The 144,179-nt window shown below is 42.3% G+C and overlaps 2 protein-coding genes, 1 long non-coding RNA gene and 1 pseudogene across 6 annotated transcripts; 3 read left to right on the top strand and 1 right to left on the bottom strand.

Moving 5' to 3' along the window:
- Window positions 1-17,959: 17,959 nt before the first annotated feature.
- LOC123372962 (tubulin polymerization-promoting protein family member 2-like) lies at window positions 17,960-20,423 on the top strand. The gene is made up of 4 exons (XM_045021660.1): window positions 17,960-18,111; window positions 19,261-19,437; window positions 19,611-19,764; window positions 20,154-20,423. The coding sequence occupies exons 2-4, from the start codon at window positions 19,268-19,270 to the stop codon at window positions 20,334-20,336; spliced, it is 507 nt and encodes a 168-aa protein (XP_044877595.1). The 5' UTR covers window positions 17,960-18,111; window positions 19,261-19,267; the 3' UTR covers window positions 20,337-20,423.
- A 7,376-nt stretch (window positions 20,424-27,799) lies between these two features.
- On the top strand, window positions 27,800-36,037 carry LOC123372838. Its single transcript, XR_006580470.1, has 4 exons — window positions 27,800-28,409; window positions 29,896-30,021; window positions 32,948-33,042; window positions 34,446-36,037. It is a non-coding gene; the product is annotated as an uncharacterized LOC123372838 (long non-coding RNA).
- On the bottom strand, window positions 31,199-117,647 carry SYK (spleen associated tyrosine kinase). 4 transcript variants are annotated; one of them, XM_045021347.1, is made up of 14 exons: window positions 117,420-117,647; window positions 74,150-74,611; window positions 73,053-73,213; window positions 60,241-60,379; window positions 58,807-58,888; window positions 58,042-58,094; window positions 50,557-50,625; window positions 44,472-44,559; window positions 42,758-42,935; window positions 40,346-40,555; window positions 39,729-39,918; window positions 37,522-37,662; window positions 36,947-37,059; window positions 31,199-34,128 (listed from the first exon to the last, which is right to left on the bottom strand). In XM_045021347.1, exons 2-14 carry the CDS (start codon window positions 74,573-74,575, stop codon window positions 34,056-34,058), a joined length of 1,923 nt encoding a protein of 640 aa, XP_044877282.1. In that variant the 5' UTR covers window positions 74,576-74,611; window positions 117,420-117,647; the 3' UTR covers window positions 31,199-34,055. The 4 variants fall into 4 exon arrangements, with proteins under 4 accessions (XP_044877282.1, XP_044877283.1, XP_044877280.1 ...); XM_045021348.1 differs by lacking the exon at window positions 117,420-117,647 and adding an exon at window positions 108,916-109,135; XM_045021345.1 differs by lacking the exon at window positions 117,420-117,647 and adding an exon at window positions 108,609-109,135.
- Window positions 117,648-124,083: 6,436 nt separating this feature from the next.
- Window positions 124,084-124,661, top strand: LOC123372239 (annotated as a pseudogene).
- The last annotated feature ends 19,518 nt before the right edge of the window (window positions 124,662-144,179 follow it).

Raw genomic sequence — 144,179 nt, forward strand, 5'->3', positions numbered from 1 at the left:
GAATTAAATACAATTCTCATCCAATTCTTAGCTCAGAAACCAGGAATGTGTAGTTGAGCCACTCACAATACGTACCCTAACTAACGAAAAGGATTAATTTCAGTCCTGGGATCTTTTTGCTCTGCAGCATAACTCGTCTGAGTCAATACACAGCAGAATATATAATTTTCTTGAGGACACACTAATGGCTTTAGTCATATCATATAGGATAATACACGCGCGCACACACACACACACATCACTTCATTTATACAGGTAACACATGATGTAAAGATGGAGTTCATGCGGCAACATGTAAACCTGTGCAAACTCTACCTTTACTGTTCTTTCCAACATTCTAGCTTTACAAATAGTGACAAATGCAGTCCAGTGAAAAGCATTTCACCTACTGTTGTGCTAGAGACTCCAGTTGTGACCATGTTTGGTTTTCAGGTAAATATTAAACCTGCATAAAACCTGAGTTCTGACATTAATGCACAGAAACTAGGTTTAGGACTGGCAGTCTACTCAGGAAAGAAGTTAAAGGAGTATTACAGAGGTCAAAGCTGAACTACATTGACAAAGCTATGTGTAGGATTGGACTGTTTAGCTAACACTTGAACACTAACGTGATATATCTAAAATAATGCTTAACCCTCATCCAGCTCTTTTCATCCAGAGATCTCAAAGCACGTGACAAAAGTGGGTGACCATTATTGTCCCAATGGTGAAACTGAGGAACAGAGGTGAAGTAGTTTGCCCAAGGTTACATACCAAGCCAGTAGCACAGCCAGGTCTCCTGACTCCTCATGAGGTGTCCCTTAGGTTATATCACATTGCTTCCCTAAGTATGTAAGAAGTTGTTTGTAGTACAGTACTTATTCATTGGTTAATCTTATTTTCAAAATAACATTGCTTTAGAAAGGGGGTGAAAATATTCATTTCTCTTTCAAATGTTTCTTTCTATTAAATCCTCCAATTTAAGAATGAACTGTTCACTTTGGCCACTGGGAAGGCTTAGGCTGTCCATATCAATATTAGCTGGGTAATCTTCCTACTTTCTGATTTCTTTCTGACCACAAAATGTGAACTCAAATAGGCCCTAAAGCAGCATGAAAAGCAAAACCTGTTTCTTCTTCATTCCGCGTGGTATTTACAGTTTTGGATATGAACAAAGCGTGTTCCAAAAAGGCGTTAATTGTCGTCAGTTACAAATACCACAGCAGGAAGGAGAACTAGCTGTTTCTTTTGTTTGTAATGAAGGGAGAGCAGAGCCACAAACGGAAGATTTAATGAGAAAAAGAATTTGTAAATAATAGAGAGGAGGAATTCTAAATTGAAATAACCACATGCTGACTGCAGTACTAGCCTGAAATGCATTGTTGAGGTGATGTATGGTTCACATGAGGTGAGCTCTGTTTTGTCTACTGCTGCAAATAGATGGTGGAAAAATGTAACTGGTATGTATGTGCACAGAGGAATCTAGCAAGGCACTGTAAAAGGTATCAGTCCTTTAGCATTATTCCTCCTCCTCCTACCCTTCCAGGTAAAATTTTTTAAAGGATTTGCTGACCCAAAAACATACTAAACAGTCTGAACTAAGTGCACCAGTAATCCCTTCCTCAATAGAGCTGAAAGACTATACATTGCAGTATATGGCTGGAATCCCCCTATCACAAGGGCTAATCTTCTCCTACAAGCAGCCCTGAAGCCCCTCTGCAATTGTTCAAGTCTAAGTTACTAAGGCTGACCTCAGACAAACCACACAGGCCCATGGAAGGGGACAAAGACTTCCAATAAATTTCTGGTGGTTTGATGTAACAGCTGCTTCAGTGCATAATACCATTAAACTTCAACCACATAGGTTACTGATTTTTTTTAAGATTACTTAATAGGCAGGTAATATCATTTCTGGTATAGTTTCCAGCCATAGATTTTTTGCATAACAAAATTTAAAAGAATCAGAAGTAAAGGGAAATTTTCAACCCTCATTAACACTAATATAAATCCAGAGTAATTCCACTGACTTCAGCTAAATTGCTTTGGATTTGCATTGGTGTAACTGAGAGCAAAATTATCTGATCTTTTTTTAATGTTACAAACATCTGTGGTAAAGTATCAAAAAGATCTTTAAAAATGTGCCCAAATTAGCCTTGTTTCTCTCGTTCTCTACATAACAATAAGGAAGAAACTTATTTTCTCAATTGTTTTGAAACCAAGTATACTTCTGAATTACTGTTATGGAAAAGTGCTTATGGTTTAAACCATTGGGATCATTGATGTATAAGTATTAAATGTTGAACTCCCCACAGACATAATTAAAGACCCTAGGCAGTAGCCACATCCAGAGTTGTTAAGGATATTATGTGGATTAAATCACTCTCCTTTGTATGGCAGCTGAAGCTCTGAGATTCCTTTGGTTGTAGAGCAGTTTCATTAAGGGAGGATATATGTCCAGGCTGACCTTTCCAGATTATCATCTCCATGAGTAGCCTTGGACTAAGACTACAGGTATGTCTACATTTAAAATGCTATAGTGGCACTGCTGCAGCGCTATAGCGCTTCAGTGTAGATACCACCTATGCCAACAGGAGGGGTTCCTATGCCAACAGGCGGTAGCTAGGTCAACAGAAGAATTCTTCCGTCTAGCGCTGTCTACATAGAAATTTAGGTCAGTTTAACTATGTCCCCCAAGGGTGTGGGTTTTTCACACTCCTCAGAGACACAACTATGCTGATATAACTTGTCTGTGTAGATCAGTCCTAAGGGCTTCCCTTGTCTAAAACTCAGGGGACTGAATAAGAAAGAGGACACTGTGTGTTAAGTAGTGGGGCTTGTGGAAGGCAGAGACAGAGGAGCAAAATAACTGCTTCAGAGGACAGGGCAGAGGTGCCTTGCCAAAGGGCTTGCCAAAGGCACAGTGGGTGTAGTTAATCCACTTCCCCAAGAGGCGGTAGCCATGTCTATTGCGAGCCGCGGCCAGTGGGAGCTGCGATTGGCCAAACCTGTGTACGGGGCAGGTGCTTACCCTGGCGGGTTGCATGCCAAAGGTTGACGATCCCTGGTGTATAACTATGTTGCTTAGGGGAGTGTATTTTTCACATCCCCGAGCAACATATTTATACCGATATAAGTCTGTAGTGTAGACCTGGCCTAAGCTTCTCCAAGAAGGAAATTTCCCATGCACAAGCTGTTATCACCCCATTCCAGGGAATAGGATTTGTGCACATTTGTAAATTAACCAATGACATTAAGAAACTACGTGACTCCACATCACTGATTTCTCTTCCAAACAGGAAACTGATCTTGAGGCCCTCAAATTCTGCCTCTGCTCAGTAAATAGGCAATGTTATTTAAAAAGAAATATTTTCCTGGGCCAGACTTTATGCTGTTCCTTCATGTATTTGTTGTTTTGAGTGGTGTGGCTAATGCTATTAGGCAGAGATCTCCAATTCAACTGTCATTATTATAATGAACCATTTGATGTCTTTACCTTACTCTAACAGTTTAAAATACTATCTGTGTCCTATTGAGCAAGTGTGGCAGGAACTGAATGTGAAAGGTGTTTTATCATGCAACACAGTAGGTTAATTAGAAAACTTCTTACATTAATGGTGAGCCTAATTAATTTCACTCTTTTGAAGAGAGCACTGATTACATTTGGAAAATGTCTGATATCCCCAATAGCAAATTAAAGATAATTTAACACAAGGTCACTGTAGTTTGCAAAGTAACATGGAAGCAGTGCATTTTGCTGACAACTGAAACTGTTGCCTGGGATTTGGGAGTGGCATGGCATGGTGGCGAAGGGCTTATTCACTACAGTGCAGCCTTGTTCCTCTGGATGAAGTATTTGTATTTCCAGAGTGTAGCAACTTGCATGGAATTTGGAGGGAGGAGTACAGGTTGCATGAGGGGGAAGAGTTTGAAGGAAGCACCAGGAAATCTGTCTGTGTGCACATGGCTGGAATGGTTGCTGCAGTTGCAACATTTCTGTAGTTTTACACTTCTACCCTTCAGTTCATGGGAAATATTGTGCACTGCAGGAGATTGACTTATTCAGTTTATAAGCAAGAAAAATATAACTGATCTTGCAAACATTTAAGCACAGGCAGAAGTTTGCTCACGTGAGCAGACCTGTTAACTTCAATGAGCCTGCTCAAAATAGCAGAGTTATACAGATGCATAAGTATTAACAATATAGGCCCTATAGTAAATGTGGCAGGGTCCCTTTTCTCAGGCCTCCCTTTTTCACTCTGCCAGTGGAGATAGGAGGTATGGGAAGAATTCCTTCAGTGGGAGATCTGTGATGGAACCAGCAGCGGATGGCAGGATTCCCCTGCATTGAAGCAACAGTATAAATGCTCATGGTAGAGAGGTCAGTCTGATTCAGACCTCCCTGCTTCAGAAGCCTCAGGTTATATCAGCACCATACAGGTGCATACAGATCTGTATGGCTCTTAGATATTTCTGCTGCTCTGCCATTCCAAATCCACAGATGCAGAGATTACATGCATTACTGCCCCTGCCTGCAGGCACATTTTTGTGCATCGTGATGTCAGTGCATATACCTGAGGAGCTGGCCCTTTAGCTTTTCAAAGAGAATCTTAAAATCATTTTTCAGCTTATTTTTTAAGTTATAAATGATTTAGTTTTCAGCTGTTGTGATTTAGTTTTATATTTGGATATGATTTTCCATGACTGTAATGATCTGAAGTCTTTTAAGGCTGTGTTTTTAAGTAAGGTGACTAGAACGCTGGCAAGAGACGTGCTGTATGTAAATTATATTACTGTTCCATTGTTTTGTAGGTAAGAGTTCAACAGCACCTGTGTGAGTTGCTGGGGATTTTGTTGCTAATTCCCTTTCTTGTGGCTAAATCTATCTGCATCAGAATATTTTTGTTCCAATTGTATCAAATCACAATAATTTTTTATTTGAATACCTGGAGCAGTGTTTTTAGAGCAGTGTTTTTCACTCGTAGTATCTAAAAATATAATCATTCTGTATCCTTATAGGAAGTACGGTACTGACTGATATCACGCTTAGCTGAAGACACATTATAGGGAATTGCTGAGTCCTATTCACATAGCCATAACATCCTTGTGAAATCATCCACTGAAATCTCTCTCCAATGTGGCATTAGAGGGTTTTTTCCAACGATTTAGTCTTACTTTTGTTTAAACATATTTGTATAAAAGAATAAAGAAACCAGGCATGGAGGTACTTGGGGCCAAAATTGTCTTAACTGAAAAAGTGGAGCTTTAACAGTCTATACCAGCGGAGAATCTGCCCCTTAGCCTTTATACATGTATTTAAGTGGAATGAGGGACGAACTGAATGTACTCAGAAAAATGAGCTTGCCTCTGAATGTTTGAAGGCCTGATGGCCAGAGTGATTGTTTTTGTTTCCACTCCTGCCTGCCCCGTCATTCGGTGGACCATGCTGATTCCTATCATTCCATGGAAATATCATACAGACGTCTCCCAAAAATGTTGCTTCTGAGATTGATGCACTTCACAGGAATTGTGGCATTGGAATGTCATGTGGAGTGATCAGACATACCAAATGTTTTCCAAGTAGTTAGGTGGGTAGCACTTTATTCTAGTACCTTAATCATTTTATCATTCAGGATGGGATTTTCAAAAGTGCTCAGTGTTGGCCTAAGTCTGCTGTCAATGGAGTTTTACCATTGAATTCAGTTAGGCTGTCACTTTTGAAAAATTCCACCCTGAATGCCCACAAGCCAGGCACCAATCATTCCCAGGTTACCTGTGTGTTTGCCTTAGCTGGCTTGCTGGCAGAGTTGGGTGATGCTTGAAGAGCTCTTTTACTGATGCCATCTGAGCAGCTCATCCCTGCCCCTGCTATGCCAGCTCTGAGGATTGGAGGGGCTGAGTATATCGCCTGCCGACTCAGAGCCTCCAGCATCAACAGATATTAGTCCTTCTAGTGGAAGCTGAAGGGGAATTCTAGATGTTACTGCCCATCCTGTCAGGGGTTTACTGTTACTGGCACTTTTTGCACATGTGATGAAGCAGAGGGCTCTGCCAGCTTCACACACACAAGAGTGAATTTGAAGCCAAGAAAACTATTTAGTATGTAGTTTTTAATCCAAAATCAGAATTTAGAATCCCTTTTTGGATTTGGAGATTGGCAAAGACCAAACTGATGATATTCTGCTGCTGTGCCAGGGAAAGAGGCAGTGTGCTTATTCTTATGCCAATAGGAGAGCACCAAGCCACCACCTGTGGCACTCAATAATGTCTTGGAACATGACCAGGGTATTAATAATAGGCCACAAGTACTGGAACTCCTTCTCATTTCCAGTGCTCACTAAGCTGCAGAGTGTACAAATCCTCACTGGATGAGGGGCAGGACGGCTTAGTGATTATTTGTTTGTATAGTTAGTAAACCACAATATTTGATCATTTGCAATGAGCCTTCCCTTCATTAATACAGTTTAAAGAGGTTCTTCCATAGATTTTTAAGTCTGGAAGGGACCATTATGATCATCTAGTCTGCCGTGCATTATACAAGCCAGAGGTATTCATCAAGTGCAATTCTTTTGTATTGAGATTTCTGAAATTCTTTGGGGAAAAAATATTCTAGAGCATTACAATTTTCAAAGCTATTCTGTCTTCCATGTGTGTACATATCTCCCATTAATATCTATAGTGTTTATGCATGCATAGGTACCCATATGGCTTGAGGCTAACCTCTGCTGCCCTTTATTCATACAGATAGTCCCAATGACATCAAGTTTGAATGTGTATCATGAATAAAGCAAGAAGAATCTGTACCCATTTATAAATCTTGACCCCAGCTCATATACATGTTTATGCTTTCAAACCATGTGCAGTTATAAGTATAAAATGGCTGTGTGGAAAAGAAGTCCTGTTTTCCCCAAATGCCAGGTGTTTTCTCTTACCAATTAGGAGATGATGTTAGCACCACAATGAGGTTTTTAATTTAATTCAGGATGGAGGAGTTGATATAACCCCTACCCCTAAAAACTGCTATCCTCCAGCCATACCCTGACACTCCCATTGATGCTAAAGAGGACTGAGGGCCTGCATCAAAGGTAATAGGTGGCTCTAAATACTGAATTATTTATCTTGAAAATTGATACTAAAAATCCAAGTGTCAAAGCAGCAAAAGATAATTCAGGGGCAGAGAAGTTTATATTTATATCTTGTTTCCATGAAGGAACCAGTGGCTGAAATTGACAGTTGAACCGTTGTGCTCATATAGAGCATGTGTGTGTATTTCTGCTAATAAAACCAGCATTCCCCTATAATTAGGAGTAGCAGGTGGTGAGGTCCTGAGCATTGTGTACCACAAGCATGGGTTCACACCTGTTCCTTTCACAAAAATAGGAATATATATATATGTGTGTGTGTGTGTGTGTATGTGTGTATATATATATTTCACCTCAGGTTCTCTGTTTTTGCACACGATTCACCTAAGATGGAAACACAGGGCTTGATTGATATCAGCTTTAAACAAGCTGGGTTTTGGTTTTTTTCCACCCCCCTTAACCAGACCTGTAAAGCAGTCCCAGGCTGTGGCTTCAGCAACCGGCAGAGTGAGGCCAGCTGAGTTGTGTAGACTCCCACAAAGGGTGCCTTGCTTCCGGCAGATGTCCCAGATACCAGGCCATTCAATTCCACCACAAAAATAGTTGCGTAAAATATTGTGAGTTCTCTCTGACCTGACAGTGATGGGACTGTTCCGCTTAGCTGGGCTTGTGGAAATATCCAGAATGAGCTGTGGCTTGTGTCCAGTAAACCTCTCTTCATGGTGCAGCAAAATGCCTATTTGTAAGAATGAGAAAGGGAGAGGATGTGTGGTTCCCTGGCCCCTTTTAATGTTAAACTTTAAAAAATTTGGGTCCGTGTTCCTAATTCTGTGTAGCTGTGCTGATTTTCACCCTCTGAGGATCTGGCCCAGGAAGAATTTTTAAAATTAAGCAGAGTATTTTGCATTGTATGTCATGAAATAACAAGGAGATAAGAAGGGATAGCAAAGATTCAGCCCCCTGAGCTGGACAGATTTCTTGGAGCTAGAACACTGCTGATGCTCTTTAACGTTGCTTTTTTCTCTTCACTGCCCTGTTTCTAATCTTATGCCTCTTTGTCTTGTCTTTGCTGGGAGCAGGACTGTGTTAGACTAACATGGATTTCCTAGGAACTCTGAGCAACTTTCTGTCGAAATCATGCTACCAATTATCCTCAAATGCACAGAAAAATCCTTATTCACATTGGTCAGTGAAAATGTATTAGACCCTGGCTGTTCAATAAATATTCTGCTCCTAATGTGGACAATGCTTTCCATTCTGCTTACTATATTTCATCTCCCTTTATCTGAATTTCAGAACTCATCTCTGTTGCCTAGGGTCTCATTCGCCACTGCCTTGCACCATATGATGTCATTTACATAGGTGCAAATTAGACTGCACAAAGTATAAATGACTCCACGGGATACAAGGCTTATTTCCTCCCATCTTCCTCTCTTGCTCTTATGTTTCTCTGCTGAACTCTGGTGAACTCTGCTAATCTTTCTCCATGTGGTTAAACTCATCTCTTTCCCTGGGCCAAATTCCAGTTGGAGTTGATTTGGCTCCCTGTCTGTGGAAGTGCGTAGGTTTTTTTTAACTGCCTTCCTCCAGCCAACCTTAAACAGAGAGTATTACACAGGTCGCAAGCTCTTTTCTCTCAGGACATCTCAAACCAGGGGTGAGATTCAATTTTGCCTGAGTTGTACTTGGTTCAGGAGTGGAGGGGGGCAGGAGCGTAGAGGGGATTTTATCATATCTTGGCATCTCCCCATATTCTTGGGCAATCTGGGGGCCAATTTGGCTATTAATGTAAATTAGAATATCATTGGTGTGCTCTGCTGAAAAGGTCCCCACCACCTGCTCCTGCTAGGCTGTCGGCTGTGAGGATGGAGGAAGTAGAGCTGACTGTGATACTGCAATACATTTAATATTGGCCTCAATCCTATGCACAGGGGTGGATGGGGGTGGGTCTAGTTGCATAATTCAGCTGTATCTATATCAGTAATCAAGTTTTTGGAAATTATTATTATTATTAGTTATTAATTTTATTGCTCTGAGGTGCCAGCCAAGCTGTGGCCCACATTTTACTAGGTGCTGGGTACACATAATGAAAAGACTCTGCCCCAGGAAGCTTACAATTTCAGAATACAGTGAGAGCCAACAAGTGGATTCAACAAACAGACAGGCGCCCAGAGGCAGCCGTGAGACAATGATTTCCTTCTTGTCTTCCCCTTTAGTGATTTTTATAAAGAATTTTCAGTGCCTGTGATATTCATAGAAGGTGCTGGATTGATAGCTGTGAAGACTGAAGCCCTCTGCTAATACACAGTCCCCATGCAGAATGGTAGTAGCAATGCAAGGTATCCTCCATTTGCCCACCAGTTTGCTTCAGCATTGGGTCTTCCTACAGGTGGGAGAATTTCAGACTCTGTGCTCATTCATGTCTCTCTCTCTTTCTGAAAAGTTTACAGTCCCAGTCTCTGTTTGATGGCAGCTGCAGCCTTTTCATTTGCAAAACACAGTTTATTTTCAAATGGGTCATGATTTTTCCTACCACTGATGGAAACAACGAAATCTCTGTTTTATTTTTTCATTGATATTTCTTGATGGAAAGATATTTGTGTTTTAAAATCCCCCCTAATGACTAAACGAGCATTACTTCTGCTTTTAGAACTCACAACAAATTGTGAACCAAGTAATATTATTTCCTACACACAGTACAAGGAGTCTACATGCTGCAGACAGGGAGTTCTAAAATGCGAGCTAAATCGCCTTGTGTTGTCTAAGCCATGCTACGCTCAAGGCTTATTAATTGGGATGTTGTAAGTAGTTATTTTTACTTTTCATTGAGTGCGAGGTGAGATGATATAGCACAAGGATAATGTAATACAGACTGCAGATATAAACTTTTACAATAACATTGCTTAATAGCTACCTAAGCAAGGTCAAAGCTCTGTTTTCATATATTAATTGAGCCTTGATCTTTATGCATTGACATTAGAGAATGTTGTTGTTGTTCCATAGAATAGAGAGGAAAAGTTAACAGATTTCAAATACATCTTAAGAAGCTCGAAATAACATTCTTCAGGATTCAAACATGTCAGTCCAGTCAATGGGAAAAGGAGAAAAAACACTAGCTATAAAAGGGACATTAAGGACCAGTTTCATGTCACGTGGGTGTATCGCTGTTGGGGTCTGCACATTTGCCTGTAAGGACATTGGGTGGCAAACTGTTCACACTACAGATAGGTCTCCAAAAGCTTGAAAGCATCTACATTTTCCATAGGCTTAAGTGTTGGGTCTAAACTGCTTGACTGTGGGTAAACTTCAAAATCCCACTGAAAGTCAATTGGACCTGGGCTCCTTAGGCACTTCTGTAATTTTTACCTCGTATCATTTTTGTTAAAGTGTTTGTTTTGGTAAATAAGAATGTAAGCATTAAAACAGTATTAACATAATATTTCTTGTACATGAAAATCAAGCTTCAATGACTGCTGATAAAACATCAGTGTCTGTACTAGTACGGTAAGTACAGTACAAACGGCATGAAGAGTTTAAGATATGCTTCTTTAAGATTAGTCTTGAAAAACTGCCAAGGGTCTTGTGCATACAGAAAAATGCTGTTGGAACAACATGCACGTGGCTGGACTTGCTGAAACAAGTTCAAACCAAATCACTCATTACCAGATGATTTCATCAAATCAAGTCTGAGGCAAGTGCAGTTTTGATTATTGAGGGAGCTAATATAAGGTCACTATATCAAAACAAGAAAATAGACTTCAGGAGCTAAATTCATTCCTGATGCAACTCCAGGGAAGCAGGATTATACTAGGGATGAATATTGCTAACATCATAGCATGTTTTTTTATTACTGTGATACATTATTGTATGCCATCTTTCTTAAGAGGTTAGCTACAGCTTTGTGAAGGCCAGTCTGGAATTATTTAATAGTTTATTTGTACCTCAGTAGATTTTCAACAAAAGGCATGTCCACTTAGCACTTGAGTAGTTAATGGCCAGCATATTGATTAGACACCATAGACCAAGTTCAACTCTGACTTATGCCCATGCTATCCCATTCAAAACAACAGAGATGGAGGGTGCAGATATTGTCCTGCCTCCTCATCCTGTATCTTGAGGATCTATCATCCAACTACAAAATATTTACTATGGGCCTCTTAGCTGGAAAGAAACTTTTACCTTTTTTCCCTTGTGGACAGGTTCCTGGGAAAAAGAATTCTTCCTGCTCCCCAATATAACCAATGCAAACCAAAATCAGAATTCTATTCAAGTCAGTAGGAAGAGAAGGAAGCAATATAAGGAGTGTCGATAAGTACATGAGGGCTGCTAACCCTAGGCTCAGTTTGTTAGCCCCGACGCCTCTGGGCTGCATTTAGACAAGGGCGGAAAAGACACTTGAGAAGTACAGTATTATAGAATCTACACAGTTTGAGAAATTGTAAAACCAAGGTTCTTAAGAACAATTTCACTTACTACGTTTCTGTTGCTGATCTTCATTAGGGCCTCTAGGGGGTATCCTAGTAAAACTACCACTGCCAAAAATAATGGGAAGAATAAAAGGGAACTTAATTTAAGTGTTCAGAATTAAGAACTGTGCAGTGAAAACTGATTATTGTTTTATTTTGGTCATGTTCCATAATAAGAGTACAAGGCAGTCCCTTGTTGACAGTGATGTCTGTGAAACAAACAAAAAAAAATGCAAATACATCTTCACACAGCATATTGTTAACTTTAGCCTTCATTCCAGCACTCACAGATCATCTGGTTCCTTTTAGAGCAGAGAAGTCTAACTTTCTGATACTGTTAAACACGTCTAATGTTTTTCGTTTATTGGTACTAAGAGCACACTTTACAGACCCTGGCCACTGGAATCTTTTCTGAATTATTTTTCATTGGACCCTGATTCATATTTAATGAATATTGATTGTTTTTAGGCACACTAGTTCACCAAGTGAAAGCTTGAATAATTAATATTTGCACTCCTCTTTGTACTGGGATCATCAAATATTTTTTACAGTTTATAAATAAGGCTATGGGTGTTTTTAGTAAAAGTCAGGGACAGGACACGGGAAATAAATAAAAATTCTCGGCTCGTGACCTTTTCATGACTTATACTAAAAATACCTTTGATTCAATTTGGGGGGGGAATGCTGGGGGAGCCTGGGAGGACCCCACAATGGGGGGTATCCGGGGCCAGCAGCAACAGCTGCTGGCTGGCGGGAGACCGCTGCTTGGGGCCACAGACAGCGGCTGCTCCAGCCGGCCACCCGGGGACCACAGCTGGGGCCGGTGGACTGCAGCTGCTCCAGTTGGCCAGGGACTGCTACCTGTGGCCATGGACTGCAGCTGCTCTGGCCGGCCACCTGGGGACTGCTGCCTGGGGTCACAGATTGCGGCTGCTCTGGCTGGCTGCCTGAGGACCATTGCCGGGGCCATGGGAGCAGAGGGTGATATGGCCAGAGCCGCCCAGAGGATTCAGGGAGCCTGGGGCAAAGCAGGGGAGCTGCGGTGCTTGTACTCACCCGGCAGCAGTCCGGGTCTTCGGCGGCGGGGGGCCCTTCAGTCGCTCCGCGTCTTTGGCAGCACTGAAGGGCCCCCCCGCTGCCGAAATGCCGCCGAAGACCCGGAGCGACTGAAGGACCCCCTGCTGCCAAAATGCTGCTGAAGACCCGACCTGCCTCCAGGCCAGGGCTCGCGGGGCCCCTGTGGGACCTCACTTCCCTCCCTCCCCCCGGGTGGCCCTGGGTATGGCTGTCCCCAGGGCTGCTCCAGCAGTGGTGGGTGTTGTTGTCCTGGGGCCACCTGAGCAGCTGACCCCAGAGCCAGCTGCATTGGCGGCCCTGGGGTCAGCCACACTGGCCCATGCAGAAGTCATGGAGGTCACAGAAAGTCATGGACTCCGTGACTTCCACAACCTCTGTGACAGACATGGAGCCCTAGTTATAAATGATGAAATGTTCTTGCCAGAGGTAAGCAGAGTCTCACTGTAAATGAAACTCAGTGCCCTGTATGAAAGTTCAGCCTATTTGTGGCCAGTTAAAGTGCATTCTCTCTGAAGTGAACTGCAGAGTCTTTTACAGATTCTATATGACCAAAAGTCGAAGCAAAAATCAGCCACCTCTCTATGTTCTCAATGTCTGATACTATAGATCAGTGATTTTAATAGACTTGTGGAGGAGCTAGTCTCAAGAAATTGGTCACTGGGAAAAATATTTTTATTTTTTTATGGTGGTGAATGCACATACTAAGGTCAGTGTCCTTAATACACAGGCTAGCATGGACAATTTCTGATTTATTTCTGAAAGTTAATTGGAGGGGGCACTTCCAGGACCCAAGGACAGTAAGAGAAGGTCATGTACCACACACTGGTTTTCAAATGATGGACTGGGGCTTTTTTGCTCACTATGGGCTGTCTTGTGGCATTTACACTGTATCATTACATTGATGGCAGAGGAGTGCTTTCCTACCCAGAAAGAGCACCAGGAAAGACTGTATGTAAGAGTTTTGCCTGGGGATTGGCCCATGAAGTATGGCTATACCCAGCTTTAAAATTTCCACTAAAACACTGTAATTATAATCCCATATGTTTAGGGACTACAAACCCTATGATGATAAATTTCCCCTCTGAATTAAAATCTAACCTGTGAGCCTGAGAAAGGATTCATTTTCTGTAACATAAATGGAAAATTCATTATGAGAATTAAATTGTAAAACCATAAAATAAAATAATATTAGGCGCAGCTAAGTGTTTAATCTATTTTGCCTTATCTTAATTTCTGACAAGCTGTTTGTCATGTTTCTAAGACTAGGATTTTCTCTTCCTAAAACTCTGTAAATGCTTTCCTATAAAAATGGGTAATTATGCCCTACTCAGGATCTTGCTTTTACTCCTATACATTTGCATCAAACATAGTATATTTGTTTAGCTAGGCAGATATGATCATTGACTTTCAAAAGAGGACAGCATATTACTCCACTGTACTGCACTTTGATTAAAAATAAAACACTATGTAACTGGAGTTTCTGATTAGAGTTCAAAAAGTCTAAGGTTCAACCTCAAAATACAATACTGTTGACCTCGACAAGAGACAGGCTCAAGACACAAAACTTACATCCACATCTGCATCATGATTTCTGACTTCTCCATAGTTCACAGGTGTTTGGATCTGAACTTTTGATTTTGGTCCATCTGTAATTTGAACAGCTCATTTTGATTGATTTCAAATGTTTAATACAGTTCTTGGGATTGTCAGTGTCTTAATGCCTTCATTCAAACAATTTCTGTGATCATGGCACTAAAAAGAATGTATGCTATAAACAGCTGCAAGTGAAAACAGAGGATTATGATTATAATTCATAAAATATCGAAGCTACATAGTAATTTGGAGTTAATTTATTCATAACAGCAGAAAAACATTCTTCTCGCCTAGTAAAGATTTTGATACTTTAATCTTTCTCTTTTCCTGAATTTCTGGTGTTCTGCATTATTTTAGCATTGTAAGTGCCCTAACTTTTTTCTTTTTTAGGCTCTACAAAATGTTTGGGTCTCCTTTAAATAGATTATTAAGAATCCTCACGACGATATCAAAGCTGTCCTCCAACTTTCCTGAATAACTATGTAAGTGTTTGAACAGAATCCTGAATTATTCTGTTTATTTAGTAGCTAAGTGTTTTACTAGTGCAGATTCATCCCCTTACCTAGGGCTGAAGGTTTGGGCAACTTCTGCATCCTTCATAATTCATAATTTGTGAAGTTTTGAAAAAATTGTCCTTTTGCTTTGGAAAGTGGAGATGTGGACCTTGTAGGACTTCTTTAAAGAACCCACAAAGGAGGGCTTTTTTGTGACCCTTCTCAGTGGCAGAAATAGAGCATTAACTTGTTCTCACCCTGGTATCTTCAGTGTCTGTCCGCATGAGAGTCTCATCTCAAACCTCACTAAACTGAGTTTGTAAGAGACTGGTAGTATCTCAATACTTAACTAGTTACATGGTACCAAATTTGTCAATCTCTTGTATAGAATTTGTTGAAAGACCTGGATGTGCTGTAACTTCATTGAAGCAATGTGCCTGGAACATTTTGAAAACTATTCTGCCATGTGATCTGTCTACTTTAGACAAGAAAGGATGCTCTTTACAGCTAGGTCCTCCATGTTAAATGGATAAAGAACAGACTGACTGACAGGCATGAAAAATAGTTGTCAATGCAGAATCATCATTAAGTTGGGTGTGTTGCTGGTGGGATTCTGTAGGGATTGGTACTAGACCAGGTACTAGTCAACATTCTGATCAATGAGGTGGAAGTAAATATAAAACCAATGTTGATAAAAATTTACAGATGACACAAAGATTGGGGGAGTGGTAAATAATGAGGAGAGGAGGGCAGTTATACAGAGCAATTTGGATTGCTTGGTAAGCTGGACCCAGTCAAACAAAATGAGTTTTAATACAGCCAAATGCAAGGTTATACATTTAGAAACAAAGAATGCCGGCCATAGCTACAGAGTGGGCAAATGTTATCTTGGAAAGCAGTGATTCCAAAAAGGATTTTAGGCTCATAGCGGACAAACAACAGAACATGAGTTCCCAGTGTGATGCTGTGACAAAAAGAGCTAATGTGATCCTTGGACGTATAAACAGGGAAAGAGTGAATAGGAGCCCAGAGATGAGACCAATATTGGAATACTGTGACCTGTTCTGGCATCCACATTTTAAAAATGATATTGAAAAATTGGAGCGGACACAGAAAAGAGGCATAAAAATGGTTTGAGGGTTGAAAAAAAATGCCTTACATTGAGAGATTTGAGGAGCTCAATCTACATAGTTTATCAAAAAGAAGAATGAGAGCTCGCTTGATTACTGTGTGTAAGTAGCTTAGTAGGGAGACAATACAAGGAACTAAAGGGCTCATTAATCTAATCTAGCAGAGAAAGGCCTAACAAAGAAAACAAAAACAAAACAAAAAACAAAAAGCAATGGCTGGAAGCTAAAGTCAGACAAATTCAAATAAAAAATAAGGCAACACTTTTAACAGGAAGGGTGATTATCTATTGGACAAACTACCAAGGGGAATGATGGGTTCTCTATCCCTTGATATCTTCAAAGCAAGACTGGATCTCTTTCTGGAAAATGTGTGTTAATCAGTGACAAGTAATTGGGCTCAATACAGGGTAAAGTGGGTGAAAATCTCTGCTCAGTGTTACATAGGAGGTTACACTAGGGGATCTAATGGTCCCTTCTGGCCTTAAAATGGATGAATGCTAGTGATACTAGATCTAAGCAATCAGGCGTAGGTTGCCCCAAATATATTACTAAGTTCATTACATGGTACTATCTAAGCACTTGTTTCAATTTAAGACCTGAACCTCCACCACTGGAATCAGTATGGGTTTTACCATTGGCTTCACTGGGAACAAGATCAGGCATTTTCTCTGTGTAAATTATAGTTAATTTACTTACCCATTGTGCCTCCTCAGATGTTTAGTCAATAGGAAGCTTTCTGGTTGTACAAGGTTTCAAACAGATCAGTTAACATTGCTGGAAAGATAAAATCAAACACCCAGGGAATACAATGCTCAATACGGTGGAACCCCAGTCCTGATTGTGGCCTCCGAGCACTATTGTAATCCTAATAAATAATAATACCAAAGTCCGGTGGATTTGTGAAACTCCCTGAAGCCGCAACTTTAATCTCAAAAACATCTCACAGTTTATTCTTACTAAGAAGTGGGTCTTATCTGTGAGTTTTCAGACCTCTGAGCCGAGGAAAAAATAGATACAGCTTTCAATTGTAAGAGCTAAAACAACTCCAGACACATTCTACTCTCGTATGTGGGTGTGAGGCTCCCACTAATGGAATACTTTTAAAAAAAACTGTTTCCATATAAGTGATAGTGAGGAGTATTTTATTGCTTGGCACAGTGTACATTGTGCTAGTGGTGGTCATGGTTGAGATAGGAAACATTTATGTTGTTGGATGAGCTGTCTGGCGTTTCCCATTTTAGAGGAGCATTGTTTATGCCTCGTAATATTCCTTACCAACCAGAAAGTTAAACTTATATGTGTTTTAATAACAAAGTCCCAATGTTATGCTACATAAACACGGACTAAATTTATCAGAAATACTTATCTAGAGACTGCTTATCTAGAAACTGCCAGTTCTGCACATGCATGCTGAGGTGAACAGAACCCTTTTTTTGGTTTACTTTTCAAAATTGCCAATGAACCAAAAAAATTATTTTCACAGTTTTAGTATAAATTCCCTTTTCAGAGTAGAATAAACTTTAATGGACTGATTCTCCTTTTGTTACACACCAATGATTTCCATTAACATTAGTAGGAATAAAACACATGCATAGACGGGCGAAATGAGTCATATGTCCATGTGACTTCAGAAGGGCAAAAATCTGTCTCTTGTTTTTAGTCTTTCAGCTCAGAGAGCTGCTTTATTCTACAAAGTTGCAGTTCTGGAAATTCATCCAACTTTTTCTAGGACATTAAGTGCTGGAGCCAGAAAGGCAAGGAAAATCACCTTTTGATTGATTTCTACCAACTGTTTGGGCTGTGAAGAGCAGTGATAAGCTCCTCTGTATGTTTAGGAATGAGTTATGGTGGTTTTGAGATTAGAAGACAAAGTGTGCGAGGGGGACATCCTGGCTCTACTGAAGACAATGGGAGTTTTTCTGTTGACTTCAGTGGAGCCATGCTTTCATTGCAAGTGTTTTGGCATTAGGGGATGCTCCTGGGTGGGGAATCCGTTTCCTTATTTTTCCCCAAATAATGTTGTAAAATAATGTGTAGTAGGGTATAAAAATTTCACACCCTTCAACCCAACTCCCCAGATACCATCACTGCTTTTAGCTTTCTCCCTGTGACACTGATGTCAGCGCTCAGGTGGGTGGGGCAAGTGATGACATCACAAGCAACCGATGAGGTTACAATAGGTGGCTCAGCCTGAATCCCCAGTCTTTGGTGCTCTGAGCTTAAAGTATTTGACCTCCTCCCAGGAGAAACACGCAACAAGCAGACAAAGGGCCAGGAATATCTGCCCACACAGGTTAGCCCAGCCTCTGGATAAGGAGTCACTATTAGAGGGGAAAGGGATCGATTCTGATTTTAGTAATCCCCTGGACTAAATCCAGAGACACTACATTGGGATTTCAGATGAGTGCCTCTGGATTTACCCAGGTGAGCAATCTGGTTCTTCCTTTAGCGTTCCAGAAGCATTGGGAGTACTTTAAAAACCCTATCAGCTCTGAAGAAACTTGAAGGACAGAACCAGTGGGTGAAGGGACGTGGGTGTCAATAGGACATGATGGAAATTTCCAAGAAGCCTAAGGAGATTAGACACTCAAATACCTTTAAAAATCAACAGAATCGGTTTGCCCAACTCCCTTGTACCGCTTTGAAAATCCTGGCATGGTTCATACATTTTCTCTCTCAAGCCTAAATATGATAGTCCTGAGTCTGAATCAATTGACGATTAATGGAATATTGACAAAGGGTCAGAAGAGGCTAAAGAGCTATATCTGGGGAGTTAGTGAGAGGGAGAGTTTGATTGATTTGGGTTTCATTCTAAGTTCAGCCAAAAACTTAAACTAGGATTTTCAGATCTGCCTAAGGGGATTTGAAAACCAGTCTCCATTTAATTTTAATGGGAATTGGATGTCCTAATTGCTTAGACAGCTTTCAAAATCTCAGACTTCATTTCTCCATCCCTTAGTTCCCCATCTATAAAATGGGAATAATTCCCTCCCTCAGAGGCTAAATTCAGGGATGTGTGAGGCTCAGATACTATGGTAATAGGGGCCTAAATAGGTAGCTATAGTCTGACCTCCCAATGTCATTCACTGGAGGGGGTGGAGAAAGCAGACCATGCAGGAATCGTTGGGTGGAATCCCAAGGTTTGTGTGATGCTGGAGCTCTGACTATGGATTTGGTTTCCAAAGCTGTCCAGAGGATTTAGGTGCCCAATATCTATACATTTTAATAGAATAAGACTGACGTACACCCTCTCCTGAAATCCCAACTCTCTAGAAATAACCCCCACCCATTTCTCGTCTCTCTTCAGACACCCCACTCCTAAATTCCAGTTGTATTTGTGCTAATATCATTATGACCCCCAACAACAGTCTCAGGGTGAAGGGGTTGTAGTGGTGATGTCTTGGTGGGGAGGCCCATCCTAACAGTCTCCCTCTTTCCCTAGCCCGAGGATGTCGGAGTTGGAGAAAGCCTTCCGTAAATTTGCCACGTACGGTGACACGGCTGCCACTGGCAATGATATGACGGGCAAGAACTTCTCCAAGATGTTGAAGGATTGTGGTGTGATGGACGGGAAGGCTGTGACCAGCACTGATGTCGATATTGTGTTCAACAAAGTCAAGTGCGTGGGCAATGGAGAAGAGATGGGAGCAACAGATAAGGGAGGGGAAAACAAAGAGGGGAGAAGAGCTGGTTCCCCAGTGTGAATGCAGTGGGGATGTTCTGGACTTTTTGCTGCCACCACTGGGTCAGGAGCTGCAGTAACTTCCCATGTCTGTTCCCCTCTCACTGCAGGACCAAAGGCGCTCGCACCATCAACTTTGCTGAGTTCCAGCAGGCCATGAAGGAGCTGTGTGGCAAGCGGTTCAAGGGCAAGTCTCCTGAGGAGGCCCTGCAGGCTGTGTATGCACTGATGGAGGGCAAGGAACCAGCCAACGTGGGTGTAACGGTGAGTACCAGCTCTCCCTAAGATGTCCCAAACCCGGCACCCCTTACTTCCCTACCCCAGCACCAGAGCTCCCTGCCATCTGTACAGACCCCACTTGGGGCAGGAATGAACTTGTTATGAGGACTCTTCTTCCCTTCCACCTGCCCAAGATCCCACTTCACTCAGGGAAAGAATGAGCATAATGTGAGTCATCCCACCATAGCGAGATAATACCCCACTCAGGGCAGGAACTAACCTAATATGAGCTTCATGGAGATATTATATCCCCCTGAGGCAGGAATGAGCCCAGTACAACCCCCACACAGGCCCCACCCTTTGGGATAGACCTGAAACTATTGTGAACTCCACCCTCAATTCTGTTGACTTTTGCTGGGTCCTGTCTCTTACAGAAAACCACCACAGCTGGTGGGGTTGATAGACTGACAGACACCAGCAAATACACAGGCTCCCACAAGGAACGGTTTGATGAGAGTGGCAAGGGAAAAGGGATAGCTGGCCGTGAAGACGTGACCGATGGCAGTGGCTATGTTGGGGCCTACAAGGGAGCTGGCACCTATGACAAGACACACTAGAGCTGGCATTGCACCTTAGGGAGCCCTACACCCTGTCCTCTCCTGTAACCTAGGAGGGAGGCCATTAAACATCTCATGCTCATTGCACCTTGGCTTCTTTGTGTGTGTGTTATTTCTGGGGGAATACTGCGCCACTCCATGCACGCAGAATTCATGTCCCCTACAGATGTCTTTGCGTCTCTGCAGAAAAAGTGACTTCTCACAAGGAAGCAAAGGGAAGTCTTGAGTAGTCATGTGCCCCTCCCCAGCACCACAGGTGTGTCCATTTGGGCACCCGGAACAATGGGCAGAGAGATAAATTACTGTGGGGGTGGGGGAAGTTGGGGATGACCTGGCTGAAGGCTCCTACCCTGTGCTGAGCTCAGCTGCTAGTTCCGGCTGGGTTGGGGGAGGATGGGACTTCCTCTTCCCTTCACAGGGCAGCTGGGCTGGGGCTGGGTCAGATCTACCCCCAGAAACCTCCCCCGGCTGCAGAAAGCTCTGCACCCTCCCCTCCACTGTCTGCCCCACATCGTTCCTCAGCCATGGGGGAGAGGTCACTGTACAGGGAGCTGCTCCCCCATCTGTCCAACCCCCATGCATCCAGCCCATACCCACATCCTCCCCACTGAGCCCCTTTACACCCAAACCCCCACCCTGCTAAGCCTCATCCCCTGCATCCAGAGCCCACCCCTGCACCCAGACCCCCCCCCCACTGAGCCCCCTGCGCTTGACCCCACCCCACCCCAATGAGCCTCCCTTGCACCTGGCTCCCCCACTAAGCCCCCCCACATCCAGCCCCACCCGTGCTGAGCCCTATCTTCCCTAAATCCAGACTCCCCACCCCCACTGAGCCCCAACCACCTTCACCTGGACCCTGCTACAGAGTCCTATCCCCCTGCACCTGGAACTGCCCAACAGCCCATGTGCATCTGGACCCCCCCCCACCCCCCACACACAGACTCCCTCCAGGCAACTCACATCCAGATTTCCCCACACAGAACCCTCTCATCTGGCTTCCCTCACACTAAGCCTCATTACACTTGGATCCGGGCTGAGCCTGCCTGCCTACACCTGGATCAAGGGCCAGGGCTGGGTGTGCATATGAGACTCTGTTCTTTTTACTTGCGATCTTGGTGCACCTGGCATGGAGGGGCAGGGCCCTGGGGTGTTTCTAGGACAGGTCTGGCCCTTGTGCTTTATCAGCGTTGGGTGCAGCCTCACCACCAACTCTGTATTGGGGGCAGCTACGGGATGCTCTCTCACCCCACTGCAGTGCTGGAGCCTCCAAATTTATTTATGGACAAATAAAATGTGCAGAATTTAAAAATATTGTGTGCAGAATTTTTATTTTTTTTTGGCACAGAATTCCCTCAGGAATAGTGTGTGTTTGACTCCCCAATAGGGGTTCCTGGTGTCCGATCAAAAAGGGACCCTGGCAGCTCCAGTCAGCACTGCTGCCCAGGCTGTTAAAAGTCTGATTGGGGGTGGGGGGGTAAGGTGGGGGCCTGCAGCAGCTCTCTCGGTGGAGCTCAGGAGCGGTGTGAGCCCTGGTGGACAGGGGGTGGATCCCGGCGGAGGGGCTTGGAAAGACAGCAGCTGCCATGGTGGCCCCCTCCCTGCCGCGATGAATGCTCCGCAGCCAGCAGGAGCAGAAAGAGGAGCCAGCCCAGCTCCCCACAGATTACATGAAGCTGGTGTGAGGGTAGGGGACCAGGATGAGCTGCCAGTGGCTGTCCCGTAGCCTGCTCCTGGGGGGCTGCAGCTCCGGGCTTGCAACCAGCAGCTAAGGGGCTGTGGACTTGTCAATCTCCTCCCCAATGGGCTGCGCAGACGCATGGGGGTAAAGTTGGGCTGCTCTTCCTGCGAATGGATCCAAGCAGAGTCAGGCAGCAGTTGGGTGTGGTGATCCCAGTGAGTGGCCAGACTGGGGGGACAAAGGAGAGGGGCTGGGAATCACTGCAAATGGTGGGGGGGGGATGAGGAGGGGACCTGCAGCAGCGTTCTCCCTAGAGCTGCTGTGATTTGGGCTACACTGAGGGATGCAGCAAGCCAGGGGCAGCAGTGGGCTATGTATGTGTGGCACTTGTGGGGAATTTGCTCCCTGTCCCCCCGCCACATTCCAGAGAACAGGATAAACTTTTGTCCTTGGTGCACTGGCCAAGCCATGTGTCCAGGACTCATGGCAGAGAGGGCAGCCTCTGAGCTCTGGGCAATGCCAGAGCAGTGCTGGTGTGGCTGCTATTTAAGGGCTCCCCTTAAGCCACCCCAGCCAGAGCCGTCCACAGCCTATACCTCACACCCCCTCCTATACCCCAGCCAAAAACCCCCTCCCACCCTTGGCCCCATCCTGGAGCCCGCTCCTGCACCCCAAACCCCTCATCCCTAGCCCCACCCCAGAACCTGCACCCCCAGCTGGCACCCTTATCTCCTCCCACACTCCAAACCCCTTAGCCCCAGCCCAGGCCCCCCCCAAGGCCCCAAACCCCTCATCCCCAGAGTCCGCACCCTCAGTCAGAGCCCTCACCTCCCCCTGCCCCAGCCTGGTGAAAGTGAGCAGCGGGGCGGGGGTGAGAGCAAGCAATGGAGGGAGGGGGAATTGTGTGATCCGGGGCAGGGCCTTGGAGAATGGGTGGGACCTTGGGACAAGGGGCAGGGCAAGGGTGTTCGGGTTTCTGCAGTTAGAAAGTTGGCAACCCTACTCCCAAATCGAGGATTGCCGGGGGCAGGACAGCTGGTAAATACCTGGATGTGGGACTGGAGGCGTCCCACCCAAACATGAACAGGTCTAGGCCAGCCTAATGCAGGATCCTGACACTATGCTGTTTTTGGCTGCTGTCTGGTGGACTCCTCAGCTCTATTTTCAGGCTTATGTTTATCAAAGCTCTCACTAGGTATGAAGGGAACAGGAATGCAGCCAGCTCTAGAGTGCTGCAGAGAGTGGCAGAAAGCCAATGGGAGGAGCTGCTGAGCTGGGTTGTCAATACAGCTGGGTTCTGTTCTAAGGGGAAAGAGAGGGGAGTGCAGCTATGGCTGAGTTTTTCAGATGATTAGCAATATAGGGCTTATGAAACATGGAGGGGTAGTCTTGATTCCACCTTTTGGTGTGATTTAGTGGTTAGAACAGGCGGGAAGCCAGGAGTTAGGACTCAGCTGTTTATGGGGAGTGGGCTCTTACATGATAACCAAGAGGATAAGTCAGGACTCCTTTAGCTGTTCTGCCACACACTTCCTGTATGACCGCAAGCAAATCACTTCAGCTTTCTGCCTCAGTTTCCCCATGTATAAAATTGGACTAATCTTATTTTCTCCCACCCAATAGACCAAATCCAAGCTCAGTAATGCCAGTGTAAATGTGGAGTAACGCGACTCACGTTAGTGGAGTGACTCCAAGTTTACACATCAGTAATTGAGCAGAAAAACTGGCCCTTAGTCTATCGTGTCTATTTAGATTATGAATGCATTCCTCCCCTACACATAGTTATGCACGGCATAGAACAAGAGTTCTCAAACTTCAGTGCATCACAACCCCCTTCTGACAACAAAAATTACTACATGACCCCCAGTAGGGGGAGACTGAAGCCTGAGCCCTCCCAAGTCCTGTGGCCCTGAGTGGGGGAGAGCCAAAGACCAAGGACTTCAGTTTCACACAGGGGCCTATAACCTGAGCCCCACCCGCCCTTGGTGACTCCATTCAAAGATGGTTGTGCCCTGCTTTGGGTCCTGAGCCACAGTTTGAGAACCAGTGCCATGGAACAAGAAGGGAGCGTATGGGTGGACGGTGAATGCACCATCGGGGGAGGCTAGCCCCAGGCCCCTTCGCCTCCGTGCAAGGCCCCTCCCCTGCTGGAGTCCAGAACACATGGCCAGGTGGCGTGGGAGCACCCCCAACTCCAGAGTGCTGGATGGGCAGCATGCACCCAGCCCTGGGCCTTGTGTGCACAGGCCCCAGTCTCAGCCACAGAAGAGCAGGAGGGGAACTGAAGCAGGCAGGAGGGAGCATGGGGGCAGGTCAGAGTGTGAGTGGAGCCACACCAGGCTGTTTGGGGAGGCACAGCCTTCCCCTGCCTATGCTACCCACTATCTATGAGGGAGAGCCAAATCACAGCTGGGCTATGAAGAGCAGCTGCCCCAGCCACACAGAACCCCCTAGTAGTAATCTAGAAAGGCAGGGATGACCAGGGTATGAAGTGATGCAGCCAAGGAATCACAGCATCCCCTAGCGTCTGTCTCGGGAGAAGCAACACGAGTGGGTAGGGAGGGGAGTAACGCATGCAGCACAGTGCTCCCTGGTATGAGGTTTGACAGATTGAGCACTGCCAAGGTAATGAGGGTGGCAGCTGCAGCTTCACAGTGCCCCCTTGTGGCGACAGGGCACAGCCAGGGTATGGTGGCATGCCTAGCTACATAGTGCCCCTTCGCAACCCGGCTGGTGAGACAAGGCATGACCAGCGTACAAAGGCGGCTTATTGCTATTTTTTCCTGTCCCTCGATGCAGGCAGCTCTGGAGGTTTCAAATACTTCAGCTAGGGCATGAGATACAGCATGTACCAACCTCCCTTGAATATCCTCCTTCATTACCCACATTCACCTTCTGGCATGACCGTTGACTCTACCCTCATATGACTTCCCCTCCTAAACTGGGGGAAGGTGCCCTGGATGTGAGGAGAGGGGGTAAAAACTTCAATTAGGGAGGCAGTGGGGGGCCTGAAGGGTTTGAGGGGAGGATTTCCCCTGGGATTGTCATTGCTCTCTGCCCTCTATTCTACTATGTTTCCATACCTTAACACATTTGGATATATCTTTTAATGTCAAAGCTTAACTCAGAACTTCACAGGGTTTTGATGTTTGGTTTGGGAATAATTGCCTATTATCATTATTCATTTGTATTACTGTAGCACCCCTACTCACAGGACCTCATTGTGCTGGACCCTTCACAAACAGAACAAAAATGAGCCCCTACCCAAAGAGCTTATAATTTATATACTCTCACCCTTAACTCCATCTTTACATAGTATTTGTTTGCAAATAGAATATGAATTTTAAATATTGTATATGTTTAAATATATTAAATTCTTATCAGTTACATTTTCAGCCACTGTAGAACCATTAACTATTTAATATAATCCTAACCTATGTAGTTAGGGTTAGTTACCATATTGGTGTAAAGTGCTTTGAGATCCCTGAGTGCAAAGAGGAGCAGACCCACGTATTTTTCTTGGAGAAGCAAGAAGCACGAACGATATTTCAAAATAGTAGGGGAAATAAACTAAGAACATATGGAGGAAAATACAAGCCTCATCCTTGCATTTTATGGCAGAACTCTGAATAGTCAACACACAGCATCTGTCCTCACTGCTGCTTGTTTTAGTACGTTATGTCCTGTACACTACTGCAAGCAAAGTACATGTACATTAAGAGAGAAGAGGACATTATCCAAAACAGCTATTGCACCAGAGGAACCAATCAATTATAGAACATTCTCTTGTCACTCTGTTTCCCAGGGCAAAGTCGTGTTTTGTTTATACAGGCAGCAGGCAACTGCAACCGGTATATTTCATAGCTACTTATTCCTCCTTGTTGGCACTCTTATTTGCTTCCCGAAACAGCTCTGCTTGCCTGATATTGTACTTAGTGTTTGGGAGTCAATGTGACTCAGAGGCTGCAGGACACCATTGCCCCATTCTGGGTGGTAATGGTAGGAGCCATCCCCATAGGGCATGCCCTCAGTGCTCATTGGGAAGAATGAGGCCTCCTTCCTTTGCAGGCCAGAGCTCCCCTTCTTTCAATGGGCTGAGAGCCATCCAGGAGGAGAGAGGCCTCAACCCCCACCTCACACACAAGCAGAGAACTGTGTGTGAGTATGCTGTCCTGCCACTCCAGCAGTGTGTTCTGTGCATGGGGGCCTTGACAAACACCCTCTCAGGCTACGTCTATACTACCCACCCGGGTCAGCGGGTAGCGTTCGACTTCTCGGAGTTCGATATATCGCGTCTCATCTAGACACGATATATATTGAACTCCGAACGCGCTCCCGTCGACTCCGGAACTCCACCACCACGAACGGCGGTGGCGGAGTTGACGGGGGATCCGCGGACTTCGATCCGGCGGCGTCTGGACGGGTGAGTAGTTCGAACTAAGGTAGTTCGACTTGCGTACCTTAGTTCGACCCCCCCCCAGTGTAGAACAGGCCTTAGTTTGTGCTCTCCTCTCCCATTGTGGTGGAGCAGACCACGCCGAAGACTAAGGCCTGGTCTACACTGGGGGGCGGGAAATCGAACTAAGGTACGCAAGTCGAACTACCTTAGTTCGAACTACTCACCCGTCCAGACGCCGCCGGATCGAAGTCCGCGGCTCCCCCGTCGACTCCGCCACCGCCATTCGTGGTGGTGGAGTTCCGGAGTCGACGGGAGCGCGTTCGGAGTTCGATATATATCACGTCTAGATGAGACACGATATATCGAACTCCGAGAAGTCGAATGCTACCCGCTGACCCGGGCGGGTAGTATAGACGTAGCCTGAGAGGAGCCTTGTCTGTGAGGAGATCCTTTCAGGAACTACAGAGGGGAGCTCTGGCATAATTGCGCCCTGCCTGTGAACTGTCACTCTTCCAAAGTGATAGAGACTCTTCTAGCATCACACAGACCTTTTTACCAGCTGGACTGGTAAAACCATTTGGACAAAATTCTACTAACGCCCAGGGAAAAGAGCAACACTAGAACCCCAGGTGTTCCAGCTCGTCTGGATTTCTTAAAAGATGGCCATGCAAAAACTCTGCTCTTGCAGAACCCTCCCACTCCCCCCAAAAAAACAACAGCAGCATTCTGGGAATAATCTTCATATTCTAGTATTGTTGGTAACTAAGATTTCATTCTTTCTTCCACACGTCACAGAAAATGTCTCTTTTTGTCTCGGTTTACAGTGGCAATGGCCCTCAAGGCCCTGAAATAAACTTATGAATAAAAAAGCTGATCATAAGAAATGGCATCTTCTTTTGTCTCAAAGCAGAAGAAAGCTACACATTTTGACTCCCATAGAAAACATTTAACTTTCCCCCCAGTTCTGCTGAACACAGCAAGTACATAACAGACAGAGTTCAGATCAGCTATTAGATTTCCAGAAATATAAATCAGAGGCTTGATTTCAGGATTACTTTACAGCCTGTATGCATTGTATACAGTATATACTATAACAAAGTATCTGCTGAACAAACTGAACAGCTAGGAATTTAATATATAGGAATAAAATAGTCAGATTTTTTTAAAGGAACAGTTTGGATGTAACTAAAAAGAATTGCACAATAATTTCCTGGTATAAAGTTATGTAAACAAATACAAGAGGGTTTTTTTATTTTGAAAAAAAAAAAAAGCTGGCACAGAAGCAGCTGTGGGAGCTTTGGGAACAAATTGTGAGCTTTGTACTTGTGTTTGTGTGTACTGCAAGTTCTGGTTTGCATTAAAATGGATACAATCAGACAATTGAGGGTGACTTTCTGAGGCATGACTTACTCAATACTTCATCCTTTAACCTAAATTGTGCAGTACTGTATCACTAAGAAGAATCAGTACTTGTTCTACTCGCTCAATATATGCAAAATCTATGAATGCGTCAAGAATGCCAGACTTACAATCCATAGTGTCTAAACCCTTTCACTTTCTGTGAGTGGATGGACAGAGTCACGCTCTATTGAAGAATTTAAAAATAGTACCTGAGCCACACAGGGTTCTGCAATAGCACAGCATGAGTAGAGCCTACAATTGAATGTATAAAGAAAAAGGGGCTGTACTAGCATTCTAAAAAGACAGGAGCAGCCATGCAATATACAATATCTTGTTTGGCCTGGGTTTTTACAATTACTTTGCCAAGTGTCATACAGTAGCTGTGTATTGCAGTGTGCAGAACCCCTCCCTGATATCCAGCAAATAATGCATGTGCCTACCTACTCAGACATGAAGGAGTGGAGTAATAAAGTAGAACTGGCATCTGAAAACCCAATTAAGTACTCGGGTAAGACAGGAAGCACTATAAAAAGTTAGAAGATTTTACATCAGTGATATTATCCTGACCTGCAAACTCTGAAAATCAAATGGTAATGTATGTGACTCCTTAACCATTTAATAACTCTCTTCTTTTCTTTTTATATTATTAAACCTTTAGTTTTTAGGTGCTAAAGGATTTGGGTACAAGCATAGTTTTGGGGTAAGATCTGAGTTATATCTTGACCTGGGAAAGTGTCTGATCCTTTGGGATTGGAAGAACTTTATAGATGAGGAATCTGTTTTTCAGTAACCTTTCATCATAAAGACCAGGTGTCTTGGTGGTGATAAGGACTGGATTGCATAAGGGGACTGTGTTTTGGCTTCATGTTAACCAGTGTTGTGCTATAGCAGCTCATGGTGTTACTGGTTTGGTAAAGCTAATTATAGAATAAGTCACCTGCTTTGGGGGTGTGACTGGCCTGTTTTATCAGTCCACCCTGAGTTTGGCATTCTCAGCTCTGACCCACACATGCCCTGTTTTACAATTGTTATAATCTGCAAGGGAATAAGGGAAAGCTTAAATGATGCTCTGTTTCTGTAATACATCGCTTTCGCTCATAAACCCATTCCTACCCCTCACTTTCTTGCTTCTCCAAGAAATAAAAAATCAAAATACAATAGCCATTGTTTTGTAGGCTGCATAGTGTTTCTGGCTTGTCTCTGCAGAGCCTGCAAGAGGAGCACAACAAATGGGTTTGCTAGAACTGCCCTGCATCCTGGTGGCATTGATAAAACTGAGAAGGAATATTGCACAAACCAGCAATATTTTATTCCAAATGTGGAAAAGAAAACCATTTATGTTCACTCACAGTAGTGCAGTCATGTCTTCAAAATAAACATGTAAATATGAATTCAAAGAAGCAACTGCACTCCTAATATTGTAGTTTTTGTCTGTGTGCCAAATGACTTGCTGTGCTTTTGAATCTTTGTTTTGAAAAGGGGAAGGCAGCCATTGCAACACCTCTTCCATGCCTCTTCCCCAGCATCTGGCACTGGGCAGAAGCACTGGGAGGCTAGTGCTGCATCCTCTCCCTCAGGGCATTCCTCTGGCCCAGAGGGATGATCAAGGAGAGTGAATGTGGCTAATCTTTGTGCAGAGGTGCCAGGCAGATGGAGTCCTGCGCCCATTCTCACTCTTGCAGGGACAAACTGTCACTGAAGCCGGTTACTCGTATGGCAATGTAAAGCATTTAATATGATGGGCAGTCTTTGGTATCTGTATATTTATACCTGCTGGCTGTAAAGGAGTTCACGGAAATGAGAGCTATGAGTGTGATGGTCCATCAAGGTGTGGTACTCTGTGGAAAAGCTGAGGTGACTGAAGGAAATGGTGAATCTCTCAGTCATTGAAAAAGGCAATGACTAGGCTCAGTGAATATTTCTGTGTATGTTAAGGTATCTAGCTGCTATTCACCTCAATAGGTAGGGCTAAGGCTCAGGGCAAATGTGGGTGATTGCTATAACTGTTACCCTAACCTGAGATAGCTATGCTAAATTGATAGAATGTTATTTAATACCGTTACTTTCATTTATGTTTCTAGAAGCAAGCTACGCTATCCGAGACTGACATGCCAGTTTTGTTAAAATTCATGAGCGAAGCAACATTCAATAGTGCTTCGATTGGATGGGAGACTTCCATGGAATGACTGGATGCTCCAGGCAGGGAGGTATTGATTTGATAGGTGGCATGCATCCCTCTGAGTTAGTACTCAAGCTCTGAAGGCTAGCTGTACTCCCTGAGATGCTTTCCTTCGCTATGGTCATTAAAATAGCCCAGGATACTTTTTGCAAGAATTAGAGGTGCATTTTCCTGGACAAAATTTATTGCAGGAAGTTACATACAGCAAGCCTAAGATTTCCACTCTCATTCACTTAGTAGTTACAATATTCTTTTCTTCTTGCCCTAATGTGTGCAGTGTGTTACTGTGTGCTCTTCAACAACCGTCATGTTTTATCCCAGAGTTGGCTGCACTTGAATGGTAGGGGAAGTGATGGATTTATTTAATTAATTTACTTTTTTCTAAATATATAATCAAAGTGAAAATGCAAATTAAATTAAAGGTAGTTACAGAAAATAAAAGATACAGTATTTAGAGAATAAGAGAGTATTAAAAAGATTAAATCTATTCAATCACTGCCATCTGCTGGCAAGATGTGTTTCTTACAGCTGGATCAGCACAATTCTAAGTGACTAATGGATTGAGGAATATTATTATTGAACATTTAAAAATAAAGAGAGACAGTTTCAGATGTTTAGTCTGCACCTGTTACCAGTTCTAGTTGTAATTATTTTAGTTGATGAAATTTATGGGTATTATTTTTGGTTCTTAGTTTTAAAAAAAATCTTCGCTTGGTATATTTCCTCGGTATATTTAGAGTTTATCTACACACTGGTTCTTTTCAGTTTCTTTAAGTAAGCAATGAAGAGGGATGAGTGAGTGGGAGCAGAATACAACTAAGTACAAAGATGTAAGTGATTAAAACAGATGGTCACTGACATGATATCGAATGCTTTACATAAATCATAATCTTAGAGATTATACTTTCCATCAATGTAATAAATATACCTCTCTGAGAGGTGGTAACTAAGTGCAAGGAATAATTCCTCCAGTAACCTATCAGCATGTACAGTGGGGGTTAGGTTGACCTAATTATGTCTCTCAGGGTGCAGGTGTAGACCAGGTCTGACTAAGGGAATCACAATCTGGCTCAAAATAAACAATCACAGTAATTTGACAAACACATATTCTCTACCTTGTATCAGTAATGGTTATAATTATTTTTATTACCTATTTTCTATCACAGTCAAATATATTTTTAAAAAGGATTCTTATTACAACCAAACCTTTTACAAAAGAATACCTTTAATTTCAGTTTAATAATATATTCATTTAGGTCACAAAACTTTGTATTCATACACTGTAGGCTTTTATAGCAAAGCTAAAAAACTATAAAATACTACTAATCAGGATCTTTCTTCACTTTTAAAAATGTTTTAAAAAAGAAATTGGAGGAGGTTGGTCCTCCACAACTTTGTCACATTAGGCCATGCTCTCAGAAGGACCAAGAGCATGTGGAATTATAGCACTTGCTTGGTGATGGGATTTATACTTAAATCTCACTTGTTTTTGATTTACATCCAATTTACATGAACAGGTGGATTACCGCACATGGAGATTCTAAATTTACTGTGCAAAAGTGAGTGCTCAAAAATCAAACAGCGGCAACTTCTGGACAATGTGGCCATGCAGACAAACAGATGCTGAGATATCTAGCTTTTCAAACCAACCAATTTACATATTGTTCCCACTTGGATAAAGATAAATGGCCTTCATTTTCAAAAGCAACTCATGGTTTTGAGTGTCTTTAAATATCAGGAACCTTTACAATGTCTTCCATTGGACACCTCAAAACTAAGAGATTGAAAAATAACTAGTCACTTTTGAAAATGTAGGCCATTTATCCTTAATTTAGTAAAAAGAAACAAATTTTCTTACATTAGATCTACAGGACCTACAAATATGTCACAATGGAAACCAAACTTCTATAACCCTCTTCTATGTTTGAAACATTGGCACCGTTTAACTAATTTCTTTTTCAAAGGACAAAAATACTATCTAAACTAACTTTTAAAATACCCAGTTAATTTTATAGTAAAATACATATGTTCTGAAAAGACATAGAAATAAATATATCAAGCCTTAAACATTATTCTTCAGTACCTTTACATACCCATATTTCCTGTAAAAATAAAATGTGTATCAATTTATATGCATGCCAATAAATTAATTTTGGGAACTAGTTATCTTATAAGAATAGTCTACATATATTTGGAAGGTGTAAACACCAAGAATTATTTAGGATTGAATACAGGGCTCAAAATTAATATTGGAGTATGGGGCTGTAATTAAGAAATGTAATGAAAAACTTAGGCTACATATCAGGATAAATTTGGAATATTTAAAATGAGACTGGAGAAAAGTATATAATAGGGAACAATGAGGGGAACTCTATGATTTATCATCTTTATACAGTGCCAAAGATAGTTTGGGGCATTGCAAATGAACAGAAAGACAAAGACTTCTTCCTGAAGGGTTTACAATCTAATGCAAGATGAAAGCTATAATGGTAACACACACACTAACATTATGGGAAGGGCAAAGGTAATGAAATTGAGGCAGATGCATCCCTTGGGATAAAGGGATTGGGGGTGGGGATGTTCTGATTCCTGCAGAGTGAGAAGTGAAAAACTGGTTGCACTTCAAATGTCTTTTGAGTTCTCTTTTTATGCAATGTTGTTATAAAATATTAAGAATGCTGGTACCTACAATTCAAGGAGGATATTGATAAATTGAAGAGGGTTCAGAGAAGAGCCATGAGACTGATTTAAGGATAGAAAATATGCCTTCTAGCTCAATCTATTTAGTTTAACAAAGAGAAGGTTAAGAGGTGACTCGATTAAGTATCTAGATAGGGAACAAATATTTAATAATGGGCTTCTCAATCCAGCAGAGGAAGGTGTAAAACAATCTAATGGCTGGAAGTTAAAGATTGACAAATTCAGAATGGAAATACGATGTGATTTTTTGACAGCAGGAGTAATTAGCCATTGGAACACTTTACCAATGGTCATGGTGGATCCTCTAATCACACACAATTTTTAAATCAAGACTGGATCTCTGTAAAAGGTATGCTCTAGGAATTTTGGGGAAGTTGTATGGCCTGTGCTGGAGCTCTGATGAGATGATCACTACGGTCCCTTCTGGCCTGGGAATCTGTGGAAGTTGGATGGATGAGCGTTGTGGAAAAGGAGGTATTTGAAAGATGGGGTGGTGACTGTTTGGCATACAGCATAGGGAATCTGTTAAAGGACATTGGAAGAAGAGGACAAAGGTAAGACAGAAAAGGAAATGCTTCCATTGGCCAACCAATGCTCTCTCAGCTAATGCAGGCACAGACAATAAGTTTAATACTGAGCAACATTAACTGAGGCATTGTTACCCCCCTCTTCTAGAATGGAGTCTGCCCCAAGAACTCCTCCTGCATATATAACTACTCCCCAGCTTGTCTAGGGGCATCCTGAATAGAAAGAGGTCGGGGGAGGGGGGAAGAGGATAATTCAGAGGGGAATGGATGCTTCCTTGCCACATGGCAGGGATTCACAAATTCTGTTTCCTCTCTACTTGCATTACTGCAGGGGAGTGTAGGGCTTTTTACTTTGAGAGGATTTCAGCTTAGGAACTTCTGAGCAATTTTTAGGGTAAATACCAGTAGTGAGAAAATTAGTAGCAAGGCTTTTATGCTGGCTCTATATTCAAATATAGGCATGAGAGGAAGAGTGATGAAAGAGAGAAAATAGAATTTGCAATACACACCCCTCCCTCCAAAGACAAGAAGGCTGTATGTAAAATAAAACAAACTTAATTTAGTAGAATTCTAAAGATCTATTGTGCTGTCTTTGCTGCACACAGTGTAGCAATGTCTGTTTTTTAAAAGATATGTAAGGGCCGGAAATTGCACTGAAAGCAAGTAAAGGCATCTATTACAAAGGGCTTTGCTTTGAACTTTGACAACATAAAGAGCTTCAGCAGTACCAAACTGAAGTCATGATGTTTTCTAAAGCTAAAACTTTTGGTTTTCATTTTCAGAAGGGGGCTTGCAGCAGACCAAAGTGCGCATAAGGTCCATAGTATCCACATTGTTAATGTGAAATGTCATAATAGTAGTTACGTAGTCTGAGCTCAACAGCAGAAAATCCTGGTCGCTCATCAACCCTGTAAGAGGAAGAGAGATATGACTGTACAGTAATTGGAAAGCTGTGAAAGGAATGGCCTTTGGACCACTGTTCCATCTCCTTATAGCTCCAGACTTTACTGAAGGTTCATGTAAATGGCCAAGATTATTTTATTAGAATTACCACCAGAGAACACCAAATGGTGATTGTCACACTAAAGTACATCCAGATCAACTAACCCATCATATAGACAATGCAACATATTACCTATTACTATATGTAGCTAGAGTCATTGATACACCTGTGCATGAAGTGATAAAACTTTCTCCCCTTTACCTTCTACCTCATTTATTTCAGATGTAAGGTGTGGAAGATAGTCCATACAGTGCACCATCTGACTCATAATGAGAGCTATGACCACAGCCCTGGAGCTGCTTCTGATCATCTCTGAGAATGGTCCTGGATATGTGGCTAGAATGTGTTTCTTTTACCCACTATTAATTCAGGCAACTGATTAAATTGAGAACATTTCCTTGTGAAATTTACATTATACATGGATCAATTTACTTCATATGGCTATAGAATTCCTTTTCAAGCACAGGTGCACTGTCCTTAGCATTTTCCCCAGTACATTTATTTCATGGATATAATAATCAGCTCTCATAATATATTTATTCAATTATGTCATAATTAAGTGTTTAAGACTTTGCAATTAATATCGACAGAAGTGATTCTGATGTGATCAACAACAGTTTATGGCATTCACTGAATTAATCAGGGAAGAAAGTCAGGCTTATTATAAGAAAGAATCTATATTTCTGTGAATATTTATATTTATGTTTGTTGTTATTTCTATAAGCATTGAGCTCACAAAGACTGTGTTCCCATCATGACATACCATCCACCAAATTCTGCTTTTGATTATTTACTGATGTAAACTGAAAGGAACTTCTCCCAGTTTATGCCAATGTAACTGAAAGCAGAGTTTGGCCCATTGCTTTCATTTGTAGAAGACTATCTTTTTTAAATGCACCTGTGATGCACACAATATGATTTTTGTATTGTCTTGCGGGAACACTGAATTTGTAGAAGTTGTTTAGGAACCTGCCTTCTCACCTTGGCTGATTTTGAAGCATTAAAAGCATAAATTTAAATAATTTGAGTTTAAATTCGAAGACACCAAAAGACTGCATAGCCATTGTAGTCCACACAGAGGCTGATATTTATTTTATAGGAGGTAGACAAAATATGGGGAGGAAAAAAAATCAAAATTTTGAAACATTTTGCAAGTTGTTTCCATTTCACAGAGTTCTAAATGAAGAACTTTTTAAAAAACTTTTTTCCAAAGTAAAAATATTTCAAATGTCAAATTTTTGACTATTTATCACACAGTGCAATAAAAGGAATGTCCAGGTTAGGATGAGTTTTTGTGCTTTACATTTTCTAAATTTCTTCAACTTTGGAAAAACTATAGAGTGGAAAAATGAAACTAACTCAGCCATTCTGTAACTTTTCAAAACTTCAGTCTTAAAAAAGTTAGTTTTTTTTCTTTTTGCCTCTTAATAACTTTTCCAAAGTTGAGGGTGTTTTGAAAAGATAGGAGGAGGAGAAATAAAATACAGAAAAAAAATCTAGACATCTGTTATTCTGTTGCATTCAGGTGGTCAGGGGGGAGGTGGGAAAATATCTGATAGAAATTTTCTTGTTTTCAAAAATTGAAATGGAACAAAAAAATTGTTAAAAATATGATCAAAAGTGACATTTGCCTGTGAACAATTTTGATTTTGATGAAACCCTATTTTTTGGCCAGAACATTTTTAGGCCTTATTCTTGTTTAAGCAGTGTGGAAAATATCACATTAGAAATTGGATACATTTTTTGTTTGATAGGTAGAGGGTAAATGCATATAGTTCCAAAGCAACTTGTGGTTATTTGAAAGCATGATGGACCAGGGCCGCCCAGAGGGGGGGGCAAAGGGGGCAATTTGCCCCGGGCCCCGGGCTCCGCAGGGGCCCCCAAGAGAAGAGCGGAGGCTCCCGCCTCCGCCCCTCTCCTGGAGCCTCAGCGTCTCCGGCGGGGCCCCTGAGCCCCGCCCCGCTCAGAGACGGTCCGGCCCCAGCCCCAGCCCCAGCCCCAGCCCCTTACCGAGCACGTCTCTGGCGGGGCCTGAGCTCCGTCCCGCTCAGAGCCGCGTGGTGAGCGGGGCGGGGCTGGGAGCTCCAACGGGGCCTGAGCCCCGCCCCGCTCAGAGCGCCGTGGGGAGGGGGCGGGGCAGCTGCCTCCGCTCGGCGTGGAGCTCACAGCCCCACCCCCTCACCACGCGGCTCTGAGCGGGACGGAGCTCAGGCCCCGCCGGAGACGTGCTCGGTAAGAGGCTGGGGCCGGGACTGGGGCGGGGGGGAGGAGCGGGACCGTCGGGGCCGGGGGCGGGACCGGGACCCACCGCCGCCGAAGCGCAGCCCGGTCTTCGGCGGCGGGGGGCCCCTTCTGTTCCGGGACCCGCCGCCTAAGTGCCCGGAAGGCCCGCGGCGGGGACCGCCCCCCGCCACCGAATTACCGCCGAAGACCGGGCTCCGCTTCGGCGGTAATTCGGCGGCGGGGGGCTCCCGCCGCGGGTCTTCGGGGCACTTTGGCAGCGGGTCCCGGAACGGAAGGGCCCCCCCGCCGCCGAAGACCCCGGGCCCCCGGAATCCTCTGGGTGGCCCTGTGATGGACTGCCTGAAGATTACAGCTTATTGTTTCTAATTAAAACATCAGCTGAAAGTATGTGTTTTCAAATGTCTCTTGTTTTCTTTCTACATATTAGCTAGCCTGCCTAAGAAATATCAACAGGAGGTAAAACGTCACATTATACTTACTTGTATGTCCAACACAGTTTCATCAAGTCATAGACTTCAGTTGGACAAGCCTCAGGAGATTCCATTCGCTCTCCTCTTTCAATCATCTGGGCAACGTCACTTCCTTTCATTCCCTAAAACAGAACGATAAAGCCTCAGTTGCAGATAGAGTACATCACCCCTGCTGTCACTTAGAATATGAGAGGTGTAGACACAGCAAACTTCTGAGCCACACTATCAGGACCGCCCGGGGGCGGGGAGAAGAGGGGCAATTTGCCCCAGGCCCTGGGTCCTGCAGGGGCCCCCCCCAAGAATATAGTATTCTATAGTATTGCAATTTTTTTTTATGGAAGGTACCCCCGAAATTGCTTTGCCCCAGGCCCCCTGAGTCCTCTGCGTGGCCCTGCACACTATAGCCCATGTGCTTCATCGAGCTTCCGCAAATGGGTAGCTGGGAATTGCCCTGGCATGGGAGACTCACTTATTGCAGAAGAATGGATCTATCAGATACGTGTGTGCGCATGCACATATACATGTGTGAGGTCATTACTTTTCACTAACTTTAACAAAAACATAATTGGAAAAAAATTACTCACCTTATATGGCTTTTGCCCATAGGAAAATGCTTCCCACATTAGAACCCCAAAGCTCCATACATCACTCTTGCTAGAAAATTTGTAGAAGTTCATACATTCTGGAGCATACCACTTGACTGGCCATTTCCCATGACTTTGTGCCTAAAAATGAGTCACAAAAGAAAAAGCAGGCAGTGGAAACAATTATAGTTCTCATCAAAATTCAAATACGCCATGTTAACTGAAGAAATGTAAATCAATGCCGTCAAATTGATTTTACACACACACACACACACACACACACACACACTCACAGAGTAGATGGCATATCTGCTATAAGAGAGACATTTTGTAGTAGCATCCGTGGAGTTGTTACTGTGCTATTCACCGTATTCCACACTATGTTCTAGCACAGGAATATCATGAATAACACAGTAAAGGTAAATTTACCTGCAAATGATTTTTGGTCGTGTTTTTAAATGGCATCTACTGCATGCTGTTCTTTTATTTAAACATTCAATCCTTCTGTCACTCTTTTAAAAATAAAAGTTTTCATATCAAGTCTCATTCGCACAACCTGAGACATACTCAATTAACCTGAGGCTCATACTTGCTTCAAGGCAGAACTTGGTCTCAAGCAGAGATTCCCTTTTGCCTCAAAACAGCATAGGGACTGATAGTATTGCAATCTGATACTGAGTTGCAATCTGATTGTTTCTTAACACTATTCTGTGGCAATACCAAGTTATCACAAGGCAATGTCACAGTGAAACTCCACTCTGCTTTTCAGTAGGAAAGAGTAATGCACCTTTGTCATCGACTCTCAGGGCTGGTCTACACTACTGCATAAGTCCATGTAACTTAAGTCACTCAGGGGTGTGAAAATGACACACTTGAGTGACATAAGTTACATCGGCTTAAAGTGCTGTCCACACCTTGCTATGGTGGCCTCTCGCAGAGGTGGAATAATTATGTCGATGTAGTGGGGTAGTGTAGACATGCCCTCAGTTAAGATCCCCTCTTCACTGGAGACAAACTCTGCTTTTAAAGAGCTCATCCTGATCCCAAACATTTTAACTGTAATTAAAAACATATATTTCTACTGTTTGTGGCTCCCCAACACCAATCGTAATGAGCATCCTCACACTTTTCTTAATGCTATTGCTCATGTGAGAGAAACACCTGACTTCCTGCACGTTGGCCTCTAACTTACCTATGATGATAAATCAACTGAGCAGGAGGAAGAGGAGGAGAGGGCAGGGACAAGGAATGATTTGAATTGCAAGGCCTTACATGCATATCTGGCTAGTCACCTAGCCCTGGAGAGGTTTTGACAAGGAAGACAGAGCAGTGAAAAGCATGGGGAGAAGCTGGTATCATAAGTTCATCCGAAAATGCTTCCACAGGGGTGTTGGATCTCATTTTAGCCCTAGATATTCTGCTCTTCAGGAAATACAACAGACCAGCTTAAAAAGGATAAAACCTTCTTGTGTTGGGAACAGGGGGAGCAAAAATCAGAATAAAAGATAAGGGAATTAAAAGAAGACATGATGGGCCCAAAGGTCTCCCGTGACTCACAAGGACTGTTATATTTTTATGAAACTTGGCAGTCATTTCCTTTCCTTTGGATGCAGGCTGTATAATTCACTTAAAACTTAATTGAATGGTCCCTCCAGAGAAGGATTTATTTAGCCATCATTTGATCAAACTGTTTTCATTCAACCCCCTCCCAAAATGAATCATCATATTTCAATAATATGAACAGTGTTAGGTTTAGTTTTGGTTGATGATGTTAAAAGAGTTTGGGTGCAAAATATATGAAAATGGATTGACACTATTCTGTAGCAGAGTCCATTTCTAGGGCTGGTCAAACATTTTTAGTTGAAACTGTTTTTCAACAGTAAATTGGGCTTTTGACTAAACAAAAGAAACAAGGAAAGTGTCTGCTTTCCGTGGAAAACTTTGACTTGTAATCAAAAAATAAAATCTGAAAAGTTTTTGCCTTTAGGCCAAAACCAAAAAAATTTCTATGGATTTTTTTTTCCCCCAACCAGCTCTATCCATTTCAGTAAGGCCATTCCTTTCTTTTAATTACCTACTAACAGGCAACAAAATAATAAAATATGTTCTGTATTTCAACTTTTAAAGTAACTACTTCAGCTGAAAATCATTCCATTAAAAAAAAAATCACATCACTATCAAAGTCATATACCTTGTACTACTCTTACCTTGTAATAATTCTCATCAGAAGCAAGAGCTTTGGAAAGTCCAAAGTCACTAATTTTGGCATAATGTTGGGTAACTAGCAACACATTTCTTGCAGCCAAATCCCTGTGTACAAAATTATTTTCTTCCAAGTATTTCATCCCCATGGAAACCTGATGCACCAGCTCTGTTATATTCTTTTCCTTGACATGTCTGAAAGTCATAATTGGGTCTGTAAGAGGTCAGTAGTTCATTTTCATGACTTTTAATGGTCCTACTGTACAAATTCATTAAATGACCTTCCTCGCATCATATGGGTCGTCATGTTCATTTATGTTTTAATAAGCTTTAATTAGAACTGATGACAGAAGTGGCTCCTGAACAAAAATAAGAGTTGTATTCTCAGATCAACAGGCCATTGATAGTGAGGCATTTGGAAATGTTTCATTCATTAAAAAATGTGGCAGTTTCATCAGAAAATGTTTGATACATAGGAGTCTTACAGTAGCCTTCCACACTGTAGATTTAAGAAAGGAGCCCTTTTCATTAGTATTCAATTTAAAAAAAAAAAAAAAAGAACATACCAATCTCATTTCCTTTTTTGACAAAACCGTATAAAACGTACTCAAAGCCAACATACCGGTTTTTCTGCAAAAATTTATTTAATGGTCCAAGTTCCGCCATCTCCATTACTAACATCCAGGACTCAGCTTCACATATGCCTATCATTCTGACAATGTATGGGTTATCCAGTTGCTGCATTACGTTGGCTTCTCTCAGTAATTCATCCTTTATGGCTGGATCATTATTCTCATTCTTAAGAATTTTTACAGCTACTGACTTGGCACCCCTATAAAAGAAAGTCCAGTTGTAGTATTACTTGTAACAAAAATTCTAACTTGCACATAAACACAAATTTCTCAAGTGTTACTGCACACCGACTTTGACACTTCTAGGTTTATAGTGGAGATTAGAAGTGGTGATATAATTGGGACTTTTGAATTATTTTTGGCACTGAAAGGCAAAAAAGTGTAACAAGAGTATCTCTTACAATGGGTGAAGACAGCTGAATGAAAGATAGAACTGAAGGAATCATAGGAAAAATGCACACACATCCACGAGAAGGGTCTTATAAACAACTGCAAGATCCTCATTCCCACTCTGGCCCCTTTACATTGGATAAAGGGTCTGAAGCAGCATGAAGGGGCCCTGAAAGCCCTGTGTCTGGCTGGGGGAGGATTTCCCTGGTGCAGGCACATGGAAAATAGCTATAAGGCTGCCTTCCAAGGACCACTTCATAAGCCCTGGTAAAGGGGCATGTTGATATGGTGTTGTGGTGGGTGGGACTGGTGTGTGGATGGCAAGGCAGGAGTATGTAGCGCTCCAGAGACTCTAGTCAGCACGGTGGCAGACAGGGCAGTCAGGGAAGGCTGCTGTAACTTAGAGCACGTGCAATTGAACGGGAAAGGCATTGTCTGGAGAACAGTGGTGAATGGTCATAATTTGGGCCCAACGAATACACGGTCCATTTTGGTAGGATTACCATAGGATTTTTAAAATTGTAAATTTCACAGTTCCAGATATTTAAATCTGAAAGTTCACAGTGTTGTAATCATTGGGCTCCCAACCTAAATTCCCCGTAATCTGCACAGTAGCCTTCTTAGCGCTGCACAGTGCTCAGAGAACCTGCCTGGGGACCTGCTGTGGCCGGGGGAGGGGCACCCCTCCTCTGCCCCGAACCTAGCCCAGCCCCCAATCTGCCATGGCACCCCTTTCCGAGCCTGAACCCAGCCCCAGCTTGGACTGCTGTGGCATCCCTCCCCGGCCTGAACCCAGCCCTGACCTGGCCTGGCAGGGGAGAGGCGCCTATCCTGTGGCTCCAGCCCCATTGCTGCAGCAGCAGGGAGACGTGTCTCTCCCCTCCAGCCCAGGTGCTGCTGCAGGGAGAAAGAGCTGGGGGGAGTCCTCTCTCCCCACCATAGCTCTGGAGCACCCTCCTGCACCCCAAACCCTTCATCCCCAGCCCCACCCCAGAGCCCTCACCCCCTGAACCCAACCCTCTGCCCCAGCCCTGAGCCCCTCAGCCCCAGCCCAACCCCAGAGCCCACACCCCCAGCTGGAGCCCTCACACCCCTGCACCCAACCCTCTGCCCCAGCACTGAGCCCCCTCTCATACTCCAAACCCCTCGGCCCCACTCCCCACCACATGAATTTTGTTATGTGCACCAATATGGAGGGGATGTGTCACACATCCCCTCCATATTGGTGCGCATAACAAAATTCATTCCGCACATAGGTGGGAAAAGTTAGAGGGAACACCGGTCCTGATCCAAAAGAGGGGGGCAGTTGCAAGGCTACTGTGGGGGGGACGCGGTATTGCCACCCTCGTTTCTGTGCTGCTGCTGGTGGCAGCGCAGACTTCAGAGCTGGGCTCCCAGCTAGCAGCCGCGGAGCTTCCTGGAGTTGGGTTTGACCCAGCCCCAGGAGCAGCCTGTGTGGGGGAAAAGAAAGTACTATCCCTGCCCAGCCCAGCTAGGACTAGCAGCTGGAGCCTGGCACAAAGTGGGAGCTCCCCCAGCCCTGCCCCTCCCTGGCTCTGAGCCCAGCACATGGGGGTTAAAGGGACCTTGCGCTGGCTCTGTGTGTGCGTGTGTGTGTGTGTGTGTGCGCAGTGACCATGTCACTCACCTGACCATGGCACCATGGGTGGTCACCCACATTGCCCACCCATAAGGCCGGCCCTGGCCCCCCACAAAAAGCAATGAACCCTCCCCCCCCCATACCATGCCACCTCACTTCTGTGCTGCTGCTGACAGTGGTGCTGCCTTCAGAGTTGGGTGCCCAGCCAACAGCTGCCACTCTCCAGCTGCCCAGCTCTGAAAGCAGCACAGAAGTGAGGTGGCAATACCATGACCGCACCCCCCTGGGGAGTACATGAAGCTTAGATTTTTGGACACAGAGGGAGAAATGTGTGTGAATTGCACCCTCAGTTACTGTATGTAAAACATTTTGTCACTCTGAATGAAATGGTAGTAAAAAAAAAAAAGCTTACTTTTTCATCATATAGAGGCCTTTCTTTACAGTACCAAAGTTACCAGAGCCAAGTTCTCCTTCATCCAGAGACAGCATTTTTCTGTCTAGTGAGACATTTTTTGGTTTTATCTCCTCTGGATCTGCATATGGACTTTCATAGACTTCTGTGTCCATGGGCAAGGCATCCCTCTGATCTCCTGCATTTCAACCAATGAACAAGTTACCAAATTACAGGAAGTATGTCTGTTACTTATGGTAGTTCGTGCTTTCACACCTACTGTATTCACAGTGTAGGTGATCAGAATTGTCACTCATACCTTTGGTTTAGATGTATGAGTATTTGCTTAAAAAAAGCCCAGCTACTGATAGCTTCATACACACATGGCACTCCTCAAATTGGGGGGGCATTGGGGGCAAGAATGGTAATCTACCTCATCTTTTTATCAACTTATTTTCCTTTCTACCACCACCAGCAGCAGAAAGTGTAGCATTTGTCATCACTACCTGCACTGTCCTTGTTGGCACACTGATGTGCAATTTTTTTTACAGCTTTGTATACTCAAAAATAAATAGAATGTTACAAATAAGTGAAGAATTTCCTTGTGGAAGTACTCTGCTGTATGTGTCATCGTAAATGTTAGCCTGGGCTCATATTCTGATAGATTGCGTAACCTTGGGAAAAAGTTCATTTATATGGTGACATCTTATTTGTATGCTGTTACCCTTCCCATTCCACATAAATATACACAGTCATCAACTTAAAAAAAAAACCAGTGCTTTTCTGGTAAAACTGGCATCATGCACTTCTGGAAATCATTCTGACAATAAACACAGATCTAATTTTCTCTGTTTAAAAGGAACATGATATTTTACTAACTGCCAACCCTGATCAACCTGGCATCCGAAAGTCCAAGTTGGATTCTTTCCTTCTTTTACATCATGACTGGCGATGAAGATTCTGGAAACCAAATTAGGCGACCACTTGCACCTCTACAACCTAAGGTCTCAAACTTTAAGGGTGTGTGTGTGCACGTGTATAATATTCTGCACTCTTTTTCAAGAGTGGTATAGCAGGCATGTGCAGGAGCACTGTTGGGGAAACTTTCCTCAGGTTCCAGATGCTGCAGAGCCCCTCTTCATCCATCTAACATGCCTGAAGATGCATGTGGTAGAATCTAGCCCATAAGTAGTAATCATTTTTAAAAGCAGCAAAGAATCCTGTGGCACCTTATAGACTAACAGACATTCTGGAGCATGAGCTTCCGTGGGTGAATACCCACTTTGTCGGATGCAAGTAGATTTTTAAATGGTTTGAAATGTCTACATTTGTTGAAATGTTCACAAATTTTAAAAGTTGACAGCAACGCTGTTACTGAACAAACACTGAATTATCTGTCAGAGCTCTTATCCATATGTAAAGGACATTATGTCAGCACTGAGCCCTGGGCTGTTAATGCCCAAAGAGGGAAAACAGGCTCTCACTAAAGCACCCCCATACTGTTATTCATATTGTACCAACTCCTCTGACCGGGATGCTGTGTCAATGTGTTGCTGCTCACGGGAAGAGAGTGGAGAATGTAGTGGGGTTCCATGCAACCTCAGACTATGTGTCAAGGAGCCATGGGAAAGGGAGAGAAGAAGGAAGGATCCGCTGTATGTCTGGGCTTGGTAGCGATTACTATTGGCAGGGAGAGGTAAAGGTTTTGGTATTTACATAACATATCTCTGCCTACCTTGTTCAGCTCCCATTAGAGCTCTCGTCCTCTGCAGCACATAAGGATTAAAAGATGCTGAATCATCATGAGGAATGGATTGATGAAACTGCAGCACACACAAATAGAATTTTTCAGTTTGCTTAAGAAATGGTTCCTTTGAAAGCATTTTTTTTCAGGAGGTTATGGCATAATGAATGCTAGAAAGATGTAGGTGGAGAATGAGAGAGTAAGAAAGGGGTCAAACCAAGCTTCTCTCATTCTTCAGGTTATTGCTTGAGTAAATATGCAGGCCAAATAAAACACATGCTGCTAAAGCAGAACAAGGTACTGCAAATATTTCAGAGCATTGATTCTGAGAGAATTAACTTTAATGGTTCATGCACAAATCTTATCCTGTGGTCATTTTAATTTACATGCAGTTTTCAAATCCTATTTCAGTGTAATACTGGAAATCCTCAATATTTTTCTTTATTTTTTTTACCCCCTAATTAAGTCTTTCCAAACCCAGGCCATACAGAAATTCTGAGCACAAAAAAAAAATCTATATCTATATATATCGTCAATGCACATATTGTAGAAATGGCTTCAATTCCACTATTTTGAGGAAAACAAAGGTAGATAGAGATGACTAATACTCTTAGGCAATAAAAAATTATGGGCCAGATTCTGTGCCCTACTCAGTCCCCTTTGTGCTTGTCTCATTGCACAAAGGGGTCAGAAACTCACCCTACCTTTCCAGGATGGGGGAATCTCCAGCAGATGTAGAGCCAGTTACGCCACCCCCACTGCAAACTTTGCTGTAGGGGAGTGCTAGGGCTGGGAGAGAATATGGCTGGTGTGAAGTGTGTTCCAGTGATCCTTGGCTGGTAGATGGCCCCTTTGGGGCCATAGGCAGCCAACCTAGATTAGATAAATCCCCAGGCTGCTCTAAATCTATTCTGGGACTGTTATAGAACCAGCTTCAGGATCCAGCAGCCACAACCAGTTACCTTGCAGTTGAGCCCTAGATTTCTTCTATTCTCTGAAAAGATCATAGCTGATGTTGTAGCAATAATATGAAAGATGGCTTTGAATGGTATAAGCCAACCAATGGAATTCACATTCTTAGAAGTGAGTTATTCAGCTAGAGATACTCAGACACTAAGAAATGTTTGCAAGGATCCAATATATAACAAATATATTGTACTTGAAAGACAGTAGATGGCATGTTTTGTACATATTGAAATATATTACTGTTTTTAAAAGCTCTCTTTATACCTGCAACTTTTATTTTTGATGGCACAAACAAAACAGCCATAGTTTTCAAGTTAGGATAAACAGAACTTCAGAAATACTAAGGAGTTCAGATCCATTAACTGGTACACTATCTTTTATACCTCTCAGTCATAGCATTTCATAAGAAAAGCAGCCATCGTTCAGGAGGTATTGCCAACCAAAACCTAAAGAAATAATTTTGCCCAATCGGGTATACAGAAAAGGTTTTACTATATAAACTTGTAGAGCAAGCTCCAAATAATGGGCTAGCTTGATCTCCTCAGGTCTATCATGGTCCATTTGTGTCACTGTACCAGCATAGTAGGTCTATATTCCCTCTCCCCCCCCCCCCCCGCGGTGTTGGGGCATGGTAGGCTACATCAGAAATGCCCAGAACATTTCACAATCTGGTTTGTCCAGGCGGCTGGAGTGTCCCCTTAGGACCATATGCAAACAAGCACAAATTAGAGCAGGCTATAAATGATCCAGTCAAAAGAGGCATGGAAGAGAAGGGTGGAAAAAAGGGGGCCATTGCCCAGAAAAGTTGTAGAGAGGCTGCTTGGGAAGGATGTTTCTTCTTTTGGCAGTGCAGCATTTGCAGCAAAGTTGGAAGCGAGGAGTTCTGAAATGCATAGCAGAGGTGGGCTCTTCAATTTCAGAGAAACAGTGGCATTTTAAAAATAGCTCCTTTTTGTCCTGCTTACACTAGGAATTGTTACTTAGCACAGCAAATAAAACATTTACCCAAAGATGTGTGGGTCTGGCCAAATTGTCTGGGGACCATGGGCTGCAGACTACCTTGGGCGAGGTTGCCATTGTCACATGCCTGCAACTTACAGTTGGAAGTTGTTCAGTGGGAGTTGAGGGTGCCCAGCACTACACTGGATTTGTATGATTGTGCTAAGCATGGAAAGTTGTGAACCCAATGCCTTGAAATGTTCCCTGATGCTTACTTTAAAAGCCTTTGCAGGAAATCTTTTCTATAGTCATGATTAAGTAAAGCCCTTTTGCCATAGCTGTAGCTCCCAGATAACCAATGCAGCATGGCATTCTCATTTTATTTCTTTTCATGATTGGCTGAATGTTCTCTAGAGCTTGTACAATTGTGTTTGCATAACAGGGAGTTATTGCTGCTGCTAAATTCAGCAGACCTCTTTGCCTTTTAGATGAGCAAAGATTTTATGCACAATTTTTTTTCCTCGAACAGAAACTCAGGAGAAATGTGATATAAATGGGGAAAGGGCTTAAAAATGACAAGCTCAGAATTTCTAGTGGACTGGAACTTGCTGATTGAAACTATGAGCCAAATAATTGCTTGATAGTAAGACAAACCTGGAGCCTGAATCATAAAGAGGTAAAGTTATGAAAGATTAAAAAAGTAATTATTTTTGCATTTTGATAATTAGTAAGATATTCGATTTGTACCTGATCTAAATTTATATATGGAAGTATTCTGCCTCTTTCACTTACTAATATTCATAACCCAAAATCCAACAGGTTAGCACTCAGACTAGCTAAACAAACACCAGACACGTCTAAGACATGTTAGCCCCCACTAGATGGCACTAGTTGATTTAAATTTTCTTTTTTGCCAGGTGACTTGGACTTCCTTTGTCTAAACTTGACTTTAAATGAATGTTTGAGCTATTTTGAGTCACCAAAGAAGCTACCAGGAAACATTTTGGTTTGACATTAAGATATAAAATCAAACGATCTATTTTTTAACTTTTTAAAATGCACAATCTAGAAACTTCTGGATGTAATTAAGGAGAAATAATAATCTTCCTAATTAATGATGTCGAAATAAACTTTGACCTCCAGCTCAGTATGTTAATTTTTGAGCATGGGTTGTAATTTTGCATCATCTTAAAACTTGCATTATTGTTGAGTACTCAGATACGTAATGTTAAATGGCTATCAAAATCAGGTTTCAGAAGCTACCTCCCATTTCCTAAAAATATCAGGCTTTCCTTACAAATATGTGCGTAAAATAACAAAAACTGCTCTCCAGGACTGCAGTTGTCTTCACAACAGCCACACAAAAGTACAGACTATTTGGTATGATGCTATACTGCAGCCACCAGACATTATTTTGCTGCACAACAACCTCTCAAAATATGATTCTGCAATCCATATGTGTCACAAGACAAGGCTGCCTTTACTAGCACTAACTTGAGATCCACTCACTTTGCACATTTGGGCCTATGTTCTGCACCCTTTGAAGACAACAGAAGTCTTATTATTTAATTCTACCCCATTTTCCCCCACAATATTTACCTTCCACTGTCACAAAGTGCATGAGAGAGACTGGAGTACAGTAATTAATATGGTTGTAGCTGCCATGTGGCAGCTTCTGGAGATCAATGTATGATCATACCACTAGGATTCCATAATCTTCCATCAAATGCTGGTTCTTACTGGGATCACCAGGAGTTGTGGCATGAAACTGAGAAAGGGAAATTTAGCAAGAAGGAAAAGCTTTCTCACAATAGATGTATCCCACTGGGGGAACAGTCTTCCAAGGGAAGTAGTGGAAGCACTATCACTTAGAACTTTTAACAATAGACTAGAGAAAACATTAGTAAATATATAGTAGCATTGAAAGGCAGGTATTTCAGAGGAGAGGTTCTCTGTCTGTAATTTAACATGTATTATATTGCCACAGTGAACAGAGTTGTAGTTTCCCTGGAACAGTCCACATTTTCAGCCCAAATCTCACAAGGTAGTTTGATTCTGGGCTGTCAATCTGTAAACTGGCAAGATCCTGCCTGATAACCACACACACACACACACACACACACACTTGTTTCTGAAGGAGTGAGAAGAAATCCTGAACTGTTGTGTATTAGCCAGCCATTGGTGCTAGAAGTTTAGTTCTGAAAGAATAAATGTGGCAAAACAAGAATGTCTTTAGCCTCTTAAGGGACTGCATGTTGAAGGAAATTTTTCAAGGAGAAATTTTCAAAGGCAGAAATTAGAGTTATATGCCCAACTTCCACTTAAAGCCAACAGGAGTTTGGTGCATCTAACTCCCATTTCTGCCTTTGAATATCTCTTTCTTAAATTCTTGGACACAGACTTTTCTATGAAATATAAGATAATACAACAATACTTTGTCTTATGAAACACAATTAATGCATTGGTTAGGATGGTTGATATTCACGTAAAATGAAAGTCTGGAGTCAATGATGGTAGCGTAATCTGCCTGCAATACCACTGATTAGAAGGTGTATTGACTTGCTGAAGAAGGAACAGATAAGGATGCTATTGGTTGGCTAAAGTCTTTTGTTGCTGAGTTCTTATAGACCCGGTGATGTCCAGCAACTACTGTTATATCCTGATGGTGCTCTCTGCAGAGTTCCATTCTACATCCCCTATGATCCTGTGTGCATGTGAGCCTACTGGGGAGGTGGATGAGAGGTGGGTGGCAAGTACTGAGGATAAATGGCATTGCCAGCATGCTGACAATCTACCTCTAGGTCCCTCTGATCCAGTGCATGTAGGCAAACACTTGTCTGTGTCTACCAGAGATTGAAGTCTAGGGGAAGGTAAGCTTGCTGAGGCTCAATTTGGAGAAGATTTGTGGGATGTTATTAAATTTGGGGAAGCAACTGGAAGATTTGTGAAACATTATAATTTCTCTTACAGAGGCTGTTTTTTGTGATGTGGGAGCACAATCTGGGGTCTATTTTGATCCCTATCTAATACTAGATGATTAGATAGCAGCAGTGACCAAGATGGCTTTTTTCCCCCCATCTATACCTGGCAAGAATTCAGACCCCAAGGAACTTATTAACCAACAATACTGTAATAAAAAAAACCAACATACACCCATACACTCCTCATATGCAACATCATGGGCAAATTTTCAAATGGGCTTTAAAATCTGTGTCCATAAGTATTGTGCACACAAACAAGCACATGTGCATGCAAATGAGGCATCTACAACAAGGCCTTTTTCTGCAAGTCCTTACATGGTGCCCAGCAGAGAGCAAAGGTTGTTCGTGCTCCAGCATGACAAATAAGGTAAGCACTAAGCATAGTTCTCCACATTGACCAGGAGTAAATCTCAAGCATCTTTAGTGTCTGCTTCTTTACTCTCAAGAACATAGCATTAAAAAAAGGGTGAGGTGTGGGTGAAAGAAAGGACATAAGTGTTATTCTCAATATGCAATGAAGCCATTAGGAATGTGCTTGAGAATTTGCTTCTATACCTATCACTGTGCAGCAATAATTTATTGGCCATGTAGGAGTATTCCCTTTAATGCAAGATTGAGTTCTCCAGACCCCCCCCCACCTACTTATTGTGCTTATTCTTGCAACACTGCACTTGCACAATGCATGATCAACCCCAAGACATAATGACATGATCTGTGCACATAAGTTCTGCAGAAGCATTTTAGTGGTTGTTTGAATATTTGATCCTAAATGTATTCACTAATACATAAAGCAAGCCAATTTTCTGATGGCTAGTAATTGTTTACATTAGAAATATAATTTTGTACTAGTATAATTTATTATTTTCTAAAGTATCTCAGGCATACTGAAAACAGTGCTAACATTTCTGGATGTGAGGAATTAAGTTATCTAAAAACACAAAAACAATCTTTTACCGTTGCTAAGGATCAGGCATTGGTTTGATTCAATTAACCAAGACCACATTTGTGCATATGATTTGTGATTAGATAAAACAAGGATTAGAAGCAAAAAGATTATCAAATCTACATGACTAAATTGTTAGTAGCCAGACACATGCTTAGTATCAGGAAGCCAGAAAAGAAGTGAGGTTAGCCAAGTGTGGGTAAGTCTTTTCACTCATTCAAAAACCTACAAAGACTGTATTATGCACCTTTTTGCTGCCAGGCTTTGGAAAGGTGTACGATTTGAGTCTTGAGATAATTCCACCTGTTGACCAAGTCTAGAAACCATAATGTCAAAGAGGAACAGTAAATGTGTCAGGAAAATATCTAATGGTAATTTATAAACAGATGTACTTTTACAAGAACAACCTTCCAAAACATTCCTGGTATTTTCTCTACTCTGTGTCTAAGTATACTTTTAAATTATTATGCTGAATCAAAAAGTATGCAAAAGTAACATGTAAAATCTCCAACAGATCTTCCCTAAACCATATCACTCCCTCCCCTTCCAAATATCTCCTTTAGAAATCATTATATCCCAACATAAAGGAGAAAAACACAACTGTTGCATGTTGACTAGCATCATTGGGATAAATTCTGCTTCCAGTTACACTCTTGCAATCCCACTATTTTTAGTGAGGTTCCATGCATGTACAGCAAAATTTAGTCCTTAGTATTGTATAGAATTTCCAAAGTTGGAAAATACACCAAAGTTTGCAGAAATACAAAATGCAAATTTGACTACAGTTATAAATCAAAAACAAGTAGGCTTTTTTCCCAGTCAGTCACACAGTAAACCTCTTCCACTACTACTAGGAAATTCTTATTCCCTAAATAAGCAGGATTTACCAATGTGAAGCAGATAATACTCCACTTATAATGTATTAAGGTTAATACGGCTATCAATTTGAAGCACACCTTGGTTTTAGAATTAACATAAGATGGTTATTTAAAAAAAAAACAACTACATAAGCTGAATTGAACTCAAAACAGTGTTTTTTGGGGAAAAAAACAACAAACCAATAGATTTTGATTTCCACAAATGCAGTCTTGTCTATATAAATTCATTGAAAACAAAAGCAAAGACACTGCTACCTCGATATAACGCTGTCCTCGGGAGCCAAAAAATCTTACCGCATTATAGGTGAAACCGTGTTATATCGAACTTGCTTTGATCCACCGGAGTGCACAGCCCTGCCCCCCTGGAGTGCTGCTTTACCGCGTTATATCGGCTCACGTTATATCGGGGTAGAGGTGTATGTTGTTTGGCAAGTATGTTATGATAGCTGATTAGCCTTATGTGACTGATTATTTCTTAGAGAAAGCCATTTAGGACTAAACAGGGACAAAGAGCACACATTTAAATGTTTGAAGTAGTATTGTGTTGTCCTAACAATTACGCACTTACAGTTGATATGGCACTTTGACGCCCCTTTTCAGTCACGTAAAACAGTTTCAGAACTTACTTTTGAGGTTGAAGGTTTAGAACTTTTCAAATAATTAATTTTGAGTTATCTTATTATTTAAAAAGAGTCTGTCAGCTGTATTTCCCCCAAAAGGTTTCTTTTTAAAAGGATCGTTTGCTTTCAGACAACTAAAAAACGCAGCTTTGTTTTAAAACATCAAACTCGGCCTACATGTACATATTCCTATTTCAGGAATGGGTGCTGTATGGTATGAGACAAATTTTAGGATTGAAATTCCAAAGTTCCAAGATTTTTAAAATTGCATATTAAATCGGTTATTTTCCTTAATCTGACAATGTTCTCTTTCCATATGGGATCAAAAACCTTTGGGAACTTTCTAGTTATCCTGCAACAAATGAATATATCTTCTAAAGCGTTTAGAGTTTTTGTGTAGGGTGAGTGCTGTTCATCACACATTTCTTGTAACAGTCACTCCTTAACTTTTGACCCGATGCCTGTGCAGCAGTTTGTAAGGCTTTAGAGCTAATAACAACTAACTCACATGATAGTACTGCAGACATAAAAATGCATCCCAAGATGAATATTTTTTAGAAGTTGGAGGATGGCAGTATCAGTCTAAATAAACTGGCACTCAACTAATTAGGTTTGGACCTAGAACTTACATGTCTAGTGCATGGTAACTACTATATAAATATATGAATATAACAATACTTGGATAGATGACGGTTGCTGAAATCTGGATGCTCTAGACTTGTTGCTTCTCTGTATTGGTAGTGACTGATCTCAAATCCTAAACTCATCTCCTGGTCTAAATCCTTGATCAAGGTTTTGGGAAGATGCTCAGGGTGAAGGAATCATCCCCAAGGTGGTAGAACCAGTGGCTGAAGAAGTTTACTTAAGGTCCCCTTATATGATGGGAAGGAAATGTTCCTACCCTGCCCAACTCTTCGGTGGAGTACTGCTACATATGGGGATGATGAGCAGGGCTTCATGCTCGGTGTGGTACATGTACCTCTTGTACAGCCTTCCAACACCCTGTCTCCCCTGTCTGCTCTGGTTTCATTGCAAAGGAGACCTCAGTGTGGCAGAAGAGAGGACTGGATTTTGACATCTTGTCTGGTGGCCTAGTGATAACGTTACAGGAGACCCTACTGCTCTGTTAGTCATTGACGCTCCAGAGGATGAACTATAAACACAAGTAGCTTCTCTGAAACCATCAATTGTGATCTTCACTCTCATGAGCTAAGAAATATTGGGACTACTGGAGGCTTGTCTTGTGAACACAGCAATGGCTATTCCATCTTCTTCCTGCATTGGTTATCTATCTCCATACATTCCACACAACTTTATTTCTGGGTGCCTTTTCCAAGACAAGCTGGGGCCATTTAATCAGAAATATCTGAATAGATTTTTTTTTGTTCACTGGCAATAAATTTATTTTTTCAGGTTGACATGAAAACAGTTTTTTGGAAGTTTTCGGCAAGTCAAAAAAGTTAAAAAAATCATTTTGGGTCAAACTAAACATTTTGTTTGATCTAAAATGAACTTCATTTTGGATCAAATGAGTTTTTTTCCTTTTTAATTTTTTTTTAAATAACATGAAAAGTCATTTAAAAATTGAAAAGTCAAAGTATTTAATTTTGAAAATGTCAAAACAAAACATTTAGCAAAATGGACACAAATTCATTAAGTGTTTTTGGCTGGGTTCTGCCTATAGTTTCAGTTGAAAAGTTTTTCCCACTCTACCCCTAATCAGCCTAGCTCAGGCAATAGCCAAGTCTAAGAAGCAAAGGATGATATCTCTGACTGTAGAGTCATGTTTAGGGCAGTCATTGATGCATGTATTTGGGAAGAATTCCATTCAGATATGTATATTGACTGTGAATGTTTTTTGTGGAATAGCGGGCACTAGATAAGGGTCTCTCCAGATAATATTCTCTTGTAGCACATTAAATCTCCTGCTCTGAGCACCTCCGCTTTGTTTTATAGGTCACCATTGGTATTTATGCTAAATTGAGTCCAGCATTCTATGTAGCTTTCTCTCTTTCAAAGTAGAGGCTAGTGTTGTTATTTAAAGATATGGGCCAAAGAAAAATGTGCTTGCAGGTTTAAAATAGGAGTATCATGGAAAGAAAAATGTCAGCTTCTTCTACAGCTCAATTGGCTGCCCAGCTATTTTCAGACCCAAACCTCCCTGTTCTACTTCATGATTAAATACATCTGTCACACAAAAGATACCACTCCTTTTGGTAACTTCCTCATTGCTGGTTTTTGTATCTAGAGAATTCAAGACCAGAGTGAGGAGTGGGAAAGTGACAGCAACTAAGAAGGGCTACTGGCATGGGGGGGGGCATGATTCTGCACAGGGGTAAAGGTGGATCAGAATAGCAAGTGGGGGAGAAGAAGAAGGTTGAGGGGATGACTAGTAACATGAGGCCAGATGAGGAGTAAAAAATAAAAAGACCAGGGACTAAGGGAAGCAGCAGTAACAGGGTAGGGTAGGAAGAAGGGTGCCAGGACAAAGATAGGCAGGTGATAGGGGCTTGTTGGAGCAGGACAGGGAGAGGAAGGCAGAACTATATGGAATAAGGAGTATGAGAGAAGGTGGAGAAGCAGAGGCAAATCTGCTTAGGTGAGGAGACCCTGTTGGCTCTCTAGCTGGTGAGGAAGGAGGAAGGACTTGGTCTGTATGCTGGCTGGCAGGCAGGAAGAATCCGGTCTGTGGGAGGAGGGGAGTGGATTTGGCTGCCATAGTTAAAAAGGAAGAGGCAGGTAAGGGGAGGAGCTCTTTGCTATCCAACTTTGTAAAATTAAAGGGATATAATGCTCCAGGATTTCTGAAAACTCTGATCTTAGAACAGAGCTAGCATGCTATGAAAATGGTATATTGGAATCAAGTAGATAGTTAACTGCAGATTCTACATGGTCTACATCAGTGTTTGCAATTGTTATTTATTCTTCTGAGTATGCATTTCTATCTGTGCAGTTTGAATTACTTTTTAATTAAACTCTGTATATAAGAACTGCTGCATAAGTGGTCAGCTGAACAGTTTAAGAGTTACTGTTTCTCCACAAGGATGCCCATGTGGAATTCAGCTATGGTAAGTAAACCTTTTGAGCGCTGTAGATAATAGGATTCCATGTAATTTTCTATTTTTTCCCTTTATATTAAAAGGCAAAGAAATAACATAAAAGGAACTCTGTTAATGCAATGCCAATGTTCAGATGTTAATTACAGAAAAGTCTATAAATTATATATTACTGAGAATATATTCTTACGGCAATAATTTTAGAAAAGGAACCAACATGGTATGCACATAACACTTATCTCATTGAACCCTTTGTTCTCCCCAACCTTCCTTGCTGTTTTACCATATGTCTAAGAAAGGGCTCAAAACTGTTTCAAAACTGTTTCAAATGAGGTCAATAGCAAAATTTCTATTCACTTCCATGGCAGAAGACTCAGGTCTATATCTGTAAGTCCCTTGAAGTTTTAGTGTTTTGAGCCCCAGTCCTGAAAACACTAAGAATGTGTATAATTCTACTCATGTGAACAGGCCTTTTAAACTTAATGGGACTATTCATATGAGTAAAAACACACTTTTAAGTGTTTGCAGGACTAGGTCATTAGTATGTAAAGAATCATGAACAACTATGGAGATATAAATAATGTTAACTTATAATGATACAACTAGAATTAGAGCTGCACTGCAATTTCACTGATGAAGCGGAGAGAAGAGTTTGGCCTGTGTTCTTTCATTACATGATCACACAACATTGGTCAATTTAACCTATTATTCGGCTAATAGAATAAAAAAATAGAACTAATTTTTTTCTATAAACTAACACTTTATAGAGCTTCAAGTGATTACCTTTCCTTTATACACTTGCAAGCATATAGGTAGTATTTTCTGTTCTTGCATAAGCTGAATTTTAACGTTCTGCCTCCATTAAGGTTGTGGAAATAAGATGATTTGTGTACCGCTGACATGTTTAAACTTCACATTTGAATATAATTTTAGTTACACATATGTTGTATGGATCCAAACCTCAAGACCAAGATTTTAAAAAATGGTTAATGGTTTTGGGTGCATATGTCAAAGAGGCCTGATTTTCAGAAAGCACTGGCCTCCTACCCTCTGAAAATCAGGCCATATTAAGGTGTCTTCAGTTGGCACCCGAACATTCAAGCATCCACAATTATTTTTGAAATCTTGGCCCAAATCCAGATATTGTATGATGATATAGCAGATTGGGACAGTATTCTCACAAAAATCTCTCTCACTCTCATGAAAGTATTTCCTGGGGTTATTTCTCTGTGGAAAATGCCACTTGAACAATTTACCATTGCAGTAAGAGGTAGATGTGTTTTGTGATGAAGGGAATGGATGGCAGGCTACAGTCATTAGCTTGAGCAACCATACCATCAGCACAAAAGCTAGGGAAAATCTGGGCTGGCAGAGCAGGGAAGCAGCACTTTTGAGAGCCAGGAATTTTTCTTCTTTAAAAACCACTGGGTGAAGTTCTGGCTCCATTGAAGTCAATAGCAAAACTCCCACTGATTTCAATGGGGCCAGGATTTCACCCAAAGCTTGTGATCAAAGTGAAGACATACAGGTTTAAAAAGTGTTTATTTTGTTTTTTTAAAAATTACTACATGGATCTCCCTTGACCCTGCAAGGCTCCAATAATGGCTGTGGTGCAGTCACCCCTCTAACTGGGTTGTGCGAGCTGGTCCGTGACTTGGCCCTTAGTGTGTGACAAAGTCAAAGTTATCCCTGAGGCCAGTGTGAGTATTCACGCAGCCTGTGTACATGCATGCATGCAGGCAGCACTGCTATTGTCACATTTTGTGCTTTGCTTGACAAAGGTATTACATTATTTTAAATATTACATTTTCTCTCTGGCACCACTGCCTTTGATGTTCTGTTGCTACTGATCAAACACTAAAAGGCTGAACATAGGGTACTGTGCTGTTGTTTACCTAAATGCTATTACCAGACCGCACTTCACCACAGGCTCATGTATTGTGTCTATGTGACATTTAGTTTTTAACTGATCGTCACTCATGGAGAGCCAGGACAGTCTACCCAACTACTGCCCATTTATCAGGCTCTGGCTGGTATGGGCCCCTGCAGGCCTAAAACAGTCTTAGTTCGGGTACATCAGCTCTCTCATTCTATCCCAGAAAAAAAAGTTTCTCTAGAGTGCAACAATTTCAGACTCTTCCTGTATTGTTTTTCTGTATCTGATGTTTCCCTAACTGGAATCCTAAATCTGAGTCTAAAACATTTATAGGTGTTACAGGTACAAGATTCACATTTTAGATATTTTTAAAAACTAGTGGCAGATAGGTGCCATTTGTGCCTCTGAAAGTATCCCTGTATTTTCCTAATATTTAACAAGTGATATGATTGCATATGTTTGGTGATCATGTAATTAAAGACTCTTTTGCAGTCCATATGGGCAAGCAGGGCAGTTCTGTTTGGTGTGAACCCCAATTCTGAATTTCTTGTGCTTTGTATAATTAAAATTTCAAGTTTGGGGCCAAATCGTGTCCCCTGCAGCAGTGATGCGAAAAAAGGAATAAAGTCTAGATAATCTTTTACTGCCTCTTCATCTTTTGCAGAAGCAGCAGGGCAGAATATTTCCAGACAGCCCAGCGCATGGGCCTGGCTGTCATCTCTGTCTGCAAACCACATCCTAAAGGGTGCATGGTCTGTGGTCAAATAAGGGTGCTTCTAGCCTCCCAGTCAGCTATAGCCCAACACTGATTTCAGCGCATGTTGGATAAGGCCTTTAAAAACCTGAGGTCAGCAACAAATGTTAACTGTGGAAATAGTTTGTATTTATTCAGCAAAGTGATTCTGTTTTAGCCAGCAGATTCCTGAAACAGAAGATGCACTGTGCAGTATCTCAGCTCCCCCATGTTGTTATAGTTAGTGCAGGATATGGCCCATAATATTGCCATAGTGTAGCTTTTTGCATATGATAGATCATAATTTTTTAATCTTGTGCCTAAAATAAGACCAAAGAATTACATGCTGCATATAACTCTGAGCAAAAACTGATTAAAGGAATAAGCTAGAATACTTCAAACCGGGGTAATGTACTTTTCCATGTACTGTCTATATACAGCAATCATAAGAAAATTAATTCACTACTGTAGTGGCATGCATTCATTAAAGTTCCTAAAATGCTAAGAAATACTAAGGATCTCACTTGCTTTTCTTAAACATAAGCATTGCTGCTACTGCTTACTCTTACCTTAGGATGGGTTCCGGGAAGTGGAGGTGGACGGGTGTCAAAAATAATGTTAGCTATAAGGGAATCAAACATAAGAATTACTTTGTAAGCATATAGATTGCTGCCATTCTTACCAAGAGTGGGGAATATAGTAGTGAAAAAAAACCAACAAAAAAACCATGTGGATGGCCTCTTATCAAACTACAGATTTTACATACTATGGTTCCAGTAGGTTTTATTCATGACCAATTGACAAGATATTAAACACAACAATCACCGGCTACACTGATTGCTAAGTCATGTTCAACACCATGTTAGTTATCACAATGCTACAATATTGTATTCTTACGAGAACTAATTTTCAAGTGAAGAAAAAGCCATTTTTACGACCTGTTGAGATTTTCACCCCTTGTTGTTATAGAAACCAGCCTTAGAACCTGGCCCAGAACTTCTTACTGCTTTCTGGACTAGATAGAATACTTGCCAGGCCTACTGGCCTTGAAAAGCTTGCCGACAATACTTCACTGCCTGAGAAAGAGAAACCATTCCAAGAAGAATTAAAATATCTGAGGATAGCAAGGGACTAATTGCCATCAAGATTAGCAATCACTGTAGGCAAAAATATGGCTCTATCTAATATAGAATCCCCCTATACCTTCTCACACTACCCAGAGCAATTCTTTAGAATAGTCTGCATGTTCCTATTCCTCTGATGAAGAAAATGCACACACCTCTTCTTATCTTTAGCAGGAACATTAGAGTTTTACAGTCATCTGAATCACTTACCATTTTCTGAGCCAAGTCGTGGACATGGAATTGTGAGGACCCTTTGCAGCCCATCTGGTTTGTATGAATAATGTTCAACTAACTATCAGGACAAAATAGAAGAGAGAATGTCAGAAGGTAATATTGGGCAATAATACTGGCTGTGTGTTCTTGACAAGTCATTTCACCTTTCTGTGCCTCTGCTTCCCGTCCTACTCTGTGTCTGTCATGCCCACACGCTTCAGGGCAGGCACTGCCTCTCACTGTATGCCTGTACAGTGCCTTGGCTGGGCCTGTAGACACTACTGTGATGTTAATAATAAGACATGTATTGTTATTAGAACTGGCCTTTGCATTTTTGGATGGCTTTACCTGTACACAGACTGTGGAATCACAGTCATTTTACTGTCTAATGTGGGGTGGGATATGCAGGCAGGATTTGCAGCTCTGTTCAGAGAACACACTGAGTCATTGTACAGCATCTACAGTACATATTCATTATGGGGGGAGGGGAAAAAAGTGTGTGTGTGTGCGCACACACACACGCATTTATTTATTTTACACAGCTCTAGGATCACAGGCAAATCCTGCCTCCCACCAGTATCTGTCTGTGGTGGACGAATTTCCTTTGCCCATACAGCTCTCCTCATCAACAGTAGAGAACACTAGTAAATCAGCATTTTTGTCAGCTTTGCATTAAGCAGGAAGGATATGCATAGTTAAGGGAAAGGCTAACAATTATTATATACAACTATAGACTTACATTATATACATACAGTTATAACAATTTGTGTTAATATAATTTTAAACAATAGGCGGCAGCAGAAATCTGCTACTGTTTCATTTCCTTTAGTGTTTTCAATTTACCCACATTTATTCCTTGCAGTGCCTCATCTTTATTACAGACTACAGTATAATCAGCAATCCATTCCATGATTATGTAATCTGGGCCAGGATTTAGATGGTTTGGTAATGCTGGGCAGGCTGTATTTATCAGTTTGCCAGCTAGAGAGTCACAGAGCTAAAGAGGACTGTGTGCGCCTAGCATCCTAAACTATTCCCTTTGTGGTTACCACACCAGAGTTCTGTCTTTTGCTTGTCACAAGGGACATTACAGAAATGCCATAGAGCTATTATTTAATCTTGCTTTTACAAATGAAAATGCCTTTTCATTCAAGGAAATGTACAATTCTTTAAATAATAACTAGAGAAATTTTAAATTAAGCCAACACATTTAAAAAAAAACTATCAAAAACTGTACCACTTACATAGCTTTCTATAATAAAAGATACTTCCCCCTTTTCCCCTAAAGGATGAAAATCACTAAAAATTAAGTTAGAATTATGTGGCCAATTAGCTAAAGATTGCGGATCCGTTGTAAAGTAAAACAGAAACTGCCTTATTTGGTGCTATAGAAACATAATGAGAGTTGTCCAACTGATTAATTTAACAGACCTGCCAGAGGGTGTCAAACTTTTTTCCATCTGGTATAGATAGCTTTCCTGTCTTGTCTCTGTCAATACGATAATGCAGTACTTTTCCTTCACTGAGCAGACAGAGAGCATAGGATCCATTGTTGTCCCTTTCCCTGATTCTGAAATGACAAGATAAATATCAAAAGGTTATTCTCTACTAGTAGCAAGCATCTGTATTTTGGGGAAAAAATCGTATGTTCTACAAGCTTTCCAAAAGGAAATAGGGCTAAATCTGCATCCCAGCTTTTGAGGCCTTCCCTTGAAAACCCTCATGTACTTTTAGTGTAAATTTTATAAAATGCAGTTTTCTGAAGTTTGTTTTATCATTTTCCTGGGGAGGAGGGAGGGGGGAGGAAGTTCCAACTTGTGGAGCTATTTTCTAGGGAGCAGCAGAATCCTGTGTTCTGCACAACATGCATACTATGGGCAGGTCTACACTAGAAGCGCTACATCGGCACAGCTGCACCAATGCAGCTGGTTGCTGTAGCGCTTCTGGTGAAGACGCTCTATGGCAACAGGACAGTGCTTTCCTGTCAGTATAATTACTCCACCGCCGCAAGAGGTGGAAGCTATGTCAGCGGGCAGGTGTCTCCCACCGACTTAACACTGGTGTGGACAGCACTTAGGTTGTTGTAACTTGCCTTGCTCAGAGGGGGGGGTGTCTTTTTCACACCTCTGAGCGTAATAAGTTAGATCAAATTAAGCAGTAGTGTAGACCTGCCCTCAGTGAGTCAAAGGCTCTGAATGCATGCACTTTTGTGCACTGCAAGGCTGAAGTCAGAGACAGGGCTCTTGTACATAACAGTTGTATTTACGTCTCTCTGGGAAGGTCTACACTACAGGGGAAAATCGATATAAGATACGCAACTTCAGCTACGTGAATAACGTAGCTGAAGTCGAAGTATCTTATATCGAATTACCTACCGTCCTCACGGCGCGGGATCGATGTCCGCAGCTCCCCATGTCGACTCCGCTACCGTCGTTCAGGTATCGATATATCGCGTTTAGATGAGACGCGATATATCGATCTCTGAGCAATCAATTGCTACCCGCCGATACGGCGGGTAGTGAAGACGTACTCTCTGGTACCTCAAATAAAGTGGACATCAACAGATAGGCAGATATAGTGAAAACTGATTGTTCACTCTTTTATCCTATATCCTAATACAAAGATGGGGGGAATATCTGAAATTAATAGCAGGTTAAGATAAGCATAAATAAAAAGAGAAACATTGAATTAGCTTGTGGTGTTTACTGCTATATGTAAGGATAAAATTATGTCATGGAGGTCATGGATTCCATGACTTTCCGAGACGTCTGTGACATTTTCCACTTCAGCCTCGGGATGGGGACCCTGGAGCTATGAGCCAGTGTGGCTGGCAGGAGTGCCCCAGAGCTGTCTGCTGCTGCGGGTGACGAGGGAGCCCCAGAGCTCTCAGCCGTTGCGGTGGTTGCTGGACTCCCTTCCACACAGCGGGGCTCAGGCTTCAGTTGTCACCCGCCCATCAAACCTCCCATTAATTTTTAGTAAAAGTCAGACGGGTCAGGAAGTTCTGTGAATTTTTGTTTATTGCCTGTGACCTGTCCGTGACTTTATTAAAAATAACCGTGACAAAATCTTAACCTTAACTCTAAGTCATGTTCAAGCAACGTAGCAGGATTTTACAAAGCAGTCTACTTGTATTAATTATGTTAACATTTGTTAAGCAAATTAGATCTTATGCTTCAAGGTGCAAGGTCTGCAGTGGATACATAAAGCATTGCACTATTGGCTATGCACACAAGCAATTATTTTCTCTCTCTGAAGTACACCTCTACCCCAATATAATGCTGTCCTCAGGAGCCAAAAAAAATCTTACAAGTGAAAGATATTGATCTTGCTTTGATCCGCCAGAGTGCGCAGCCCTGCCCCCCCAGAGCACTGCTTTACCGCATTATATCCGAATTCATGTTATATCGGGTTGTGTTATATCGGGGTAGAGGTGTCTCTCTTTCTGGCTACTGCCCCAGACAGAGTAATCATCTTAATGGACCTGTGGCAAAAAGTCAAACCCTGGTTCTGTCCCCTTAAGTGTTTGGAATTCACATGCCATTCTTATTTATTTTACATAATATTAGATTATGAAGATGATCCATGTTCTCTCCCCATTATCTTCATTGGTAAGATAGGAAAATCAAAAAAGTTATATAGGAGACCATGGAATGTAGTGCAAGAAAAATGTGTACTAGTCACATTCATCCAGGATACTGGCCAAACAGGAGGTCTGAAAACAATATATGAAGTGCCTGCATTCAGTAGTACTGCTTTTAAAACTATACTATGTGTTGTAGTCACATAAACCCATACTGGGCTAGTTTCCCTTCAGTGGCTGACTCCAGGAAATGGTTTGAGCATGCTACTGCCTTTATGCTGTCACACTGGTCCTTTAGCAGAAAAAGTAGACTTTTGATTTTAGATCCAGAGGCCGCAGGTTCAAACACAGCTGGTAGGAGGCTGTCAACTGAATTGGTCTATATGTTTTCTGATGTAATGTCTTCCACTGGAAAATGCAGCTTCAACTACATTGAAACATTCTGAAGGGATGTGTCAATTTTGACTAAACTTTAGACTGAAACCTGCCTGGTTTCCTGTCAACTCATCCACATGCCTTCCTGGGCTCCTTAGCAGCCCATTTGTCAGACTGCCAGGCTCCCTAGGATCCTTGGTTGGCCAGGCTGCCCGACTCAGGCAAGTGGCCCAACTCCCAGCGCAATTGCCTGTATGATGAGTCAGGCAGCCAAGAAAACAAGCCAAAAATTCCATTTTTGGTTCTTTCGCCTGTGAAAAATTTCAGTGTTTTGACCTTTTTCTCTGAATTAGAGACAAAGGGTTTTTTGGTTGTCCACCTCCCCACCCCCGAAATTCAAAATTTTTCATGGGTGGGAAAAATTGTTTCTCAGCCAGATCTATATGTCAAACAGCTTTCAGAGTTTAAATTATATTGAAATGAGTTACCAGTATATACACAATGGTGGTTCACAGTATTAAAGAACTGAAAAACTGAATCATTGTTAAGGTTAAGATTTCATCATGGTTATTTTTAGTAAAAGTCATGGACAGGTTGTGGGTAATAAACAAAAATTCACAGAAGCCTGTGACCTGTCTGTGTCTTTTACTAAAAATAATGGGCTGATGGGGGTGGGGGAAGAGATGTTGACTGAAGACCAAGCCTCAGTGGGGGTAGGATGGGTCCAGCAGCTTCCAAGGCCGCTGCAGCTAACAGCTCCGAGGCCCCACCATGACCAGTGGGAACTACAGGTCTCCCCAAAGCCAATGGCAGCTAAGAGCGCCAGGTCCCCACCAGCTGACAGCCCCAGTCCCTCCATCCTGTGGCTGAAGCAGAAAATGTCACAGAGGTCTCTGAAAGTCACAGAATCTGTGAGTTCTGTGACCTTCATGACATAATCTTATCCTTATTCACTGGCAAATAGTTTCTCAAGTAACTTAGAGGTAAATATATGGCATGAAACCCAGACATGGTACTGAGATGCTTTTGTTGGTGTTGTATTTATTAATACGCAATTAGGTCATGTTCCTGTAACTCCACTGGGCTTTGTAATGCTTTCCTCATTTCCTGGCTGCTGTGAAGGAGAGGGATTGAATTCTCTTTCTCCTTCCTGATGTGTGTGTTTGTTTCCCCTTTTCTCCTACACGTAAGATGGAAGGAGTCTCTCCTTTCCTCTCACCCACCATCTCTTGGCAGGTAGGAGTCCCAGTACCTTTCTCTCCTCCTCATGCCTGGACAGAAAATACCAAGTTTCCAGTGGCATCTATATTGATGAGTTTGTTCAGCACACGCTGAAATGCCTGAGCCATAGTTTTGTGATTCTGTCTTTTTAATCTCTGCCTGCATTTCATGTAGAAGCAGCGAAGTGTGAGCCAGGTCAGGATACGAAGTAAGAGGCACATGCCGGGCCCTGAAGAGCTGTATCCTACTTCAGAAAATTTTCCTTTACATCTGTGATCCTTACAAAATTTACTATAATCGGAGTCTACTCTCTCGCTGATGTCTGGTCCTGAGAGGATGTATGAAGGTAACTCATTAACAGTAATAATCTCTGCACATGTAAAACGTCAGCCTATGTAGAGCAGATCAATATATTGGATACACAATTGCTTTCCATGTTATTGAGAGATAACAGATTATATTTCCTAATATGGTGCAAGTTACTTTCTGAATGCTATGGAATGTAATGCAAAATTGCATATCTATTTTGGAGACAATGCCCTCCACTCTGAACATGTATTTCTAGTTCTTTTAATTATTAAGAGCAATACACAGGACAACAAACTGCAAGTCATTCTCCATTTTAGCAGAAACCTTGCTGCTCTTGACTGGTCAGTCAGCACAGGAAGTCAGCGTGCTAAGTACCTGTATGTTAAGAAAAACCACAAACAATATGGTTCAGGTTTCTTTTAAAGTGATAGGCAAGCTATTTTGGTTTCAGAAAAAAATATCTTATTCTATTTCCCCTTTCTGCAAGTCAGTATTCCAATCATATTTATGTTCTGTACATTTAAATTTTAACCAACAAATATAACTTTGCATGCAATATGGCTGAATGAGCAGTTCAGAACAACCCATGAACAAGCTTAAACAAGTCTTATTTGAATTCAACGAATCAAATCAAAAAATTAGATCACACCCATTGTTACTACATCACATAGCATTGTGATCTGCGATGCTAGCACTATGATGCAATTAAGAGCCTGCACACTTTCAGATGGCCTTCAAACCTGTTGTCACATCTCAAAAGTAAATGCTCGCTGCATTTGCAAGACAGTGGGAAGTGTTCTTAGAAGCTGGGTTTCACAATTTCATTTTGGTTTTGAAATGGTAACTTGTGAAACTAATCATGGTTTTCTAGGTTAAACTAATCCTAAGGAACTCTTGATAAGTATATACTGCTTAGCACTTAATACAATTCACCACTTAATGTGTCTCCTTTGCCCATGGAATTTGAACAAACTTAAAAATTAAAGTGAAACTAATGAAGAGAGAACTACCTAAATTGAAAATGAAAACATTTTCTGAAAGGCGCCATAAGTGAAATCCACAAGTTTTGCACAGCTCTCATTGTAGCAGGGTGATACTGGCAGGATGATACAGTTTCAGTGTTGCCATGTTGGATTTGGGGTTCACCTACATTATTTTGTATTCACAGAAGTTTTTGTTGAGTAATTCTGAGAACTGCAAAAACAAAGTAGCTGATTAGACTGTGTGTTGTAACTGTGCTGTACAATGCACCACACCATTTATGAATCTTCAATAGATTTCCATGTAGAAGTTCAAAGGAAACAATAATAAATCCCTTGTCCAAATGGTTTTCTGTGGACATTGTATATTTTAAAACTTTTTTAAAAATCAAGATCTATTAAAGAAACCAGTACTAGAATACTACCTGCTCCTCCATCCCAACACTTGCATACACCCACAGAAGTAAAATATAACAGTTAATGCCTGGAAACAAAACACTGCTCCTATTCCTACTGAAGTCAACTCTCATAGATAGCAATAATAGGTGGAACCACACTTGTGTCCAAATGTTTTGGTTCTTATATTAATTATATTTTAAACACCCAGGTTACACTGAATTCACAACCGAAAATTAAGTATTGAGTGGTGCAGTGAAAACAGAATGTATTCATTCCATTGGTTGGAATTCTTCCACTCAGTCTGTCCCTTGGGTTTCTTAGGTCCTTACAACTGTAATGTTAAGTGACAATTGATAGCTGTTTCAAGGATAAATGTAAATTCTGTAGGCTCATTTAAACATTTTCTTGGATAAAAATCTCGATTTTATCTCAGTACCTTTTGCTTCCAAACAAAGCCAAATTATCCCCTCTGTAAAAACAAACAATCCTTTTGAGGAAAAAAATGTAAATATAATGTGGAAAATTCATGACATTCTACCATTGGGGAAGTTTGGAAGAAGTTAGTGGCAAAAGGCTTGGTTTTGGAATGCTGTGGAACTCAAGGATGCTTGAAGAATCACAGCCCTCCCCAACTGTGAATTGAACAGAGGCCTTCTCAAAATACTGGGGTGCTTGCTGGGTCTTTGCAGACCCCTAAAGAACAATCATGTGAAGCTATATTTTATAGAAAAAAAAACATCACTAACACCAACTTCCAACCCTAGCAATCCATTTACATTTTTGAAGGCTATATTTAGCACTAAAAGGGGCTGGTAATTTTTTGTGGGGGGAGGAAAGTCCCTCCTCCCCAGTTAAATATTGGTGGGGACAAGCCCTCCCTACTTTCCATTGGGTCTAACACCCATGGAAGTGTAGCCAAAAAAGGGCTGCCAGTAAGTCTGGTGGAAAGTGAGAAGAGAGGAGGAAACACATAGTGTAGTTACTCATCCCCTTTTCATGCTCATGTGTATGTGTGTCCTACCCCTAGGCCACAGAACAGAGATGGCCATCTGGCCCGCAGTCAACAACTAACATGATCCTGTAATACCTTTATCAGTGGAATAGTTGGATAGAATTTTCCAGTTCCTTAATTAAAGTATCATAGATATTTTTATTTTCATGATAGCCTATGTCAGCAGTTCCGAGTCCTATTTATAGATACAGAGCTAATAAAAATAATGCAGATGTGCATTACGCAATTCAGCACCATGTAGTTTGGTCAGGCAGTATTCAAAAAGAAAAGCAGACTTCTGAGACTAGATTCCCACTGCATCAATTGTTCCAGTACATGAGAAAAGCATTTAGTGTCATCAGGTGTGATATCACATCAAATAATGCGGGACAGGAGGCCATTAGTCCCTTTAATGGACTAGACTAGCTTTGCTCGGCCTTGGCAAGCTCAACAGGTACTGTAGGCATTCTTGTGATATTAAAATTATGTTTTGGTTCCTTCCTGGTACTTCTGCATGCGTGTTCAAGTTATATACAAGCTATATGTGGCTGTGAACCTTCTGATAACATGTACATGATCGGATGTAATTACAAGTAATTAGAGAAGCTGTATGTGTTTGTATCTAATGCTGAATTTAAAGTTTATAAATGTGTTAGGAACTATATATCTCATTCCAAACTACAAGATTTGAAGCTGTACGGCTAAATTTCTAAATCTAGCCTTTATGTCTTGCAGGAATTCATCTTCTAAACACATGCTTATAAAACTAAATTTACAAATTCAAAAGTCAGGTGTATACTGGCTACCATTGCTTAATTAGGTGCTGGAGCACAAGCAATTTTTGCACATTCATAACTGACGTGGAAAGCCGAGAGGTACCAGGGCTATGAACTGCCAAACCACGAATTAAGCACTTCTGGCCAATACTAACAACAGCAGCAACAGACAAACAGATACCACAGTTATATCCCATTTGAAGTGCAGGAGAAAACTGGCATTTTAGATATGGCTGGTTTGTAATTGTTGGCAAATGTTTATTTTATTTCTTAATGGGAATTTACTGAGCCCATGCACAAACCTGTATTTGTAATAATCATTGCTCGTAATCACATTCTAATATTATGCACCCAGAAAGAAAGTTTATTGGAAAATTCATAGACTTTCAATAAAATTTTAGAGCCATGCAGAGAGAAGAATGAAATAATAAGAAAGCTGACAAGTATTTTACAAGAATCTCTCAGTCTATTCTTCTGCTCATTTAATGAATGCCACCTGTTGGGGTGGTGATGGGGGTGTAACATTTCCCAGACCTCTTTTGTCGCAAAGAAAACATATGTTTCCATGTTCTGAAATGGAGAACATGTTTTCTCTAATTCTTAAAAACGCTAGCTGGTAAGGCTATTTCTGCGATAAATGAAAAAAAAAACTGATTTGATCTTCTACCCCCTGCCGATACATCATCTAGGAGTAGAAACTACCTCGCTCTGCATCTGGGGCAAAGTGCTGACACAACCAGCCACGCTGATAGGAACTGAAAAATGATCTGCATGAAGCTGAGGGGGTAATGAAGCAGTTTTCTTGTGACATACATCACATTACATACCTAACTCAGTTTCTTTTTTAGAACAGGCAGATCAGTCAATCAGGGAGGGTTTCAAATCATGAAGAATCTCATAGAAAAAATTCACAGCAAGTTGCCAGAAATTACCACTTTTAGTGAAACAATTTTCTGATGCTTAAGTGATATTTATGTGCAGTAAAATAATTCACTAGTAATTCTGTTTCTTATAGTTCTCTTCCACCATCCTATCCAGTAACAGAAGTTATAGACAGTGGCTGCTACAAGCAATGAGCCAAAGAAGGTAAGCATGCCTTATGGCATTTGGAGCACCTAATGGCCAATATGTTTCAGAAGGGAATGACAAAGCCAACTAAGGCTATGCCTACACTAGCACTTTTGTCAGTTAGGGATGTGAAAAACACCCCCCCCCCCAGCAACATAAATTACACTGACAAAAGCACTGGTGTTGACAGCACTATGTCAGCGGGAGAGCATCTCCCACTGACATAGCTACCGCTGCTCATTGTGGGTTGTTTAATTATACCGAAGTGAGAGAGCTCTCTCCCGTTGGCATAGAGCGACTACATGGGAGACCTTACAGCAGCTCCTGAGAGATCCGTGCTACTGTAAAGTCTCTAGTGTAGACATAACCTAAAAGTGCATGTGAAAAAACCCCAGAGATGCTGGGTAGTCACTTTACAAATTCCAGAGGCAGAACCTCCTATTCACTGAGCCCATGAAATCACTATATTTATGTGGGACTTCACAATTTTGAATGTAGCTGTGTGGCCTGGCCTTAAGGTAATGGGAAATAATCCTTAATCCACTAGTAGCCTTCTTTCCCTTGTTATAATCTCAAAAAAAATTAACTTTTTTTTTTTTTTTTATAAATTATGAGCATGATTTACGTAAAATTTCTGATCTCACTCATCTCTGCTGCAAAGAGACATTGCAACATAACATATTTAAAACAATAGAGGTTAATTGACACTAAATGGATTGCCTTGGGGTAGAGGATGCAGGTGAACCCTCCCTCGCCCCACCAAACCTCAGAATTGAAGATAAGAAATTAGCAGGACACATCTTCCCCCATTCTGCAAGCTACATTGACAGTAACTAAAAAATTCTCCCTAAAGAGAAAGAAGTTCTTATGTATCACTCTCAAGGCATGTCTACACTTACCTCCGGAGCAATTGATTCAGCTGGGGTCGATTTATCGCGTCTAGTGAAGATGCAATAAATTGACCGCCGTTATTCACATCGCTGAAGTTGCATAATTTAGATCGATCCCTGCCCTCTCCCCCACAGTGTAGACCAGGCCTTAGGTACCTACAGTTTCTAAAGATATGGCTCCTAAAGCTTTGAATGGGTTCTACAAACACCTGGAAAACCAATGGTAGGGTCTACTGAAGAACCAATGGTCAATGCCTAGGTCTCCTCAAAAGAAGAGGACAAAGAAGCTTTTGAATATAGGGAGGAGAATCATTTCTCTGTCTTGATGGGATCATGTATAGATGAAATGGCTGAGGTGGACTTGCACCAACTTGATTCAGAGACCTTTTTAGAAACCAGACAGGTAAAAAAAACAACATTCTGGGAGGAGCAGGAATACACATCCAGCCATGTTCAGAACGTCTCACTGGAAAAGGTATTGCTAATCCAGGAATAGGCAAGGGAAGTCAAGTGCAATCCTCTGTGTGACAGACAGCAAACTCTTTCAAAAAACCCTCATCTCTAAACCAGCACTACTCAGTGTTCTGCCATCAAATCACAGTGTCCCAAGGTAAAGAAGAAGAAGAGCAGACCTGTGAGAGGAGGTCTCCTCTGCTAGGGAATTTTCTCACCATGGTTAATTCTGTTCTGTCCATCAGGGAAGCAGGAACCTTGACTGCAAAATACACACAAAGAACCAGAGTAGCACTAAACTACCCCAGCAACAAATCACTGGACAGACTGTTTCCTTTCTAGAGCATAAGAATCTTCTTCCACTCAGCTTCTGAAGACAAAGCCTGCAGTAACTGTGATTACATTTTCTGAACAGATAGGAGCATAAAATGACCTTTGAGAATTCCTAACCCAAACTACCCACAGCTATTTATGTACTTATCTGCTTGTTCTGGCGGCAGAGTACTTGAGTTCTGGTGGTATCTATAATCTTCTGAATTTAAATGGGAAAGGAGAGCCTTCTCTCACTTGTCATTCCTCAATACTAAGGGGAGCCCTTTAAAAGTCTTCTTTCCTGATTATCTTCATATTTCATAGCAATGAAAACTTTCCAGGTTTGATAACACCAGTCCTCCCATGAGATACTCCTGAAGGGATTTAGGTATTTATTCAGACTCAGACCCTGTTATTGGACACTGAATCAAGAGAAGTAGAAAGTGCAAAGTTGGTCAGGACTCTGGCAGATTTCTTGGGTGAATAAGCTCTAGACACAATTGCAAAAGAGCATGTAGCAGCACTAGGAATGCTCCAATCTTAGCTACTTTATTTTTTAAAGGGAAAGGCCAGAATGGTTTGAGAAATCAGCTGACAGCAAGTGACTCAAGCCTACTACTGAATGGGATAGTGTGCTGGAAACCCTTGACATACCTTACTTCTACCAAACGCTAGCTTTTTTCAATCTCCTTCTCTTCTAATTTCATGTTGACTTCAGGTCTCTGCCATACCAAGTGAACTTCCTCCTTGCTAAGTGTGATGGGGTGCCTGCCCCACTCTGGGCTCTAAGGGATTAATAGAGCCCTAGGGAGGCTGTGCAGGAGGCAGCCAATCAGGGGCAAGCAGGCCTATATAAAAAGGGAGCTGCAGGGCAGAGGAAGACAGTTCTCTGCTGGGAGCCCAAGGAGGAAGGACTGTCTCTGCTCTGAGAGAACTGCCAGTACCCTGGACAGAGCAGTGCTGCAAGCAGGGACCCGGGGAGTGAGAGACAGCTCCTGGCTGGCTGCTGGGGTTTGCAGGCTGAGGCCTTGAGGCAAAGGCAAAAAGGATGCTGGGGCCATGAGGAAGTGGCCAGACAATTCACTGCAGTAGCCACTAATGGAAGTGGCTGAACAGCGGACTGCAGGTCCCCCAGAATGGGGGGAAGCACAGTGTGTGCCACGGCTGCGGTCCTTGGAGAGATGTGGGTCCTAGAGCAGGAGTGACAGGGGTGAGGCACCACCCGAAGAGGGTGAACTGACATGCAGAGCTAATTCACATGATAGATGGCAGGAGGCGCCAGAGTGGTCAGTGAACCCCGTTACACTAAGCTGCGTACTGAGTCCAGGTTCTCCCATAAAGCCGCTGAGAACCATCCCAAACAAGCTGAAGCCATAACTGCCCAACACCTACTGGGAATAACAGATGTTCACAGTGACCAGAAAGCACTTATCTCCACAGAAGGCAAAGAAGTGTTTCAGGAAGGACAGCTCTTGCACCTTCTTCTGTTTGTTGTTAGGCTTCTTCTGCTTTGGAAGCTGCTTCTACGATGTGTGTACAGATTACAGAAAACAAAGACAGCTGCCACAAGCAGGCTGTTGGAGATGCTCAGTTGCATGTCTTAACTCAGACCACATATGAAGTAAATTCCAAGAAATAGCAGAAAAAGATGAGAACGCCTATTGAGAAGGCACAGAAATTCTACATTCCATGTAGCTGCCAAGTTAGCCTTGTCTGTAGCAGCAAGAGGAAAAAACCATGTAATCTGTTTCAGAGCAGCTACTGTCACAGAAAGAAGTGCTTACAAGTACTTAGTCTATAACTACATGGTAGAATCTTATCATGCACATTGCTGTACACTGTTGTTTGGTAAGGAGTATTTATGTGACGTGTGCAACCTGTAACCTAAAGCTTTGTTTCCTTTCTATCATTCTCAGAAGTTTTGGAGTTCCTGTTCCTGTTTAATAAAGCAGTGGTTTATTTCTCAATTTCTACCGTGGAAAACACATATTGGGGAAATTATTACAGGAACCAGGAAAATGACTCAGGGCTAGATTGTCACTTTGCCCTTTGTCCAGTTTACAGTGTGTAGGTGCATTGGTCCAGGAGCAGACCAGGGAGGGAACTGTGACTACAGCTAGACAAAATTTCTTCGATGAATAGTAAATTAATCCGAAAATGCATTTTCTGAGGCACCAGAACAATTTGTAATTCCGGAATGAATTCAACCCACAAAATGTTTTGACTGAGTCAAATTAGCATTTTCCAAGAGAAAACTGTCCCACTGGAAAATTTTCAGCTCACCTCTTCTCCTGATTAACTGGCTCTGATTAATCATTATCCAAAGTGTCTTGTTTGTGATCAGGTAAACAGTAGAGGGGTCATATGAGTGGATAGAGAAATAGACACAGAATGGAACGATAAAGTAAAAGTAGCATTATTTAATTACATTCTTGCTGCCACTTAGTTGCAGAACAAAGTATTGTTATTGCCTCTTTGAAAAACAAATAATTATGGACACTAAATGTTAATGTTGTTTACTAGTATTTTGTATTTCTTTGATATCACATTCAATACTATACCTTCACTCAATATAAAGTTGAATGGAATTTTCTTGGCACTCTGAATTCCTCTGCTGCTTCATACAGATTTAACCTCAATGTCTGCTTGAGCAAAACATGATCCTTGCTTTCACTCTATATTTTCATTTGAGTAAAGGGGAAAAACTAATCTCAAAGAGATCTGCTTAGCTTTGAAATGGTTAGCAGCAATGAATGTCACACTGCATTGGGCTTTCCCACAGTGAATGATCCAACTCCTTTCTCACAGTCTCATTCATGATTTAGTTATGGAAAAGGTGCAGCAATCATGGTGGCAACTACTAGTGCCAAAGATGAAAGTACTCACAAAAATTTTCCGTTGGTCCTTGTCCCTAAAAGAACACGGTGCTCTGATTCTTCCCTAGAGATCTTCCCATGGAACCAAGGCATCTTCTCATGGGCAGTAGTGGCAATCAGCTTCTCCAGCTGTGGTTTTTGACTAATAATAGCTTGTTCGAGGGCATTACCCTGCAGAGTGGGCAAAGCACAGAAGGTCAGTTATACTGTTACAGTGCAACAAACAAAACAAAACCCAACACACACAACATTATAGTAAATGCCATTACTGGACTGCGAGAGACACATCCAAACTCTGTGGATAATCAAAGTTTTAGATAAAATTAATTAGATTACTATAAAAGTTTTGGACTCATAGGGCAGAAACTAAATTCAGACAGACACTCTGAAATTCAGATATCTGGGGTTTATGTTTGTGATAAGGTATCTTTGGGAGACTGTATTGTATATGTTTATGAATGGTTTACGTATCATTTTGGGCTAGCAATTCTTTGGAACTCCAGTAGGTGGAGAGTTATCACAGCTCCCCTAGAAACTAAAACTGTGGGGCATGCCGCATGATTAAGGCTAGTCACTGAACTTGTAAACAACTCTAGTGGTGTACTGCCCCTTAGGGTGGCTTGCCTGTACTGGTTCAAATGGGTTTTCACAGACCAACAGATTAAGGCTTTTGGTATAAAAATGCTGTGCTTAAACTCACAGCCATGTAGGAAGACAAGTTCCTGTTCTAAAGTGCATACAATCTAAATAGACATACAAACAAAGCAGGCCAGGAGGGGAGGATGCAACATAAAATAACTTGCGCGCCAAGCATAAACATACACTCTGTATACAACAACTTTCCTTAAAAAAAAAAAGTGTGTGTGTTTAACAGTTAACTATTACCTATTTTTTGGTTTGTTTTCAATCCTGATTGGCGTAGAGAGATGCAATAAGAGACTTGATCTTATAACACTTAAAAAATAAATGATAAACTGTGCCACATTTCAGGAAAAAATACATTTATGGCCAAGTTAATACAAAGCACTGAAAAAAACCCCATATAATACTGACTTTTTAAAAATTCAGAGTGAAGCATCTGTATTGCAGAAATGGGATTGCATTTACCTGTAGGTTCCAAGTTTGTTTGACATATTCCCTGATAAGGTTCTCTTTTAAATCCTCAAATGGTCCTGTTTTTGGCTCAACACCTGGTGGCCGGTTGTAAGGTCTCCTCAGTAGACAAACAAGACCATCAGCTTCTTCTGAGTGATAGTTAATGAGTTCAGCAGGACTCATATGTGACTTCCCTCCTGCAATGGCATAAGAGCCACTCAGCTCTCTTTCAATTGTGTAGTGATGAACCTTCCTTCCATGTGCCAGGGACAAAGCAAAGCCACCAAGGTAGTTTCGACTCTGGCGCAACAGATATAGTCCATCACTCAGCCCTCCTTGCAGCAGGTAATCTTCTGCTTCTTCACGTGTAATATTGCCAAAAAAGTAAGGCAGATGGTTAGCAGTGTTAGCCATGTTGGTGGCCATGTTGGTGGCCATGGTTCCTTTTGATCAGCAAGGACTAATGTTTTGTACCTATAATAAAAAATAGACAAAGGAAGGAAAAATAAGCATCCACTGGAAAAAACAAAAGACAACATTTTGAGGAATTTGCTAATAATCCTTCCCCATTTAAGTCAAAGGGAGTTTTGCCATTGGCTTCAACAGGAGCAGGATGGGGTCCTAACTGTTTTGTCACTGTACTACACAGACATGAGATTACCATTTTTTGGACCAAAAAGGCACAAGGCCATTTCCTGCAATGTTTCAAGAAAACCTCCCATCGAACTCAAAGGGCAATCTGCATATGGGATGATGGCAGAACATACCCTAGACCAATGGCATGAAGTCCACGTATGCAATACGTGTCCTGGGAGTGGCTAGGCCCTCTGAACAATTTTGTCTGGCCCCTGAACCTGCATGAAGGATGCCATTTTGTGTATATATTTTAATAAAATTACTACATTCAAACTGCTAAGTCTTGCACATGCATCATGAACTCATCATCTGAAAGAAAGCTGAGCACTGAGTTTTAGAGTACAAGATTACTGAATATGGGGGATAACTTATGTTTATATATAGCAACATACAGATGTTATATTTGAATAACTGTTTTCCTTTTGCACATCAAATGCATATACTTCAAATCTGTAGTGACAGAATCATGATTTTTTTTTAAATTAAAGCAGTAATAATTTTTTCTTAAAATAAGCCAAAGGACACTCATAACAACAAAGGACCAAATTCTGCCTTCAGACATATTTGTGCGACCCCCCCCCTAGTTTTAAACTGGTGTTTATGCATGTAACTGAGGGCAGATTTTGGTTCTTGCTGTTTAAACAATTCATTAATAGTATTCACTTGATACAATGTTTCAGTTTTAAAAAGCTAGTGTTTTGTTAGAAGTAGAAACAATGGGCCATGCTGAAGTTGATGAAGTAATGCTGACAAACGTACACTAACTGAGAATTTGACTCCATGTTTAATCCATAGTATTTACACTAGGATGCTGTTTTACAGCTTTACTAGTCTGTCTACAAATAAGCAGTGGATTTTATAGACTAAGGTAGACCAGCCTATTGCATTATTTTGGACCCTGCTGTGCCAGGTTATTTCTGGCCAGTTCAAAGATACCATCTGTGGATCCCACTGGACTGTGACATCTACAGAAGAATATTCAAAATTACAGATGCAGAAAGACACCTCCCACTTTTCACTTCCACTTTGTTCCACTATGAGGGACCAAAAACTAGGTGCTGCACTTTTTAAACTAGCAGTAGACTATATATGACATGACCAAACATGTCTTTTTATAGCACTGCAGCTGTGGTTATGATTTCATGAGACTCTTTCATCCAAGTTCCTATTTTCAGGTGCTTACAATTTTCAGATAATATATATCCTTTCAGCTAATTTTTATATACTTATTTTCAGCCCAAATGTAAGATACAGAAATGTAGTGTGGCTGCTTCGGAGATAGCCAGGCATGAAGAGAGGAACTTATTAAGAAAATGTTTCCCACATATTTTCCCACATTCATTAATAAGAAAATGATTTTGTTTAGAGACTACAACCTCAGTGAAGAAGGGATGTTTTGTTAAGTCTGAAAAAACCAGCTGTGAAATTAAATGGTTACAATTTACTGGTGATAGCATGCTGCATGAATGCAGTACATCCTTTTCTTTAGGCCGTGTCTATAGTACAGCCACTACAGCATCACAACCACATCCCTGAAGCTGTGCTGTTATAGTGCCACATGAAGCTGTTATAGGTGCTTCCTACATCTACACCACAGAAAGTGTTTTTCTGTCAATTTAGTTGATCCAACTCTCCAAGAGACAGTAGCTAGGTTGATAAATGAACTCTCCTGTTGACCTAGCCACATATATACCGGGGGATTAGGTTGACCTATGTGTCAAAATTTTTCACAGTCCTGAGTGATGTAGCTAGGTCAATCTAATTTTTACATGTAGACCAGGCCTCAGAGAAGAGCAATTCCTGACTCTGTTGCTGTGCAGGATCCCCAGCAGCAGAACTAGTGCGGTTTCAGTGTCAAAGGGAAGGGGTAGGATTCTAGGGACTCTATACAGGGGGTCTGCAGCCCTTGCATAACTGGGTTCAGGACACATATGGGACTGGGCCTATGGCCAGGGCCAGGAGATCTGTTGCTATGTGAATCTTCTTGTCTTCACTTTGTGCCAGGAAAGGGGCACGTTGGAGCTACAGAACTACTGCAGCCCCACACAACATAGTGACATGCAGCACAGTATTTACTACCCTGGCTGGTCTGAAACAAAAATCTGTGGTTTAAGAGAATCACTTGCTACATACCTCTACTTAAACCTTGCCTGGGATTTTTGGTCACCCACAGTGCTGGCAGGTTCCCTACACTTCTGAATAGCCTGGTGTCTGGACGTTTATGTTCTTAATCTATTAATAATACAGTTTTTATGCATTAAATATGAAAGAATAAATTAAAAGAAATTAAAATGGCATAAAATCACCAATGAAAATTGAGAATTCAGTTAAGACCAAAATAAATGGTGATGTATAAGTGATATCAAACACTGATTTCATACAAAATAACTATTCACAAGGCTAAGACTGTCTGCACAAGATGAAAACTATGAAAGCTTTTCTTCAAATGAATTTAATCCATTGGGCATCTAATGATAGACCCAAAGCTCCTAACAGTGAATATGTGAAGTCACTCTCATATAATGCATTCAGTAAACAGACATTTAGGTTAATAGATGCTTAAGTTGATATTCTTATGAAGCAGCAAAGAATCCTGTGGCACCTTATAGACTAACAGACGTTTTGCAGCATGAGCTTTCGTGGGTGAATACCCACTTCTTCGGATGCAAGATGTATTCACCCACGAAAGCTCATGCTGCAAAACGTCTGTTAGTCTATAAGGTGCCACAGGATTCTTTGCTGCTTCTACAGAACCAGACTAACACGGCTACCCCTCTGATACTGGATATTCTTATGTGATTTGTCATTTCAACAATATATTTGCTTCCCACTCTTGCTGTATTTGTTATTCTTCAGGTTCATTAAACCAGTGGCAGAGCCTGCTTTCTGAATTCACTGTGCAGTTATTAAAATACAGTTATGTTCTGGGAAACATGATATACACAACATGGAAAAATAAAACAAATTAGGATGAAAAAATGAAAGGAAATGTAGGGTAAATAAAATAGAGCAAAAGTAAATTTGAATTTTATCTTGTGCTTTAAAGTATATGAAGAGTTTCTTTCTTGCTATCTACAGCAGAGACCACTCTAGCTATAGGCAAACTAGGCAGCTGCCTCAGGTAGCAGATTTCTGGGAGAAGTGATTTTACGGGGTGCCACAAACCGGTCTATGGAGATATGAATTGCAGAGCACCTTAACACATAGTGCTTTAAAGGCCCCATGTAGATCCTCCTGGAACTGCAATGGTGTAGTCTGTTCATGTCAGTCAAACTGGAAAGGCCCCTACGCGCACACACACTGCAAAGTGCTAGATTTGAGGGCGGGAAGCAGCAATGGGGAAGTGCCTCCAATTTTTCTGGGCTCAGCAGCTATGAGGCAAGGGCAGCTGGGCACCTGGTACCTGCTCCTGACAGGGATGTGTGCAGGGGAGGAGGGGAGAGTGAATCAGGGATAACTCTGCTTCTCCACCTCCGACACAACCCTCCCCGTCATGCACCACGTGCTTCCTCCAAATACCCCCACCTCCCACACAATCCCCCCAGTCTCCTGCAAGCACCCATCAGGCACCCCCTGCTTCTCCCAGATACCCTCCACCCCCAACCTCCCACACTGCTGGTGAATGCTGTAGCTGTCATCGCACCCTATTGCACAATATAGGTGCTGTGGACTGGGGATGGCTCCGAACTGCTGGGGCACCAGATTGTCTCAAGTGGTTTCTGATCCACAGACATAGTTGTTTAGTTATAACAGGCTACAGCAGACAAATATAAGCCAAACACGTATATAATCCATTATTTGCTTGTTATAAAGAATTTTGTGTCAGAATAAACACACTAGGATTTAACACTATTTTGAAGGGTTCAAGGGCAAATTTTCATTTCTTAAAAATAATTAATTATCTAAAACAAAGCTGTAACTATTTTACACTAAAAATGCTCTAAACTGAAAAATTGGATGAACACCCATTCACACCTAGGGGTTGTAATTTTCATTAGCACTAACAAGAGTTTCCAGGAATAACCCCTGCTTATTTCAACTGTTTATATGATTAAACTAAATACAAAGAAGACTAAAAGCATCAAAAACACACCACACTCCCAAAACAGTGAGTTACAGACTTGTCAGAGGAATGAGAAAAACAAAAGGGAAGTGCCCCCAGAAGGTGTCAGCTATAAGTCTACTTAACGAAATAGAACTAACAGAGGTAAGGCAGCCAGCAATGGACTCTTCCAAGAGCTGGTTCAGCCAAAGACCCTTGAGTGACCCTTGTCTCTGCCTACAGGCATCAAAATAAGCAGACTATAATTAGCAGGCTGTTAGGTAGGACAAAAGGCAATCATTCAAGGACCTAGGGCAGGGGTCAGCAAACTATGGCCCACGGGTCGGATCCGGCCCATGAGCCATTTTAAGCCGGCCTGTGAGCTCCAGCTGGGGGCGCAGGGTCAGGGGGCCGCACCATGCGGAAGCAGCGGCATGGCCCCACTCCGGCACTCTAGCAGGCTCAAGGCCACTCCATGCGTAGGAGCTGGAGAAGGGACATGCCACTGCTTCTGGGAGCCGCTTGAAATAAGTGTCGCTCAGAGCCTGCAACCTTGAGCCCCTTCCCATGCCCCAACCCCCTGCGCCAGCACTGATCCCCATCCCGTTCTCCAAAACCCTCAATCCCTTCACAAAGCACTGCTGCTCAGTAGTTAGCTGAGAAACGGCCAGAGTGGTGATGTAGCAGAATCTGACATGGCACTGCCCCACTGCCAAATAGTGGTACTGCTAACTCCAAGCATTTACAAATCAGAAGACTAACCAAAATAAGCCCATGTGATTCCCTTGTTAAGAATGGTGTGGTCTTCAGCAGTGATAGCTCAAAATACTGCAGTAACATTATTGCCAGCTTAGTGTTTGGGGACAATCAAAGTAGAATACTCTAGTATATTTTATAAGGATTTATTTCCAAGCTCAAATATACATAAACCTTGTTTCCAGTGTCTTTGCCTCATCTTACATGCATGCATTACAGCACCATTTCCAGTAGCATCATGTTTGAAAAAGAACAAAAAAATACCCTAGCGTGGGAATGGACAATGCTGAGCTTCCTGGTTAATTAAGGGCATGATCCAATGGCTACAGAAGTCAAGGCTGCCTGACACTATGATGTCAAGTTTCTATGTTGCTGTTAATTCAGAAACCTAATGAAAAGAAAGTTTCAGAAAAGTCTCATTTTACTCTTAAAAAGTAGTAAAGAATTCTGAAGTCAGTCACATTAATTGTGCAGCAGTCACAGGGCCAAAATTTTCCAAGAATGCCCAAGTGATTTAGAAGCCTAAGTCTCAGTGAAACTCAGTACTAAATGTAAATACAATATGCCGTATCTCGATACGGCAATGTAGGGTGATCTTCATAAAGACCAAGATTCTAGAATGATTAAAACAAAGAAATTTTCCAATAAAAACAATGGATATAAATTATGGCTTTTTATTTTAGCTGCCTGAATAGATGTATGGTATCAAAGTCCAAAGGAATTTTTTGTATATGAAAAAATTATAGGGACCACTCAATATTCTGCCTAGCAAGTATGTTTTTATTTATATTATATCTTATTTAAATTCATTACGCAATTAAAGAACATACCATACAATTTGTAAAAGCAATTTTCTACTAAAGGAAAAAGAAGAAAAATATCTTGGAACTTTGTTCAACAAACGCTTAAGCAACTGTTACTTTAAGTATCACTAAAAATATAAATTTGCTGCTGTCTGTTCTCCCTTCAGTGCTGATGACACGTAACACCATTAGCTTCCTTTTAAATAAATCTATTATGGACCATCTATCTAGACATTTTATTATCTGAATGAGAAACAACTAGTTAAGACTCAACTCAAACAAGATAGAGGTGCTGCTTGTCGGTAGAAGAAAATATTTTGAGAATCTAGCTGGTGGCTTGTACATGCTTATTATTCAGGAAGTACAGCTGTTACTTTTGAGACTGCCTGAATTTGCGGGTCACCCTTGACTACCTTTCTCAGAATGGAGGCCAGTGATGCAATAACGGTCAAGAATGCTTATTGCCTTATATTTCTTAACCAGAAGGTCCACCTGCTTCTGTGAGATACACATCTCACCCGTAATTTATCTCTCTATTTTATCCAGGGTAGGCTATTATCATGTGTTCCTAATTGGGTTTTGCTTGAAATTGATAAAAGGGTCTACAACAGTTGCAGAATACAGCAGCTCACTTATTTCTCAAGGCCCTTCTTCAGCACGCCATCCCTATTCAGCAAAGCTCGTACGTAGGTCATTAACTTGAGGCACGTGCTTAAGTCCCATTAAGAAGACTAGAGCATGTGCTGAAGTGCTTTGATGAAGAGGGATGGACTTAAGCACTTGTTTGTATACTTTGCTGAACTGGGGCCATACATCTTAGAACAGAAATGAGGGATTTATTAACACTTGCCCTCCAAAAATCTAAATTAGCTGCTGATAAACTTATAAAATGTATCTTATGGTGTAACTTTAATACACTTAACCATTTATGTTGTATATGTCATAATTTACCTTACTGAAATGTAATGAAGTTTTCCAATTAAACATTCAAACTAGTCCTTATATCACTTTTGAACCACGCTATTAGTTTCAAATACAAAATGTCACACTTTCAGTTTCATCCCAATACAAGTTAAATGAAATACCACTATATATATACTCATACAAACTATGGCTCAACTCTCCAGTCACTGCATGACCATGACCCTGCAAAGCATATATGCACATACTCAACTTTAAGCAAAAGAAGAATACCAAAGTACTGTAAATGGGATTAATCCCATACTTAAAGGTAAGTTTTTGTATAAGTGCTTTGCTGGGTCAGGGGAACAAGAGCAACTCCCAATGGAGTCAGTCCCGCAAACATGCTCAGGAATAGTTCTACTGAAATCCATGGAATGACTCAACACCTGCATAAAGTTAAGCACATGTGCGTCTGTAGATCAGGCTAGATAGTATACTGGGCCCATAGTTGCTGGAACTAGGAGTGCAGGGGGTGCTTCTGCACCCCCTGGCTTGAAATGGATTCCATCATATACAGGGTTTACAGTTTGGTTCAATGGCTCTCGGCACCCTCACTATACAGATTGTTCCAGCACCCCTGGCTGGGTCCTGGAACTACTCATGCTCAGTCCTGGGTTTTCAACAAAAATAAACTCTTACTCATCCAATTTAATTTCTCTCTACTGCAAAGAAAAATCATTATACATGCTGCATTTCTATTGGGTACTTTGAGTCTAAGAAACAAGAACCAGAGGAAATGTTGCTTAGTATTTTGCAGTGAACAGATATCAACACTGTATACAAATGAATATAAAAAAATCATTAATTAAGAAGGAAATAGATGCCTCCTTTTCTTGTCTTTTCTTTTGCAAAGAAGGGGAAAAGTAATTTAATTGACTGTAAGGACTGGTATCATGTCTGCTCATCAGAAGGAAATGAAGGCCCAAATTCATCAGCTTTATAATTCAAACAAAAGTTCAAGACTTTTAAAGAAATCTCTCAGGCAACATAGGGGATTATGGCAACATAATCAAAACGAAGCAAAATGATATGTGAAATAAGCTGCAAAGAATTTAATCTACCATTGAGGGCAATTAAATTACGTATCATTGTACTAGCTGTTTACATACATCATTCTTAGAAGATTTGGAATGCAAGTTATTAAAAGATTAATGAATTTATAACTTTGTAGAAGGTAAAACAATTGAGAGGGAAAGGATACCACAGGGCATAATCAGCATTTAAGGCTGCATCTTCCTGTGCACAGCTTTATTTCTGCATTCTTTCATTTCAGAACACGGTCTTCTGTATGACACAAGAAAACATACTAGACCATGTGCATAAAACCTTCCTCAACATAGCTTCCAAATACAACTAGGTAATAGGTGTTGTAACTTCCATTAATTTTGTGCAATTCCACCTTTGTATAAAGGTTGACAAATTATTACAGCTGAAAATAGTATTTAAGAAAATATACTTTTTTTTATATTGCACCAGTACCAATTCAGAAAAACAGATAGAGGGTTTCCATTTCCACCGCTTTATATGCTTTTAAGCCAACTCTTGCAAGTGCTCTAAAATCCAAATGGTTAACCGGACTGCTATGAAATTTGATGTGCCTCATGGGGGAGTGCTAGACTTCCAAATTTTGGGTAATTTCACCAAGGGGTTCTCAAGTTACAGCCCATCCCGAAAGCCCTAGTTTCCTTTTGCTGCCTTGTACTATTAAACTGAGAGGTACTAATGACTGGATGAATGGGAGACCTCTCGGTTGCTCTGAACTCACCCTTCAATTAACTAACTAAGCCTAGATTAATCCCACAGCCCCATCTAAGACAAAAGGAGTATCAACTGAGTGGCTAGAGCAGGGATAGGCAACCTATGACACACGAGCCGAAGGAGGCACAGAAGGCGATTTTCAGTGGTACTTACACTGCCAGGGTCCTGGCCACCAGTCCAGGGGGCTCTGCATTTTAATTTAATTTTAAATGAAGCTTCTTAAACATTTTAAAAATCTTATTTACTTTACATACAACAACAGTTTAGTTATATATTATACACTTTTGAGACCGTCTAAAAACGTTAAAATGTATTACTGGCACGCGAAATCTTAACTTAGAGTGAATAAACGAAGACTTGGCATACCACTTCTGAAAGGTTGCTGACCCCTGGGCTAGAGTGTCAGCTGACTGGGATGTGAGCAGTCTAGTCTAGTGGTCAGGGTGGGCATTAGGAACCAAAGCCAAGGGTCAAAAAGGAAGGCAAGAACTCTCTCTTTGAAACAACAAGCCAGCTGAAGCAGCTGCTCCAAAACGTCTGTTAGTCTATAAAGGTGCCACAGGACTCTTTGCTGCTTTTATAGATCCAGACTAACACGGCTACCCCTCTGATACTTGAAGCCAGCTGAAACATACATGGTTTGGGATTTCACATGACCTTGAAATTCACTAAGGTTTGGGGAACATTATTAAACACATGGGCAGACCAAGAACCTTCTTTCAATCTGCCTGGACTCTTTGATCCAGCAGACACTATCAGCCATCTGCCTTGTGCGATCTATTGGCATAAGAAATATCTCTAAGTATAGAGCAGGCAGCGTGCCCATTTCCACAAGCACTGGGAAATGGTCCTTTTGTTCTGCTGCTATTTGTGAAACGCTCTTTACTTTATTCTGGGGCCAACGAGCCCCCCACATATACTCTCTTACTAAACTGACATGTTTCACTGGAAGATTCATTTGGAATTCCTGTGTTCATATGGACCTGAAAACTCCAAGTAAACTTCAAGAAATATGAACCTAGTTAAACCAATTCTGCCAGATTAGGTTCAGTAAAAACTAAAAACATGTAATCCCAAAGCAGTGGATTTCACATAGGCACATTTAAGTGATTAGCTTTTCCTGAGCCACTGAAAGTTAACAGGTCCAAATGTCGCCTGGCTACTAAAACACATCCAGAACACAGCAAATATCTGCTATTTATTCTCTCATATAATTGCCATAGATACAGAATAGTGACAGAATTATTTGATAAAAGTAACTGCAGCTTGTTTTATTTATTTTGCATTTGCCATTACCATGTATTTCTGTTTTAAAATCAATAAAGGTGTTCTAAAATTAAATAAAAATAAAGGCAGTATTTTCTTGGTATCCATCAGAAATTTCAGATAACACACAGGATTAATAAACAAATCTATCAGTGCTGCAGTATTTCAGTTACTGACATTTCTTAGCTCGTAAGACTTTTAGCTATAAGTATTCTGAATTTATGAAACCCCATCTCTATGAAAATTCATCTCTGGTAATTTTTCCAAGGATTTAGTCAGATCTTACCTGTCTGATTTTAGTATCTTATAAAAGAGAGATCTCCTTTCAGTGAAGATGCTATATGCTGGGAGGATGAGAACTGTTGTGGGCAAAAGAAGAGATTGGCTGTACAATCACGGTATAGTTCCTACTCTAAATTAGTCACTGAATTGATTTCTTTTTAGAAAATGAAGTATGTGTGTTTAATACAATTTAGTAAAAAGGTGAATTTTAAACATAAAAATTGAAGAATGGGAGATTCTCCAGGTCACTTTCACCGGTGTGGTTAAAGCCTAAGATAAAACAAAAGACTGAGTTGGAATTCAAATGAAGGGGGAAAGTATGAACCAAAAGGAAACTACCGTATATACTCAATCATAAGCCGGTTCATTTATAAGCTGACCCTCCCAAGATGGATAAGTAAAAATGGAAAATTTTTATAACCTGTTCATAAGCCGACCCTATAATTCAGGGGTCAGCAAACTTTGGCTCCCGGGCCATCAGGATAAGCTGCTGGCAGGCCAAGATGGTTTGTTTACCTCGAGCGTCCGCAGGCACGGAGGTAAACCTAAGTAAATAAAGCGTCCTGGAGCACCAGCTGCTTACCCTAACGGGCTGGGACAGCAACTGGTGGGGAAATTTTTGCGGGGGAGAAGCTGGGGGTCAGGGGTCACTCCTGTTACCACCCCCCACATGACCCCACTCCTAGCCCAGGACCTCCACACTCTCCCCATCCCATCCCTTCCCACCTTATCTGGGGAGAGCCAGGGGAGGATGTCCCTGGCCTGGCTGGAGCTGCTCCGGCAAGCTGGGTCAGGCAGCATGGCCGCAGCCTGCTCTGGTGGGTGGGGACGAGCGGCACGGCTGCAGCCTGCCAGCCCGGGAGCTGCAGCTGCTTCGGAGTCTGGGGGAGATCAACACGGCCGGGAAGCGAAGCGACTCCAACCCCGCCTCTTCCTTTCTGGCTCTGCTGGCTGTGCTGCCTCTCCTTGCCCCCTCTGTTGGGGGGAGGGGCTGTGTCCCACCTAAGGCCGCCCCGGGGGGGGGCAAGTGGGGCAATTTGTCCCAGGCCCCACAGGAGCCCCGCGAGCCCTGGCGGTCTAGGCCTTCGGCGGCATTTCGGTGGCAGGGGACCCTTCAGTCACTCCAGGTCTTTGGCAACATTTTGGTGGGGGGGGGGGCCTTCAGCGCCGCCAAAGACCTGGACTGCCGCCGGGTGAGTACAAGCACCGCAGCTCCCCCACTTTGCCCAAGGCTCCCTGAATCCTCTGGGCGGCCCTGGTCCCACCTCTCCCTCTCTATATCCCGTTCATAAGCCGACCCCCTTCTCTGGTGCTTCCCCTTTTTACTAAAAAAATTCAGCTTATGAACGAGTGTATATGGTAAGTTCAGAACCAGGACTCATCCCTTCTGCTATACCTACAAACGAAACAAGACTTTGCTAGCTTGTTGGGTTTTTTGCAGGGGTGAAGGGAATATTTAAAGTTATTTTAAAACCTATATCATTCCATCAAGAAGCATCTTTCAAAGGAGGTGAGAAAGGAAACATTCTTCGCCTTGGTCAGGAAGGAGAGCAACTCACAAGAGTCGTCAAACAGACTTCACATCTACTGGAGAGCAGAAGCTCTCGGGCTATGCAGCTATATGCTACTTCTAAAGGGGTACTTCGGCCTGGGCACTGACCTGGGAATAATATTACCTAGCCCTTATATAGCATTTTTATCATGCACATTAAGTATTATAAAAGGGCCTGTGGCAGCCCCATTCCCAGCACAGAGTCATGAATTCCAGCTGGCTCAAATATCATATGGCAACTGAGATAACTGAGCTCAGTGGAATGGTGTTGAAGGATGCACTGAATGTTCTTTGGTTTGTCTTTCCTCTTGCAACCTCCCAGTGAATACTTAGGATCACACTGTGACTGGCCCAGTGCAGGTGTACAAGGAGAAAAAGAAGGTACAAGAAGCCTTCCCTTCAGCTGTGTGTAGCTGTGCAAGAGCCAGTCATTGAATGGCTAGAGAAAGTAGGCACTGTGCAGAGCTATCCTCATCTGTAGCACAGGACTCCGCAAGGGGCAGTGCCCCTGCCACCTCCCTCTGTACTAATTAGCACAGATGCTGGGCATGGAAATGAGCACATGCTAAACCCTCCCTTGGGGTGTCACAGCAGGGGCAAGGGTGAATTATGGGAATGTCTACCAGAATTCCTCTTGAGGAGTCCCTCACATGCCATCCATGGAGGAATGTGGCTTTGAGATAAAGTTTAGCCCTGTGTATTTCCCCCAGTAGTGTGAGGGAGCACCAGAGAGGCAGGGAAGAATTATGAATTGGTTGCAGGATTACAGGCCAGATTCTTAGATATTGAATATTCATATAGCTCCACTGACTTTAACAGAGCTATGCCAATTTATATCAGATGAGGGTCTGGCTCTAGATCTCCTCAGTGACATCTCCTTCCAGAAGTATAGCCAGGAAAGAATGAGGAATATTAATACTATACAAAGGAGACTGGGGCAGGGAGAACCCTCTTCCCAGGTAAAAATTATGTCTCATTCTTTAGGCCAAGATGTGATGATCTGTCTCCCCATTCAATTATGACTCAGATCTGTGGAAACTCCCAAGGATTTCATGGTCACAGAATGAGGAAGACAGGCCACTCACAGGTCAGGAGGTGAAAAATTAGCTCTTGTTTTCCCAGGCAGCTCTACAGCCACTTCTCTCCAGCAAGCTAATATTTCCCCTGAATAAGTTGGTCCAGTGTGGATCCAGTATCCTTAACCTTCTATAACCTGGATAGCATTGAAAACCATGAAAATTACTTTCTGGATAGGCTTTCTATATGAGTAAATGCATAAGTTTAATGTAGATAATATTTGAAACAGGAAGTTTCTTATAACAGTTTCTGTGAAATACCCTATTGAGATTTGATTGGTTACTCTCATAATGTCACCAGTGCATTGCTTTTCTGCATTCAGATGTTTATCTGTCCATAGATGTAACAATCTCACAGACCTTTCCATTTCTCACTGCAGCTGGTGGACACTCAAAAGCCACATAGTTTAACCAAGAGACAGCTACATACTCTGCACAGCTGCACTGTGAATGGCTGAAGACGGAATACTAGAACTGACCTCAGGGACATAGCATTAGTTCTTAAGTTTTTAGAAGATGAAATAAAGATTATTAAAGCACACAAAAATAAGAAGCTCCATTAAACAAAAGCTGAAGATTTCTCAGTCATAACAGAAAACAACAGCAAGAATCCTTATAGGCCTCTTTAATATTTATAATCCATTTATTCATAACTATAGCAGAGAATCACAAATTAGACATGAGTTTGCAAGGTGATATAGTAACTTTGATAGAGTTCAGTAAGAGTTTCTTCAGTTTGCCTGAATTCTTCTTCAAGAATTGTTAGGAATATTCAGGTCAAGTGACAATTTTTAAACATTTGATATAATGGTGCATAGATATGCACCAGTACAAAACCCAGCTCAGTCTAGACAATTTCTCTCTCTGGATTTGTTCTTTGTATAGTGGTTTCCTACATAACTGACTTGCCTTTCTTTCTGGGATTCAAACACAGTGGTAGGATCAACAATCCATTAGCAACTAAGGCCACGTCTATACTTACCCGCCGGGTCGACGCGGCGAGTTCGACTTCTCGGAGTTCGAACTATCGCGTCTGATCTAGACGCGATAGTTCGAACTCCGGAAGTGCCGCGGTCGACTCCGGTACTCCACCGCGGCAGGAGGAGTTGCCGGAGTCGACCTTGAAGCCGCGGAGTTCGCTTCCGCGGCGTCTGGACGGTAAGTCATTCGAACTAGGGTAGTTCGAATTCAGCTACGTTATTCACGTAGCTGAATTCGCGTACCCTAGTTCGAACCAGGGGCTGTGTATAGACCAGGGCTAAGAGAAGTTGATTATGGCACAAATCTCACCCCTCCTCCTAAACCACTGTAGGAGCACAGTGTGTTTCCCTTGAAATCACTGCTTGGCACCCCACCAAGATTCCATCCAGACTAATGTAGAGTGGGGGTAATGGGCAATGCCAGGACAGGCTAGGAGAGGTGTGAGGGAATGGCCAGGGGATGCATAACAATGTAGATACACCAGACCAGAACTCCGTGCACAGGCAAATGTGGAGGAGAGCCAGGGAAGATCCGTCTTCCCCAGTCCCCAGGGAACTATACTGTGCAAAGCCCATTTACTTAGGGATGGATTCTGGCACTCTTACTCACATGGAGTAATACCTTTTATCCACAAGTAGTCCCATTTATTTCAATGGTCTACTCATGGCATTAGGCACTACTCACCATGAGTAAGCATGTCATAATCCTATCCTTAGTCTTTTCACAGGGGAAAATATTTGGGCCAAAGTGAGGAGGGAAAAAAAAGTACCATAACAGAGGGCAGGACACATAATGTGTGACTTTAGAGCTAGCTGCAGTGCTTGACCCCTAAACTGCCCTACCTATGAAACAGCATAGTGAGAACCAAGCTATCAAGTGAGGTGTTTTACTTATGGTCACTCAGACAACAAGCAGTATCGATTATTGCGGACAACAGAGTTAATCTGTAACAATTTTATAAATGTGTGACCTAGCTGTTAAGATAACCCCATCTGGCTCTGCATTGGCTATTGGAATGTGTGACTAGACTGGCCAGTACTGGCCTGTTGGGAAACAAAACAATGATTATAAATAAGATATTGGGGGGGGGGGGAAGGGGATGAAGCAGGAAAAATAATTCAAAGGTCCTTAAGAACAAAATGAGTGGGCTATTAATTGGAAAGTGCCTACCCACCCGGGGCCTTGCTCCCTTAAGATTAGCAGGCTTATATTTCCAGGCTGGGGCCTAAGATCCAAGGGAAACAGAACTGTAAAAACCCCTGCCTGCAGGGCCAGCTCCAGACCCCAGCACGCCAAGCGTGCGCTTGGGGCGGCATGCCGTGGGGGACGCTCTGCCTGTTGCCGGGAGGGCGGCAGGCGGCTCCGGTGGACCTCCCACAGGCATGCCTGCGGATGCTCCACCGGAGTCGCAGGACCAGCGACCGCCAGAGCGCCCCCCCACAGCGTGCCACCGTGCTTGGGGCGGCGAAATTCCTAGAGCCGCCCCTGCCTGCCTGGGAGGGGGAGGACCTTGTAAGTGAGCAGCAGCTACTCAGGGCAAACATTGCAGGAGAGACACTAGGATAGAGAAACTGCAGCAGGGCACTCTGCCCCCGCACCTTCAACCCAGAAGTGGGGATACCTGGGCTAAGTGGCACTTGCCAAAATGTGCAAGGAAAGGAAAAGACCCAGACTTATAGGTTTTTCGTTATTTTAACTCTTTGCTCATTTGTTATATTGTTTGGGTGAACAAACAATACATTGATTTCGAAAAAGCTATTGTGAATCACTTTAATCAGCTGCTGGTCACAGGCTATGCAAGAAATTTTCTTGCAGCTGCCAAATACAGTCTGTCAGGTTAACACAGTTGGGAAATAGGGGACTGCAGCCCTAAGATCCAGTCTAAGAGATTGAATCACAGGATGAGAGGTGACGGAAATGAAGCCTGTTACCAGAGGTCTGAGCTTAAGAGGGACAGCAAAGGGGTCTAAGATACACCTTGCCCTGTAACTGTGACAATAATCTAGCAAAGAAGATAGATGTATATGCAAATATTATGGTTGGTTTAATTTTCTTTTTTTTTTAAATATGTAAATATATAAGCAAATTAGGTACCACCACATGTGGCTGGCAGAGTTGCCAGTAAGGCAGTCAGTGTTGCGTACCTCTGCCATATGGTAAACAGCATAACATCAGGGAAGTAGGTCTTTCCACACAGACTGAGATCATATACACATCCAAAAAGCAGAAATACAAAACATAAATTATACTAGAGTTTAGTGGCACATTAATTACAGTCACAGATACAACTAATTTGGAAGAAGTTACAGGGGAGCTCTGTCTGTGTTCCCTCCCCATTATGTCCACCTATTGCCTCTTCTACTTAGGGACCATCTTTTTGTGATATGTTTATATAGTATCCAGCACAACAGGTCTGGCACCTATAGATGCTACCAGAATACAAATAATATGAAAATCAGTAAGGAGAAGAAACAATAATGCTGAAAGAAACCTGGGGATAGCAAGTTAGTCTGCTCTTGCAATCATAATCTCAGAGTAAAGGAACTGAATTGTGAGGGAATATTAAAAACATGGCTAACTGGCAATAAAGTAGGGGTTTGCTTGATAAAGTCTGTAAATATTTGAATAGCATGAAAAACAAGGGTGTAGACGAATTTAGTGTAATGCACAAGGATACAGCTGGGAGTAACAGGATGAAATTAAGAAAAAGGAAGATGTAGGCTGAATATCAGGGCCGGCTCCAGAGCCCAGCGGGGCAAGCACCCGCCTGGGGCGGCCCTTTCCCGGGGGGGCGGCAGGCTGGGCCGGCGGACCTGCCACAGTCATGCCTGCGGGAGGTCCACCGGAGCCCCGGGAGCAGCGGACCTGCCGCAGGCATGACTGCGGAGGGGATGCTCGGCCGGCGGCTCCAGTGGACCTCCCGCAGGCATGACTGCGGACGGTTCGCTGGTCCCGCGGCTCGGCTGGACCTCCCGCAGGCATGACTGCGGCAGCTCAACCGGAGCCGCCGGGCCAGCGAACCGCCCGCAGCTGCGGGAGGTCCAGCTGAGCCGCGCGACCAGCGAACCCTCCGCAGTCATGCCCGCGGGAGGTCCGCTGCTCCCGCGGCTCGGGGGCGCCTCCTGGGCATGACTGCTTGGGGCGGCCAAATTTGTAGAGCCGCCCCTGCTGAATATCATTAAATAAAAAATAAACAACTTTCTACTAACAAGATGTAGCATGCTGCAATGGTCTTTCAAGGAATGGTCTTTCAGATGCACTTGCATCTGAAGAAGTGGGTATTCACCCACGAAAGCTCATGCTGCAAAACGTCTGTTAGTCTATAAGGTGCCACAGGATTCTTTGCTGCTTCTACAGAACCAGACTAACACGGCTACCCCTCTGATACTTTCAAGGAAGTAGCAGGAACCCTTATAGTTAGGAACATTTAAAACTAGACTGGACAAAATGAATATATGCTGACAGGGACAGGCCTACTTAGCAAAACCATCATTCAATAGATCTTTTATACCTTTAACTTTCACAATTATCTGATTATATATTGATGAGAAATTTGAACAGCATTAGTGTACAACTTTTTCCTGAAATATTTTATGCACAATGACTGCCTCCAATATTGCTCTTCCAAATGAATTAGATACTGATTTTGAGGAATTCCTTTGTACTCTAAACGATAAGTCAGTATACGTAGGATTTTGGCCTAGTTAATATTCTTTCAAGCAAAATTAGCTAATCTGCAAACAGTACTCCAATTTTTGGTCTAACAACTAGATGTATATTTTCTCCTTATATAATACCCATTAATCCTAAAAGGAGTTAAGCGTGCTTCTAAAGGAGAATATATACTTGGTGGCAGTTTCAAGACTAGCTGATCCAGCTGTGCAAGTTTCACACCTGCTCTGCATCAGCTCTATTCTGTAGTGAACTGGTGTGACAGATTAAAAACAAGAAGTGATAGCACTTTGCTATTTGTAAGTAAAAGGAGCCAGATCCTCATCTAGTGTAAATTAATAGCTCTGTTGAAATCAATAAAACTACGTCAGTGGACATCAGCTGATGATCTGGACCAAGATGAAATATGCAGTGTATTACACATCACTCTGGCCTCACATCAGAACAACCTGGTTAATGCATTAAAGTCCATAAACTGCCCTTGATCCATAGACAGAAAAAGTGTAATAAGATTAGCATGCAAGGGAGCACCCGCAATATAACATTTATAACACACAAGGATAACAATGTCCAAATATTTCTAGCCATTAGATATCTATATCTGTGAGTTGTGTGTGGATTGAGGTTCATATCTAGTCCATAGAATTCTTTAATACTACCTTTGATGCTGTTGTAAATTTGTTGTAAATTGGGGTAGTTACAGAGGTGCTATAAATCCATACTTTTTTTTTCCCCCACTTTGAAAACAAAAACTTACATTTTTACAGTATTTTTAACAAGTATGATGGATTTCAAACATCAGTAAGTCAATTCTCATTTCTCATCTTCATATTTTTGACACATGACATATGATTGCTAGTAACTTTCCTGTGCCTAGGCATTTAGATTATATTGTTAATTTCGTTCGGGATTCCCTTTGTTTTCATTGTCTACTATAAAAGTGAGTTTTTATTCACAATAAGCCCAAGGAAAGGAAAAAGGGGAAATTATCCAGAAGTTGAAGAACATAGTAGCTGTTTAATAATATGCAGTTTAGGAGAGTAATTGAAACTTAGCCATGCAAACTGGAATGACTAATTTTTCTATTTATTACACAAAATCCCTGGGATCCTTAATGATCACAAGTGGTCAAGAGTTTGATTTTATATCTCATCCAACAGATGGCACTTCCTCACAATGCCCCTTAACATCATGCTGGAACATAGTTCAGTACTGATTCAGGGGAAAGAGTGACCTCCATAGGATCCACAATACATTTCGTATACTGGGCTTTCCTTGGAGGGCTGACAGCATTATGTATGAAAGCCTAAGGCAGTATGTTTGCAGACTTCACCCAACGTTTCTCCACCCACCTCACAGCCTGCAAGTCACCGTCACTCCCCCGCCCACCCAAAGTCTGGTTTCCCTGCTCTCACTGGCAATAAAGCTACCTTTATTAGGTGGTAGATAGAGATCTTACTCTTGACCCAACATAGCTCCTGACCACTTCCATCCTCTTTGATCGCTTTAAGTACTATGCTGTTTCTGACTCCAGTATCACCTAACTTCTATTGCAAAATGTCTAATTACTCTTTATTTGTCTCTGCCTTTGTACTTCAAACTCTTAGATACTCCTTTCTTGGGTACCAAAAACTTTCCTTATTGCACAGCATGCTGTCCTTTGCACCTCTGATAGACTTTCAGAATGTAACAATCGATAACCCTTACAGCAAGTTCCATTTTCACCATTTCCATTTCGCCTCAACACTTACTCTGCCTCCATACTTTTGAGATAAAAATCATCTTGTTTGTGAGGTACCCTTCCTGTGCATTTTCACATTTTAAAGTAGCTGAGTTTCATTACATTTGCCCTTAACTTTGAATTGCCTGGTTTTCTTGTGGTTGTTTCTAAGCTGTAAATGTTCCTATAAGCCTTTAAAAAAAATCAGTTAAGATACTGATGTGGATTCTTAAAAACATAACTCCAATTTAATTAAGTTGTGGTCTGAGAATAGGACATACTATATGCTGACTCTTATACAGAAGGAGATCTTTGAACAGGGTGACCAGACAGCAAGTGTGAAAAATCGAGATGGGGTGAGGGGTTAAAGGAGCCTATCTAAGAAAAAGCCCCAAATATCGGGACTATCCTTATAAAATAAAATCAAGACATCTGGTCACCCTATCTTAGAACCACTAGTTATATTTTGGACCCAAAGTTCCTCTTTACTGATAACCATGGGAGCTTTGCTATGGACATCATTGAGAGCAGGCAGGAACGGGTTTAAGGTAACCTTGAAATTGGCTTAAAAATAATGATATGTTAAAAAAAATGGTTTCTTTTGTTTTTGCCTTCTGGTCTTTGAGCCTTTTGGTTTCACATTGTCAAGCTTTTCTCTGCAAGCACGTGGGCTAGAAACTTCCTTTTTATTTTAAGTGAAAGTTGAGATTCTCATGCAATCAGATGACTCCAGGAGATGGGGATTTAAAAAGAAATAGCAAATATCAGAAGAGTTGGCAACACTGACCCTCCCACCAATAGGGTGAGTAGATACCTTGAAAAAAAACCAAGAATTTCCCACCCCCTTTTTTTTTTTTTTTTTTTTTTTTTTTTAAAAAGAGCTCTCCTGGCATCCCAGTTTGGGTTATAAAAAGTGGGACTGGTTTTGACATTTATAAAGCTGCTTCAGTGCCACTCCTAGTGCTTTTGTGCTGAGGCTGAGGCGAGGAGAGAGAGGAGCAGAACCTCCCTCCCTCCTTTGATCCCAAAATTCTTCCACTTGAATCTTCACCTCCCCATGACTGTTGGACTCTTCCCATCTCCCACAACCCTTTGACAGGTGTTGGTTTGAAAATCATGTCATCCTAATCAGGTTCTTTAAGTAAAATAAGTTATTGAAAAATTGCCTGGCATTTGTGCCTCACATAGTGAGTGTCCCCTTGATTATATCTTTTTTTCAGTGGGGCGGGAGTAGGAACCTACATTTCCTTTTACATTTAGTTTAAAATATTACTTCTGCTTTTTTAAAAACAAATCACATATTTAGTGGTTATTAAATCATCCTTTTGCCACCTGCCTAGAGAATACTTATGCTGCCATGAAGCAGCCAGTGCCTCTGGCAGAAAGATGCCCTCTATGAAATCAAACATTTCATCTGTGACACAAATTGCATCGTTTGGATAGAAGGATGATCCCTTATAGGCAAACTGATTTTCAATGCATGGTACCCACTCTCTGCCAGCTTCAAAAATTAGGACCTGATGGGGATTTGCTAATGCTGAATTCAAAGCATTTGAGTTATTTCTGGTGGACTGTCTTGTAGACTGGCTACTCGTCAATGCACAGGAAAATCTCATTCATGTGCAAGTATTGAAAACAAGTATACCAAATATGCCTGCACCACAGAGATGTGTAATGGGTTTGATACTAGACCCAGTACATAGCTTGAGTAAATGGGGTGGAAAAGGAACAGGATTTGCCTCTACTTGCACACACAGAACTCCTATTGACTCCAACTGATGTTGTGTGTTCACAACTACAGAATAGTAATGATGTTTATTAACTCTTATTCTATTATCAAGCTGACAATACTGACAAAGCTTGTATTGGGGAGCACAGTTATATAATCAGTTCATGGCGCCAACAGCCAACCTTAATGCTTAAAGAATTATTGAACTAAATTACAGTATATGCAAGCAAGGATTTTTATGGTACCTGGTGTCCATTTTTTGTTATGAATTCAGTTTCACTGTAGGAAAAAAACGTGTTTTCTAAAATTGTTAATTTCATACACTGAATAATACTAGTATTATTGTATTGTGTATTGTAAAGTCTGAGAACATATATACAATTATGGGCCTAATTGTACCACTAACTTCAAAAAGAGCAAGTTCAGGCTGACTGGGCCTGATTGAAAACCTCATTTAAACCCATAGTGAGTATATGTGGCATAAACTCATATTTTAAGATTTTAAATAACAAAGACAAATGTTTGCCCAAGGCTGAATCTGAATATATAATATACCAGGGGTAGGCAACCTATAGCATGTGTGCCATCTTCGGCACACGAGCTGATTTTCAGTGGCACTCACACTGCCCGGGTCCTGGCCACCAGTCCAGGGAGCTCTGCTTTTTAATTTAATTTTAAATGAAGCTTCTTAAACATTTTAAAAGCCTTATTTACTTTACATACAACAATAGTTTAGTTATATATTATAAACTTATAGACAGAGACCTTCTAAAAATGTTAAAACGTATTATTGGCATGTGAAACCTTAAATTAGAGTGAATAAATGAAGATTCGGCACACATCAATTCTGAAAGGTTGCTGACCTCTGTAATATACTATAGTCCCAGAGAGAACTTTTCAAGGCAAGTTTAGTTTAATACACTTAATTCTATGATACAGCAAGCACTTGGAGGCAGAACACTATAGAGAACTGTACAAAAACAATATGAACATAAAAACATAAGAATGGCCATACTGGGTCAGACCAAAGGTCCATCTAGCCCAGTATCCTGTCTTCCAACAGTGACCAAAGCCAGGTGCCCCAGAGGGAATGAACAGGACAAGTGATCATCAAGCAATCCATCCCCAGTTGCCCATTCCCAGCTTCTGGCAAACAGGCTAGGGACACCATTCCTGCACAGCCTGGCTAATAGCTATTGATGGACCTATCCTCCACGGATTTATCTAGTTCCCTGTTATAGTCTTGGCCTTCACAACATGGAGTTCCACAGGTTGACTAGGCATTGTGTGAAAAAAAGAGACTTGTTTATTTTAAACCTGCTGCCTATTAATTTCATTTGGTGGCCCCCAGTTCTTGTGTTATGAGAAGGAGTAAACAACACTTCCTTATTTACTTTCTCCACACCAGTCATGATTTTATAGATTTCTATCATATCCTCCCTTAGTCATCTCTTTTCCAAGTGGAAAAGTCCCAGTCTTATTAATCTCTCCACATACGGCAGCCATTCCATACCCCTAATCATTTTTGTTGCCCTTTTCTAAACCTTTTCCAATTTCAATATATCCTTTTTGAGATGGGGTGACCACATCTGCACACAGTATTCAAGATGTGGGTGTACCATGAATCTATACAGAGGCAATATGATGTTTTCTATCTTATTAGCTCTCTCTTTCTTAATGATTCCCAACATTCTATTCGCTTTTTTATTGCCCCATCACACTGAGTGGATGTTTTCAGAGAACTATTCACAGTGACTCCAAGATCTCTTTCTTGAGTGGTAACAACTAATTTAGACCCCATTATTTTATATGTATAGTTGGGATTATGTTTTCCAATGTGCATTACTTTGCATGGACCAGATAGTCCAGATGAAGTTGCACATGATAGGAGGAGACAATACAAGGAGCTTTTCTGCAGCTTACTAAGGGGCTAATCAGAATTCCATGGGGAAGCATAGTCCCTTCTCCATTCTCATGCCCCTGTGCTCACTGGTCGCTTGAAAAAGAGGTAGAACCACAGTTGCATCATTGCACTGTCCAGCAGAGCCATCTACATGTAGAGAAGGAAGTATGCTGCATCATTCTCAGTCGCTGCCCCACTGGTGTGTGCTCCCTGAGAACCCTCAGGAAGAAATCTTGCTGACTAGATTTTATCCTGGATTCTCTGGCTGCTGTATGGCCTCTTTGCACCCCTTCTAGTATGCTTAATGATGCCTGGTTTGCCATGTTTGAACCCATCTGATTTCTGGTCATACTTTGGTATAAAGTGAAGTTTGTCCTCTGCTGTTTTCTATGCCTTATGTTTAGGCACAATTTATCAAAAATGTAAAGTACAGTAGCACAGAAAAGAAAAAAAGCAGCAACTGAAAAAAGATACAAGTAAAGAGAAATGCTAACACAAACAGTGAAAATAAAACAACATAGCTGGGTTGTTAAACATAGAAACAAAAAGAAGCTATTACAGCAGAGCAGCGTGAACTGTGAAATGAACTTGCAGAATTGGGAAAAGCAGTTTAGGAATTAAACAAGAACTTTCTCAGTACATCTGCAAGGAGAAACACTAAAAATAACTAACTGTCTATCCAATGCCCTGGATATTTTCAGGACCAGTGATGCAGTGGCAGTAAATATGTCAGTGATGGAGCTTATTCTCCTTTTAGATGAGATCAGGATTGTAATCCCGAGGCCATTATGACAAACCAGTAAGGATAAAATACAAATCAAACTTAAACCCCAATCTTTTATTGAAGTTAACTTTAAATAAAATTTATTTAATTCCTGGGTTCATGCAGGAGAAGAATCTGAAGTACTGGAATGCTGTGGGAGAGGAACACTCAATTTCCAGAAAGGCTAACCTTGCCTAAAGATTTTCAGCCTGATTCCCAAACAAAAGAAATAGCCACAATGCTGAGCACCTCCTTACAGTGCTATGCATCCTTAACTCCCACAGTTTGCAACTGGTGTTGTGGCTGCTTGGCCTCATTCAGGATTGACTCAGCATCTTGCAGGCACAGGCCCTAAATTTGGATATGTATGCATACCATCCCTTCAAATACTGGGTTTGACTCATCCCCATTTATGACATTCTAGCATGGGCTCCAGGAGACTAGCTACCCCTCTGAACTCAAACGTATCAACTCTGGAAGCTGAGGCTTCCTAGAAAGGGGGATCTCACCAGAAACAAAACAAGAGATGGGAGAAAATACAAGCCCTCCCTCAAAATGAGAGGTCCTCCAGCAAAAGCTGAACATCTGCTTACTTGAAAAAGAATTGTGCAAGGGTATCACAGTGGGTGACATGCATGCACCACCTTATTTAAATGTAGGCCAAGGGCAAAATTAGTGGTGAATCATTTAAAATTATTTAGTGCTACAAGGGTCATTTAGAAAAATTTGGTTGGAATAACAATCGCATTTCTTATAATAATACACTGTCCTATCTGGCTCAGCAGAGGGTTTCACAGCATCTTTTAAACTAGTAGTTTCAGGCTGAGATGTTCAAAGTTGCCTAAAGAATTTTGACTCCCATTCCCCTACTCAGCTTTGAACATCTGAGACTTAAATTCAGTTCTAAAAACCCTAAACATAAATAATAGCGTTCGCCTTAAATAAAGAGCTATTATCAACCACCATAACCATGTATTCTTAAAATAAGAAGGCTTAAATCACACACTATTTCATCCATTGCACTGAAACTTGCTGTTAAACTATTTTCTAAAGTGTATTTTTCTTCTTTGGGTAGTCTCTCAGACCACATCAAGCGAGATTAATACTAAACTAGACAGGCATCTAAATGGGCACTTTGCTCATTTTGGGCCCATTTTATTGTCCTTACACTCTGAGAATTACCTTGCTCTGTGAATAGTCATATTTGACTAAGATGCAACTCAATGCAAATACAAGTAGCAGAATCAGGCCCTTTCCTCATTCAGACAGATGTCACTGGACACAAGATCTATACTGATAAACACAATTTGCAGTATCTTATTTAAAAGTAAGTGCAAAACTAAGATGGGATTTTCACAAACAAGTTAGTCTGCCTTCTCATCTCCTAGGACAGAAAGGATTACAGTACACTGAAAAGCTTCTCCATCAATGTTCCTGGTAAACTTTGCTGAAGTATACTGAGTTAGTCTAATTTTTCTAAGATTAAGGTATCAACAGGAAACAGGTGAGATTAACCCTCACTGGTGTAGAAAGGATGTGATTTACATTTCCCCTATGTTCATGCAGACAGTCATGCTGGCAGACAAGTTCAGACCCAAAGGAAAAGGTTCCACCAAGAAAGAGCCAAAGAAAAAATAATAAAAATGTTGCTAATAGAGGATGTTATTCTGGCTAACAGTTAGTCAGATTGTGAACATTAAGGATTGGTTTCTTAAGCAAAGCCCACATAATGGCTTCCGTAAGAGAAGCTATCAACTTGCCTCCCTAAAAGAGGCATTTACACTTTCCTCCAACTGTGGAGCCAGTTCTTCCTGGCTGGCCTTCAACCAACCAGGACACAGATCTGAAGGACATGTTGTGGAATAAAAGGCTTCTAACCACTCCTAATACTTCAGTGTGTCACTAGTCTAAACTATTCTAGAGAAGATCTAGTTTTGTGTCGTCCAGACACTATTCTGTATCCACAGAACAAAAAGCTCAGCTAAAGCTGCTGAAATTTATTCGCTTTACTTTATGAGGCAATAAAAATAGTCTCACAATGGGAGGAAAATTTCTCTTGATAAAGGCCCCTTTCTCGGCAGAAAGAGGATGCACCTGGCCCCAAAGTGTTCTGGGCCAATGGGCAATTTGTCTCTAGTTTTTGTATTGCTGTTGCTAAAAGAAGCTGCCAGATTGGGAAAATATTTGGTAGCCAAAAGTGTTCTCTTGTGCTGTCTTCTCAGCAATATTAGCTATTGTATTGCAAAGTGATCTGAATGTAAATGACTGTACAGTGCCCACTACATCAGGTATGGAAGAATGACTAATACTGGTACCACTGAGGTTCATTATATCCTAGCTGCTGGATCTGGATCAGAGTATTATGATTACCTGACACCCGTTAGATCTCCATATCCCTATAGCTTCTAAAATATTCGCTAATATCTATGATACCAGCTGCTCTTGTTTTCCAAGCTGCTCTTGTTCCCTCATCCTCTAATCCATGCCACTCAGAACATCTTCACCACTGATTGGCTGGTCACTTGCTTTTTCTTTCTCCTGGGCTTATGATGGTTCTTTTGGTTGCCTGCCCTTGAGGTCAATGAGAGTTGCTGGAACACCAGGTCTGGTTACTTACTGACTTCACTGTCAGTGCAGCTTGACACTTGCCAGAAAAAAGCCAATATAGGAATTTGCTTCTAGAGTACTGATGTTATGGCCATTTGCCTTTTGTTGGGCATGGGATGCCTCTACTAAACAGTATTCATGCCTACTGTTGCTGCTACACACAAAAATATCCAGTGGGTACTATAGTGGAAACTGTTCCCTCCTCTTATGGCACATTTTTCTGTATCACTTCTCTGGGGATTTTTATGTCCATCAGACCCTTACTATTCTTTCTGTCCACTCATCAAGTCCAGTTTACCCAGGCATTGCATGACACACAAAGCCCCCGTCAGAACTGAGAATAAAAGATTTACCTGCCACTCCAAAAGTTCCCTCCTTACCAATCACTTTTTCCATACATGGCTTCTTGGCACCCTGACAACCTCAGACCAGGACTCTATTTTAAACAAAAATTGGTCATATGATAAAAATGACATATTTCCTGTCAATGTATTAGACATTCCCTTGATCTAAAAGAAAGCTAACCCAGTTATCTGATTTACAAAAATAATTGCCACATGCTACTATCTGTTTTACAGACCTCCTAGCAAAAGGCATCCTATTGAATTCACATATCTGCTTTGATGTGCAGTAAAATTTTCCTTTTTAACTCAAGCACATACTGCATTAATTGCCCATTATCTTCTTTGAAATGTATCATATGTAACAAGGCTTAGATGTTGGAGGAGATTTTCTATTCAAAAGTTCTTCCCACCATATCAAAATCATCCTTTTAATTGCGTGAAATAAACGGTCTCAGTTCACACATCAATGATCAAGGGCCACATTTTCAAAAGTGGGAGTACTGAAATGCACAAGAGCTCGAAGATCATGTACCTGCACTGGTGAGTGCAAATCAAACTACTGCACATTTTCCTGATCTTTACAGATAAAACTCCCACACTGGATTTTTAATTTAAATGTTGCTATATCAGAATATAGTACAACTTTGAAAAACCATCTGTACTTTGTGCCAAATTCTACTCTCAATTCACTAATTTAAATTAAAAGTAACTCTAGAGAGTCAGTTTCCCAGGGCTGCCCAGAGGGGGGGGCAAGTGGGGCAATTTGCCCCAGGCCCTGCAGGGGCCCCCACGCGAATGCTCCGGCCCCACCCCCATCTCTGCCTTCCCCCATCCCCTCGTGCCTCAGTGCGCCGCGTTCAGGAGAAGCCCTGGACAGAGCTAAAGCAGCATGGCTCAGGCGGGGCCTGAGTCCTCCCCGCTTGGAGCTGCGTGGTAAGGGGGCGGGGCTGCTCCTGCACATGGTGAGCTGAGACTCCAGGAGCAGGGGGAGGCAGGGGTAAGCAGCATGGCAGGGGACTGGGGTCAGGGGGGTTGGATAAGGGGCAGGGAGTCCCAGGGACAGTCAGGGCACAGGGAGTGGACAGAGTTTCTGGGAGGGCAGTCAGGGGACGGAGAATGGGGGGTTGGATCATGGGCATTCTGGGGGTTTGTCAGGACTCGGCGGGGGGTGGGGGTGGATAAGGGTTGGGGCAGTCAGGGAACAGGGGGAGGGGGGCGGTCCTGAGGTGGTGGTTGGGAAGTCTAGGGGTGGTGGTGAGGGGACAAGGAGCAGGATGGGTCGGGGATTCTGAGGGGGGCAGTTGGGGGGCAGGAAGTGGATGGGGGTCAGATAGGGGGGGCAGGGCCAGGCTGTTTGGGGAGGCACAGCCTTCCCTACCCTAAAGTTCATTCAGCAGTTTGAGGCTTGCAGACAGCTATTTAACACAAAGAGCCAAGCTGTTATCTTTTCCATGGGGGAGGGATCACATGAGAATAGCAATATCCTACACCACCTACCTCCTTCCCAACCCTACCAAGGGAGACCTCCCCCATCCCCTGGATTCCCCGAGATTCCAGAGGAGTTAATTCAGTGGTTCTCAAACTTTTGTACTGGTGACCCCTTTCACATAACAAACCTCTGAGTGTGACCCCCCTTATAAATTAAAAACACTTTTTAATATATTTAACACTATTATAAATGCTGGAGGCAAAGCAGGGTTTGAGATGGAGGCTGACACCTCGTGACCCCCAGAGGGGTCCCGACCCCCAGTTTGAGAACCCCTGGGTTAATTTAATTTTAGCACCCTGTGTCCATTCACATGCATGTGTTATTTTGAGCATTTCAGTTTTCACAACATAAGCTCATCCCAGATTCTGGAACAAGCTCAAATGCTCAGTTTGTGGAGTATGTACGTAAGATATACCAAAGACAAACCCACAGTAACCGCCTCCAGTTTGTGAGGGACCCCATGGAGCCAGTCTCTAGGAAACAGATACATTCATGGAGGTTAAGTCCATTAATGGCTATTAGCCAGGATGGGTGAGGAATGGTGTCCCTAGCCTCTGTTTGTCAGAGGGTGGAGATAGATGGCAGGAGAGAGATCACTTGATCATTACCTGTTAGGTTCACTCCCTCTGGGGCACCTGGCATTGGCCACTGTCGGTAGACAGGATACTGGGCTGGATGGACCTTTGGTCTGACCCAGTATGGCCGTTCTTATGTTCTAAGCTAAATGAACCCAAAGTTATGGAGACAGATATGAGTCAAGGAAGTCAGCAAAGTATCAGAAACCTGGAAAAATCTCTGACTGGATGGGCTCAGGCGTTTGGTCACAAGCTGAGGTTGTTCAAAAGTTTTGAATTTTTTTTAAACAGAATTTTTTTTATTGTCTCTTTAAACAAACACAGCAAGCAGCAAATATTTGGCCACACACTTCTGAAACCACAAATCATGTTCATGTTTGGCAGACTAATTTCAGCTTTTCAATTAAAAAAAACACAACAAATTTTAAAGGAAAGCAGATATTGTCCATGATTTTTTTCTGCTTTTTAAAAACCCCTAGTTTTCAATCCAAAAAAAAGTTGACGGAAAATATTTGTCCAACCCTTTTAATGAGCTTTAGTGTCTTTTAGCACTAGCTGATGCTGTGAACCAGTGATATCTTGTAAAGGTGACTTGAAAAGAAGTTCTCTCAAAACTGGATTTGTGCCGAGATGCGGAAGGTTTCTAAATGTGTATTTTTCCCAGGGCTGCCGGGGGGCGGGAGGGGGGGGGGAAAGTGGGGCAATTTGCCTTGGGTGCCGCAGGGGCCTCCATGAGAATATAGTATTCTATAGTACTGCAACTTTTTTTTAATGGAAGGGGCCCCTGAAATTGCTTTGCCCCAGGCCCCTTGACTCCTCTGGGTGGCCCCGCAGTTTCCCTCTGTGACATCATTTTACATTGACAGTAATTCCATCAAAGTCAATGGAGTCCCTCTTGATTTAAATTTGTGTAAATGAGAGCAGAATCTGATTTCTTTACTCAGTGGTGTAATTTTAAATTAACTACCTTAAAGTCTGAATCTGCTCTCAGTTACATAATTTTAAGCGGAGAGGAACTCCACTTACTTCCAAAGGACTGTGTAGATGAGGTCAGAATATGGATCTTGATTGTAGTCTTATCTCACTTACCCCAGCAACTTAAAACAACACGTAACCCAGGGGATTAAAAAAGAATGTGTATGTGTGGGGGAAAGAAAGCACTGCTAATTGTGATGAATCTGTACTGTGAGGCAAAGGTTTTAATGCAGTTTTTTAAAAGGTTTAGGAAATGCTTCTGTACTTTATAATCCTTAAGTATTTGTACAATTCTATAATACTCATTTCCCTGGTACACTTTTTATTCTTACACTTCCTGCCATTATTGCACCTGCTTCCCCAACCTATCTCCACCCACACTGGGGGTTCGTGACAGGGTAAGCTGCATTACCAATCTAAGAGCTGCTTCACTACAACAGGCTGAATTTTCATATTGCAATGGTACAAATCTCACCGCTTTGCAAAAGGATACAAACATACAGCGGCAAAAGTACAGGCCAAATGAAATCACGTGCAGTTATACAAAAATGCAAACCATAAAGTTAAAACGCTTTTTCTTCTCTATGCTTTTTTGCAGCACTCATCTAGTCAATTTGACTAGATGGACAGGAAGTTATAGACTATTTTTAACTTTGGAATGTGAACAATAATCAAAAGAGGCTAAAAACTTTATAATGTAACTTCATTCTACTGCAGTAGGTGATATTTTGTATCAAATGTATGTATATTTCTCCATAATATTATAGTGAGATCTGGATTGATCTCTCTGCCCTACAGAAGCACAACTTGCACCTCCCTGTAACAACAATGCCTCATATACTCTTAGTGGATTCACCCCCAAGGAGGCAAACTTTAGTTTCCACTAAGGTTAAAACATCACGATAATGAATTGTTGCAATTGCTCACTTAAAATTACAAAAAGTCTGGGAATGCAAAAAATGAGGGGTTCAAGTGCAACATTAATTCAGCTATGAAGTACACATAGTATTTTGTCTTTGTTTTTTTCCCCTCATTAAATGCATATCTTCTTTGCGTTGTAAGGTGTAAATAATAAAAACATATATAATATGAGCAAGTTAACATTGTTGGAAGCTTAACTCCCGCATTTTATTTCTGTAATTTTAACTATACCTTTGCAACAAAATATCTGTTTGCATTTCCAAAATTATAATACTAACAAAACCAGTAATAATTGCTCAGCGTATTCCTCAAGTGTTCCACTATGTAGATAGCAGACTAACAGACGTTTTGCAGCATGAGCTTTCATCCGACGAAGTGGGTATTCACCCACGAAAGCTCATGCTGCAAAACGTCTGTTAGTCTATAAGGTGCCACAGGATTCTTTGCTGCTTTTACAGATCCAGACTAACACGGCTACCCCTCTGATACTTGACACTATGTAGATAGTGTGCAGGGTCTGATCCTGCAAAGCTTAATCACATGATTTGTCTTTACTTACACGAGTAATCAGTGGGACTACTCATATACCAAAAGAGAAGAGAGGATTTTCAATAACTGTAAAGGTGAGACTTTTAAAAAGATGTTCTTGTTATTTCAAATGAAAATAGGAGTTGTAAACTGAAAAATATTGTTATAAGAAAAGATATTTCACATTACAACTAAAAGACCTGACTCTGCAAACCCTTGTCCATGTGAGAGAAGTCTTACCTCACACAACTAGATCCATTGACTTACATGGGATCAACAACTCACACTGATAAGATATTACAGGATCAGGCCAAAACTGAATAAATGATCATTTGAGCTAGACCTGATGAGATAAGTTTCTAAGGCCTGATCCTGAGAGGTTTTAAGCACTTTGGCCCCAATTCACAAAGTACTTGAGTAGCCTCATTGAAACCCTTGACTAATTAATTATGCAGGGGTCAGTTCTTTGCTCAGTTACACCAGTGTGTAAATATGGAATATTCCATTGCTATTAGTGAAGTTACTTCAGTCAAATGAGGGAAATTGATCTATAATATACCATTAACAGTCACATATTTTCTAAGGGCCAAATTTTGCTCTCTCAGTTACGATAGTAGCTATATTCATTTTCTTTACTTCACTGGGGTTACTCTGAATTTAAATGAGTGCAAATGGAGGAAGTATTTGGCTTAGTCACTCCCTGTGTTCCTCTGCCTCTAGGGCCTGATCCAAAGCCCAGTGATATCAGTGGGAGTCTTTCTAATAACTTTATTAGGTTTTGAATCAGTCTGCAGATCAACTAATTAGGCACACTTACAAAAATCAAAATTAACAAATAACATTCTCAAACAGCATCAGACTCATACATGAATATCATTGCCAAGTTTTATCTTAATGCAATATATCATATCAGCATTTGGAAGGGAAAAGAAAAATTTTATTTGCCTTAAAAAAAAAAATCTAAAACTTGCATCCTCTGCCTTCAACAGCAGTTTTACCATTGACTATAGTGGGAGCAAGAGTAGGCACTTCCATAGCAAATGCAAAGAGAAAAAAGGAATCAAATGCATCAGTGCCATTATAGTGTAGTCACTAAAGTTAAAAACATTATAATGTTAGTACCACTCTTAACATTTTTTTGGCTCCTAGTACTTTTTAAAAGACACCTATTAACTGCTTCCAAAAATAACTCACACACACACACTTTAGATCAAATTCTGCTCTCAGTTACATTAGTACAACCATGATGACTTGAAAATAGAAATGTAACTGAGTAAAATTTACATCTTTGATTTTGCTGGGCTTTAATATTTTTAGTAGAAACAAAACCTGAAAGCTTTATAAAATACAGTTATGGATTTTAATGATTTCTTCAACTGAACATGAAAATAAGAGCAAATATTAGTTTAGTCATTCTGATCTTCCTAAAATGGTTTAAAGACATTTATTCCAAGTTGTTTTATCTATTCAAGATGAGGCCTTCCTCCTAACCTTCCTCTCCACAAAAAAACTGTCAGAAAATAAAAACACTCATGTCTCAAGACTGATAAATGCAGAAATAAGGAAGCTTAAGCTTAACGAATGGCTGAGAAAGGAAAGCGTCATAGTTCCTGTAAAAGTACCCACTCCAAGTGCTCTCAGGCTGTAACAGTTTATGGCCCTGATATTCTTATCAGATCAGTGCAGGGTCAATGCACGTGGATCAGACTTCACATTTAGGTCCAAAGGTCCAGGACATTAAAATACTTTGTACATGGATGGCTTGCAAGACAAAGCCCAAAATAAAGGATATTAACAAAAATTATGAGTGAAAATGTAAATGGCTTGTTGAATTATGGGAAAAAAATTGTCATAAGAGGGAGATGCTTTCCAAAATTACCTTATAATTAAACCAAATTAGCAAATGTGATTTGGGGCTTGATCCTGGTCCACTGAAGTCAGTAGTATTTGCGCCTAAGAAAGAAATGCTGGATTGGCCCCAAAATTGGCCTGACATACCACTGCTATACTCCTCCAGTTTTATGTTACTGAGACTATTAAAGTCAATGGAGTTTCACTTGTGTAAAACTGAAATAAATAGTGGTGACTGCATCCAATTCATTTCAGTGTGTCTAATAATATTCTGCCAAAAAATCAAAGACATTTGACAAAAAAAAAGTTAGGCTTTAAAACCCTGAATTAATATATTGTATTTAGCATCCCTGTAACTTCATCCCATGCAAACCGTGAGCATTGTTTGTTATGTTTACTGAACAAATCAGTTTTACATTCATGTATCTAACTATGCTCATTTACTCAAATACTGGTTTGTGTTGATTTTAAAGACAGTTGTAATTTACAGAGTTTTTTGTTTGCTTTCAAACTAGTACATTTCATTTGTTTTCATAGTAAGCAGTTTAGTGGGATATGCCTCCTTATATTACTTTTTGGTGTAAATTTGTTTCCTTACGAATTTAGTAAGTTTTTTTTTAAAAAAGTGTCAGTAATAATTTTATTTGACTGCCTAATTTGTATTTTTGATTTGCCGTTGTATGGTGTGTATTTTTCCCCTGTATCATTTACTCCACTGTTTTTCAAATTATACATAAAAAAATAAGCATGGGATTAACAAAGAAACCTAGTTGGCCAAATTTGGCTTTTAGGCGTGAAGGAAATTTAAATGTTATTTTAGGGATGGGCCCAAACAAAATTGCAGATTTGAACACCTCAGACCTTGGCACGCGAAGGTGTGGGGGGCATGAATGTGAATTTTGCAACTTGAGGCCCCTCTCTATTAAATGTTGTTTCTTGATGCAACCCAACGTGCTTGGAACGGGGCAAAATATCCTCCCAAGCTGTATCTAAAGGGTGTAAGGAGATGCGACGGGCAGTTAGCTATAAAGCACCTTGAAAGCGAAGGCGGAAGAAACCGATCCATGCACTGGGTTTGCTCACCCCGTGCGTGTCCCTTTCCTAACGCGTTACTGACAATTGCAGCCCAGTCTAGCCGCGAAGCTTCCCCGCTCTCAGATCACAAAAGGGACAACCCGTGTCTTTGCTGGCGGAGCCCCGGACTCCCGAGCGTGCCCCAGCCAGCGCGTCCCGTCCAGGGCTCCCTCACCTGCCGCAGCGAGCAGGCAGCGGCGCTTACCTAGGCACGGCGAACGGGGAGCGCCGCGGGCTGTCAATCCGCAGGGATCCTGGCGGGGGGGAGGGAAAACCTCCCTGGGTGCGGCGCCCTTCCCCGGCTGAGCGAGGCGGCTGGTGGCCGCGGGCAAGCTGCGGCTGAGCCCCCCCCAGCGAGGCTGCCGGAGCGTCCACACCTCAGCGGGGCGGGTCCCCCGGGGGGACACCCCCAGCCCAGGAGCAGCGCGGAGGGAAGCCGAGGGGCGGAGGCAGCAGCCGCTGTGCCCTGCTGCGGGGGTCCCGGCTCGGCTCCAGCGCGCTGCCTCCCGAACCTGCGTTCAGCGAAACCTTCGCTTCCTCATTTTCTGCGGCAGCCTCGGCTACTTCCTCCTAGCCTGGTTTCAGCTCACACACTTCCTCATTGGGCAGGACCGCAGCTGCTCCCCCTTTCATTTGCTTAACAGCCTTGACAAGTTCAGGGAGGCCACCGGCTTCCCCAGCCAGGATGCACCAGCTCGGCGTTGGGTCGCTGTGCCGCAGCTGTCTTCTTCTCCCTTTCCTGTCTGCAGCCTCTGATCCGTCCCTGTGAAACACTTCCCACAATTCCACACCTCCCTCTCTTGCCTTTCCCCCAGGCCAGTTTCATCAGGGAGCTGCAAAATAATCCTTCCCACTTTCCTTTCTGGTCCAAAAGAGTTCAGGGGGAACCCGCCCACGCTGGGTTTCATAGAATTAAAAAAAAAAAAAAAAAAAGACTGGAAGTGACTTGGAGAGGTTATAAAGTCCAGCCCCCTTGGCTGACGCAAGGCCAAATAAACCTAGACCATCCCTGACAGCTGTCTAACTTGTTCTTAAAAACCTCCAGTGAGAGAAATTCCACCACCTCCTGAGATAACCTTTTCCTGTGCTTACCTAGCCTTATCCTTAGAAAGTGTTTCCTAATATCCAATCTAACTCTCTTTTACTGGACATCCAGCCCATTACCTCATCTTACCTTCAGTGGGCATGGAGAGCAGTTGATAACCAGCCTATTCATAACTGCCCTTAATGTATCTGAAGATTCTTAGCAGGTGTCCATCCGCAGCCTCTTCTCTAGAAGAAACATGCCCTATTCTTTCCGTCTTTCCTGTTTTCCAAACTTCTTATTCTTTTTGTTACTTTCCTCTGGACTCTCTCCAGAGTGTTCACAGCTTTCTGAAGGTGTGGTGTGGTGCCAGAAACTGGATATGATACTCCAGCTGAGGCTTCACTAGTGCCAAGTAGAGTGGAACAATTACCTCCTGGGTCTTACAAATGACACTCCTATTCTGACATCCCAGAATGATATTAGCCTTTTATGCAACTGCATCATGTTGTTGATTCATATTCAGGGTGTGTTTTATGTGGTCTACATGAAATTATTATAACATGGGTGCACAACTATTTGGAAAAGTGTACCCAAAGAGTAATTATGGGGTACAGTGGGGGCTGTTCATTACAATTCAATATTTGCATTAATAATGAAGCAGAGTACACTTATAAAAATTTGAAAATGACAAAGGTAGGAGGAATTGTAAATATTTTTGCAAGATTAGAATTCAAAGTGAGCTTGATACATTGGAGAATTGGTCTGAAATCAATGAAATTTAATAAAGACAAGTTCAAAGTACTGCACTAAGGCCTGGTCTACACTGGGGGGGGGGGGTGTCGAACTAAGGTACGCAAGTTCAGCTACGCGAATAACGTAGCTGAACTCGAACTACCTTAGTTCGAACTAATCACCCGTCCAGACGCCGCGGGATCAAAGTCCGCGGCTCCCCCGTCAACTCCGCCACCGCCGTTCGCAGTGGTGGAGTTCCGGAGTCGACAGGAGCGTGTTCGGAGCGCTCTGAGAAGTAGAACGCTACCCGCCGACCCGGGCGGGTAGTGTAGACGTACCCTAAGAAAAAAAATGTCCAAATACCAAATGGGGAATAACTGGCTAGGCAATGGTATTGCAGAACTGGATTAAATCATATCTTTTAAAACTGCCTGCTCTTCTCTTGAGAACTCCAAGCAATGGTGAGTCCACCACCTCTTTGGGTGAGCTATTCCAATGTTTAATTATCCTCAGAGCTAAGAAATTGTACCTTATTTCAACGCTGAATTTGTCTAACTTCAGCTTCTAGCCCTTGAATTTGTTACGCCTTTGTCAACAAGAATGAAGCACACCCACTATCAGATATGTTTTATGTGTAAGTGCCTAGACACATTGATTAAGTCACCTCTCAACATTCTCTGTGATAAGCTCTTCAAGCTTTGTAATGTGAGGCTTGATTTCCAACCTTTAGATCTCTTTTGTGGCCTTTGAACTTTCCACAGTGTTTCCATATCCTTCTTGAAATGGGGGTACCAGAACTAGACACAGTTTTCCAGTAGTGATTTACCAATGCTGTGTACAGAGCAAGATCATTTCCCTACTTCATCCCCCTTTTTATACATCTAAAGATTGCATTAGTATTATACGGAGTTCATGCTCAGGCATTGTATACAATGACTCCCAAAGTCCTTCTCCGAGTCACTGCTTTCCAAGACAACCTCCCTGCCTGTCAGTGTAGCCTGCATTCCTTGTTCCCAGCTGTATTACCTTGCATTTATCGGTGACCATTTAACTAGGCTATTCAGACCACTCTCTAACAGTAACCTTCCTGCAGGTGAAAGCTCCTTGGGAAGCTCAGAGGTTTCTTCAACCTTTCACACTTGCTAGTGGAGGGAACAGGTTCTTATTTTCTATATAGGAATCTACTTACTCTTTTCTTATCACAATATGGAAGAAAAACCTTACAAACCTTAGAGCCTGAAAGTTCTAAATTCTGGCATCTCCTAACTCAGGGGTGGGCCACATCCAGCCCACAGGACCATCCTTCATGGCCCCCGAGCTCCTGGCCTGGGAGGCTAGCCCTCAGCCCCTCCCCTACTGTTCCTCCTCCCACACAGCCTCAGGTCGCCCGGCTGCAGGCACAATGCTCTAGGTGGCAGGGCTGTGAGCTCCTGGGGCAGCGCAACTGCAGAGCCGCAGCCTGACCCGGTGCTCAGAGCTGTGTGGTGGCGGTGGCGCGACTGTAGCGCCACCAGCCACTGGTGCTCCAGACATCGCAGTAAGGGGGCAGGGAGGGTTGGATAGAGGGTAGGGGAGTTTGGGGTGGTGATCAGGGGGCAGGGGAGTGGATAGGGGGCAGAGTGGTTGGGGGGGAATAGGGAGTTGAATGGGGCAGTGGTCCCAGGGGGGCAGTCAGGAAGGAGGAGGGGTTGGATGGAGCAGCAGGGGGAAGTCAGGTACAGGGGTTCCAGGGGCTGTCAGGGGACAGGGAGAAGGGGTGGTTGGATGGGGGCAGGAGTCCCGGGGTGGAAAGATAGGGGCTGGGCTACGACCCCCTCCTCTAACCAGCCCTCCATACAATTTCCAAAACCCGATGCAGCCCTCAGGCCAAGAAGTTTGCCCACCCCAGTCCTAACTATACTAAGTAAGGTATTTATCTGAGCAGTATACCTCTCTTTCTGGTTCTTTCCAGAAGATTGCCCAATAGGAACTCACTGTACTGTAGGCCCATTGCCCATAGGCTAAAACTATACCAAAAAAAGCTATTCCAAGACATTTAAAAAAAACTGATTATAATTTTGGATGGCACAGTCCCACCCTCCCTCTGTGAATGGAGCATAATCTGGTTAAAATGGCTTTTGAAAACCATTATCAAGACTAGAGGCCATATTGTACCATTAGCTTTTAAGCAGAAATCCCCATTGAAATATGGTACAGCATGATCCCAGGTTATGTATAAGCAATATAGGAGGATTCAAGCAAAGAAAATTGGAATTCCATGAGGCTGTCTACATTTCCCCCCGCCCCTCTATTTTTTAGAATCATTGTTAGCATTTCATCTGAGACTTAATGCAAATAAATGTAAAGATGTACCTCAAATACAAATATATTGACTTTTTTGTGGGTGGAGTGGAAAATCTTCAAATTTGTTAGCCAAACTCTTTCTACTATATACTATTATACTCTGTGCAAAGGATGCCAGCTATCAGTCAATTCAAATCATTCATCTTTGTGGAAAGTGTGTAGCTGGCTAAAGAAAACACAATATGCATGGTGCTTCTGAAAGTATTTGATAGATGTTAGGAATCTGTGACCAACTAGTTCAATGTGAATGCACAAAGGGGACACCAGTATAACATAATAATCAGTAATTCATTTTGTATTTCTCATTAGATTTCATCTGCAGGAGGAAGTCCCAAAAATCCTGTCCTTGCAATCTGATCCAATTAGACCATAGCACTCAGGGCTGATTCCTTCAGGCTGTACCACCTATGACAGCAGTGGGCCCCAGCTTGGGAGACACCCCCACAGGAATGCAGAGACAGTTCAGAGAACACCTGCTCAGCTCTTCACTTTGAGATGAGGCTCAGCCAGCTGAGCCTCATTCACTACCTTGAGCGGCCAAAGCCACATAAGCCTGGCCAAGAATGTGGAGCTTCTTAGAGAAGAGAACCTGTCTTCAATACATACAAGTATAATGGGAGTGGCATCAGTGTCCTCATTTGCCCATTGCACCAGACCCTGCTTCTAACATTGTCTTCAGCTGGTCTTCTGTTCTTCCCATTTCTTCTGGAGTTGCTGCTGCTCAGGGCCACCCAGAGGATTCAGGGGGCCTGGGGCAAAGCAATTTCAGGGGCCCCTTCCATGAAAAAAGTTGCAATACTATAGTAACATGTATTTGGAAGTGAAATACATTCAAAAATTAATTTGTAATAATTTGAAAATACACTAAATGCATTATTTAAAAACATTAAATGCTTTAATGGTATGTATACATTTGCAATTACATAATGGGCTGTTGCTGGGTGATGGTGATGGTTGGTGCCAATGGGCTGTCACTGCCTGGGGGTGGTGCTGCTGTTGCCCAGGGCTGGGTGGGGAGCTGGGCTCTGGGTTGGGGGGTGCCCTGCTCACAGGGGCTGGGCTCAGGGCTGTGGGGAGATGGGGTCAGGGGGTGTCCGGCTCAGAGCGGCTGGTCTCGGAGCTGGGGGTTAGGGCTGTGGGGGGATGGGGTCGAGGGGAGTGCCTGGCTCAGAAGGGCTGGGCTCAGAGCTGGGGGTCGGGGCTGTGGGGGATGGAGTCGGGGGGGGGCCCGGCTCAGAGGGGCTGGGTGTCAAGGCTGTGGGGGATGGGGTCAGGGGGGTGCCCAGTTCAGAGGGGCTGGGCTCGGAGCTGGGAGGGGGGGGATGGGGCCTGGGGGGTGCCCGGCTCCAGCCCCGGCCCCTTACCATGCCACTTACCCCCTCTCCCGGACAGCGCTGCAGTGGCATGGTGTCTCCAGTGGGGCCTGAGTTCCCACTGTTCGGCTGCAGCTCGCAGTCCTGCCCTCTTATCAGCTGAGACACCGGGGGAAATGGGGGAAGACGGAGGCAGGGGGAGCCTCCGACATACTTGTGGGGGCCCCTGCGAGGCCTGGGGAAAAATTGCCCCACTTGCTCCCCCCCTGGGTGGCCCTGACTCTAGGAGCCATTCTCGCCGCTGCCGCAGCCCAGGCTCGGCTCCAGGGGACCCTGCCTCCCTCCCTCCCCGGCTCCTCACACACTCTGGGAGCTCCTCTTGCCGCCGCCGCCGCAGCCCGGGCTTGGAGAGAGGGGCTCTCGGAATGTGTGAGGAGCCAGGGAGGGAGGGAGGCGGAGCCCGGGATGCAGGGAGAGAGGAGGGGTCCTGCTGCTGCTGCCGCTCTGAGTCTCCCCAGGGCGGCGCGGCGTTTCCCCGAGTGGGCTGTGCAGGGCGCTGCTGGGCTGGGTAGGGGGCGTGGATCCCAGTTCGTGCGCTGACAGGGCAAGTGGCTGCACCAGGGCCGGCTCCCGGCAATGCCGCCCCAAGCAAAAAAATAAAAAAAAAATAAAAATAAAAATAAAAAAGGGGGGGGCGGAGTGCCGCTCCTTAGAAAGGGCCGCCCCAAGCACATGCTTGGAGGGCTGGTGCCTAGAGCCAGCCCTGGCCATTAGACCAGACCTAGTGAGGATCTACCTCTCTGCCAAATCTGGGTACATGGATAGTATTCTGAAGCGCTACTAGGCAATCCTAGCACTGCCTAGGACAAATTTAAGCCAGACACTAAATCCGGAGATTTTTTATTTTAAAAAGTTTTTAAAAGAAATCAAACAGCCACTACATTAAATGTTCAAATAGTATAAAAAACAAAGTGTGTGTGAATTCTCACAATGATTGACAATCTGCCTTTCGGGAAAAAATAAGAACATATTCCCTACTGGAAATCCCTTTTATCATGCAATCGAAAATATGGAGTTGCTAATAGGCGCCTCTGTACAGTCAAACTCAACTGATGGTGCCACTGCAGAACCCTTTGCTTGTCTTTCCTCTGTGATTCTAAAACAGTTTATGATGTGGGCCTAATCTTACAAAAATTGTTCTGTGGACCATTTCCCCACCTATTCGAGATCAGGTAACACCTTCATGGCAGGTACAGCAAATGCTTACAAAGAAAAGTAGTACTAGGAATGCATTTATAGTAATTTCAGTACTAGGAATGTGGGAACAGCCATTTCACTGAAGACCAACATCAGGTCCTTCATGTGCCACCACTGATACATGAACCTCAATTTGGGACCTGCTGGTTTAGAGGCATGTACAAGGAGTTAACTCTTCAAATAAATGCCTATTCTTTCTTATGGTGGAGGCTTTTTTCAGTAGCTGTGCCTATCAGTGGTAGTAGTTCTTTCTTGCTCAAGTCTCTCTGCATTCATTCATTCTTTGGTGGAGCTGAAGCCTACAAGTTATACTGACAAAACACAATGACATGAAAATGAGAGCAAAAAAAAAAAATAGACTGTATAAACAAGTCGAGGATTATAAACGGATTGGTTCACAACCTCCAAAATGTATCCCCCTCTCTGGTGGTATGTGGCAGTAACAGAGAATGTGGGAGCATACAAGTTCTTCTTCAAAGTCTGTCTAATTCATTACCCCTACAGTGCAGAGGGGAACCTCCTGACAATCATTCCATCGCACTGTTTTTAAGCTGTGCTACATGGAAGAATCAATTCATTTCTTTAAGGAGCCATTTGATGATTTCCATTGGTCGGCGGGAGGAAATAGTGACACGTTTGTCTCCAGCTTTCGTCATAGAAACAGATGAGACTCGGGTTTCTGTACGGAACACAAGGTCTTTCCACACATCGTAATTTTTGTGCCGCTGACATTGCGAACTAACTGCCAGAGCCCAATGCGCGTCTGCTCGCTATAGGCCCCCCACATACGAATAACTGCATGAAGAACAACCCAAGAAGGAAGTATGTTCAAAAGCATCTTACTTCCTGGCCCCTCATCTCACTTCCATGTGGCACAGGTAAGAGTCACATGCAGATGGCTCTATCCCTGCACGGATCCTCTGCAGCAGGCTCTGAGCAGTTTGTAACTAACTTTCTTCAAACAATAGACTAGCTCAGGGGTAGGCAACCTATGGCACGGGTGCACACGAAGGCGGCACATGAGCTGATTTTCAGTGGCACTCACACTGCCTGGGTCCTGGCCACTGGTCCAGGGGGCTTTGCATTTTAATTTAATTTTAAATGAAGTTTCTTAAACAGTTTAAAAACCTTATTTACTTTACATACAACAATAGTTTAGTTATATATTATAGACTCATAGAGTTAACCTTTTTAGAAGGTCTCTAATGTAAAACATGCAAAACCTTAAATTAGATTGAATAAATGAAGACTTGGCACAGCACTTCTGAAAGGCTGCCAACCCCTGGACTAGCTGTTTGCATACATGTTGCAGGGGAGCTGGAAGTAGGGGCACTGCGGTGTCCAGCATGAAGTAATATTAGGAAGCGAATGCATGGTTTCCATCATATATGGGGTTCACACTTTTGTTCAATGGCTTTCAGCATCCCCCACTATAAAAATTGTCTGCCTTTGAAGAACATAATTAGTGCACTGACAAATATTTAGCATTAGATTTTCAAAAGGCTACAATGGTGGGAGTGGGCAGGTATGGAGCACTTTTGAAAGTCTGGCCACTTCACTAAAGCACTAAATGGGAACTGAGCTCTTGAAAATGTGGCAACAAGGGATCAATGCTGTTACAGCACACACTTTTAGTATCTTATTTGTAAAGTTTCCCACTGAAGTCAGGGGGACGACTTGTGGAATAAAAGTACTGCTCAGTGAAAGTAAAGGGGAGAAGAAGCCAGCACATAATGTGTCTTTTCTAGTTTGGAGTTTATTTATTGTTCCAAGGCAGCACAATCTATGTAGAATAAAAAAAATAAAATGACACCACATTTGGGCTAGGCCAGGAGCTAAGTAAATTCAAATCTTACCAGCAATACTTATCCCATCCAAAAAAGAAGTTTCAAGTAGGCAATCTTTTATTTCATTTTGTATGAAATTTCTTCCAAAGGACTTATGGAATATGGAAATAAAAATTTCAAATGCAAGTGGAACCTGCAGTTATTCCCCCCACTCCCTTAACCTTGGATCCAATATGGACAAAGTAAATCACTTCATATTAATTTGCTGCTGAAAGAATCCCTTCTGCAGATAGGGAATCCCTTCTGCACATGTACTCACACAATATCACAGTGGCCAAGGACAGTCAGTCATTTACTGTTTGCCAGAGGTGCTATCATCAGTGAGATGGCCTTGGAAGGAAGAAGGAGCTGGATGTAGACTAGGACTGAGATACAGCGCTTGTCATGAGGTGTAGGAAAAGAGATAGTGGACAAGGAAAACTACAAAAATATAGTTGTTTCAGACACGCTGTAGTTAAAGTAATGTAAGAAAAAGCATGGTAACAGGGTTTACTCACCACTATGTTCTTCTTCAGCAAGGTCACATTCAGCCTGTAGCCCCTTTGCTGGGCTCAGCTACCCGTGTACACCACTTCCTTGGGGCTGGTAGGGGAATCCAGTCCCAACCTCAATTCTGGGTTACAGCCCAGGGCCCTGTACTGCACAGCTACATCAAATCCTCTACCCATATGGCAGTTTTCCCTAAACTATTTCCTTCCTTCCTCACCTCTTTCCTTCCCTTCTAGGTCTCCAAATCTGTTCCCTGGTTATCCCAGGTGCCTCCTTGCTCACTCAAAACCATGCAGGCATCTTCTGACTCCCAGCATTTTCTTTCCTCCAGCCCTTCCTCAGCTGGGCCCACTCAGTAGTTAAACCTGAAATCACCTAATTTCTCTCAGGTGGGGCCCATTCTGTAATCAGGGCTGGCTTAGTCAGGGGCTCTCTATTATCATCTCAGAGCTCTGGATGATCTCTGAGTGTTGATCTCTCTCTCTCTCTATCTATATATATATATATACGAATTTTATTGTCAGGCTCTGGCTCTGACCCTCTTACACCAATCTCTGTAACTGACTTCTACTGTGGCTTATCTGGATTCTTCTAATAATATTGGGCCAGCCAAGGTGCCATGCTGCATTCCATGAGCTGAGGATCTGGCCCATTGTTCTCATGTTGGGTCAGACTCTGCCACCCTTATGTTGACTAATACAATACCCCAAAAGCAACCCCCATTGAAATCAGTGTTAGGAGAGTGAGGTATTATTCAGTATGAGTAGGTGTGGCAGAATCTTGCCTATTATGTCTAACTATTCTTTCTACACATAGCAATGTAAATTAAAGGCTGTTTTCTAAATACTACACTTTTAGAAGTAGATTTTCTCCCTGCCTAATGCAGCTGCCATCTTGTCCTTAAGATGCAGCATGTTACAGTCACTGTGTTTTCTCTGTCGTGGAAAATTTCTATTTGTTCAGTCTTTGGGCCAATTCTGAGACGTGCTGAGCACCCACTAGTTCAGTGGGAGATCAGGGTGCTCAGGACCTTGCAGGAAGCGATTAGTGCCTCTCAGGGTTAAGCCCTTTCTTTGATGTTTTTCCTTGACCTGAATGAAAACAAATCTAGACTGAAGAGTATGTTTTACTCTGTGAGTATGAGCATGAAAAACATCGTTCCTGTGACTTGGAATCACCTTTGCCAAAGCCTGTGGTGGTTCTTTACCTTATGTAAGTTTTTGTGTTTAGGTAACAACTATAGCACCTCTGCCTTGTCTATTTATGGCCTTCTGCTTGTACGTCAGTCTGTGTTGTGATCCTGTGTGTCATATCAGTGCACTTACATTTTCTCATACATTACACAAAGAAGTATCTGACAGATGTTCAAGGAGCAGATTTACACCATACAGATTTATACATGGGGAGAATCGATGCATTCTGATTCACATATTTAGCATATCTTTTTGAAAGTCATAACTTTTCAACATAGAAGATAGTTTAACATTATATTATTTTGCAAATGTCAGTTGCATACATGCTGTAAATATCTGTGCATTTGACTATCACCAGCATGAATACACAGTCAAGTAATTGAAACCAATTACCCCGTTAGGTATGAAATTGTTCTTTTGTGTAAGGAGTTGTGTTGAAGGGTTGCCATGTTGTCAGACGTTCAGATGAATGTAGGCCAAGATGAACTTGACTTTTAGCCAAAAAGTTCCCCAAGGTTGGAAAGACCCTCGAGGGAAATTAGGATTAAAGGGGTTTATCTGATGGCCCTTACAGGTTATCTAGCACAGTTTTGGTCTAACAGGGAGATGAAGCTATCCATAAAAGGAAAAGTACAGGCAAGCTTGACACAGACCAAGAGAGAAGAAAAAGAGAAGAAATTATGTGGGAAATATGCCATGAATTTTGTTGTGGTGCCATAATTGTTAGATGAACAGTAAGCATACGGGAAATATAGAAGATAATTATTTAGACCTAGTTTGAAGATCTATTATTTTCTAAAAGGTATTTATGGACTGGACAGCCCAACAGTGTTTGGCATTTTAGAAAATCTCTAGCTTTGTGAAACAGTTTTTATGATGGTGGCAGTGTTACCTGAGGTTCTTTCAACCCAAAGCTCTTGGTAACTTTTACTCTGTGCGAGGTGGTGTCAGGAAATAAATCTGGGGAGACACGGCCGTCCGACCGATAGATGGCTGGCAGAACCAGGACAACACAAGAGTGCTTTCACTTAAAGCTAGGCGGCAGCCCATCTGCCGGTGGGGAACACAAGATGCATCCAGAGGGAGAGTCTCATCCTGAAGAGTCCCACTACCTCAAACTTTTCCCCTTATTTTATACATTAGTAACACAATGACATGTCCCTTAAAGAAAATTTGCTAAGCAAGCAGTTTCAGTGGTCAAGCAAGAAGTTTTCTTCTGATTATTGATTAACCAGGTGTGGGTTTTTCCCAGAGTTTGCAGCCTTGAGGTCCTAATAGACATTCCTGAGGGCACATCCTACTCTTCTAAAATGCATGTATCAGCAACTTCAACACAATTCTCATCAGGAAGGACACAGGGTCAAGCTGCCTTTTCTGTGGCACCCAAATCCCCCTCCCCTCCTGCCTTGGTCAAACTAAGGCTGTTGCATGGCTACTTTACAGCCTGCTGAATTGGCTGCTCTTAGCAATAAGCAATAGTGGTTTAAGGCACTTTACTGCTTCTGAAATCTCCCCATACAGCAGGACAATAAATATTACAGTGTCAAGTGGAATGGAGAAAACATCATCCCCAAAACAAAAACGGTGTGGAACAGTAAACTGAGTGCCTTGTATAAATATACAGGGATGAACATGAAGAAAAAAGACACTAAAAATTGTGAAAAGAAACCACCACAGGAAAAATGTGTATTTCGCTTTCTGTGTTTTTTGACAGGTGGGATATGAATTTCCTCCACGGTTAAGAATTGAAAACAGATCCAAAAATCAGTAGGTGTGCTTCTTGGAACTGACAATTTTGCCATTAGTCAAACAAGCAGCATTTGGTTCATGGCCATGCACATACACTGTGCTTCTGTGCAGAAGACGATGACTATGCATTAGCTGGTGCATAGCTTTGCCCCCTTGTTTGTGAACCACATTTCCTTGGGCAATGTAGTTGTGTGGGGCACCTGGACTGCATCTTTTAACATTATCTTGAGCACTAGATATATACCCTGTACTTGGGGAAAGGATCACTACACCTTATTCTGGCCCTGTATCTGCCTAGTCCTGAGAACTCCTAAGTTATTGTTTTGTTAGGTGGAACACTTGGTTTCCATTGCTATTAGTCATTAAACTACCCTAATTATCCAAGGATCCAAGATTGTTCAATTCTAATCCAACGTGTTCAAATACATTTGAAAAATTTGGTAAAAGATTGTAAATAAGGATTAAAAACAAATCAATACTTGAGCTTTTTTTCCCTTAAGCTTGAAAACATGCTATACATTGTACATCTTAAGTTCATCTACTGCTGCTTATCTACCACATATCATCACTGCTTATGACATTAGAAATAACTTGCTATGGAAGTTATGAGGTCAGAGAAAGGGGAAGATTATGGTATGCAAATATCCTTAGCAAGAAAATGAGGCAAGAAATACAGAACACACGGGGCCAAATGGTGCCAAAAGCTAAAAATACGTGCTTTTGGTGGAATATTTTACCCCTTAGCCTGCTGGGTTGGCATGGAATAGCTGCACTGGTGCTCTCGTGGTACAGACAAATGAGGTTCCTATACACCTCATACATTGGTTGTCACCTACTGCAGCACAGACCTGTCTAGTGGCTACACCCGCAGCCCTCCATTCTGTTGCAGAGAAAGGCACGACAGAGTCCAAGAGGCAGCACAGTACAGCTATTCTGCTTATATTCTGCTTTTGTTTATAAACAGAGGGTAGGGCAGCACGTGTGACTTAATATAGTGGTTAATTAGTTTCTAAAATGTTTGGGAGGTTTTCTACTTTACGAGGTGCCAGCTTTCATTCTTTTACACAGCAAAACTGAGCAAAATTGAAGAACATGTCATCTGATCTTATGAGGACTTGCCCAAGAAAAGCAAGTATGTCTTAGACCACTTCAACTATTTACATTGTAGAGACAGTCTCCCTTTGTACAGCTTATAGCAGATCTAGAGTATCTTATATCCTGAGATGCAGGACTGAAGGACATAGGCCTGGGTAAGACTTCTGTAACCACAACACATTTTCGGTGTGTATATTTTCCTCACATAATGTGCCTGAACTGTTTTAAGCATTTTGCTCAATTTTACATAAGGTGGTTACATCTTTACAAAAGGAAAGATGATCTTAAGTATAATGTACGTTTATAATGTAGCATGTGCAATATAAAGTGATGCTTCATGGCCAATGCAATGTTATAACAAATATATACATATGGGACTCAGTTATGGCTCTAAGAGTGGGAGGGGAGCTGCACTGCCTGAGTGGTGGAGGTACAGAACGTCACACCATGAAAATGTTCCATTTCTTCTGGGAGGATTAGACCCTCAATAGCTGAACACATCTTTATGAAACTGTCGGTCAGAGGTAGCAGTGGCCCTGGCCTTGCAGCCAAGCAAGTCAGTATGTAGAGCTTTCCTCTGGGTGTCTTCTTATTGAAAGGACCAGAATATCCACAGCTACATGCTGAAACGGAACCTCAATTATGGGGAGTGGCTGGAGTGGGGCTTTGACCTCGTCATAGTGCACATGGGAGCCATACAAACTCTTCTTCAAAGTCTAACTTCTTCATTAGCCCTATAGTGCAGAGGAGAACCTCCTGACAATCATTCCATGACATTGTTTTTAAGCTGTGCTACATAGAAGAATCTTTTAATGTACTTAAGAGCTATGTGATGTTATCCATCATCTATGACTTTAGGTCTTCCTGTGGGAAAGCCAACCACAGGTAGATAAAAAGGGAGGAAAACACAACTAATACATCCCCACTTAAGCTCACCCTTATCTCATTAGCAGGCAGGAAGAAATAGTTTGCCACGCTTTCATCACAGAAATAGATGATGCGTTGGCTTCTGCACAGAACACAAAATCTTTCCACACAGAGCACCCGAGTGGCTGCATCACTTCTAGGGCCTAGTCAGACATGCATTCCGGTCCCTATCAGTGTGGTTCCATTACAGCCACCCTGCCAGGGCTGCCCCAGGCTTGAACAATGGGTGCCGGGGGTGGAAAGCTTCAAGTAATAAGAGCGACGAAAAGAATGGTCTCATTCATATACTGCATTTGCTTTCAGTACCCCGCAACATCTTCCCCTGGGATTTCACCCTGGTGTGGAATACAGATGCCCAACACCCCTGGAAAGTCATGGGAGAATGGGGAGCATAACCCAGGACAATCTGGGGGCTCTGGTAAGTCTATTTTCTCTGCTTTGCAGAGTGTCTTTCAAAAATTTGAAGCTAAAATCTCAATTTTTTTATAAAAGTACAGGAAGACTTGGGAGACTCTAACCAAATTAGTATACACAAAAATGTTTTCATGGTTTCTTCATGTGATTTTTCTTTTTTAATTTCAGTGTTTTCTTCTTGAATTAAAACACATTTCCCTGCCATGATGGAAACTCCAGCACAAAAGTCTGTGCTAGGGCTTGAGAACCAGAAAATGAAATGTGACCACAGGAAGTGAAGAGAATTAAATAAACTACAAGAATTTCCCTGGCCAAGCTGAGGAGAAGGCAAATGTTAAAAGAGAAGGAACCAGCAAAAATGGTGAACACTGAATTTGATTTTTTTTAATTATTTGAATTCTTTCATCCCAGGGACACAATTGGTAAAAAATACATGAGACGTCTCTGCATAACCTCCTTATAAATCATAGTCATCCATGTGGGTACCTCTCTAGCATGTTACTATACTAATTGCTCATCCTGTTTTACAAATTAGTCTCAATTTTTCACTATTGTCACTATTGGAGTGATCAACAGGACATGATATTAACACCTTCCAATTGCAACTATTCATCAGCAACAGTATGTATATAAAAACCTGGAAATAAACAATGAGTTAAGGTTTCATTTTCTCATTGCATTCTAGCTCCTGTGGTTTCACAGAAGGAAAATACCGATGGTTTGTGCTGTCTACATTTTAAATGTGCCTTCTAAATTGGAAGAAATGGTTAAAGTTGAGATTTGCCAATATTTTTGGCAGGACTAACCCTTTCCTTCCATATTTACTTCCTCCATGTCTAGCAACCTTTAAATATTCCTAAACTATTTCTGTCTCTTAAATGAAGGAGTTTATGAATAGGAAGTGCACTGGCTGATGAATTGGAGGTCTTTTCCGTACCATTTTGGAATTGTGGATGATCTTCTTAAATTATAAAAATTAATGTATGATAAAAAGGCTGTATGTGTGTGGATCCAACATGAGTTAACAGGGTTGTGTACTGTCATAGTGGTCACTTTCACAAAAAAGAAGGAGGAAACGTAGTAAAAACTAGAAAACAGCAAGAAAAACAGAAAGAAAAACTCTGAAACCTCCAAGAAGGAAAATATTGTAAACAGAAAATGATCAAAGAAACATTCTCCAACCAAATACTTAAATTCAGAGAGATGAAGGAAAGACACAACAATCTACATAGGACCCTCAACAAACTCCAGGTGCAAGGTTCCACACAAAGAAAAGGACTGTATAGACATCATCATGACCTCCAGGTGTTTGCTGCATGTTTGCCTCATACTGCTCTTCTCCACTGAAATCTCATCTTGGCTCTGTATCATGCTTCACTTCCAGCAGTGAACAAAGTGAACAAAGAGAGCTTGGAGCTTCTGAAGAAAATGAGCGGAAATTTCCCCTCACAATGCATACATGAATGGGCAGCTTTCAAGCCCACCCAGGAAGTTTCCCAACTCCCACTGTTCCACAAGGAGAATGCCAAGGTGGCAATCCAAGAGATCCTCCAAGAGATCTTCAACATCTTTAGCAAAAAACTCACCCAAAGTACCTGGGATGGGACTTCTATAGTTAGGTTCCAAAATGGACTTTACCAGCAAATTCAGCGGCTGGAGGCATGTTTGAGAGCACAGCTGGAGAAGGACTTACCCAACTCAGAAAGTGAGGACCTACAGCACACCAGTTGGAGAGTGAAACAATACTTTCAGGGGATAGATGCTTTCCTGAAAGGAAAGCAATACAGCCTGTGTGCCTAGGAGATCATTCGCATGGAAATACCCAGATGTTTTGTACTGATTGACAAACTCACTAGAAGCCTTAGTAACTAAGGTACAGTACCAAGCTTTTCCCTGGAGTTAATGACCTAACATTAGTATAATTTTTACAGCTGAACAGAGATAGTGGATATTTTATATCAGAGGGGTAGCTGTGTTAGTCTGGATCTGTAAAAAGCAACAAAGTACACATATGTGGACTCCTCAGGCACCTCACCAGCACTTTGGTCATCAGATAATGATATTTTCCTCCCTCCCACACCACAAAGTACTCTAACTACAACATATGTAGTGTGTTTCTATGATTATCATCATTGTTATTAATTAATCTGTCCCCATGAGAACTATTTCTAGTATTCCAAGGTTTGAGAAGCTTCCTAGAGACTTTTAAAAATATTTACATACTAAATGACTTGCGAGCTTATGTGTGGAAAAGATATTTTCATTTAATTTATTGAGATCAATTCAATGAAAATTATATTTTTTCCCTTTGTGTGTCAACTATTTCCTATTTCATTTCAGCTCTGGATGCTGCAACTACTGAAGTTAAAACAGGAGGATGCAGTGGAATCCCTCCTCTCTGCTGATTCTTCCCACAGTCATTTCTAACACTCCATAACGCTTGACGTATTATGCAATACATTCACTCTATTATGGAATTCCAACTGCACAAAGTACATTTTATGTGATAATATTCTGTTCATTTACTCAGTGTTTAAAATGAAAAATGAAGGATATTGATGCACAATAGTTACAAGACAAATAAGAATTTTAAAAGAAAGGGTTGGACCTTAAACATTGTTGACATGTCTTTGCTATATATTTCTATGGTTCAACTCTTCTCTGATCAAATCTCACCTCTGAACTGTAAAATGCAGTATAACCACAGTTAAACAGCATAATACATGTGAACTGGAACAGCTTCCAAACAAACAGGTGTGGATACTTTTCCTATAATGTCAGAACAAAGAAAGATTTCAGATGGCACCAAGAGGTTCTCAAGTTCTGAGTGTCCCTGACAATCCAAGAAATCTTCCAACATATCTCCTGCTGCTTTTGCAAAAATCTCTCCCAAACTACCTGAGATGGGAGTTCCATTCAGAGTCCAACATAGACTCATCAGCCAGCTGGGCATCTGAAGACATGTTTCGTTGCAATGATGGAAGGTGGGACTCTCTAACCAGGAAGGAAGAAAAGACTTTCAACTCACCAGGATGAAAGTGAAGAGATATCAATTATTTCCTAGCAGAGAAGCAGCTCAGCCTCAGTGCTGGCAAGAAAATCCAAATGGAATTAGAAAGTTTTCAACTATAGGACAAACTCACAAAGAAGTTAAGATATTAAAATACCAACCTCTTAAAAATACTAACTGAAATAAATTAATATTTTATACATGATGTAAAATGAGATGCAGTGGAATTTTAAAAGCTGTTGCTACTATTTATTCTATTTGTGCATTGTGGAAATATATTCAGATCATTTTACTGTATTTGTAACACTATATTTATGTCAGTCTACTATTTATTTATTCTTATTTATGACATCATAGGTATTTATTGCTTATAAATAAAATATTATATCATTCACAATGGGAGCCTTCAACAGTAGTGATTTGTATTAAACATCTATATAAACAAAAACAAACCCCAAACCAAACCAGCTCCAACTCTGTAATTGTTCATCCTTAAAACTCCAATTTCAGAAAGTACTTCAGCATGAGACCCATCCCACTGAAGTTTGGAACACACTTAAATACACTGATGAATCTCAAGTTCACTGGTCTTCCATATGAAAAAAATATTAACTGTGTAATAATTAGTCTTTCCACTGTAGCAGACCCCACGGATCTCTACCCCTTTTTCCTCTTCTACCCTTTACGAGATTATTTTTTCCCAACACTGGTAGTTGTGGATGGTTGGTGTAGAAGATGGTTATGTAAGGAGAGGCTCGTTTGGTGTTCTCTCCCTACCAGTCAAGTTTGCATGCCCTGCCAAAAACACACCAATTAAACTCATTTGTAACCAGCCTATCTATGCCCCTGCAAAATCAGGTTAGCTTGCATTCACACCCCCAACCTAAAATCAATTACAATTCCATGTATCCAGCACATCTCCACAATATTCTTACAAGCAATTGTCCCCGCACATGCATTCCCAGCAGATTTGCATGTCCTCTCCTTCCCCGCAGCTGACTCCTTTGTATGTGCCCAGCCTAGACTAAATTCATTCTTGTGTGCCAGACAGTACAGCTCCTGATAGCTGGGTCAAGTGCACCCTCCCCCAGGACCGCCCAGAGGTCTGGGGGCCTGGGGGTCTTTGGTAGCATGGGCCCCCCGCTTCGGAGGTAATTCGCCGGTGGGGGGTCCTTCTGCCCCGGAGCGGAAGGACCCCCCGCTGCCGCAGATCCAGAGTGGAAGAAGCTCTGGGGGCCTGGGCCCCGTGAGAGTTTTCCGGGGCTCCTGGAGTGAGTGAAAGATCCTGCTCTGGGGGCCCCAAAAAACTCTTGTGGGGGCTCCTACGGGGCCTGGGGCAAATTGTCCCACTGCCCCCCCCCTCTGGGCAGCCCTGCTGCTGCTCCCCATGGCTTCTCCTACTCCAAATTGAGTTTCCTCTGCTTCCCTAGGAGCTGCTACTGCACACAAGCAGGGCTTCCTTTGGACATCTCCCTCTCCTCCCATTAAAGGACTGCTCCTCATTTATCTCCTCAGCTCCTTCCTGCTGCTCAATTACAGGGACTTCCTCCACCTTCAACACTTTCCTGCCCTTTCATTAGAGCTGTGCAAATAATTTATTTTTTGGCTCTCTGGCAAAACCAAAAACAAAGTTTGTTTTGGGTGAGACAAAGCTATTGTTGTTCAACCTGAAACAAGACAATTTGGTTTGGGGTGTCTTTTTTTTTTTAATAAAGAATTTTAAAGAAGAAATTAGGCAATTTTTGAAATGAAACCTTGAAATATTTCATTTTGAAAGTGAACATATCTGGTGTAGCACTTATTGTGGTGATAAGCCCCATTTAAGTCAAAGGAACAACTCATGGGAGGAAGCTGTATGCCAGTAGTAAATGTCAGCAGGATTGGGCTCCATTCAGTGCACAGAGGAAGAGATAAGCGACTCATTTTGATAAGGAAAAGAAAATTTAAATAAAATTTATTGAATTTCATCACATCCTGTACTATATATATGGCAGTTGAGAGTTATTAACTACTGAAAGAAGCAGTAATTCACTGTTAGTACAACAACAGTGAACAACATTGGAGAAATTAAAAGCTGATAGCCTGAAAGGAACATTGTCGCACAAAAACAAGTGTGCTGTATTGGAGTCAGAATGAACTGAGTTTTGGACTTAGATCACAAGCAGCAAAGAGTAATGAATGGATTCTCATTTACAGTAAGGTTTCTTTATGCTGCCTGAGCAGTATAAAAGAGTCTAACTGTAAATAAGTATCAGGCCCTAAGAGATTTCACACAGTACAAGTACTAACTTTTTATGTTGCTATTGGGATTTCATCTACATATAGCTGGATGTGAGGAGACTACAATGGTGGCAGTCTAAAAGAAAAATGAAATGCCATTAAACAAGAATTAAAGTGAGGAAAAACAAAAAATGAATCCCCAGCCTGCTAAGATAGATAGGCAATTTAACTGTGTCAGTGTGAAAGCCTGTTGATTATAGAATCATAGACTTTAAGGTCAGATGGAACCATTAAGATCATCTAGTCTGACCTCCTGCACAATGCAGTCCACAGAATCTCACTCACTCACTCTTGTATCAAAACCCTAATCTATGTCTGAGCTTCTGAAGTCCTCAAATCATTTAAAGACTTAAAGGTGCAGAGAATCCTCCAGCAAGTAACCTGTGCCCCACGCTGCAGAGGAAGGTGAAAACCCTCCAAGGTCTCTGCCAATGTGCCCTGGAGAAAAATTCCTTCCCGACCCCAAATATGGCGATCAGCTAAACCCTGAGCATGCAAGACTCACCAGCCAGACACCCAGGAAAGAATTCTCTGTAGTAACTCAGATCCCACTCCATCTAACATCCCATCACAGGCCATTGGGCATATTTATCGCTAATAGTCAAAGACCAATTAATTGCCACAATTAGGCTATCCTGTCATAACATCCCCTCCATAAACTTATCAAGCTTAGTCTTGAAGCCAGATATGTCTTTTGCCCCCACTTCTCCCCTTGGAAGGCTGTTCCAGACTTCACTCCTCTGATGGTTAGAAACCTCCATCTAATTCCAAGTCTAAACTTCCTGATGGCCAGTTTATATCCATTTGTTCTTGTGTCCACATTGGTACTGAGCTTAAATAATTCCCCTCCCTCCCTGGTATTTATTCCTCTGATATATTTAGAGAGGGCAATCATATCTCCCCTCAGCCTTCTTTTGGTTAGGCTAAACAAACCAAGCTCTTTGAGTTTCCTTTCATAAGACAGGTTTTCCATTCCTCGGATCATTCTAGTAGCCCTTCTCTGTACCTGTTCCAGTTTGAATTCATCCTTCTTAAACATGGGAGACCAGAACTGCACACAGTATTCCAGATGAGGTCTCACCAGTGCCTTGTATAACACCTCCTCATCTCTACTGGAAATACCTCCCCTGATGCATCCCAAGATCACATTAGCTTTTTTCACGGCCATATCCCATTGGCGGCTCATAGTCATCCTGTGATCAAGCAATACTCCGAGGTCCTTCTCCTCTGTTACTTCCAACTGATGCGTCTCCATCTTATAACAAAAATTCTTGTTATGAATCCCTAAATGCATGACCTTGCACTTTTCACTATTACATTTCATCCTATTAGTATTACTCCAGTTTACAAGGTCATCCAGATCTTCCTGTGTGATATCCCGGTCCTTCTCTGTACTGGCAATACCTCCCAGCTTTGTGTCATCCACAAACATTTTTAGCATTATGCTTGCTTTGGGTATATATAGATTTGCTGATGTGAATTGTGTGGGGGAAAACACATCAGAGGCAATCTCACTTGCTGTATAACGTGGTTAAAAATCCCATATTTTTTACTTACCAAGATAGAATAGAATGGGTTCAGAACTAATGCTAAGTGTATGTTTACATTATTTTGACTGCATACAATTATGATAATTTAAAACATACAACATTCTTGACTAACCTCAAGTATATTTATCCAAACCTTATTGATCTTAGAAAGCATCAGGAGTAGGTTCGTTCAAAGTTAGGGCAAAAGTTTGGGCCAGTCCCTATTTTATTTCTCTGCTTGTCCATTATCCCCATTTCTAGTTGTCAGTTTGACTCATGTGGTTGTAGCAATTATAAGACTATTTGAAACAAGATCAAAATATGGTGCATATTGAGATCAATGAGTGAAATAATGAGAAGAAACAAGATATAAGGACAAACAAGCAGAGTTTATCTGCCTCTAATCTACTTGAATTTTTGGCGTGTGTCCAAAAAATGTACATAAAGGGGGAACTAGTAGATACTTGGACTTTAAAAGTCTGTGACAAAGCCCCTAACAAGAAGCTATTATGAAAACGAAGCAGTTATGGAGTCATTGATTAGAAGTTGGTTAAAAAACAGAAAATAAAGAATAAATAATCAGTTTTCAACATGCCAGAAGGTAAACAGTGGGTTTTTCCAACATACTTACTGGGGGCAAGATTCTCAGGTCCCTATTCTGCACCTAGCCCTGCTTAGGGGGTAGAATAGGAGCTGTGAAGGCTTCCTGATCCTCAGACTCCTGGTGGCTGATCTGGTCTCACGGAACAATGTAGAGCAGCCTTGGGGACCAAGAAACCATTCCACTAGCTGGGGATTACCTGAGTACAGAGGCATTCCAGCCGTGCCCCTTTTCTCTCAGCCATTCCTCTTATGTTAGGGCATGGCAAGGAGGTGGCGCAGAGCTAATTTTCTTGGCCCTATTCCATTTGGGAATTCCCCTATGCTAGGACAATCCTCAACAGGCTGGTTAAGCCAGTTTTCTACCTCCTAGAACTGGTGTTGTATAAGGTACATTTCGGTGATTGGAAAACAAGCATGAACAATCAAGTGACAAATCTGCTGATAAAATGAAGTTATTTTGAATAATCAGAATTGCAGAAGACTGCGAGGAGAATGAGAAGGACCTAACAGAGCTGAATTTGTATCATGATAAAAATAATTCTTAGTTTTTCATCAGTAGAAATCAAAGTGTTTTACAAAGGAGTTCAGTATCATTATCCTCACTTTACAGATGGGGAAATTCAGACGTGGAGAGGTGAAGTGACTTGCCCAATGTCACCCAGCAGGCCAGTGGCAGAGCCAGAAATAGAACTCAGGCCCCTGGGTCCCAGTCCAGTGTGCTGGACACTAGGCCACTCTCCTCTATTAATGACATTAGAAATGTTCTGTTGACAATTGCCGGATCCTACACTTTGTAAGGAATCGTTTCAACTACTCATGCATATTGCAGGGATCTAAATTTAGCGTTACCACTCGGGAAAGAAACCTAGATGTCATTGTGGACTGCCCAATGAAAACCTTTACTCAATAAGCAGCAGAAGTCAAGCAAGCAAACTGTTAGGATGCATGAAGAATGAGAAAAAAAAATAACACTGAAAATAGTACTAGCCCCATTATATAATTCAACAATATATCTTCACTGCAAATACTGTTTTCAGATCTGGTGACTATCTCTAAAAGAAAAAAAGGTGTAGAAACAGCAGAAGTTCAGAGTTTGGTAACAAAAATGATTAGAGACTTGGAAGCAGTGAAAAGATTAGAACTGTTTAAGTTTTAAAGAAGATGAATGAGAGGAGATGAGAGTGGTATCAATCATAATGTTTCACTGGAACTGGTTTGTTGGGTTTCCCCAGCCATTAAATATTGTATGAATCCACACATGCCTACAATTTGTGGGAGGGGCAGAAAAATGTACTTTGTTAATCTGTCAGAAGCCTGTTCTGGTGAGTATGCTGATTATACAGAGTCATTCATTTAGTCAGATTTGATGAGTCAGTGAGATTCTTCCCAAAGGGACAATGTGTACAATGTATATTTAAAAAAAGGGATGTCTTAAAGAAGGCCAAACTTTAATTCCAGTCAAATGTTACTATCCTCTGAAATTTTAGTCCATTTCACTGCTTGCTTTTTCTTCCCTGCCATAAAAGCAAGTGAGAGAGAGACAGGAGGACAGAAAAATGGTAAATTATAACATGCTTTTCTCTGTGTATCCATGCACACACGTTAAGCTTTTATCTGACTAAATCATTTAGGACTCAGTGTGCCTTTAAGGCATAGCTTGCTGTTGGCAGTAGGTAGGGGAGCTTTGGGAGGAATTATTCCCCCTGTATAGCCAGCCAGCTCAACTGTTTGGTGCATATGAGAGACAGAGAGAGCTGGAGTTAGAAAGATGGTGCTTTTCCTTTTTCTTTAGCACTAGAGATTAGTCTTGGCTTGCTTGTGTGATTATAAATAGCAATGGAGAAAGCTTTGCATGTCTTTAACTCTTGCTCTATCTCTACAGGGCTCCAGAATGGAGCTAGGAAAGAGTCATTTCAAGCTCAAAACATGACCCAAATACAACAAAGTTAAAAAATATTGAGTGAACCTTGAACTGGAGTCAGGTACTGGGTGAATTTTTTCTTTATTTACTGCATGAGCGCTGGGGAAACTGACTAAAATCTGAAACTGCAGAAGAGTTTCACTCAAAGGAGGTGCAAACCCATGCATAAAACATCTCCTTAACTCCCTAAGAACCAAAACTGCTGCAAGTCTCATAGCTCCACTAATGTGCCCATTGAATAGGAAACAAAAGTAGGCCTGATTCTGATCTCACATTGGTTTTATACAAGTGTAGCTACTGTGACTTCAGTGGAGTTTCTCCTGATTTCCATGGAGCCTTTGACTGTAATATAGGAGATTAGAACAGCCATCTCTACTACCTGTAACAGGACAATAATGCTAGCTCTTGTTTCTATAAGAAGTATTAAAAAAATTAACTGTGCTGCTTTCAGTAAGAACAAGTTGTTCAGATATGAAATACAGTACTAGACCTTAGAAGGAAGGGCTCTCTCTAGCTCTCTCTGTTAGTCAAATGATAACCAACATTAATGGTACCATAAGGAATATCAGGTTTTGCCCTTTCAGACTGGGCAGTAGTTGATTGCAATATGAATGGGCAAATGACATCTGCCATCCACTGGCAATCTGACCTGCTGAAATATAACATGTAGCACTGTGCTGGAAGGGAAAGGAACAAACATTGAATCCCTTTCCTCCTTCATTCCTCTTTCATCCTCAGCAATGGCATTCTTCTTCTGCTGCTATTGCTTCACTCAGTGATGAAGCCCTAGTATTTTCAAACAAGGAGGAATGATGGTGGTTAGGATGCTAGATTGGGACTAAATTAATTTGTGTATATGTGTCACCCTTTTATTAACAAAAACAAGTGTTGAAGCATTTCTGTCTAAACCGACATTAAATTCTCTGGTCCACCACAGATTTCCTGTGTGATCTTGAGCAATTAATTTAGTTTCTGTGTTTCAGTTGCTCCTCTATAAAATGAGGATACTACTACTTTCTTACTTCACAGAGAGTTGTGAGGTAAATACATTGAAGATTATGAGGTGCTTAGTCATGAGGATCATACAAGTACCTCAAACACACAGAACTGCTTTCTTTGCTGTGTATGATAAAGGGACATGCATCAAAAGATGCAGTTTGTGTTTTGTTGGCACAGATAAGCAATAAAAGGGATTATGCGAGTCCAAAAGAAAATATCAGCCTAGGTTTACAAAAGTCACCTGGCTGCAGAAGGCCCTGATGAGAAAGGAAGTAACACAGTCTATGGTATGTCCAGCTAGCTTAACCACATGTGAGGATATCCTTTCCTGTGTGCTTGGGTCCTCACAACAGCACTGCTGCAAACCTGCAAGGAGAGAGAGAACCTCCAAAGAGGTTTAGACAGAAATGCTTCAACACTTGTTTTTGTTAATAAAAGGGTGACACATACACACAAATTAAAGATGAACGTGAACAGCCCTGGACTTTGGGGTTATTTAAAAATCTAGATTTGAATTTTTTAGCTTGGTCCCTAATATGGGGAAGTGTTGTTACATTCCGTGCTTAGTAATGACACTTTTCATTCACATAGTGCTTTTTATCCGAAAGGGCTCTGCAAAGGTGTGTAAGTGTTATTTTTATTATTCCCATTTTAGAAATAGGGAAACAGAAGCAGAGAGGCAGGGCTTTTCAAAGGAGTTTAAGGGAACTAGAGGCTATATTTTTAAAAGTATTTAGGTACATAGTAAAATTTTCAAGAGTGCCTAACTCAGACTTAAGTGCCTAGGTGTGTTTGAAAATCCCACGAGGCACTTATATGCATCTCTAGGCACTTGAATACCTCTTAATTTGGGTCTAGATGCCCAAATCTCATGATTTACAAATGAGTTGGGTGCCTAACTCCGTTAGGGTCCTTTAAAACTGCTAGCGTAAGTCACTTGTCCAAGGTCTCACAGCCAGGTTTTGACAAGCCTAGAGCCCATTTTTAACACACTGTTCAGTGTTCTAACAACTTGACTACATAGCTACAAGACTCACTAACTCTGATGTCCCCCCTCATATCTAAAGGAGAATAGACTGCTCTGAATTTCAAAAGGTTATATTTATAATACTGCAAACTGACCCCATTGTCCTAGATTATATTCTCTTACTCGACCATTCTGTAGCTTTCAAAGTAATTAAAAGAATATGAAATTCAGAGACCAAAAAAGAAAAGGTTAATACACAGATGCTGAAGGATAAAATAATTTGCATCTGCAGGATTTTAGGATAGAGCTGCAAGCAAGATGCACCAGCCACCCCTAGAACATACTATGCTAGTGTGAACAGACTGTTACATTCTCAGGATTAACAGCAGTGCACACTGTACATTTATTCAGCCCCAAAGCAGTTTCATGTCCACTGCAGACCCAACTGCAATTTTTTCTTAATTTAATTGTTTTATATTAAGAACTCATGCTAATGTATGCTACAAAATTTGCAGCAAAATTACTTTATTTTTACCCAATTTATTCACTGTCTTTTAAAACTAGAAGAATGTATAAGGAATAACTGCAAGGAGAGTGCTTGGGAAGCCAGCCAGCCCAGGGAGAGCCTGGGGAGCCCACCTGATGAGATGTCAGGGACCCAAGTAACCTGGGAGCCCTGGCTTCTCAACAGCATGCCAGGCAGGCAAGTGAGCTGAGCAACCTAGCTGTCCACTGTGGGAAGAGAGGAGTGTTAAGGAGACGGGTATCTCAGGCAGGCAGCGCTGCCCCAGCCCACTCCGCTTTCCTTGCCCTGGTCCCAGCTGTGTCGCTGGGGGGCGGCTGGGGATTGGTCCTGCACTCACCTGTGGCAGGAAGTGGAGCACCACAGCTGGGAGCTGGCGGAGTGGAGCTGGCTGGGGCTGGGCTGCTTTGCTTCCAGCTGCCAGTGAGTGCGGAGGGCATCCTTTCCCCAACCTCCCCGCACTCACCAGTAGTGGGAAGCTGAGCAGCCCAGCAGGGCTGCCCAGAAGGGGGAGCAAGTGGGGCAATTTGCCTCAGGCCCTGGGCCTTACAAGGCCCGCTACGAGAATATAGTATTCTATAGCATTGCAACTTTTTTATGGAAGGGGCCCCCGAAATTGCTTTGCCCCAGGCCCCCTGAATCCTCTGGGCAGCCCTGCAGCCCAGCCCCAGCCAGCTCTACTCCACCAGCTACCAGCTGTGGCGCTCCACTTCCCACCAGGCAGGTGAGTGCAGGACCTTTCCTCAGCCGCCCCCCGGCAACACAATTGGAGCTGGGGCAAGGAAAGCGGAGTGGGATGGGGCCGCATTGCTCCGCTTCCCACCGCAGGTCAGTGCGGGGAGGTTGGGGAAAGGATGCCTCCCCGTACTCACCTGTGGCAGGAAGCGGAGCACTGCGTCTGGGAGCTGGCAGGGTGGGGCGGGCTGGGGGCCGAGCTGCTCTGCTTCTGCCGCTGCTGGTAAGTGCAGGGAGGGATCCCTTCCCCCAAGCCCCCTCCCCTGAGCGACACGGCTGGGGCCGGGGCAAGGGAAGCAGAGCGGGCTGCTCCCGGCCCCCTAATAATCCCCCGGGCCACTCTGGGACTGCAGGGCCCCCAAAAGTGCCCTCCCACAGCTCCTGCCCCCCAGACCCTGTTGAATGACACACTGGAGAACTTGATCCTCTCTCTATTTCTGCCACAAAATTCCTATGTGGTGCTAGACAAGTCACTTAACCCAAACTTTTCACAGGTGGTTGTTGTATCCTTGGGGGCAATAGTTTTAGGAAGAAATCACTTGAGACACAGAGAGCTGTGAACCTTAAAAGCAGCCATTTATTTCCATGCACTGAACTAACCAAAACCAGCCAAAACTGGCTGGGCTATCCCCTAATAAGCTAACTCAGTTGCCATAGCAACAACAAGGTGCTATTACCATGACAACCAAATACACAACATATTCCTCCCCCCTTCATAAGAACATCCCCTAATTAAAACAAACACTAAACTAGAGAAGGAGGGTAGACTGTCTCCATTCCCAGCTAAACCCCAGGGATTATTTTGCCCCATAACTATGGGTTTGCCCTAGCTAAAGATCCAGCCATTGAGGAGGTCTTCTGTCTCTAGGTGGATTACAGTGAATTTCTACTGTTGTTGCACCTGAAAGTACTTTGGGCGCAGGCCTGACAGTGGGCTCAGGGTTTGTAGCGTGAATGGGTGAGGAGATGGTATCAGCTGGTTCTGGGCAAGGGGGGGTATCTCAGCCGCCAGCAGTAATAGACTCATAGACTTTAAGGTCAGAAGGAACCATTATGATAATCTAGTCTGACCTCCTGCACAATGCAGGCCACAAAATCTCACCCACCCACTCCTGTAACAAACCCATAACCTATGTCTGAGTTACTGAAGTTCTCAAGTCATGGTTTGAAGACCTCAAGGTGCAGAGAATCCTCCAGCAAGTGACCCGGGCCCCATGCTACAGAGGAAGGCGAAAAACCTCCAGGGCCTCTGCCAATCTTCCCTGGAGGAAAATTCCTTCCTGACCCCAAATATGGCGATCAGTTAAACCCTGAGCATGTGGGCAAGACTCACCAGCCAGCACCCAGGAAAGAATTCTCTGTAGTAACTCAGATCCCACCCCATCTAACATCCCATCACAGACTATTGGGCATATTTACCTGCTAATAATCAAAGATGAATTAATTGCCAAAATTAGGCTATCCCATCATAACATCCCCTCCATAAACTTATCAAGCTTAGTCTTGAAGCCAGATGTCTTTTGCCCCCACTACTCCCCTTGGCTGTTCCAGAACGTCACTCCTCTGATGGTTAGAAACCTTCATCTAATTTCAAGTCTATACTTCCTAGTGTCCAGTTTATATCCATTTGTTCTTGTGTCCACATTGGTATTGAGCTTAAATAATTCCTCTCCCTCCCTGATATTTATCCCTTTGATTTTTTATGAAGAGCAATCATATCCCCCCTCAACCTTCTTTTGGTTAGGCTAACCAAGCCAAGCTCTTTGAGTCTCCTTTCATAAGACAGGTTTTCCATTCCTCGGATCATCTTAGTAGCCCTTCTCTGTACCTATTCCAGTTTGAATTCATCCTTCTTAAACATGGGAGACCAGAACTGCACACCCTGATGAGGTCTCACCAGTGCCATGTATAACAGTACTAACATCTCCTTATCTTTACTGGAAATACCTCACCTGATGCATCCCAAAACCGCATTAGCTTTTTTAACGGCCATATCACATTGGCAGTTCATAGTCATCCTGCGATCAACCAATACTCCGAGGTCCTTCTCCGCCTCTGTTACTTCCAACTGATGTGTCCCCAATTTATAACCAAAATTCTTGTTATGAATCCCTAAATGCATGACCTTGCACTTTTCACTATTACATGTCCTCCTATTATTATTACTCCAGTTTACAAGGTCATCCAGATCTTCCTGTATGACATCCCGGTCCTTCTCTGTGTTAGCAATACCTCCCAGCTTTGTGTCATCCACAGTCTTTATTAGCACATTCCCACTTTTTGTGCCAAGGTCAGTAATAAAAAGATTAAATAAGATTGGTCCCAAAACTGATCTCTGAGGAACTCCACTAGTAACCTCCTTCAAGCCTGACAGTTCATCTTTCAGTATGACCCGCTGTAGTCTCCCCTTTAACCAGTTCCTTATCCACCTTTCAATTTTCATATTGATCCCCATCTTCTCCAATTTAACTAATAAATTCCACATGTGGAACCATATCAAATGCCTTACTGAAATCGAGGTAAATTAGACCCACTGCATTTCCTTTGTCTAAAAAATCTGTTACCTTCTCAAAAAAGGAGATCAGGTTGGTTTGGCACGATCTACCTTTCATAAAACCATGTTGTATTTTGTCCCAATTATCATTGACCTCAATGTCCTTAACTACTTTCGCCTTCAAAATTTTTTCTAAGACCTCGCATACTACAGATGTCAAACTAACAGGCCTATAGTTACTCAGATCACTTTTTTCACCTTTCTTAAAAATAGGAACTATGTTAGCAATTCTCCAGTCGTATGGTACAACCTCTGAGTTTACTGATTCATTAAAAATTCTTGCTAATGGGCTTGCAATTTCATGTGCCAGTTCCTTTAATATTCCTGGATGAAGATTATCTGGGCCCTCCAATTTCATCCCATTAAGCTGTTTGAGTTTGGCTTCTACCTCAGATGTGGTAATATCTACCTCCATATTCTCATTCCCATTTGTCATCCTACCATTATCCCTAAGCTCCTTGTTAGCCTCATTAAAGACTGAGCCAAAGTATTTGTTTAGATATTGGGCCATGCCTAGATTATCCTTAACCTCCACTCAATCTTCAGTGTTTGGCGGTCCCACTTCTTTCTTTGTTTTCTTCTTATTTATATGGCTATAGAACCTTTTACTATTGGTTTTAATTCCCTTTGCAAGGTCCAACTCTACATGGCTTTTGGCCTTTCTCACTTTATCCCTACATGTTCTGACCTCAATAAGGTAGCTTTCCTTGTTGATCACTCCCATCTTCCATTCCTTGTAGGCTCTCTGCTTTTTCTTAATCACCTCTCTGAGATGCTTGCTCATCCAGCTTGGTCTACAACTCCTGCCTATGAATTTTTCCCCCTTTCTTGGGATGCAGGCTTCTGATAGTTTCTGCAACTTTGACTTGAAGTAATTCCAGGCCTCCTCCACCTTTAGATCCACACGTTCTTCAATCCAATCCACTTCCCTAATTAATTTCCTTAATTCTTTAAAGTTTTCCCTTTTGAAATAAAAAACCCTAGTCCCAGATCTATTTTTATTTATCCTTCCATCTAGTTTGAACTGAATTAGCTTATGATCACTCAAACCAAGGTTGTCCCCTACAACCATTTCTTCTATGAGGTCCTCACTACTCACCAAAACCAAATCTAAAATGGCATCCCCTCTTGTTGGTTCTTCAACTACTTGCTATCGCATCCAGAAAGATCTGAGCCTTATTATTATTCCTAGCACTTGTACTCCAGTCTATATCTGGGAAGTTAAAGTCTCCCATGATCACACAATTCCCATTAGTGTTTACTTCATTAAAAACATTAAAGAGGTCTCTATCCATATCCAAATCGGATCCCGGTGGTCTGTAGCACACCCCAAGCACTATCTCAGAGGAGGCTCTAGTAGCTTTCTTTCCCAATGTGATTTTTACCCAGACAGACTGTCTTATCCATTCCATCACTTCTTATTTCTTTACAATCTACCTCATCATTGATATACAATGCTACTCCACCACCTTTGCCTTTATTTCTGTCTTTCCTAAACAGCACATACCATTCAATACCTGTACTCCAGTCATGACTACTATTCCACCATGTTTCTGTTATCCCTATAATATCTGGTTTCACTTCCTGCACCAGTAGCTCTAGTTCCTCCATTTTGTTACCTAGACTCCTCGCATTAGTGTATAAACATCTTAATTTTTGCCATTTGGCTTCACTGACATTCTTTACCCAATTAGGAACAGACATTCTACCACCAGTATCACCTATTAGACTGGTATCTACACTACCATTCCTCCTTATGCCCATTCTCCTACCCACAGCTGTATCCTTTCTTACTTTGTTTTCTTCCCTCTCAATGTTAAATTCTGACGTGGAGATTACCTGGACATCTCCCAACCATCTCCCCCAAATTCCTAGTTTAAAGCTCTCTTCATCAGTTGTGCCAGCCTCCATCCTAGAAGTCTATTTCCCGCCTTACTCAGGTGAAGTCCATCCCGAGAGAAAACAGCCCTCTGTCCATGAATGCTTCCCAGTGGCCATACATCCCAAAGCCCTCCTTATAGCACCACTGCCTGAGCCATCTGTTGATGGCCATAATCTTGTCACACCTTTGTTGCCCTTCTCTAGGAACAGGCAGAATCCCACTGAAGATCACCTGAGCCTCGATTTCCTTAAGCGTCTTCCCCAACCCGGCATATTCTCCCTTAATACATTCCAGCGAGAATCTAGCCGTATCATTCATTCCCACATGAAGGACAATCAGCGGATTCTTTCCCGCTCCCGTTAGGATCCTTTTCAGCCTCAGGTCCACATGCCATATCTTAGCACCCAGCACCCAGCATACCCTTCTGTTCTCCGGATCAGCTCTAATTACAGGCCTGCCTATTCTTCTCAGTAAGGCGTCCCCAATCACGTAGACCTGCTTTTTCCTGGTGACGGTGCAATTCTCCGGTCTATCCTCTTGGGCGCAGGCTTGACAACGGGCTCAGGGTTTGTAGCGTGAATGGATGAGGAGGTGGTATCAGCTCGTTCTGGGAAAGGGGGTATCTCAGCCGCCAGCAGTTATGGAGGATAACAGTCAGGAACAGGTGATTCTTGATTCGGTGTCTTGCCAGAAGAGGTGAAGTCAGACAACTCAACTGAAGATATGTCCTGAGGACTGGTATGACCTGGCAAGAGCTGATCTACATATCGTTGCCAGGTCAGATTCTCTGCAGTCCGGACTATGTAGGAAACAGTCATGTTTGAGCAATGACCATGGAAGGGACCCATTTAGCTCCAGAAGTATAATTCCGAGCCAAAACTGACTGTCCCAGGCTAAAGGTTTGGTCTTTTGTTCTGGGTGCATGACTGATGACTTGATATTGCTGCTGACATTGCACAATTTGTCTGGGTACAGAAGGTTTCAGCAGATCAAAGCAAGTGCGCAGCTGTCATCCCATCATTAGAAAGGCTGGGGATGTCTTGGTCGTAGCATGAGGTGTGTTTCTGTAGCATAGTAAGAAGGTGTCCAGATGTTTTTGAATGGATAATTGTCTCCTTGCCAATTTCAAAGCTTGTTTCATTGTCTGCACAAATCTTTCAGCTAATCCATTGGTGGATGGATGATGTGGTGCTGAAGTGATGTGGTGTATCCCATTTGCCTTCATAAAGTTTTGAAACTCCTGAGAGACAAATTGCAGTCTGTTGTCGCTCACAAGATGTTCTGGCAGACCAAAACGACTAAAGAGTCCCCGTAGTTTTTGGATAGTACTCTCTGCAGTAGTGGACTGCATTAAAGAGACTTCAGGCCATTTAGAATGGGCATCTACCACCATTAAGAACATGCTTCCTTCAAGGGTGCCAGCAAAGTCAACATGAATATGTTGCCATGGGTTTTCAGGCCAGTCCCATGGGAGTAAGGGCGCCCACTGAGGTGCATTCCTGACACCCTGACATGACATACAAGCTCTTGCCTTCTCTTCAATAGCACTGTCCAATCCAGGCCACCAAAAATAGCTTCATGTAATTTCCTTCATGTGCACTATTCCACAGTGACCGGAATGTAACTGTTCTAACATCTGTGATCTCAGTGGTGGTGGGGCAATGACATGTCTTCCCCACAACAAACAACCAGATTGGATCGATAACTCTGTACTCCCGGACATGTAGGTAACAAGATAGAGTGAGACCGGAGAGGTTTGTCGAGATTTTCCATGCATCACCAGGTCCATAACTTGGGACAATACTGGGTCAATGTGAGTTGCCTTCTTTATCTGAGAGGTGATGATGGGTGTATTCTCTACCTGTCCAAAGAGAAAGATTTCCTTTTGGGCAGTATCTTGATGTTTGACTGGCAAAGGCAACCTTGAGAGACCATCCGCATTGCCGTGCAGAGTGGATTTCCGATATTTGATTTCATATGTGTGCGCTGAAAGCAACAATGCCCAACGTTGCATACGACTAGCAGCTAGTGGGGGAAATGCCTGTGTGGGGTCCAAAAATTGAAGTCAGAGGTCGATGGTCTGTGAGAAGAGTAAACTTCTGCCTGAACAGGTAATGATGAAACTTCTGAATTCCAATAATGATTCCCAATGCCCCATGTTCGACTTGGGCATAGTTAGTTTCTGCTTTTCTCAGAGTGCAGGAAGCAAAAGCCATAGGTCTTTCTTCTCCCGAAGGCAAAATGTGTGACATGACTGCTCCCACTCCATAAGGGGAGGCATCACAGGCCAACTGTAGGGGTAAGGATTTCAGAATTTAGCAATGCATCCTTAGCTTTGTTAAATGCAACATCACAGGCTTCAGTCCACTTCCAGATCTTGTTCTGCCCAAGGAGTTCGTGAAGTGGTTTTAGCAGTGTGGCTAACTGTGAGATGAACTTTCCATAATAGTTCAATAGACCTAGAAACGAGCGAAGCTAGCTAACATTTCGAGGTGGGGGAGCCTCCACAATAGCTTTAACTTTTGCAGGGGCCTTATGAAGACCTGTAGCATCAATGATGTGTCCCAAATATTCAGAGGGCTGAAAGAATTCACACTTGTCTTTGCGGACTCATAGGCCATACTCTTCCAGTCTTTGTAGGGTAGCCTCTAAATTCTTTAAGTGATCCTCCTCATTCCTTCCAGTGACCAGGATGTCGTCCAAATAGCATTGAACTCCTGGCAAGCCGCACAAGATCTGGTCCATAGCCCTCTGGAACAGGGCGGGAGCAGATGTTATTCCGAAGGATAGGCGACAGTATCGATGAAGTCCTTTATGCGTCGCAATAGTCAACAACTCTTGGGACTTCAACAACGTACATCTGTAAATATGCTCGATTCAGATCAATCTTACTGAACTTTTGTCCCCCAGCCAGGCCTGTGAAGAGGTCATGAATGCGGAGAAGCGAGTATTGCTCTGCACACAACACCGGGTTGACAGTGACTTTAAAAATCACCACAAATCCGGAGGGAGACATCTTTTTTCACTATTGGAATGATAGGAGTCGCCCATGGGCTATGGGTAACTGGTATTAGGACTCCATTGGTGACCAGGAGCTCCAGGTCTGCTTCAACTTTCTACCTGATGGAATATGGCACAGTTCGGGCTTTCAGATATTTTGGTTGACTGTCAGGTTTAATGTTCAATGTCACAGTGATTCCCTTCATACCCAGATCCTCTCCAAAAACAGCAGCATGTTTCCTTAGTATAACAGTCAGACCGGTTTCTTCTTTAGTCATTCAGTGCACTTCTGCCCAGTTCAGCTGAATCTTCCTAAGCCAAGACCTACCCATTAAGGCTGGATAATTACCTCTCAGCACAAACAGTGGAAATTTAGCAGCCTGTCCATTCAGCTCCACCTTAACATCAATAGTGCCCAACATGGGCACAGCTTCTCCAGTATAGGTCTTCAGAACAGTTTTTGTTGCTTTAAGTGGAAGATTCTGTAGCTTTTCTTTATAAACAGTCTTCGGGACCAATGAAATGGCTGCACTGGTGTCCAGTTCCATGCATATAAGTTTGCCGTCCAACAACGGGGTTACCCAGTATTCATGTGAGCCCACTGCCAAAGACAAAAAGTGGAGTGGCATTTCTTGTGATGAGGTGTCACCTTGATCATCCTGGGTCTGCTCTAGGGTATGTAGGTTTCCCTTTTTGGTCGGCCAGACCACAGGCCTCTTTTTCTTTTGTTTACAGGCACACTTATTGTGTCCCTTTTTGCCACAGTGTTGACACACCAGGTCCTTACACCAGCATTCTGATGCATGGTGACCTGGCTTATCACAGCGGTAACATTCCTAACTCCCCAGAGTTTTGTGGGTAGGTTTTTGTGACAAGTTATGCACCCTAGGGGATGCACCCGATGTATTGCGGCTCCTTTGTAGCCAGTTCCATGGAGACCGCAATATCAACAGCCTTCGGTAAGGTAAGCTGAGCCTCTGTCAATAGGCGCTTCCATATAGCTTCACTGTGCAGGCCACACACTAACCTGTCACAAAGGGCATCATTTAACATCTTAAATTCACAGTGTTCTGCTAGCCTTTTTAAAATTGCTACAAATTGTACAACTGTTTCATCTTCTTTTTGGTCTCTTTTGTGGAACCTATATCCAGCAATTACCAATGGTTTTGGAGAAAAATGGGACCCCAGGATTTCCCCTTTGTTTGGCAGAGGAGCACTCCTCAGTCCTGCCCCAAGGCCTACTGGGAAGGCTCTGAGAAACAAACCACGAAGAGGGAAGATAGACACTCCAGAGTGGGGGGCTGATTTACCCCAGGCCCTGTCCAGATCAGAAGAGGGAGCGCTAAGTCTGGCGAGGCAGAAGGGGTGCCCTGCCACACCTCTTATA

This window comes from Mauremys mutica, chromosome 6 (assembly GCF_020497125.1).
Source record: "Mauremys mutica isolate MM-2020 ecotype Southern chromosome 6, ASM2049712v1, whole genome shotgun sequence".
NCBI lineage: Eukaryota > Metazoa > Chordata > Testudines > Geoemydidae > Mauremys > Mauremys mutica.

Bases quoted from the DNA above. Each gene is read 5' to 3' on its own strand.
- SYK (XM_045021347.1), bottom strand. From the start codon at position 74,575: ATGGCCACCAACATGGCCACCAACATGGCTAACACTGCTAACCATCTG. The intron at 58,095-58,806 runs GTAAGTGATTCA...ATTCCCTTATAG, and splicing joins ACGACTTGGCTCAGAAAATG to CTAACATTATTTTTGACACC. The intron at 44,560-50,556 runs GTGCATAATACA...TGTGTGCTGCAG, and splicing joins CAAAGCCTGGCAGCAAAAAG to TTTCATCAATCCATTCCTCA.
- LOC123372962 (XM_045021660.1), top strand. From the start codon at position 19,268: ATGTCGGAGTTGGAGAAAGCCTTCCGTAAATTTGCCACGTACGGTGAC. The intron at 19,438-19,610 runs GTGCGTGGGCAA...CTCTCACTGCAG, and splicing joins ATTGTGTTCAACAAAGTCAA to GACCAAAGGCGCTCGCACCA. The intron at 19,765-20,153 runs GTGAGTACCAGC...TGTCTCTTACAG, and splicing joins CAGCCAACGTGGGTGTAACG to AAAACCACCACAGCTGGTGG.